This window comes from Tamandua tetradactyla, chromosome 13, assembly GCF_023851605.1.
Source record: "Tamandua tetradactyla isolate mTamTet1 chromosome 13, mTamTet1.pri, whole genome shotgun sequence".
NCBI lineage: Eukaryota > Metazoa > Chordata > Mammalia > Pilosa > Myrmecophagidae > Tamandua > Tamandua tetradactyla.
This window is the reverse complement of record NC_135339.1, coordinates 75,907,646-76,029,541: the sequence shown is the minus strand read 5'-3', so window position 1 is coordinate 76,029,541 and position 121,896 is coordinate 75,907,646. Positions and strand designations below refer to the sequence as shown.

General features: G+C 41.6%; 1 protein-coding gene, 1 long non-coding RNA gene and 1 other non-coding gene across 5 annotated transcripts; 1 reads left to right on the top strand and 2 right to left on the bottom strand.

Annotated features, from left to right (window-relative positions):
- Nucleotides 1-5,278: 5,278 nt before the first annotated feature.
- Nucleotides 5,279-23,062, bottom strand: ADRB1 (adrenoceptor beta 1). Its single transcript, XM_077126090.1, has one exon. It carries the CDS (start codon nucleotides 23,060-23,062, stop codon nucleotides 21,677-21,679), a length of 1,386 nt encoding a protein of 461 aa, XP_076982205.1. The 3' UTR covers nucleotides 5,279-21,676.
- An 8,823-nt stretch (nucleotides 23,063-31,885) lies between these two features.
- On the bottom strand, nucleotides 31,886-32,002 carry LOC143654706 (U5 spliceosomal RNA). Its single transcript, XR_013161899.1, has one exon. It is a non-coding gene; the product is annotated as a U5 spliceosomal RNA (small nuclear RNA).
- A 348-nt stretch (nucleotides 32,003-32,350) lies between these two features.
- On the top strand, nucleotides 32,351-58,308 carry LOC143653242 (uncharacterized). Of its 3 annotated transcripts, XR_013161189.1 has the most exons (5): nucleotides 32,351-32,539; nucleotides 49,685-49,719; nucleotides 51,349-51,631; nucleotides 52,173-52,324; nucleotides 58,154-58,308. It is a non-coding gene; the product is annotated as an uncharacterized LOC143653242 (long non-coding RNA). The 3 variants fall into 3 exon arrangements; XR_013161190.1 differs by lacking the exon at nucleotides 49,685-49,719; XR_013161191.1 differs by lacking the exon at nucleotides 49,685-49,719 and having other exon boundaries at nucleotides 51,345-51,631.
- Nucleotides 58,309-121,896: the final 63,588 nt, after the last annotated feature.

The following is a 121,896-nucleotide window of genomic DNA, read 5'->3' as shown; positions in this document are numbered from 1 at the left end:
CAAATATATGGAAATCAAATAAAGTGCTTTTAAACAACCAGTGGGTCAAAGAAAAAATTGCTAGAGAAATCGTTAACTATATAGAGATGAATGAAGAGGAGAATATGGTATATCAGAACTTATGGGATGTGGCAAAGGCTGTGCTGAGAGGGATATTTATTGCCCTAAAAGCCTATATTAAAAAAAGAAAGAGCAAAAATTGAGGCCTTAACTGCTCAGCTGGAGGAACTAGAGAAAGAACAGCAAACTAATCCCACAAACTAATCCCAAAGCAAATAAAAAAGAGAAATAATAAAGATTAAATCAGAGTTAAATGAATGGGAGAACAAAAGAACAATAGAAAGAATAAATATAACCAAAAGTTGGTTCTTCGAGAAAATCAATAAATCAATGGACCCTTAGCAAGGCTGACAAAGAAAAAAAAAGAGAGGATGGAAATAAACAGAATCAGAAATGAGAGGGGAGTCTTTACCACAGACCATGGAGAAATAAAAAAACATCATAAGAGCATTCTATGAACAAATATATGCCAACAAACCAGACATTAGATGAAATGGACAAATTCCTAGAAACACATAAACAAGCTACCCTGACTCAAGAAGATTGCAACAAACCAATCACAGATTCAATCAGTCATCGAAATTCTTCTGACAAAGAAAAACCCAGGGCCAGATGGCTTCACAGGGGAATTTTATCAAACATTCCAAAAATCCTGCTCAAACTTTTCCAAAAAATAGAGGAAAAAGGAACACTATGTGACCTATTTTATGAAGCTAACATCACTCTAGTACCAAAACTGGATAAAGATGGTATAAAAAGGGAAAGCTACAGGCTGATCTCCCTAATGAACACAGATGCAAAAATTCTCAACAAAATACTAACAAATCAAATCCAATGAACATTAAAAGAATTATAAAGCACGACCAAGTGGGGTTTATACCAGGAATGCAAGATAATCAATTTATGTAATATAGCACATTAGCAGATTGAAAGGGAAAAATCACATGATCATCTCAATTGAGGCTGAAGAAACATTTGACAAAATTCAACATCCTTTTCTGTTAAAAACACGTCAAAAGGTAGGAATCAAAGGTAACTACCTCCCTATGATAAAAGGTATATATGAAAAACCCATAGCCAGCATCGTACTCAATGGAGAGAGACTGAAAGTCTTCCTCCTAAGATCAGGAACGAGACAAGGATGTCCTCTATCACCACTATTAATTCAAATATGTACTAGAAGTTCTAGCTAGAGCAGTCAGGCAGGAAAAAGAAATAAAAAGCATCCAAATTGGAAAGGAAGAAGTAAAACTTTCGTTATTTGCAGATGACATGAATCCTGAGAAATATACAACAAAGTTACTTGTGTTTATAAACAAATTTAGCAAGGTGTCAGGTTATAGAATTAATGTGTAAAAATCAGTAATGCTGCTATACACAAGCAATGACCTAATGAGGAGTCAATTAAGGAAAAAATTCAACTAGAAGAATCAAGTACCCAGGAACGAACTTAACAAGGGACGTAAAGGACTTGTACACAGAAAACTACATAACATTGCTAAAAGAAATCAAAGGAGATCTAAATAGGTGGAAAGACATTCCCTGCTCATGGGTAGGAGGGTTACATGTAGATGAGATGTCAAATCTGCCCAAATTCATCTACAGGTTCAATGCAGTACTAATCAAAATCCCAACAACCTCCTTTGAAAGTTGAAAAAGCTAGTTACCAAATTCATCCAGATGGGAAAGAGACCCCAAAGAGCTAAAAATATTTAACAAAGAAGAACAAAGTGGGAGGATCAACACTTCCTGATTTCAAAGCTTATTATAATAAAACATACGCAGAAGTACGCTGGCAACTTTTTCCTTTTTACATCTTAAGTATCTTACAGTTACCCAGGGCATCACGGCCCAGCGCTGAGTGAAGAAGCATGGAGGCCATCTAATACGTCGCAACCATTGTTCCCCAACTGGCAGGTGCTCTGGAGATTTCTGCTCTTGACCAAGACGCAAGCTGCCATTGCCCACTTGACCAAGTACGGCATGAGTCAGAGGCCATGGCCGTGAGATGGGGAGGTGGTGCTCCTACTTCAGTTTCCATAGAAAGGGCATTTTAGTGCCCTGAGCCAAAGACAGTCTGGAGTATGACATGAGAATGGTTAAGATGGTTGGCTTTGGAGGCAGAGCACATGGGTCCCCAGAACACTGCACAACCATTTCCCAGCTTGGTAATCTTGGGCATGTTATTTTTAACCTCACTAAGCCTCAGTTTCCTTGGGTGTAAAAGGTGATAATATGGTACTTGCCTCATAGTGTTCTGTCACAGATCAACTGTAATAATCCATAAGAGCATTTAGCATAGTGATAAATAAAATAACTGAAAGCCTGGTAGCTAGCATTTCAAACATTCTCCTGAGTTATGCATCAATCCTGAGATAGTATCCTATTTTTCCAATTCTACTCTAGGACATGTCCAAAGGAAAAGAACATTGCATGGATACGAGCAGGGTGTCCAAGGGGGGGTATTTCCCTATGGGTCAGTAGAGTTTCTCTTGTTAGGTGGGGTGGGGGTGGGGCTGACTCTCATTTCCTTATGGTTTGCCACTGACTACGGCCCTTTCTTCCTAGGCTGTGGTTTAGAAGTGAATTCAGATGTAATTAACATCTCGCTCTGTTGCTTACTTTTCTTACCGCTTATGGTTTTCTGTTATAGGAGGACTGCACGTCTGGATCTCCTATTTTTAACAAACACTTAAAACCTGTACATTGACAGCTTATGGGTTTTAAGTGTTCATTAAAAACAGGATTCTCAACAGGTAACTGTTTAAAACAGAAGGGCGACTGACATGAGTGCAGGTCACCTGATAATAGCGATTATTTTGGCACAGCTGGAAAACGGTCTAACGGAGAGGAACAGAAGAGGCCAGGTCAACCCCAGTGCTTCAATCAAGGGAACTAAGAGCCATACGTTATGCAACAGGCAGACAGAGCCGTGGCAGTGCCAAGAATCCGCTTCAATCTGCCTGCACCCTGTTCTGAAATGGAGTGACCTTCTTGGAAGTGGGTGAAACTTACCCTGCTATTTCTGGCAGCAGTTCCGGTTCTCAGGCTCTTTATTCTACCAGTGGCACTTCTAAAGTAAGAAGTATGTTGTCTGCCTGATACTGAGTTGTTCTTGGTGCTAAAAACATTTCTGCAATGACAAGGGGGGAAGCCCTGCATAAATTGGGCATATGAGCACAACAAACTAAATATATAAAGTATGAAAACATAACCTTTCCCTAAATCTTCTTTAAAAAACCCACCTGGCCTGACGCTGATTCATCATTTTTTCCTGGAATGAGGAAGAACATATGCACACACATATTACACATCGCATATGTAAAGATATATTTAATAATACTGGGGTCTATACTTTTCTTTCCTACTATTATATATGTCTGAATTAGCTAGATTGCCTTTCTGAAAAACAGCCCAAGGAAAAATGCAGAAATGACTGTTCTAAATTCTTTCTCCCTTCCCTATAATTATTTTCTTACCTCTTCTGTTGTGCTTTTATTGGTGGTTTTGGAAAGTTTTTATCTTTAATCTTTCCTTCGAGGTGAGCCAATAGTGCCCTCGTCTCTATCTAGCCCTACCTTGAACCACAATTCTATTTTCCTAGCTGCTTGATGGACAGTTCCCCCTGCATATCCACAGAAAAATCAAGAACCTTAAACCACACATTTGACTCTGTTTACTGTGAACTTCGCCTAACAAAATCTGCTCCTATGCCTATTTCCCCTTTCACAGGTTATGGCCTTCTCTCTTCATGTTTACCCACTTAACTCCCTTTACCCAGTTCTTTTTCCTTCTGTCCATCCTCCCCTGTGAAGTCCATGTGCTGAAATTCAAATCTAACTTGGTATTGTTTTTTTTTTTTTTTTACTTAAAACTTTTGATGGTTCTCCCTTCCCCACAGGATAAAGTCCAAAATTCTTGGTAAGATGCATAAACTCCTTTCCAATCTGGCCTTCACCTGTTTACCAGGCATCCTCTCCCACTGCTCCAACCTGGCAACCCTATATTCCAGCCAGGCAAACTTCCTTGCTGACTTCTGAACACATCCTGCTCTTTCTTACTTCCTAACTTTGGAAAGTTCTTCCCTCTACTTGAATGCCTGTTTGGTCTTGACAAAAAAACTACTGATCACCCAAGTCCCAACTCACTTGATACCTCATGGGTTATGCTGTCCAAACAGTTTAGGAATCTGTTCCCTCTTTGGAGGTCGTGCAGTGAACCCTGCATAATTCTATTAGAAATTTAAATTAGCTGCTTTCTCCACCAGACTTCAAGCTCCTGGAGTGGGGAGGTAGGATTGTCTACAGTGTGTTTCCACTACCTAACATAGACCTTAGCATTTAGTTGGAATTAAATAAATGTTGAAAGTAAAAATATAAATTAATTAAGTTTGATCTTTTTTTTTGCATGGGCAGGCACAGGGAATTGAACCTGGGTCTCTGGTATGAGCCACCGTTGCCTGCCCCAACTTTGATCTTTTAAAAAATTACTTATTGGGTTTTTCTTTAAGGATGGCCTGAACTTCCAGAAATATATTAATGGTTAAAACTAGAATAGATCCAGTTAATCAGAGACAGGAAAAGATCTCATCAGTTACCCAGCTTAACTAGCAGCCTTCACAGCTTCAACACTGCGGTTAAAAACTATAACATTACTTCTGCAAACTTTTCTGGGGCAGAGAGCATTAGAAACGCTCAGGTCCAAATCTCTAGATCAGGGGCCTTTTCTGATGCCTCCGTCTGAACCATCCAGAGCAGAGTCATTCCCATACTCTCATGTCATGGGCATATCTGCCATTTGGGCATGGATGGGGAGAATTCTACAAGTCAGACAAATTGCTAGTTTATACAAATAAATACCGAAACAAAGACTGTTATACGTGCCTCTGAGGCAGTTTATCAGGGTGAAAAGGAACAACTAGAAACGTCACCAGCTCTGCCCATGCAGGGTGTGGGAAGTCACAGGACAGAAGAAAGAAGATGAGCAGTAAGAGAATTTAGGTTGATCAACTTCATATCACCAAACCAAAGTCTGGGTTGCCTATCTAAGCAACGCAAAGTGTTTTGATCTGAAAATCTGTCCTGGATCCCTCAAGGCCAGCCTCTTCCATCAGATTCCCTGTTCTTGTTCAGGTCCAGCTCAGGAATCCGCAGGAAAGGCTGCTCTCCCACAATCCTGAGAGCTACACCCAAGGTATATACACAAGATCAGGGATACGTGGGGGAAAAAAAAAAGGAAACAAAACAAAAAATGTCATCTTTGTCCATGGTTAGAAAAAAATTTTTTTAGAATATGAAAGTACGCACTTATTTACATAATTAAAAAAATTAGCTAAGTATGTATGGAGTACTAAGAAGTATCTTTCTCATTTTATCGATGAGGAAGTGAGGGTTGAAGAGGTGAAGAAGTGGCCTGCAGCCGCAGATCAAGAGACAAGGAAACTAGGACTTAGGTCTGTCAGCACAGGAGCCGCTCCACGAGGCTGCTGCTTTGTTCCAAGCGGGGAAAAACTTCGAGCTTTTTGTTGCAGTTGAATTAATTTTCCTGTGCCAGAAAAGGGGGAACTGAACCCAAAGGTAGGTTGGTAGGAAAGGTTCTGGGATGCAAGGCAGAAGACTTGGCTCTGTTTCCAGCTGTGATTCATGATCTAGGAGCAAGTTTTTAGTGGGAATGTTGTGGAAATTTTGGTAGAAAAAGAAGGATTTACTGGGTGCGTGAGATGTGCCGGCGTTGTGCGATGTGTTTGACATATGACACTTCTGAGAACTGTGACCAGCTGTATCCTACATGATGGAACTCTTAAGACCTGGAACTGAGACCACCCGTGTCAACATGATTTAGCTGTTTGTTCCAGGAACTCTTTCTCCAGGAACCATAAGACTACAAACCAGTAAAGAACTGTGCAGTTGGCTTCAGGGGATTCCTGTAAATCTATTTGTTTAAGGCAACAGGCAAACAGTTCGCTTTTCAGACAACAGTTTACTTGTCAAGATTTACTTCGAGATCCTTTGCCTTGCTATGCCCACAAATCCTACACTATCATTACAACCCTGCTGTGAATTACTTGTGCCCAGACCCAAAAACCCTATACATACCCATTTTGACTTTCCCTTCTGGGACATTCCTAAAACTTTGTCAAAGTGGTGTTCTCCCTTGCTGCAGTGAGTTCTAATAAATTCGGCTTTGTTGTTTGAACATGTGATCTCGTGATATTTGGGAGAGTTTTCAACACCTCCCCCCTATACACTAGGTACTTTCATCCTAATATTTTGATATAGAAACTGATGTTCAGAGATACTAAGAAACCTCACTCAAGCCATATAATCAGTAAATTTGACAGAACCAGATTCAAATCTAGCTGTTTGATCTCCAAGACCAAGCTACTTTTATTTATCAAGGAAGCCTCAACTTTATCTGCAAAATGAGGGGATCACATTAACTCGTGAAGACTAAGACCCTTCCTTGCTTGCTTTAAACTTTTGAGAAAATACATTAAACTATTTTTTGAAGTCAGAGTAAATTTTTTCCCTTCTCTTTCTCTTCTGTTGAAATACTGTGGCTAATTTTTGTTTTATGGGTTTGTGTCTATCTAAAGAAATTGCAAGCCTGGTAGAAAAGGACACTAGCAGATTTAAAAAACATTTTTTTTTTTGGTAAAATACACATATTATAAAATTCACCATTTAAATCATTTTAAAGGATACAATCTGGTCACATTAAGTACATTCACAATGTTATATAACCACGAATCCTAGCCAGTTCCAGAGCATTTTCATCACCCCAAAAGGAAACCCAAACCCATTAAGCAATCACTCCCCAGCCACTACTGACCACTTAATCTGTTTTCTGTTTCTATGTGTTTGCTTATTCTGAAGATTTCATATAAATGGAATCATACAATATATAGCTCTTTGTGTTCAATTCCTTTCACCTACCACGATGTTTTTAAGGTCCTGTCACATTTCATATTCTGTATTAGTCATAGTATATTTTCGACACTGAATAGTAGCAAAGGAATAAGCCAAATACAGTATTTATTAAGATTAAGAGTTTTTCCCCTACAAGGAGGGGAGAAATGGTCCTCATAGGTGACAATGAGAAGGGAAACCCTACACACCCTTGGTCACTTGATTCAGGCACAAGTGACCCATCATTCAGCCTGCTCTAGCCTGAGGCCCAGCCAAGGCTGGTTGCAGAGCCCCACAAGGGATGTGGACGTGATGGGTGTGGAGCCAGGCAGCTGGGCTTTGAGTTACCTTCGTTGGCCTACGTGGTCTTTTCCTGACATATTTCCTGTGTGTACCTGAGGACAGGGCGGAGAACTGTTGCTTGAAGCCAAGGATCAAGAGGATGTTTCAGCTGGGTCCAGCTTAGCCTTCAGACAGTCTACATACAATTTCACCAGACTAAATGGAAAAGGCTTGTGGTAGTTAGATTCAGTTTTCAACTTGGCCAGGTGAAGGTACCTAGTTCTTTTGCTGTGGACATGAGCCAATGGCATGTGAACCTCATCTGTTGCTCATTACATCTGCAGTCAGCTAAGAGGTGTGACTGCTGTAATGAATGATGTTTGATTTAATTGGCTGGTGCTTAAATGAGAGAGCGCAACGTAGCACAGCCCAAGCAGCTCAGCATACCTCGTCTCAGCACTCGCAGCTCAGACCAGGCCTTTGGAGATGCAGAAAGAAATCATTCCAGGGAAAGTTGTTGGAATCCAGACACCTGGAGAGAAGGCCAGCAGAGATCACCCTGTACCTTCCCATGTAAGAAAGAATCTCAGTTGAAAGTTAGCTGCCTTTCCTCTGAAGAACTAACGAAATAAATCTCCTTTATTAAAAGCCAATCCATCTCTGGTGTGTTGCATTCCGGCAGCTAGCAAACTAGAACAAGGCTGCATGGAAATTTTTCTCTCCTTGCCAAAAGGGACGATCACTCATTTAATTTTTCATGCAAACAGAAGTCCAGTCTTTTAAGTCTGATCAGTGAGCACATGACTCCTGCTGAGGCAATGGTGATGGTGAGTGGGTCTCTTCTGGATACTTAGATTGAAAAGGGTGCTCTTTATGAGTAGTTCAGGTAAGTGGGCAGAAGCAACTGCCAACTGCAACACCTCCAGAATCTCTCCTATCAGACTTCTCAAAACGTCAAAGAGAAATCGTGTGCCTAATACTGTCAAATCTAAATCATGATTTGATGCCAGGGACTAATATAACTCTTTTCTCCAGTGACAGCTCAACACTTTAAAAATTTACTTCATCATTCCCTTTCCCAGTTGTCATATTAAAAACTGATGTTTGATACACTTGCTAGGAGGAAATTTTATGTCTTTTCCTTGGAGAATTTCTTTTTCTTTCTTCCCCCTTCTGAGTTATGCATGATATGGGATGTAAAAATATAAAAAGAAAAGCTTAAAAATGTCATTACTTTTCCTCCCTTTAAAAAGATAAAGACAAAGCATCACAATAAGTTCAAAAATATTTATCTTCTAAATATTGCATAGGAAACTGTTAAGTTGAGATGAATGTCACAGAAGCCATTGAGATATGTGACCACAGTCAATTTATGAGGCAGCTTAAAATAAAGAAGCTCTTGGGGATACTAAGATTGCTGTGAAATAATAACACCATTTGCTTTCTTTTCAAACATAGCAAGGCCCAGAAGGCAAGAGTTCCTAACCAGGGGTCAGTGGGTGCCTTGAAGATGATTGTGACTCATTTTTCACATGCAGGAGTGTGTGCTTCTTTCTGGGGTGAAGATTATAACCCTTTTTTCTTTTCTTTTCTTTTTTTGGTGATTTTAAAGGGATTGATGTCTCAAGGATGTGAAGACTCTTTGCTCGAAGCGGTGGTTGGACTACAGTGATTTTAAGTCTACTCTAACCTTCAGATTCAGAAACCAGCCATATATTGATTAAGGGTATTTTCTTAACTGATGTACCGTCTCTGACAAGCAGAAAGATCAACTATCATATATTAACTCAAATTGATTGTTTCCAAAAATTTTCTCTACCAATCACCCTCAGGCCTTCAGCCATTGTTAATATCTGCTCACAGCACCCAGTTGCAGTTCTTTCAAAATTTCCCCATAGTTACCATTGTGGAAATAACTTTATTTCTTATTTTATACTTATTTACTGAATAATATAACTTATAAATTAATTGATTTAACACATTTGGTAAGTTTAAATATATTTCATTGCCTTTCCTCACTAGTAGATAGCACTCTATAAAAGAACATTCCGTGACACAGGTCCCCAATTTCTTATTCTCAGTTCCAATATCCAGAAAGCTCTGAAGGCAGAGTTTTTCCAAAACTCACTGGGCAGTAAACTTGACCCGACTTGAACTCATTTGGCAGCAAAACCTGATCTGAACTGGTGTGAGGCTATTTATAGCCTTTATTTATCCACTTGGGATGAATGGTCATACATTGCACTGTGAAGACATTCATGTATGATTATGGGATGGTGCCCCAGACCCGCCTTAGGATGTTATGTAATTGTAGTGTATGTACCATATTACCTTCCAAAAACCTGAAACATTCTGAATTCCAAAACACATATGGCCCCAAAGGACCTCAGATTAGAGCTTGTGGATGTATGCCGCGTAGTTTGCCCTTCAGTATACGTATGCATAAAAATTTATATGATGTGTGTATTTATTGTTAATGCTGATATTTTCAGTTTATGAGTTTCGTGAATTTCTGTGTATGTGTCGGCATGCTCATGCTACAAAAGAACAAAATGCATTTCTCGTCTCTTCAAACCGGACTGGCATGCAGTCAGTTATTTCTGATAACTGCCTCTACTCATGATTACGCATATTATTTGAAAGTGCAAAGGAGAGGAAACACAAGCAGCAGCATGACATCGGAGGCTGTGTCTCCCTTATACTACACTCCAGTTATGGGGCCCAACGCATAGTAAGTACGATAAATAAATAAATGATTACAAATTTATTTGGAATGCAGCAATAAGACAATATATTATTGCATTGTTTGGAAACAAAAAGTCAAAGATGTAATCATGTTTTATGCTCCAAATTTCAAACTTTACCCTACAATTGTAAGCTAAAATGTTGTGTCTCTCGGTTGTGACCGAGATTCCTCAATTTCATCACAAACATTTACATTTTCCTCCCCCTGGATAAATATTTTTCAATTTTTACACGTCCTCACTGAGTTCCAGCTTGGGATGACCTAAGAATGTGGAATTTTTCAGAGGCATACTTAGCTAAGATGTTTCTACAACACGGATCCGGAAAATGCATGTGGAGCTCAAATTTATCTGATAATCAAATCAGAGAAAGATTTGAATGGCTAACTAGACATATTTTCCTTAATGTGTTTGAGAAAAACGATCTATATCATTAAATGAGGTGCAAATAATGCTATTTCTGTTAGCAAGATTAACCGAATCAAATACCTGGGCTCCCATAAAGTGGAAACCAAACCAGGAGCTTTAGTATGAGGAATGTGAGTGTGTTTCAGTCTCAGCAGCAAAATATCCTCCCCGCTCTCAGCCTTCTGTTGGCTTAGCCAAAATGGGTGAGAGCCTTTGTCAAAAGGCCAGGTCAAGAGTTGACTGTCACCTGCATAAATACTTAACTTATATTAAGGAAGAATGTGTCTGTGGTGAGGGGGTAGCATAGTCCATGGTAACTGGGGAAGGGAAAAAGACTGTCGCAGCATCAATTGTTGCCAGTGACCAGCAGACTTCCAGGATTCCCATTTCACAGAAGGAATGGATGCCGCAGTAAATCCTAGCCCAACCTCCTGTGTTCTGATCCCATCTTGCTAAGCAAGCTTTCGATTAAAATTATTCTCCCTGCGTATAAAGAGAGAATATCTGCTCATACCTCAGGGTATGTCCCAACAAAGGCCTTCGGACAGCTTTGCTGTAAATTACTAAACTGATTTTCTGATTTTATGTACCAATCTCAGGAACTGACCCAGAGAAGGGCCTTCTTACCCAAGCAGGCTTCTGAGTTGTAAGGCAGAGGGCCTGGAAAATGCTGGAAGGTAACGCCCCCATGGAGGTCTCCACATGTCAGCCTCGGCAATGCTCTCCACCTTCTCAATTGGAAGCCTCGACATGGAGTTTCCCAGAAACAATAACCCCGGATAAAAATATGATGCTATTTAAAATGAATTCCACAGTATGGACAATGTGCATTCACACATTAAAAAAAAAAATCACCAGGCAAAGTAATAATTCTTTGTCAAAAGGCAAGAGTCCATATCGCTTCCCTTGAAACAACTAAAGGTTTAACTGTTTTAAGATTGGAAGAGAACAATTATGAATCCATTTCAAGTGAAAAAGACCAGAGTGGCAAATGCAAAATTCGAGAGGGCTGTGATGTTTGCTGGCTGTGATGCTTGCTGGCTCCAATCGACTTTTTATAAATAAACCATCATTTCTTACCATATAAAAATTCAGGAATAAAACTTAAAATAGAAATCTGTGCTTCAGTGAACAAAATTTGATTCTTTTAGTTGTGTTGACTGATAGGATCTGGTGAGAACAGGTTAGGGATAGGGGCTTTTTTCTCTTGTAAATTCCAATAAAAAAAATTGCTCTATTTCTCCTAATTAGAAAGGAAAGGTTTAATATAAGAATTAGGATGTAATATAAGCAGTGACAAATAAATCAAGTGTTTTACATATTGACAACTATAAACAGAACACGTAGTTCTTATTTAACAAATTTAGTGAAATATCTGTTTTTAAAAAATGACAATGTACATTTTTATATAGTATATACTATCTTCGTACTCATTGAACTTCCGTTGCTAAGGTACAAAATTCCAGCAGTCTTTGGGCCCTTTCTGGAAATAAATTCACTTCTTAGAAGTATTAAGAAAACAATCCCACTGTTTTCTGCGGCACTTGCAGAGGCTGCCCCATACAAGTTGCAATTTGAGGATTACAGCTTTCTTTGAGAAACTGTTCTTTATGTCTGCTAGTAAAAATCTGTATTTACAAAGGAAACGGAGGGTTACATCACATCTACTTGCAGCGCAAAGCTCTAGCTAAACCCGTTAATCATTTTGTGCCTGGATGTTGCAGAAGCCAGAGAACTTGTTTCTCTGAGTCCAGGCTCACTGAGTCATTAGGTGTTCAGGGTACATCTCATGGCTGGCAATGTGCTAGGCCTAGGAGCTGCAAAGATTGAAAGACAAGGTCTTTATCCTAGAGGCCCCCTGAGTTGAGTGGGGGAGCAGACACATAGTTCGGCGATGTGATAAAGAGCACGAACTTAGGAGCCATGTACCTGGCCAGGATCCCTGCCACTCACCATCTTGAACAACAAATTACTTTACCTGCAGAAAGGGGCCAGTGCCTTCAAGCATTGGCAAGGCCTTTATGTATTCAGAAACCTGCTTTTCTCAAGGAGGCATTTCTCTGGGTGGTATTTAAAATCAGAAAGACAGTTTAATAATGAGTCATATATAAGTAAGAGGCTAAAATCCTTTTCTGATTTTACAAATGGGATTAGGGGATTTCAGGCAACTCGGAAAGATTTTGAAGATTAAGTGAGATGTTCTATCCACCTATCTCAGAGGGTATTTATCCTAAAGGGCCTCCGGGTTCGGTGGGGGAACAGACACAGTTTGGTGATGTGATAAAGAGCTACTGATGATACCATGATGCCGTGTACGCCATGAAACCCTTCCTCATAAATCTTTCATGTTTTCAGGAAGGTTAAGGTTAAATGCTTTTGCAATAACTTTCTGATCTGTTCCTAAACTGCTTTTCCAACTCCATCTCCATCAATGGGAACTGTCTGTAGTTTCTTACTCATAGTCTGAAAACTTATCTTGACTATTACTACTGTTCATGTACTTTTCTTCCCCTTGAAATTTCCTATGGAATGGCCTTTCAACATTTTCATCCTCATCAAGCCTCTTGATTACTCTACCTGATGGCCCACTCCCTCCTTTGAACTTTAGGCCTGAGCTGACAAGATGGTAGCTACTAGCCATATGTGGCTACTGAGCACTTGAATTGTAGCTAGTCCCGAATGAGATATGCTGTAAGTGTAAAGACTTAGTACCAAAAGGGGGAAAAAAACCCAGAAAGTAAAATAGTTCATTAATAATATTTTGCATCGATTACATGTTGAAATAACATGCATTTCAAATGGTTTATTTTTGTTTTTTTAAAAAAAATATGGCTACCACACCATTTAAAATTACATATATAGCTTGCATTGTATTTCTCTTGGGCAGCACTGTTCTGGGGCCCTTACTGTTTGGCCCACTGTCTGGCACTCAACAGCACCTGCTTCCTCTCTTGTTATTTTTCATATATGGATGTCAAATCTCCCTGGCAAGATTATGAATTCCTTGGGGACAGGCGCAGAGTCTTATCTGGTTATGTCTCATGCAGCCCACTCACTCAGTATATCATACTCTTTCTAGGTAACAATTGAATATGCAAACTGGACAACTAATCACAGAAATCCTCTAAATTCTTAAGTTCCCCAAATGTCTTCCAAGCACATGTGATGTGAAAAAATGAGATTATCGGTCCCTTTAGATATATTAACATTTGAAATGTTAAAAGAGACTTGTAAAAATTTGCCCTTTGGGAAGGGGGTTCCATTCTCTGTGGGGTTGAAGAAATACATAGATTGCTACTTTGCACTGGGCTTATAAGATGATTCTTTCAGTACTCAGTACTGTAAGGACTGACTAATTTTCACGTTAGACTATCTACTTTTTGCAATTATTTTTTCTTGTTTTAAGGGTTTTGTGGCTCTGATGATGTTGAAAATGGTGATGATGATTAGCAGCACAATACCAGAAATGATGGCACATTGATGCCACAAGGCCAGATGCCTCACTTAATACTATACCGTACTGGGTTTCAGTCCAGTCTCCAGCTAGGGGGAATTCCTGTAACCAGGAAGTGGCTCAAGTTTGAACAACACAAAGAGTCAAAGGATTTGAAGTTGTTTATAAGAGTAAATGGAATTACTTAGTGTATGGAAAACTGAGAAGGGGGTGTCACTGTTTTTTTTTTTTTAATATATATATATACATCAGCATTAGGATTTTTATACAGGGAATGATGGCTCAGTCATCAGTTTTCAGATTCCACTGAGATCAATCATGAGTCGAAACAGCATGAGGGGGCAGTGCAACAGTGGCTCAGTGGCAGTATTCTCACCTGCCATGCTGGAGACCTGGGTTCGATTCCTGAAACCTGCCCATGCCAAAAAACAAAGCAGCATGAGGGGGGATTGGGTGAACCATACAAGAAGCATTTGCTGTTGGAAAGGGCTGTTAAGTGGTAGGCCAGGTCTTTAAATCTCAAACTGACTCTGAGTCTAGGGACATGGATCCAGCTAGATAGGTATAAGCAAAAGGTTAAGGGTATTGTTTACTAAACATGTCAACATTCTTCCCACGCTGAGGATTCTGGATTTTTTCCCCAGAAACTCAGTTTGCTTAAATATGCCCATTTCAAGAAAAAAACAAACAAACATTATCTCAGGACTGATCACAACATCATTTAAACACCATGAGTTCTTCAAAAGGAGCGACTGGCTAAAATGTTATCTATAATAGCTTTTTAAAAATCCCTGAGGTGCTGAAAATGCTATTAGAACGTCAACTAATGTTTACCCTTTAAAAGCATTTTTAACCAGGACCTCAAAATTGCAGGTGATTTCCTATAGTTAACTTAACAGTAAAGTTCCCATAGATTTGTCACTGTTTATTAAGTTGGGAACAAAGAAACCCAATACCCTGCAAGCCACAAAACTGGGGTCAGCAGAAATATAAACTACCACTGCTCTCAACACTTCTCATCTCTGAACTGCCATTCCCAGAAAAAGAGAACAATCTAGATAACGGCTTTTAGTGTTTACAACTCAGTACAAAATTGTAGAGTTGAGTAACTTTCTAAATTGACTTACTTTTCTCAAAGTGGCTGTAGGTGAAGAATCATTAAGCAACCACTTTTGCCCAGCACACAGCAAACAGGTTTTTTAATCCGATGTTTGGGAAGATTATTTTATTCAATTGTGGTTTCTGCGGAATTTTAAGTGCAATAAGAAATGAAGGACCGTTTGTTTGGATGCATGGGGTATTGTGTGTGTTTTAGCTATTCTTAGTTGTTCTTTTCACTTTAAAAAAAACTGAGGGATTTTTGTGGGTGGAGTTGCAAGGAAAGGGAAAAGAAGTTTAGGAGGAAGTAGCTGAAATGATAGACTTTGCACAGCAAAGAACTCCATCCATCAGAATATCTCAAAGGGATTTAAGAACAAAAGCTACCGAAGGAGGCTTTGTGTGAGGGGAACCTGAGTTGCAGGGAAACCAACTGACTTCCCCAAGGTCATCTTAGCGGTGGGAACCACAGCTGGGAATGAGCCAACACGGACAAAGTAGGCCGCCTGTCGAACAAGTTTTCTGCTCCCCTAGTTTTACCCACAATCCCCACAAATCAGCTAGCCTAATAATGACTAGGAAAATTAACAAATAGTTTAAAGTAGAACAACTAATGTTATCCTTTGGAACCAAGACACTGAAAAACCAGGGTCAGACAGGTAAGAATTGACAGTGCCAGAAAAATAAAGCTGATTAAGCTACCCCATAACCCCAAAATTAAGCTCCACACTAGTACTTTTTATGGGAAGACTATAAGCAATAGTCAATATGTTTTCTTTTCTGCTTTGAGTTGCTACATAATTAGTAGCAATTTTGAATTCTCAGGAAGAAATACAAACTTAAGAAATTTAAAATGCATCATAGGTAAGCTTCCTGTCATAAATAGGAAGAAAAAAGGGTGATCTTACTAATACTAATTATCAGCTGTGAGCAAGAGAATGAGAAGGGAAAAAAGAATTGCAAGCATTGAGGGGTATTGAAAATCAGAGTTTTAGAAAACTATTCACGGGAAATCAGTGTTGCTATGAAGGAATGTATCTAGAACTAGACGTTCTAGATGTTTCCAGTTTGTTCAAGAATAACTGAAGAAATGCTGAAGAGAAGGGCTAGTGACTATGATGATTCCAAGACACTGACTGCAGGTAGAGAATTTCTGCCCAGCGTCCAGGTGAGGACGAAAGTACAGAGGGTGTGGGCAGTACTTGCTGACTTTCTTGGGTTCTCTAATGTTGCCAGCACAGTGTGAGTTTCTTAGAAACTATTGCCCTCCTCCCACAAAAGGGTGAAAAGATGAGGTAAACGAATCCACGAATCATCCTTTTACAGTATTAACCCCCTTTGGTTGCATTATAAGGACTACTTAGTAGAAACTTTTAAAATGAGAACAGGGTAAGAAAGGGAACTTCAGAAGGGGTGTAGGTCCCAGGAGGTGATCTGCTTAAAAATCTCTGCGGAGAAATATACTGCAACTTGGTACACACTGAATAAAAAATGATGAGATTCAGGAGCAATAGTCTAGATGGAAATTTAAATAATGTGGAGGGAGCGTGTGAAGAGAAGAAAGAGAAATTAATTTAACTCCATTTGCTGATGTGACTTAGCATAACTATTTTTAGTTATAATCCAAACAGTGCATATCTTCTCCATTTTGATTAGTAGAAAATTGGCAGTGAGTCAAAAAAAATTAGTATTTCTCAGCACATTATGCCAGAAATGTACAAATAAGACTACATTATCTGTGCCAATGTGATTAATTGGAATTACTGCTAAGGTTTTAATTTTTTTTCCTCCCAAGAACTCATGGGCCCAGCTTTGTAAAAAACAAAACAAAACAGCAAAAGCTCTCATTAACTGGCAGCCAAATTTATAGAATAATTTTCCGTTAGACTCTCACTTGAAGTTCTTATTAAAAACTTAAATGTTAATATCACCCTGATACTTTGGGTGCAGAACTTCCGCCTGGCAATTTTACATACTGCCAGAGGAAGTCAGCACAGTCAACAAAATATAAAATTAAAATAAGCTAGGAAAATGTGCCTTAACCAAGGAAAGGATTCACAATAGCCACTTAGAAGTTATTAATAATTCCAGTTCCTAGGAAAGAGTGGACCGTAAAAAAAAAAAAAAAAAAAACCCCTGTATTTATAAAGTTTTATGCAGGCAAGTTCACCCAGGGACAACGTTATATCTAAACTGACTATAGGTTTCTACCTTGAAGAGAGAATTTATATATATTGGAAAATCTTGATTGTTTCACATTAGAGAACTTCTCGGTGCCCCACCTAAGCATACTTTCCAATAGAACAAATCAATGGATCATGATCACAATGAACGTCACGGTTCTGATGTTTATGTTTATGACCTTGGTACTTTTGTTACATGCAAACACAAGGGGAGTGAAGTTGACTTTCTGCATTTTCCTGGTTCTCATCCTGTCACTGGATTCTGCTGTACAGTAGGCTACCCGATTAAGCAGGATTGACAGTTTTCTTTTCCTACTGCCATAGCTATTGGGATTGGCAGCCTGGCTTCCCATACTCCTATTATATATCATTGTCTTCTTCAAAAACACCAACAAGTAGCTTTCATGGGTATTTGTAATCACTGACATGGTCTCTTTCTGAATCCTTATAATCATCAATGGGAGAGCTCAGGGGAACACAAGGAAATCTTTTTCTACTTCCTACAAATACATACAAACTGGTCCCAAGATTAAGGTGGTCTCCTCTCAAAATATCTATCAGAGAATCTAAACCTTGGAGACAATGGAAAAAGTTCTGGTAATGGATGGTGGTAATGGTGGCCCATGGTGAATGTAATTAACAGTGCTGAATTACACAGTTGAATGTGGTTAAAGGGGGAAATTGCAGCTTGTATATAAGCTACTAGAATAAAAATTTTTAAAAACTCCATGGAGCTGCACAGCGCAAACAATAAGCCATAAGTTAAACCGTGGACTATAGTTAATGGTGCAATTATAAAAATCTGCTTTCATCAATGGTAACAAATGCACCACACCAATTCAAAGTGTTAATAATATGGTGGTTTATGGCAATCTGTATTTTATCCATCATTTTTTTGTAAGCCCGCTTCTCTAATTAAATAAAAAAATCCATACTAAATCATCCAACCCTCTGGCTGCCACAGTCTGAAGGAGGGCTGCTCACCTGACCACAGATCAGAGAGAAAAAACAAGCGTGGTTTAAGCCATTGTGTTTTGGGATCGACATTATGCAGCATTATTGTGGCAACAGCTAACCAGTACAGCACCTCATTTCCTCATCTGCTGTCAAGTGAGCTGCAGAATGCAAGGTTTCAGGCTGCAATCACCCTGATAGGATGGGGGAAGTTCTTTAAAGAGTCTAGCAGGTGCCTTTGAAGTTTGAGAACTTAATGAAAATATAGAAAAGGGAGCTTGCTTCTCTCCTGGAGATTTCTGAAGGCAGGAGACTTGCTGGAGTATGTTGTGCAAGCAAAGTAGGGGCCAGGTTGTGGTATGAGTTGGGACAAGAAGTTAAATATGGATGGAGACTATTTTAATAGCTGAAAATGACCAGAAAGCTACGGATGTACCAATAAGATATGAGAAAGTGATTTTAGAGCTTAGCCAAAGGCAGTGACTGGAAAATAATGAAACTGTATCTGATTTGTATGCCTACTTCCAATTGTTCAATAAACCTGTTCCACTTAAGATTTCTCTCTGCCTAAAAATATTTGATGTCACCTTCAAATTGTAGATTTCATTGTACAACCTTTCACCTGGACCATCAATAAAATCGTGGCCACAGGTCTCAAAAAACAAAAAAATCTAAACTCGTCTACTGGGTAGTTAAATTATACACATTGTTCTTAAAGTTTAGAAAACTTTCAAGATTTTTCAGATCTGAGGTTAGAGGGGACTTTATGTATGTTTTGGTTTTTGCACGGGCAGGCTCCGGGAATCTAACCCAGGTCTCTGGTACGGCAGGTGAGAATTCTGCCACTGAGACACTGTTGCACCGCCCTAGATGTATGTTTCATACTGGGAAATCTTCTTTTTGTTTAGCTGGGAAGGCTTACCTAGAGAAAATAAGTAAATGATCAGGAAATCATGAAAGTAAATCATTAATCTTGTACTTTGATGTTTTTCAGACCAAACTCTGAATGTGTTAATTTTCTAGTATAACTTAAAGATGGGGCAAAATGAGTCTCACTTACCCGCAGAGGGAAGAGGAAGGTCGAAATAGGCTGTGTTTAACTCCTAAGGAAAGCATGCTGAGATTGGTTTTACATTCTCCAAATTAAATTTCTTTAATTATTTGTACTTATCAGTATTTCCAAACAAGCTTTGACATCTTGATCTTTCATCTCCTTTTTTTTTTTTCTTCTTGAGAAAGGGGTTAATTTTTTTAGCAGCTTTTGTGGAAACTGCTACTGTTCAGGTAACCTCCTGCTGGTCTACATCATTAACCTTTATCTGAAGCCTGCCTCCCTTGGGTCTTAAGAATATCCCATTGCAAAAAAAAGGTCATCAGTTCTGACTTTCCCTTGTGGAGAACAGTCTGTTCAGTGTGAAAGCTCAGCAGTCCTTTCACTTTGGCTCCTACACTATACAATCATGAAATGAAAAGTTTGTTTACAAATACAAGGATAAACACTTAACAAAACTTATTTTGGAGAATGTAGAATTAATCCCAGGCTGGAATTTCCCTATACTTTTCTTCAGAATCTAATTTTATGAAAAAGGGCCCTATCTGTTCATTGTAATTTTGTTACAAAGTTAAATGATTTCACATTTGCCTTTACCAGAGATCTGCCCAGAGTTTCTGCTGATATTATCCATTTAATGACACAAGAAGAAAAATACTTAAGAAGCCATTTTATCAGTTTTTGCTAAATCATGAAAGCATTTTTCATTCTCAACAGCCATTGGAGAAGTATGTACACGCGAATCATCTGTAGGCTGTGATTTTCTATTGGAAAACAATGACAAAAAAAGTCATGGAAGTCACTTACCACATTCCAAATAGGCAAGTAATTATTCAATGAGATCTTTTTCCTCTGAATTTCTGGGCAAAGCTGAAACTGAGTAATTTGGCCCGATCAGTTTTATTTTGAAGATACACAATCCCCAAAATGTTACTTAAGTCAAGTGCAGCAGATGGAATCTTGAAAACGCCTACAAGTAGTCTAGAATACTTTAAATCCGGCTGTGAAAAATTAGGGCGAATCTGCAGCGCTCAGTAGGGGCAAGTATATTTGGTCTAAAAGCACTTTGCTATGTTATCGAGTCATGAAAAGCTATTCAAAGAGCTATATCGGAAATCCGATCTGTATTTTGAGCAAAACACGCTGTCTTTTCCACTATCACTGACCCCTTACAGGCACATGGTACATAATCTTGATTGTGCTTCATTGGTATTTATTGCACATGGACCAATTCCTCACACAGTAGTTAGTTGCACCAGAGTATAAATACTTGGCAAAATATGCAAGAGGAAATAGAATTTACACACAAGTGCTAAATTTTACCAACATATTCACGTGGGCAATTAGACATAAAAAAATTAAAAAAAAAACCCTTAAGATAAGTATAGTTATAATATGGATACAATTACAGTACCATGATAAAAGAGTATAAAAAGATATTTTACCAATAAATCATTAGCTCAATAATATAATAGACAACAGAAGTAGAGTTTTAACTTTTAGCTTTTAAGATGCACCCCCCTTTAAAAATATTTAATTTCCCTTTGTGCAAATAACATCTTCTGTGGACTTTGTAATTTCTAACACTGTGCAAAAATGGCATTTTGAACTACTCCTTGTTTTATTTTTTATTTTTATCCAAATGTACGGTAATCTGTTTTGATATTAGAACTGTTTCCCCCATTTTTTTTTCTTTTCTGTCCTGTCTTCAATTGACAATCACATGTTATGGAGGCTCAGTGCCTGGTCCTTCCGACTAATATTGATACATAAATAGGCTGTTTAATATAAACAAGTCTTTTAGCTTGCTGTGCAATATGCACAGCGTGAGGTAGAAATCCCAGAGCCTGACCCCCGAGGCACGGGGGACAGCAAGTTTGCCCTACAAAAGGAAAGCAAGGTGAGATTTGTTCCAAGAATAGCTTATTCTTGAAACTTGATTTTTGCATCCATCCTTTCTCTTTGCTTTAAGAACAGGGGATATCATTACTTGAGAGTTTGAGAGAAAGTTCTCTAGAAAGCAAAAAGGAACATGTTCTGACAAACTGTCTCACGCCCCTCCCCTCCCCCTCCCGGGCCATAGCCGGGTTGACTGTGCTCTTGTTCCTGAGAACAGATGGAAGCTAAGTTGATAGACTTTCATCCCTATCCCTACAGCTTCTCCTTTCCCCTCCCACCCAATTTGCACTCAGGTCTTTGCAGCAGGTGTGACCACCTGCGAGGGGGAAAAAAATCTAAGATGCATTACAAGCACAAGCAAAAGAAGGCCGAACCACGAACAGAAAAGAATCCAAGAGAAATCAGCAAGCCACTTTCCCACCCCTCCCAAACTTTCCTTTTTGTGCAACGGTCCGTGGCTTTTCTGTCTGTCTCGGATGATTCAGACGAGGTTTGTGGGCTTTGAGTTCACCTGCCTTCGGTCTTGAGTAAACACAGACCTTTTCTTTTCCCTGGGAAGCCATTCGGGAACGCTGGGTCTTTCCTCCCCCGGGGTGCAGACTCCACGTCCCGGCTAGAGTGGCGGGGAGCGGGCCCTACACCTTCGAGTCCGAGGCAGAGCCCGGGCGGCTCGGCTCGTCCAGGCTCGAGTCGCTGTCCATCGCCGCCCCGCCGTTACAGCCGGCCCAGGGCTCCAGCAGGCGCGCGGGCGGCGCGGCCCCGACGTCGTCGTCGTCGGAGGCGGCCCCTGGCGACGGCAGCTGCCGGGTCACTGCCAGGCAGCCGGGGGTGCGCGGCCGGTCGCCGGCGGCCGCGTGGCGTCTCCGGGCCGCCCGGCGCGCGCTGCAGAGCAGGCCCTGGAAGGCCTTGCGGAAGTCCGGGCTGCGGCAGTAGATGATGGGGTTGAAGGCCGAGTTGGCGTAGCCCAGCCAGTTGAAGAAGACGAAGAGGCGGTCGGGCACCAGGTCGCGGTGGAAGGCCTTCACCACGTTGGCCAGGAAGAAGGGCAGCCAGCAGAGCGTGAACACGCCCATGATGATGCCCAGCGTCTTGAGCGCCTTCTGCTCGCGTAGGGCCACGAGGCGCGAGGGCCGCCGCTTGCTGGTGCGTCCGTTGGCCAGAGGGGCGGCGGCGCGCGGGGACCCCGGCGAGCGGGCGGGCGAGGCTGGCGGCGCGGGGCCACCGAGGAAGCGGCGCTCGCAGCTGTCGATCTTCTTCACCTGCTTCTGGGCCTCGCGGAAAACCCGCAGGTACACGAAGGCCATGATGCACAGGGGCACGTAGAAAGAGACCACGGACGAGGCGATAGCGTAGGCCCTGTTGGTGACGAAGTCGCAGCACTTGGGGTCGTTGTAGCAGCGGCGCGCCTCTTCGCCCTCGGCCCGCCACCAGTGCATGAGGATGGGCAGGAAGGACACCAGGGCCGAGATGGCCCACACGGTGCACACGAGGGTCCGCGCCCGCGCACGGGTCAGCAGGCTCTGGTAGCGGAAGGGCGACGTGATGGCGAGGTAGCGGTCCAGGGCGATGACACACAGGGTCTCGATGCTGGCCGTCACGCACAGCACGTCCACCGAGGTCCAGAGCTCGCAGAAGAAGGAACCGTATTCCCAGCGGCCCCACACCACGATGGTGGCCCCGAACGGCACCACCAGCAGCCCCATGACCAGGTCGGCGCTGGCCAGGGACATGATGAAGAGGTTGGTGAGCGTCTGCAGCCGCGGCGTCTTGGCGATGGCCACGATCACCAGCACGTTGCCCGCCACGATGAGCAACACGATGAGCGCCATCAGCAGGCCCATGCCGGCCGTCCACTGCTGTGACAGCGGCGCGGGGACCTCGCTCAACGTGGGCAGCGGCGACGAGGCGGGCGACGCGGGCACCAGTAGCCGCGCTGCAGTGGCCGCACCGTCGGGGAGCGGCGCGGCAGACGACAGGTTGCAGGGCTCGGAGGCGCCCAGGGCGAGCGCCCCCGCGCCCATGCCGAGCTGCGGAGGCCGGGGGCGGGGTGTGTGGCGGGGCTGGGCCGTGGCTGGGGGAGTACCCCAGAAGCCGGGGCGGCGGGGCTCGCGGACGAAGGTCGCGGCCAGGTCAGCGCAGCCGCGGCGCAGGGCCCGAGGCATCGGCGCGGGGCGCCTTCTCCGAGGGAGCCGAGCGTTGTCGCCGCCGCCGCCGCCGCCGCTGCTGCTGGAGCCGCTGCCGCTGCTGGAACGACCGCCGAGACCTCCGCATGTTTCTGAGCGCGCCGGCCCGCTCCTCCGGCACCCAGCACCCACCCCACCGGCTCCCACTCCTCCAAGCCACCCCCGGGGCATCGCGTCAAGCTCCCGCAGCCAATCGAGGCAAAGGCACGCCCCTATCTGGTCCTCCCCAGTCCCCGGCACCTCCCTCTCAGCGCTTTGGAGCGGCTCGGGGAGGGGGAGTAAGCTGCTGAGCGCTGTGCGAGCGCCTTGCTGGGGTTTGCCGGGTCCTGCGCACGCCTCGTCCCGCACCGCGGGCCCCAGCGCCCAGTTTCCTGCGCCCCCTACAGCGCCCAGCTCCTGCGCGTTTCTCAGCCGGCTTCTGCGGCTCCCTCTCCCTCCAGTATTCCGCTCCCGGCTGCGTGCGATTTCTGCCTCCCGCGTTCGGCTTCTGTCTGCACTCCCGCTGCCTCCCGCCCATCCCTTCAGTCCCCCCACCCTCCCGGCGCGTCCTTTACCTCCAGCGCCCGGGTCTCCCGCAGAGCATCGCGCGCACTCCCTTTAGCCGGGAGGGAACCTCCGTGTTCTTGAAGCGCCACAGCTCCTCCTCGGACAGTCTGTCCGCTGGGGTTGGAGGAGTTTGACTGCGAGATTGTTTCTCAGACAACCCAGATGGGTGTGTGTAAAGCCCTTTCCTTGCCAAAAGGGGACCTTGCCAGCCTGCGTCCTGCCAGCTCGGGGAATCAGAGGCAGGTGTAGGTGGTTAGAGGAAACTTTCCAGCCGAACGCGTTAAGCAAACCGCTCATCTGTCGGAACGCTCTCTGGCGCTGTTCTTGCAGGGATCTTCAGTCGTTTCAGTGCAGTAGATGCAGAAAGGAAGCTAAGGTTTCTGCTCCTAACAGCTAACGCTGAGGATCAATTGCAAAAACACACACTCCCCAGTCCCAGCTAATGAATGTGTGAATATGCCGCAACAGTGTGTGTCGGTAATATAGAGAGATTTAGAGAAACAAATGTTGACATAAAAAGTAAATGGCACCGCCGTGAAGAAAGAACACATTTAATTACATTTCAGACCTTTCACATTCAGTAATGACACCTGTATTTTGTTTTTTATTACGCATGTGATTTCATATTGGAGCTGAGTCAATACAAACAAAAAGGAACTGCCAGTTTTGGTTGAAATAATGACCTGAGACTTCAGATTTCTTGGTCTGAGCCATCTTTTCTCCTGTGCCCAAATTCCAGATTCTCAAAACTCTAGGATTAGTCCTGGAAGGATGAGAGAAGGAAATATGTAAATATTCAAGATGATTGAAAAACGAAAGGATTTAAAGCTGTAACAGTAGGTTTTGAATTAGCAATTGAATCAGCTTGACATGAATGAGCTGTTAGCTGAGCTGTGTGGGGATTATATGAAGGGACAGACAGGATTGTCACCAATACAAGCCGGAAGGAGACTGCAAACCCTTTCTCTAATTTGGATCTGGTAATGTCCTCAAATTAAAGATCTTTAATTAAATCTTTGAGAAATAATCAACTTCTAGTTTTCCATGTAGGGGTGCATGAAAATGGTATTCAATGCTCACACATCTTTCTAGCACTGAAATTTTAAAAACAGCTTCTGGAAGGAACATCAACATCTAGACCAAACATATTCTTACCTTGCAGAGAGATGCTGATTTCTACAACTATCCAACTCAAGAGCAGAAAATAAAGCTCATTAACTTTACAAAGTCAAGCAGTTTTTAACTACTTTCTCCGAAATCCAAGCATATAAATTTGCTTTTGATTCAAATTTGATATTCAGAATGTTATAACCAGGGAGTGATTTATTTGTTTATTCACCCCTGCCCTAGTACTGTCAATCTGGGGAGACTGAAGAAGGGAAACAAGGAAACAAGAGGGGCTGGAAAGAGGAGAGGAACAGGCTTGAATTCTTAGTTACCCAAGTCTTTTCAAACTGAGTCTCCCCTTCAGGCACCTTTCAGAACCTCAACGGACAGTCTCAAAATAGCCAAGGAATTGGAAAGGGTTGAAATTGATGCTGCCCAGGAAGAGGGTTGAGTGCCTGGCTGCTGGGTGAGGGTGTGGGGAAAAAGCTTTCCATTGGGTGCCATCTTTTTGTCAAGTGGTGCTACCAGAATAGAGAGTGTCAACCTTAAGTGCCCCTGAAGGGTGAAGGAGCTGCATTTCTGGAAGAGATAAGGCCAGACCTTGGTTGTGGACTTGCAGTGAAGAACTGTGCAAGGTAAGGACTCTCCTGCCTAAGTAAATGTATAAGCACACCATGTAGCAACTTGAATTAGTTTTCTTTTAAAATAAAATCTTCCCAGTGACCTTTAATTCTTATATTTCATGGCTTTTTTGATCTTTTTTTTTTTTTTTTGCTAGATTTTTTTGTGCTTAGATGAAGACACAAGATAAAGAGGAAAAGGTTCAGCGTTTCAACTTAGACAGGTATTACATGTTTGGGGGCTTGCCTCTTCAAAATGAATAACTCCTCTATCTCCCCATTCCCATCCATAGCTGTTAAAGAGAATCTGTTCCTAGGAACCCACATATTTGGCAATACTTCAGAATATAGCAAAGCACTCCAACAATAATTCCAATCAGCACACTTAAGAAATAGTGTACTCCTTCCTCCATATTCCCTGCCTCCACCTCACCAGACCTATCCCACCGCCATCACCTGTATTTGAACTTGTGGGTTCTATTTGGCCTCCCCCCTGCATTGAATCCAGCATATCATAGTCTAATTAATGTTCTGAAAGTACTGCTTTGACTAAGATGCTTCTCGGTTTAGAAACCTAACTTCTCAACTTGGCTTTCAGAGATCTTCACAGTCTAGCCACAAACTTCCTTTCCAGCGCTCTCTCTCATTAGAACGCTCTACATCAGCTTAACTTGCAGTTTCCTAAGCTGCTCAACCAAATACCATGCAGTGAGTAGGCTTCAACAGTGGGAATTTATTAGCTTATGGTTTGAGGCTAAAAGAAAGTCCAAATTAAGGCATCATCAAGACAGTGCTCTCTCCCCAAAGACTGTGGCATTCTGGGGCTGGTTGCTGGTGACCCTAGGTCCTTAGTTTGTCACATGGCAAGGCATAGGTGGTATTTTCTGGTCTCTCCCTTCTCTTCTGGGTTTCATTGATGTTCAGCTTCTGGCTGCTCCCTTTGTGACTCTCTCTCTGTCTGAATTTCACTCTGCTTATAAAGGACTCAGTAATAGGATTTCAGAGCTGTCCTCATTGAGGTGGGCCACAATTTAAATGAAAGAACCTCATCAAAAGGTCCTATTTACAATGGGTTCCACTCCCACAGGAATGCATTAAATTTAAGAGCATGTTTTAATGGGCTACAGACAGCTTCAAACCACCCCAGTACTCTTTCCTTTCCTGCATCTGTGCTTTTTCTCCCTGGGTTCCTTCCACCAAGAATTCCCTCTTCCATGTCTGCCTCAGTGAATTCAGCCTTCAAGATCTGACTAAGGTCTTCTCCTGCTATCTTCCCTGACTACTGCTTCTGGAAATGGTCTCTCCTTCCTCTGTCCTACAATGCTTAACTATGATTTTTGCCATTCAGGAGGCAATTAGCAATATATTGCTTTTTGAGATCTCTTATATTGCTATCTTGTGTAATTTTTACATGTTTTTCTCTTGCTTTCTCATATGGATTGTAAGTTCAGTGAGAGCCAGGACTAGCCCACCCATTTTTATAGCCCCTCAAATTACTAATATTTATTTTTATTAATTAATATTTAGTACTGGTTCACAAATATTTAATATTTAATTTAATAATGTATATTCATACTTATGAGAAATAATTGTTTTGATTGTTAAAATATTTACTCATGCTTACCATTCATAATAATAAACCTTTAGCATACTTGATATTTTCATATAAGCATTTCGAAAACACTTTACAAATATAAGAGAGGCTCATGAGAAAAATTTTTGTCATACCTATTTAGTAATGAATGAAGTAAGGTATAGGCAAGGGGCTTTCTAAAGGGGCCAATACGAGATCACAGTAATAAAAAGTATTACCTTATCTTCACAAACGATCAAGATGAAGGGAATTTTTCCCTCTGCTTTCATTTACGGTATTATATACCCAGCCATCTCTGCCCTGGGAGAATAGCTAATGACTTGAATCTGGTGTCAAGTTCTATATCAAATTAAAAGTCTGCAGAACAGTGATCAGTGGGCATCTGACCCATTCTACCCCTATGTGCCATGGAGCTGGCAAAGACATTCCATTCTTGTGTTACTGCTGCCAGCAAAAGGGCTAAAATTAAAAGTGAACAGACTAATGGGATAACTGCTGGCTGATGGGGCAGAGGAAGTCGGGGTGAGTAACTGGAGATTTCTAAGTAAACTTTGAAGTACATCAAATCTCCTGGTTAGCTAAAATTGCTGTGACACTGCTAATAGGTGGTGGGATTTGCTAATCAGAGCTCAAGTGGCTGCTTCAGTGGGAAGACATGAACTTTTCACATAAATTCAACTGCTATAACAGTCATTCGGTGCTAACTAACCAAAGAATAGCCTTCACCCATGGCTTGGACTTAAGGTCACAAACTGGTTTTGCAGTCACAATTTATATGGAGACAAGCAATTCTGTCCACTGTGATAACAAATGAGCACAAAAGACAGTGGTTTAATCATTGCAAAATGTACTATTTGGAAAATTCAAAAGCTTCCCTCTGTCTCCTACTTCCTCCCTTTGGTGGCCTCCTCTTCCTCCTCCTCTCCCCTCTCCTCCTCTTTCTCCTCCGTCCATCTTCTTCATCCTCCTCCCCTCTTCTTCCTCCTCCTCCTCCTGCTCCTCCTCTTCCTCTTCCTTGTGTACACTGAACAATGCTCAGACTGATAATATTTTTCAAAATTTTCATGTATTGGAAAGCATTCAGACCGGGGAGGCAAAAGTTCCAGATTTGTATCTTGACAAATGTTTGACCTTTGCCAATGACGTCACCTTTGGTAATGATGTCATCTTTGGCAATGGTGTCACCTTTTAAATGAACCCACCATTGGCTTATGTTACGTGAATTAAATGAGATAATGTACGCAAAAATTTCTTGAAATCTCTTATAGCATCATGTATTTATAAAGCATTACATGCTAACTTATCCGATTGTCATGCCATTTCAAACCATGAAGGTCAGGATTTGCTTAAATAAGTTCTCTTTATCAATTTGTTTCCTTACTTTCTCACACTAGATATAAATATGATTTGGATACTGGATAGCAGTACGCTATTTTTAAACAGTAAAACAATTTACCTTTAGCAAGTCATCCTTTAAAAAAAGTTTGCTTTTTGGGAGGTGTTTTTTGCTTGTTAATTTTTTTTCAAGTCCTGTCTTTATTATGCATTCTTTTCCCCCTCTTTCTTTTTAAAGTATTTATGTGTATGTGATTCTCTGAAATTAACTCCTTTTAAGTTATTTCAGTGATGAGCTATTAGCTTCAGATAAAGGAATAGTTTTTCAAGTTAACTCTTTATTATCATGACTAGTAACTTTATAAAAGTAAGGCAAAGAGTGCATGGGTGGTTCAGTGGTAGAATGCGCACCATCCACGCTGGAGACCCGGGTTCGATTCCTGGACCATGCACCCAAAAAAAGAAAAGAAAAGTAAGGCAATACAGAGCAAAATTTAAACCAACTTCAAAACTTCTGTACTTACTTGCTTATGTAATGAATAAAAATTGCTTAATCACCAGTTGAAATCTTACCTTACAGTGCTAGTGGTAATAGGACTGTCATCACTACACATAAAAATCATTAGGCTAAAAATCATCCTTCAGTTTGCCCAAGGTCAGGGCTTGTGGTGACAACAAGCTGCATTAGTAATTGAAAACCCTGGGTTTTATTTTAACGCAGTCTTACTGTATTCCAGATAAAACAATTATGTCGTCAAAAGCCAAGGAGTTTATGGCATTAAGAATCCTCCAAACCCTTGTTGTAAGTCTCTGTAGGGTAAGAATAATGCCTTTCAAACATTTTAGCCTGCATTTATTCTGACCATATAGTATAAGTTCTTATTCAAATAAAAAGACTCAGCTCATGTTCATGACATCTGGGGTGAAAGTCTCCCTGGCAGTGTGGGAGATGACTCCTAGGGATGAGTCTGGCCCTAGCACCATGGGATCAGCAATTCCATTCTGACCAAAAGGGAGAAAAGAAGTGTAACTAATAAAGTATCAGTGGCAAAGAGTTCAAATAGAGTAGAGAGGCTACTCTGGAGGTTGCTCTTATGCAAACTTCAGTTAGACCTTGCTACCTATGGTAACCTGCCAACTCCCACCAGGACCATTCCAGCCAATCATAAAGAATGCCTAGGGCAGTATATAAGATTCCACAAGGGTTCCATGCACTCTAGTAACTTTCCAGAAACCTACCACCTCCAGATGGGTCTCTGGACCAGATAAGTCCTGAAACTTAGAGGGCCCAGCCTCTCCAGAACATCAGATAGTTCCATCTCCATGCCCCATATTAGTGACAGACCCATCCAATATGAAAAAGTTAGAATGACTATAGTCCAAATACTCCTAAAGATGGGATAGAAAGATCAAAAGTGATGGTGGAGTTACACAGAGAAGGTGGGGTTTAATAAATGAATATAATTGCAGAATCATTATGTTGATATTTCTTTTAGTCTTCAGTATCTTAGAGCAGCTAGAAGTAAAAAACCTAAAATTGTGGAATTGTAAGCCATGCCAAACTCAGAAATATGTTCTACAACTGATTGTCGTGCTGTGCTTTGAAATTTTATTGCTTTTTTGTATATATGTTATTTTTCACAAAAAAGAAAAAAAAATGTCCATTGCAATGATAAAAAAAATATTTATTCCTTTTAGCCTCCAATGTTTTGGAGCAGGTAGGAGGAAAAATCTGAAATGATGGTATGTAGCCCATGACAAACTCTGGGATCTGTCCTGTAACTTCTTATTGAAGAATGCTTTGAAAACTATTGCTTTTTTCTTTCTTTGCTTTGTGTGTATGTTATGCTATACAATAAAGAAGTTAAAAAACAACAACAAAAAAACTTCTGTTCAGTGGATTCTCTACAATAAAAGAAGACATTGTGTTTTCGACCCAGCCTTGGAAGATGGTGTCCTGAGCTTCACCATTGAATGGAACTGCCAAAGGGAACCAGTGGGAGAAGCCCAGTGCCTCCTCTGCCTCTGGGCGAAGGAACAAATCATTTAAATTTCTTTCTTTTCATTTGACATTTTTGCGTAGACCAAACAGGTGTCTCCTTTCATATGTTTTCCCATTTCTTTGTATTGTATAAATATTTTTGCAGTTAATGTACTGAATATTTACATACAGCACAAACGCTCATCTAGACCTACTCAGTAAGTAGAAGTCTTCCAAGTTCTTTGCCTGATTAGAGCAGAGTCTGAAGACACAAGTGATTGAATATCGCTGCTACTTTGGTTTTGCTAACCACTGTGGTCAGGCCACTTGCTTTGAAAATAAATATCGAACCTTTGACATGACAATCATTTCCCATGATGCTCAGCTCTGCCACTCCTTTATCCAATGACAGTTTTCTATTCCCGGAGCATTGTCCCTTAATTAAATGCTAAGGGGGCACTGCCCTTCTTTGCAGACTTCTAAATATAAATTACTTTTCACATTTTGAGAAATCAATGTTTTGTTCTCCCCATTTTAATACGGAGAAGCTGAAGTGTAAGAAAAGAATTGTTTAGAATTTCAGAGAAAGGGGGTTCTTGACTTTCCTGCCTTCTGATTTACTCTTTAATCACCAAAGCTGCATCCTTTATTATTACTTGTCCACCCACTTATAACTACTTGTCAGCATAATTTAATTGCATAATATACTTGAGGGATTGGGGTAAGCCATGAGATAATTAAAAAAAAATGTCTCTCATGCAATGTTTATTTGTATTTTTCAATTGGTTTACTAGCACAGATCTGGCATAGTAATCATATTTATCTACACAAATGAAATTCTCATTGTTCATACATTTGAATGTAAATTTCCGAAAGTGCCACATGAATACTAACTCCCTAAGAGAAAAGAGTCCTAAAGAAAAGCCACACAATTAAGCAATTTAATGTTTTGTTTTGTTTCATTTTTTAATCTGTAACTGGAAAAAGGTTTCACAGAAGATTTTACAAGAATCATAGGCCCAAAAGTTGTGACTGTGGGGGGTTTTATTTAAGAGCAAAAACAGAGCTGTTTGGGAGTCTGGGGCAGAAAATTAAAAAGCTAGCTCTGTTCGCTTTGTCATTTCCTCATCTTATTATATATTGTTCCAAACCAAGTAAAGTAATATACATGTTGAGCTTCGGGATTCTCTGAAAAGCCTACAGAACGTTGAAAACACACTAAAATGGTGTTGGCATGGTCCTGGAAATATTTTTTTCCTTATTCTGAAAATGTCTAAAGTGATGATTGTACCCTCACTTGTCACTATTTCCATCCCCTTCCTACCTTTCCCTTTTCCTGCTGCTAACCCCTCTGCAGTTGGTATTTTTTTAGGTTTCCCTCATTATTAATTAATAGAGATTAGATACCTTTTAATTGATCTTTTTTTCCCCCTTGGTTTACTAATAAGCCAAGTTTCTGTTTTTGACAACTTATATTTGGCCTTCCCAAAGCAATACCTCAAAAAATTAGTCTTATAACTCATTATTGTTTCTATCCACGGAGATCTTTAGTAAAAGGCAAAAGATTTATATGATCTGCAGAGAAACCTGAGTATCCATTGCTCTTTCATGAGGATAATGATCTTGATTTAAAAAATTCCTACACATATACTCCTACCTATAGTGTTTTCCTAAGTACTCATCTGGGAGACAACTTAGAATAAAGTTATTAAGCAAGTAAAAAAAAACCCATAATTAACCTCGTAAAAATATGAGTTAGTATTGTATAGCATAACCAATCTTTCTGAGAGATTTTGAAAACATCCCTGGTGCATGCAGTTGTTTTAGATATTCTTTCTTTATTACATAATTTCAAATGCTGGCATTTTGGCAAGATCACACAAATTTTAGTAATTAATTTTGAAATTAACCTCCCTCTATACTGTACGACTAAGAAACAAGCTCTGGAGTCAGATTTCCTGGTTGCTTGGCCAGTTAGTAGCTGACTGACTCAGAACAAGTTATTTGAATACCTTAGGCCTCTGTTTCTTCACAGGTTAAACTCGGACAACAGTAAAACCCACCTCTGAGGTTTGGAGGAAGATTCAATAAAATGATGCATGGAAAGCATTTGGGATAGTTCCTGGCTCTTGGTAAGTGCCTAAAAAGCATTGGCTTTTCTTTTTTCTTTTTTCTCCTTCCTCAACAACATCAACAACAAAAAGATAGTGGCATAAAGCAAAAACAAACGAGCAAACAAAGCCCCTACTTCATTCTATGCAAAATTGGCAAAGGAGGCAGCTTCCAATCAGCGGTAATTGAATAGTTGAATAAATGTGTTCTTTTTAAGAGTGGGAGGATGTAGCAAAGATTCTAATTTGGTAAGCACTCTTTTGATTTCAAAGGCAAGTTTATTCCTCTGTGGTCATTTAATCTGATTATTGTTCCGTTTGGGGAATTAGAATTTCCCAAACTAATTTCACATCAAGGAAATGTCATTCCAGAGAGTTCCACCCTTATGATATAACCATATTGCAAATGAATGAAGAAAAAAAAAGCAAATCAACAACCAACACAGCAATACTGGGCTCATAATAGAGGTTATTTTCCATGCTATAATTGATTCAAGCTGTTTCTCTTTATGGTATAAATTTCTAAGATTTCAAGGGGGTCAGAAGGCCCTTGGCATCTGCTTTCTGTCAGTGTCATGCTCCACATTGGTCATCCTGAGCACAAGGGGTCTGCCAGCCTCGCTCCTTGAGAACAGAGAGTAGGAAGGAAGCACCACGAGAGGTTTTTCTGAGCCCCTGTGGTTTAACCCCAGGAGAGTCCTTCAGACCCTAACTTGGAAAAGTTCATTTTATTTCAGAAACAGTTCTGATGGCCTGTTTGTCCAGTTTCTGTTCTCTCATAACAGATTAAGAGAAGCCAATTGTGGTGAGGGAATAAACATGAGGCTTGGAGCAGAAGGGACATCCAGGAACTTCATATTAGAGGAAAGCACAGGGAAACCAGTGATGCCATTTATTGTAGAGACAAATAGTGCCTCTGCAGTAGTCACCGATGCAAGCTACTCATAAAGAGAGGTTAGATTATGCTCGGTTATTCTTGGTTTGAGGAGGTACATTTTAAAAGCATTTTTTATAAAAAAAAAAATTAGTAGTATGACAGTTTTGGAACTTACTATTTTCCAGAACACTTTAGTCATCTAAAAGTGAATTTGTATGGGTTGTCCCATTCTCCAGTGGTGCTTGATCAATGGGATGTTAATATATGTAGGAAGTTTACCACCGTGTGCATACTCTTCAGTCATCTGTATGTCATACGTGCCCTCTTTGTCATGAGTCTTCTGGGTCAGAGGACAAGCATGGTGACTACTCACGGGGCACACTAAGGACGGACTCCCAAAGAAATGGTAACCAGACCCTGGTGATAATAATCAAATTCTCTATCGGGTTGCGATTTATCACAGACTTGTGCATACTACTGGCTGATAGTGGTCACAAACTCTGCATACTACTGGCTCCTCTGTGTGCTGGGAAAAGGGGGAAGACACGCAAGGCATATCCCTGGGAGGCAGGTGCTAACAGAGGGTGGGGGTAAAACTGCTGCTCTTTTATAGCTTCCATTACAAACCAGATCAAGAAACTCAACTGCTTTCTTGCAAATGGAATAGAGAAATTCAGATTCACTTAGGATAATTCAACAAACTCTAGGAGGAGAGTGAGTCATTTAGTTGGTTAACTGTATAGACCACTCTCTCAGCAGGTCTTTTTGACACTGTGTGAACACACGCAGAGTTGTTTCTCACAGCTGCAGCATGCCTGTTGTTTTTCCAGAGCTAGAATGAGTGTAACAGACAGCAAACAACTGGGAAGGAGAGACACAACAGACCTTTATAACCAAAGAACAAAGATGGCCTTTGAGGCAGGGGAAAACCAGGTACTCATATGAAATCTGTTGAAAATAGGATTTTGATGACCTTGAAGTGATGATTTTGACAGAGAGAATGATCCTAAAATTTTGACTAGCAGAGGTTTGACTAAGACATAGCTTCCTTCAGTATCTTGATTTAGATTTATTGTGGTATCTGAAGCTCAGGGACACCTTGATTTTAGGTATCCCAAAATTGTATTTCTAATTGTCCTTTGTGATACAGAATGTAGAACTAACACATTGGGCCTGTGCAAGATATGGCCCAAAGGAACCAGACTTTTATGCCAAAATAAGCAGAAAAACCCATCTGACTAAGATCCAAGAATTCAATCTGAGATCTGATGTTACGATGTGATGTTGTCTACAGTTCATGGCTATCATGGATACAACTGCTAGAGAGCTGAGTGTAGAACAGATGCCCACGCTTACCAAGTAGGGAAATCCAAGCACCTCTCTCACAGTGTGGAGTCTGAGTGCAGGGATGCCACCTCCTGCTTACAGACATATCTGTAACCTGTATGTTTTGTAAATAGCATGAATATAGATGCATATGAAACTAGATTGTTTTCAAAATGGCATATCCAAAAATTTTTAAGGACTAGGTTATTTCAGATGAACGATCTTAAGAAAAAGAGGTACTTGAGAAAAGCTCAAATGCATTGGTCTAGATATTATTTAGTCATCTATTTGTGCAACTGTATTTTTAACTTCATTTATAATGAGCAAATCATTTTTCTGAATACTCAAGCGGTGTTTCCATACTGCGGTATGGTTTATTTCCCCCTCAATTTCCTACAGAAGACATTACAGAGAACTTTCTCTGGAAGCTTCATAATGTTTCCATGAAGGTAAACAGCATCCATCCAAAAGCACCAAACCAATCGGCCCAGATTAAAGACTTAGAATGGAGCAATAGGACAATATGGGCTCCTTCCAAGCAGTTTAAGGAGAAACATAAGGCTATCACGTGGTCTTGCTGGTAATCATTGATCAAAGACTAGACACCATTAAACGTGTCATTTACATTATCTTTTCAGTTCTTGTAAGTGTCTTGCTGGGAATTACTTTTACTTTATTAAGGGAGAAATTGAGGCTTAGAAAAGTTGAGTCATTTGCCCAAAGTTCAACAGCTAGTACATTGTGGAGCTGGGCTTCCAACCCAGGTCTGTGTGACTCCAAAAGACAGATACTTCACCGCTCTAAAATGAGGCCTCATTTTATTTATTCCTTCTATGAATCAGCTTAGTGCTTAAAGACAAAGATCCAAATTCAATTAATATTAAAAATCTTATTGAGGGAATGCTATGCGGTAACATTATATGAACTTTTTTCCATACTTACCTTTTGTGAAAATTCAATTGTAAGGATGTTTCCCACGAACGCTGGGTCTGGTTCTCTAAGATGGACCATATTCTGTTTGCTTGGCATTTCCTCTTTTATTGTCACTATGTCATGTCTGCCTCCCAACTTTCTGCACAATCAATAGTCATGCCCTTGAAATACCTTTGAGATTTTGTCCCAGTTTTCTATGACTAAGAGTGAGAACACGACCGGTAGCTGGGGCCACACCACAGCAGCAGAGTCCCGTTGATGGGAGTTGAGCTCACGCTCCCAATCAGAACCCTTTCTACTCACTCTCCTGCCCAGGTAGCAAGCCAGTTTCTCACCTTTAGAATTTTTCAGGTGTGAAGCAGGTACTAACCCCAATGTCCCCTCAATTCCAGAAGACACAGACCAAACTCTTCAAAAGATTCCTTTAAAGCCATACGCTTGGCTGGGGTAGGGGATGGGGTGGGGAACAGCACTCCAAAAATTCCATAAATGATCTCAGGATCAATAATCAAACCTCCCACATGAGCCCTCACAGTGGGTAAACAGGCCCTGTGCAGGTTTTGGGGTCACCCATTGTAGAATCTGCATAGGTGGTTTGACACCTCTCCTTAGAATAAATGAGCACCTGACACTCTTCATTCTCAGCTTCAGGGTCTCAGCCCAGATTGAGATATCAGAAAAGTCCTATTTTAACATCTACAACTTATAGTATTGGGTTTTTTTGCACACAGTTGTAATTAGAGTCACAGTAGAGTCTGAGATGGGGGGTGAGAAAATGCCTCAGAAATCAGAAGGGGTTGTGCTAGTTTGAAAGGATTTATGTACCCTAGAAATGCCATGTTTTAATCCTAATCAATCTTGTGGGAGCAATGGTTTTTCAAATCCCTATTCAGTACTATAGGTTGGAAACTTGATTAGGTTATCTCCATGGAGATGTAACTCAATCAATTGTGGGTATTAAATTTGATTAGATGGAGACATATCTCCACCCATTCTAAGTGGGTCTTGATTATTTTACTGGAATCCTATAAAAGAAGTATTTTGGAGAAATCTTCAGAATACCGCTGAACCAGGAAGCAGAGTGTACCAGTCAGCGACTTTTGGAGATGAAGAAGGAAAATGCCTCCTGTGGAGATTTATGAAGCAAGAGGCCTGGAGAGAAAGCCAGCAAATGCCACCATGTTCGCCATGTGCCCTTCCAGCTGAGAGAGAAATGCTGAATGTCATCAGCCTTCTTGAACCAAGGTATCTTTCTCTGGATGCCTTAGATTGGACATTTCTATAGACTTGTTTTAATTTGGACAATTTCACAGCCTTAGAACTGTAAACTTGCAACTTAATAAATTCTCCTTTTTAAAAGCCATTCTGTTTCTGGTATATTGCATTCTGGCAGCTAGCAAACTAGAACGGGGGTATAGAGAAGGGAGATGGACAAAGATGGCCCCAAAGGTGCAAAAGGGAAAGAATAATCTATGTGTAGAAAAGAAAAAAATCTCCAGCCACTGAGATGAGCATCCTAGGAGGTGAGAGAAGGGAGATTACAATTATGGAAACATCTCTCATCTTGACAACTGCAACATAGGTCAGTGACTTTCATACCTGCCCCCAGAATTCATTCTCTACCCAGTAAACAAGGTCACTTTGTACATGACCACCTAACTCTCCTGCTTCAACCCCATTATGGTTTCACAGTGCAATTAGAATTAAATCCAAATGCCGTGATCTGGTTCTGTTTGCCTCCTTTGCTTTCCATGTTTTACCACTGTGATGGTTAGGTTCATGAGTCAACTTGGCCAGGTGATGGTGTCCAGTTGTCTGGTCAAGCAAGCATTGGCCTATCCATTGCTGGGAGGATATTTCATGGACTTCATTGATCAGCACATTGATTACCTATGGCTGATTACATCTGCAGTTGGATAAGGGGAGTGTCTTCTGCAGTGAATAACATTTAATAATTTGAAGGCTTTAAAGGAGAAGTCAGAAGAGAGAATCTCTCTCTACACTTCAGCCAGCCAGTCTTTCCTGGGAATTTATCAAAGACCTTTTTCAAAGTTGCCAGCTCACTACCTGCCATATGGATTTGGGCTTGTGTATCTCCGCAGTTGTGTGAGACACTCTTATAAAGTCTCACATTACAGATCTCTCCTGTTGGCACTGTTTCCCTAGAAAATCCTGACTAATACAGTCATACGTTTTTGCGTGGACAGGCCACACTCGTTCCTGATACAAGACCTCTGAAATTGTTGTCCCTTCTGTTAGATCTTGCATGGTAGTTCTTTCTTATTATTGATGCTTCCCCTTAAATGTCACCTTCCCAAACCACTTCTCCCCAGACTTGGCCAAACTCTGTCTTGTTCCACTCATCTATTTTTTCCTTGACCTATCACTGGCATTTTCCCATCATGATCTGAAATTATCTTATTTATTGATAAGTATTTATTTTTAAGCTCATTTTCTAGCCTTCTTCCACTCCCACCTCCCTCTATAGAGATTGCAATTGCAACAGAATGGAAGTTTTGTTGGTTGTATTTATGGTTGTATCTGTGGAGCCTAAGACAGTGCCAGACATCCAGGGCACGGGAAAATACTGGCTGCATATTGTTGAAGAAAGTTAGCATCTTGCCTAACCTTAAATATATCTTCTTTATCCGTTCATCTCTTCTTATCTCTCTCCTCCCTCTTTCCCTTACCAAGATACTTCTAAAAGAAGTAGGTAATACCTAATGTATTCATTTAGTCATCATTCCTTCCATCTATAACTTGGAGCAATCTGGCCTCTGCCATCTCTACTATTCAAAAATGCTTCCTTGAAGATTTCTCACTACCTCCATAAAAGTCAAAAGCACTATGCACTTTGCCTTTTCTGTGCATCTGCCATTGCTGACTCTCTTCACACTCATGAATTTTCTTTTGAAATGTCTCCTTCCTTAGAGGTCTAAGTCTACTGGGGCAAGGCAGTCTTGGGAATAGAGCCCAGAGTCTCCCAGGCAAGCACTGAAGCATTCAGAAATGTGCTGGGGGTTCCCAGCCCCTCGCCCCTAGTGAGCAGGCTGGCTTTTAGGGAGGTTGTCCAGAATGGTTTGGACCAGCCAGCAACAGAAACTCCCCACAAGAAATGCAAAGGGAGCTGCTCAAAGGACCTGACCTTACTCAGGTGGTGTCTTGGCAGTGGCATGCCATGTTGGGTGCTGAAGGCCAGAGAAGGTGCCCTCCACCAAGGACTGAGGAGTGCTGCTGGGGTGGGGGGCAGTACCTGCTCCAAGTTTCTGTCTCTGGGTTGTAAATTGTTCTTTTATCTACAAAGTAGGTGGGATCCTTTTCCTGTACCTAGGGAAACTTTTGACCCTAGATGTTATCATCCCATTATGTCAAAGGCATACCTTCTGAACTAGACTATTGCTGTTCTAAATTGTAATCCTTGGCTTGCCTCACTCAACCCTCCTTTTGTATGGGGTCATCTGAGATAGTAAAAAAAAAGGAATAAGGTTTTGAATTGCCCAGCTCAACCATCTCCTTGCTGCATGACCGTAGGCAAGTTTCTTCCCTCCTAAATCCTCCAGCCCTATAGCTGTACACTGAGGAGAACCACAGCAACTTCAACCCCTGAGTTGTGAAGATGAAATGAGGTCATGCCCAAAGAATTCTGAATAAACATCAATGGCTCCCCATTGCACACACTTAATTAGGTCTGGCATTCAAGTCCCTACCCAACATCTCCCTAGGGTCCCCCACAGGTTTGGCCATCCCCAGCTCATTAGGTCCCGTGCCTTTGCCCAAGCCTTCCACTGCTTATAGGAGACCATTTTCTTCTTGAACTTTTCTTTGTTTTCCATATTAAAAGAAAAGAAAAAAAAAAAGAAAGAAAGAAATAAGCATTCATTTTCTAGTCAGAAAAAAAACCCTCACCATTAATGATATTTTGACACCCACCCTCTCTTCAAAAGCCATGTTCCCATTAACTCTCTCTAGATCATCTTATCTGTGGATTCAAAGGGTCAGGTCTTTGAACTGCCACAAGACTGATTAAAACTCTCCTGGAGTTCCTGCAGTACCTGGCTTTGAAGTAGACAAAGATGAGTAAAGCCAACTAGTTTGGGGGATATAATACAGATACATATACAACCAATTTTTCTAGAAATCAAAATCATAAGCTTTCTGAGGGCAGAGCCTTATTATTTTTTTTATATACATCTAGGCGTTTCCACCACGGTGACGAGTGAACTGTTTTGCCCCTGGTTTCGATAAATATTTGTTCAGCGGAATTGTTATACGATGCATGTAAGAACAGGACCCACATGCCTGGTCTCTTGTGAATAGGATAAAAATAACCCATGTAATTCATCAGTAGATTAACTGATAAAAGGTTTTGTTCTTTTGCCTAGAGAGAGGGCTATAAAGAGATCCTTTAGAAGCTTTGCTTTTCCAAATCCAGCAGTTTGATGCCATTTGAATGGATGAATAGCAGAAGTAATTATGTTGATATGTCAGTGCAGCTCTAGCTTTTGCCTTTTTCACCCAGGAAAGATGCTTGATGTATTTTGCAGGGTCTGGACACTGCCAGGTGATGGGGGCCTTCCCCACCCCCGCCCTTCCTGCAGCCCAGTAATAGCAAAGGAGCGCTTCTTCAGGGCAGGGGTTGCCACTGGATTGTCACCATATCTGTGGGTGGTTTCCGTTTATTTGCCTCTTAATCTTATTTTATAGGAAAAGCTTAATTACAAGAAGATAAAATATTTCTTACTAGTTTTCAGTTACTCTGAATCGGGTTGATCAAAGAGAGCTAAGTATTATTGTTTTAATCTTACTGATAAGAAAGGAAGGCTGAATAAGACAGAATAGTCTCTATTTACTTGATCATCTGTTTAAATTTCCCACTGACTTTAGATGGGAGCCCACAATTCTTCTTACATTTTTAGTGATTGTGATCATCATTAAACAGTCTCGCAAGTCCCTTCCTGTTGTTCTGAAGTCTGGGCAAATTGGGTTAGTTCCTGTCCAAGAGAAACTTGTCATTTCAAGCAGCATAAGGGTCAGTGGCTCTCAACTAGGGGCAGTTTTGCGCCACCCCCCATGGGATATGTGGCAATATCTGGAGACACTTTGAGTTGTCAATTGTGAGTGGCCGGGTGGGGGTTGCTACTGGCCTAGGATGGGTAGAGGTCAGAGGTGCTGCTTTAACATCCTTCAATGCACAGGACATTTCTCCACCACTAAGAATTATCTGATAAGAAACCCTGATATAGACACATGAACTTCAACGTCAAGTGCCCAGTAGTTCAAAACTAGTGGTGAATTAAGAAATCCATATGTGCTACATAGAAAGTCTAGACAAAAAATTGCAGCATACAAATGAATGGCCTATCTAAATAGCTCCAGATAGCAGAGTTAACTATCTTTCTTTCAAAATTGAAACAGGCTTCATGCAAGGGCTAAGGAGGGTCCAGAAGATCTTTCTGATTTTCAACACTGAGTCATACATCTGATAAAAATGTCAGTCATTATGGAAGCATCACCAGTAGCACACCCTTTACACTAGAAGACGCGAACTTTATTCTGTGTTTATGAAATAATTCATGTAGACCAGAAACAACTTTAAAGTTCAGAATCATTTTAATTCAAAGACCAAAAAGAGGAACCATTCAGCTGGCTCAAATAAATTATTGCATCATTTCCTTGTGTGCGGTTCAGGTTAAAAATAACCTCCAAGGAGTTAAGGCTTAAAATACACAGAGTTTCTATTTAGGAAGATGGGAAAGTTTTGGTAATGGACAGTGGTAATGGCAGCACAACATTGTGAATGCAGTTAACAACACACTGAATGTACTTAAAAGGGGGAAGTTTCAGGTTGTACACATGTTCCTAGAATAAAATGAAAAACATCCATGGAACAGAACAACAAAGACAGTGAACCCAAACCTAAACCATTGGTTGCCGTTAATTGTATAATTATTAAAATGTGCTTTCATCAATTGCAACAACTGTACCACACCAATGCAAGGTCTTAATAAGAGGGTGGCAAGTGGGAATACTGTATTTTATGCATGATTGTTCTGTAAACCCCCAACTTCTCTAATTAAAAAATAACCTCACACATACAAAACCTCTAATCCTCATCAAGAGTAAGCTTCAAGTCAAAGAGAATTAGGAAATTACCTCAGTAAGATGAGGGAGAGAAGAAGCAAGTCATCAAGGAAGAAATTACTTGTTGTATTTTAAAATTAAAATTTCTTAATGACTGAAGGAAATGAGGGGCTACGGGAACACAGGCTGAGAAGGGAGAGAAGGGGAAAATGGATGGGGGCAGATGTGTGGAGGTTGTGAGAGGGGCTGAGGAGTACAGGAATGCTCCCTAGGGTAGAGCTGGCTGCCCAGGGTGGTGGGAACTATGGGCGCCTGGATGTTCCTTGGTCTTGGGCAGTCTGCTTCAGCCTTGAGTGCTCGAGAGATAGAGCTGAAACCACAAGCTCTCTGCTTCTTGGGCCGTGAGAAATGAAACATGGGAAATGCTGGCCTGTGTCTGAGCCCCAAAGTCCTATTAGCACCTCCACCGTCACCGCAGCAGATCAGGAACGAGAAGAAACATGTTATTTGCAGGGTCATTCACTACCCAGATTGTCACGAGACTGTCAAGGCGTGGAGAGGAACAGCAGATATCAAACAAAGAAGGCTTCCTGACTGTTCAGATTCATGGAAGGTCCCAGCCCACTGACAGTCTCTTCTTAGATGTTACTGCTAAAAACCACATAAAACAAAATCCAAACAGAGATGCTGTAACTGTGCCCTGAACCCTCATTCCAGGCACTCAAATTCTGGCAAACAAGACTGCCAAGCATTGAGACGTCCTGTCCCACTCTCCCTGCAGCCTTGTACCGTATCATCCTATGGTTTTCTCATAATTTGGGGAAAGCCTTGTTACCCTCGAGATGATCAACTCTGCCCAATATAGCAGAGTGGGTGTGAATGTGCCTTATCTCTATCATGGAGATGGAAACTGAAAAGATCGAGGATTTTTTTTTTTTTTGAAATCACACGAATTACTGAAGACAAAGAAAACCTAGACTCTGATCTTGGTGTGTGTGTGTGTTTACTCAAAACAATAATCACTCTGGGCATGTCGTTTAGTGTGTGAGCAATACCACAATGTCCTGTGATATAAGCAAAAGAAATAGGCAAGAAAACTGGGTTTGTCTTTGAACAGCCCAACCCATGTGATGGAGTAAAAAGAACACAGGTGGGACCTGGGTTTAAGTCCTGACACTCCACTTCCTAGCTGTCCTTGAAAGTACATTTCACTTTTCGAGCTTCAATTTTTTATGAGCCAGAACAGAAATAACATTTCCTGCTTCCTAGGACTAGAATGAGGAATAAAGGAGCGAATGTGTGTAAGAGCCTACACAGTGCCTGGCATTTTGCTGCATTATGAAGGCTAATAAATAGTAGTTGCTATTTATTATCATAAATTTTGTGATTAGGAGACGTCTTTCATCAATATCACATATCATAATATATAACACATTGCCAAACTTTACAGCCAACCATTTGTCAGTTCAACCAAAGGCAAGCCCTTTATTGTTATGAGCAGAAGATCCGTGAGAAGCATTCAGCATGTAGAACTAAAACTTACCTGCTTGTGAGTTCTTCAGGCAGTGGGACATCAAAGATAAGGATGCGTAATACCTAAATGTACGTCGCCTGTTCAGAAGGATGCACCAGAAAGAATATGACATCATAAGGTTTGAAGTCTAGGGAGTTTTGGTTAACAGAAGCATTACTAGCTCCAGAGAGAAGCCGGGACCCCAGCCAAGAACTTCTGACCTACAGACAGAGATCAAACTCTTGGAACTGAAAGGTCTCTTATCATTTTTTAATTCAAAAATAAAATCTTACACTCTAGAGCCAGAGTCTATAAATGGAACAAGCTATCAGGAAGAAGAATTTTCACGTGATAAACAGTGCATTTGGCAAAGAGCTTTGCACATGTGGCACCAGCGAAGCAAGAACTCTCTCGTGGTGTGTTCCCACCATGTTTATCACCCCAGCAGATGGATGTCAGGAACTTAATGATAACACTGTGCATTTATAGAACAACCTAATGCCAGGGCACCTTGACACTGAGCTTGAGAGTGGGGAAAACTTACTGACAGATTAGTCCCTCCCTCCCTCCTAGCTTCCTTCGGATCATCCACCATCCATCCATTCAACCAGAGTTACTTGAATGCACACTAGTGGCCAGGCCCTGGGCTGGAGGCCAAGGCCACAAAGAAGGAAAGACTCGATTCTGCTCCTTAAAAACTTGGCAAAGTGCTGGGAAGGTAGACGATGTCCTGAAGGAGGTATGTTCAGAATTCAGTGAGTTACTCATGGTTTGGGCATACAGCAGACTTTTAGTAAATATTGTATGAAAACAATAATGACAAACAAAGTCGGTGTAACAAAGTGTGCCATCTCCACCTCTGTCTTCATTATTTAGGTTGAGGGTAAGGAACTCTAGGCCTGACTTTTGGCAATTTGGGGCTGGGGAGGATTGACCTGCCAAGTAGGTCGCTCTTGGCTCTCCTTCTAGCACACGTTCATCATTTCCAGACAGTGTGGCCGTGGCCTGAAGCCTTCAGTGGGGCCAGTTCTTCCTCCACAGGCTTCACTTCGAGGGAGGGAAGGTTATTTACTGCTTGCTTCATCACCAAACATCTTCGTGGAGAGAATCCAGGAATCACATTTGCTTTCAGCTGCTGAGTAGGCTGGGCTGGTGCCATCTGGGTCACTCACCTTTAATCTAATAAGTGTGTATGGGGTGGCCAGGGGTGAATTTTAAAAGGGGATACTCAGAAAAATTAAAAAACAAAAATAAAACAGTACAATCATAATTCCCAGGTTAATATCAAATAGTGATTTGTTGTTCGTTTTCATTTGTATTTTGGGTGTTTTGCCAAAAGGACTTAGGCCATGTATACCATGGCTTTTTTTAATTTGGAGTCCCTTATAAACTGCAGGGCCATTTCTTTTTTTTAACAAACAAAAAAACTGAATGCAGCCCTTGTCTGTTTTAAACACTAGCAAAACTGAAATTGATTTTCATAGAATTATGAGTTGCAACAGCACTTTTGCCTACTTGGGTTTGGTTTGTAGTTTTGGCATGAATTGGTGAGAGTTAAAACATCTTTAAGTTGCTTTTTTTTTTTTCTTTCCTGGCTTGGATTTGAGGGTTGCTGGAGGTTTCAGATTTGAAAGTAATGATTATAAAGCGTGTCATCATTAATCAGATTACCGAGACCACAATGTACATTGTGGGATCATCCCATCAGTTCTAACCTAGCCACTGTCACTACATAGACAAAAAAATCAGTCAAATCAACAAGTACTTACTCAGGCCTATTATGCACTTAGCATTCTTTGGAAGGGGAACAGAAGATGTGGAAGATGTGAAAGACACATTCCTTCATTGTGTGAACATGAAAAGGAAAATAGCAATTGTTGCCTGAAAATGCTGTTATGTCTTGACAGTTAGCTTTGAAGAGCTGCATGATTTTGGGTTGCAAGTTTGAAAATTTAGAAGTGCTTTTGTACATTCAAAGTGAAATGATTTATTTGGAGGGTAAAAGCCCACAAACTTACTAAACTGGGCTGGTGTTTTCTCTTTATTTTTGCAATTGATTTTGGCAGCATAAAAAGGGCCCTGCATCCTGTCTGCTAGAGAATACAACAGTATAGAAAGGGCCCCGAAGGAATTATTTCCTTCCTGGCATCCTTATTGCTGGGTGAGTAGGCAAGTGACCAGCAAGACTTTGTTTGCCAGTTGGCCCACAAAGCTGACCAATAGGCAGACAGTTAGACACTGATGTTCTCTGATATTCTTGGAAAAGAGGGAAGTGGCCAGGTTATATAATAGTCTAAGAGAAATCCAGGCCCTTTTCTAATAAATAAAGCCACAACTGAAAATTCTAAGGGAAATTTTCTCCTGTTCTGACAAGGTAGGGAGGAGCTTTGAATTACCTATAATTCTTAGCATCTTTATAGATGTATAACTTACATAGCATAAATTGTACCCATGGCACCATTCAATGAATTTTAGTAAATTTATACAATTGGGCAACCAACACCACAATCTAGCAGTAAAGCACTTCCAATGCCCCGAAAACTTCCCTCGTGCCCATTTGCACTCAATGCCCTCTCTTACTCCAGGCCCCAGGTAACCACGGATCTGTTTTTTTTGTCTCTATAGTTTGGTTTTTTCTAGAAATTTCATGTAAATGGAATCAAATAATATGTGGTCCTTTGCCTCTGGCTTCTGTCACTTATAATAATGTTTTTGAGGTTTTTTCATTCTGTATTGCGTATTACGGTTGTAGTTCATTATAGTAGTTCATTCCATTTTATTGCTGAGAGGTATTCCACTGTGTGGTTATACCATTTTGTTTATCCATTCATCAGTTAATGGGCATTTAGATCTTTTCCCATATTTTGCTATACAATAATCATCACTGACAATTTTAAGTAGGTCATGACATTAACCTTGAAATGGCAATTTGACCCACTACTGATTTTGAGTTATTCACATCACTCTACCAGTTTGGGAAGATTCTTGTATTAGATCTATTCAATATCAAGTACACTGGAAGGTAAGAAGTTATTGAGGGGGTATTTCGTCCAATTAAGGTTAAAATGTGATGGACTATACAAGTTAAATTCACTAAGTGACTGTTCCATCTTCAGTCATGTCACAACTTCTAACTTCAAGTTCTTAGAACCTTGAAATGAGCCAGCCTTTCCAAAAAGCAAGAGAAATTTGCCCAAAGACACTTTTGCTTTTTCCTTTACCATATCTGTTGTACCGTTCTTCCAGCACTTCCTCACCATTAGGTGCCCAGCACTTCATTCATTCATACATGCATCAATTCATTCACTCCCATCCATGACACATATTTATTGGACCATTCCTCTGTGTTTAGGTGTGGGGCCAGGTGTCATAATAGATACAAAGAAGAATCAAACCTGAGGATTATAGTTGGTCCTGAGCAGATACCTGCCAGATTTTTTAACTTTCCTGACTGAGCTCTATAGTAAGAAGTACATGTTACCGTTATACATGTAACTGAAACAAAAGCTATATAAAATAATCTGAAACATTGCCATGTATGATATACTATGCTATTTTCTTGTTCATTAAAACAAATAAAAAAAGCTGATCATGATGCCCCACTGAACAGATTTCATCTCCCACTAATGGATTGTATCTTACAACTTAAAAAAGTTTCTCTTGAATATTAATATTTTAGAATAAGAAGGAAGAGGACAATACTTCCCATAATGGAGAAATAGGAAATGGAAGAATTTTGAGCATTGAAACCAATAGGGCTGGGGGTGGGGTGAATAGAATGCAAAGAAAGGGCTGAGGGCCTTCGTAGCGCCACAGACCATCACTCAGCACTGTTGATTGAGTCTCTCCCAGGCTGGGTCTGCCATCATGCCAGTGGCAGATCCTGTGCATTGGAGAAGCTGGGCCTCTGTGGCTCAGCAGAGGTGAGTGCCTAGTGAGAGGACAGCCAGCCAAGTGACCATGGAGAGGACTTTCCCTTCCCTGCTCTACCAAATGGAACCAGACCAATGGCAGAGAGTGAGCATGCATTCATTTATTCTAAATGTGCTGCCCTTAGATTCGACCATACTTCTCCTGGGGTGGTAGCTGAAACTCAACAGAACAGGTTTGTAGATTGGAAATTTTGTCTGCATTTCCTTCTCTTTTAAAATCAATAATTATCTTTGTCTTGCCTTTCTTTCCTCTCAGTCTAATCCTTTACAAATTCCTTCTCCAGCTAGTTTTCTCTCAGCTGTCTTTCTTATGAAATAACTAAAACTGGGCACTGTAACAAAACAGCTCCTCTCAATAAATGCCATTGGAATCCTTTATTTTGAGGCACCTCTCTCCCTTCTTAAAGCTTGAAGGTGACAAACACTGTGGCAGTGTCTCAGCATAAATAGCTTTTACATACATAAAGGAGGGATGTTAAAAAGCTACTGATAGTTTATTATTGACTAAACTTCAGGATTTTTCATACTTGAATTCACAAAATGACCCATTGTAGTAGACACCCTTGTACCCATTTTCCGCTATAGAAAATGGGGCTCAGAGAGGTTAAGTAACATATCCAGGTACACAAAGTGATTAAGCAGCGGAATTGAAATTCCAATGCAGATCTTCTGGCTCTAATGCATGTGAACTTGGAGGCTCTGATACAGCAAACATTAATTGAGAATCTATCATGCACCAGGAGCTGAGGACATGATGGAGGGATAATACCTGTCCTGGGGAGCGCATGTCTTCCTATGGTTTAATTTGGAAACAATGAGAGTGATCTGGCAGCGATGGAGCTTTGTTTTGGGAGACCAATGAGGAATAAACTGAGGAGGTGGAGGTTTATCCTGCAGGAAGTGGGGGAGCCCTGGAGGTTTCTGGACAAGGAGAGTCACTTGATGACAGATGTATGCTGGGTCTGGCAGCAGGTGAAAGATGATGAGCATCTGGCTTAGGGAGGCAGTGGGAAAAGGGGAGAAGAATGTTGAGAATGTGGAAGCGAGCATGACCAGACGTGATGGCTGATTCTGTCCAGGCATCAGAGCATCGCATTTACTCTTTCAGCCTTTGTGCCTGAGCCAAGTGACCGCTCCCCGGCATCCGAGATAACTCTTTCCTAGAAATAAGTCTCTGAGCCATTGTTGCTCCTGAATTCTGCTTTTGGGAAGTCCTGTTGCTTGCCGCCCCAGGCTGCAATCAGATTTGGCTGGTGGTCTATTTCCGTGGATATCTTGAACTCATTAGTGTGTGTAACAAGTTTAAGTGCTCTCTACCACAACAAATTATTTCACATTTTTTTCCAGTTGCACTTAAGCTATTTTGGAGCCTGTGATTTTCCTCTTGTTGGTCCAAGTTACATGGTGCTGGCAGTTGTGCGGTCCAATCCCTGCAATACGTTCCCCCCATCTGCCACTGTTTCCCACAGTGTTTAACTTTAAAAATCCTGTGTAAAGCCTTCCACATCAGTGGATTCCCATTTTCAACATTTTCCTCTAGCTTTATAATTTCCTCTACTCAAGATGGAATCTTGCATTTCAAAAACATGGGGCTGAGACTGGGATCGCTCCCCCGCTGGCTTGGCCGTGCTCAGAGCTTCCAGCCATGGCTGTTTACTGACCTCTGGTCTGCTGGAAAGAGGTGAAACAGTCAAAACACCCTACAATTAAGAAGGGCCAGGATATTCAAGTTACTAAAAATCAGGAAACACCTCTAGCAACCTGAGCTCAGAATTCTGCCTCCAAGAAATATGGAGAACCCTAAAAAAATATAGGAGAACCCTATATTTCCCAACAGTTTTCAAACTATGACAGGGACCCAGGAAAAGCTGGATTGGTGAGTAAGATAGGATCTGACTGGTGAGTCATATAGGGATCTGGGAAAGATGACCACCACCTCTGAACCTCTGTTTCCTCATCTGTAGAAACTGGGCAGAAGTCACAGCTGCCTCCTAGCCTGGTGGCCAGAACTGAATGAGCTAACACTCGCAGCTGGCACAGGCGGGGAATGTCCACGTGCCCTCATCCATTAAATGCACTCGTGTCTGTGGTTTATTGACCATTTGTCCTTTTGGTAGTAAACAGTGCAGTGATTTAGAGTGTGCTTTCTAAGGTCAAACCACCAGGGTTTGATTCTTGGCCCCACTCACTGGAAGGATGTGACTTGAGCCAAGTTTCATGCCTTGGTTTCCCTGTGTGCAAAATGGGGTTGTTGGGAGCATTAAGTAAGTTGACCTCACAACTCCTTGAGTCTCAGGAATCTTTGAAGCCACCAGTTGCTCGGAAAGGCAGGCTTTTTCTCATCAATTATTTCTTTTGGCAGTTTATTTCTCCTTTCTGGTGAACCAGCTAATGCATCTTGGAATTCAGGGACAGTGGGATCTGTGATCAGTCCCAGAGTCTTCGCGTGACTTCTGAGAAAGCCACAGACCAATAATTTTAAACTTTTGCTTCTCTTCCCCCAGACCCATAACCTATGGTTGTTCGGCTTTCTGAACAGGTTAGTTCTCTTAGAGACGAATGAGTTAAGCAACTTTATTTTAAAATTATTTTTCTCCAGTGTACATGTTGTGTTCTAAATGAACTTTTAGATTTCAAGACCAATGAAATAAATCTATGATAATAATAGTAAGTCGTAATATTTCGGGTCGAGTGGTGCTCATTTTAGAATCGTCAGAAATTGGGGCGGTGGAGCAGTGCAGGGATGACGCTGTCTCTGTAGTCTGCCTGGGCTCCAAGCCCAGGTCTACCCCTCTTGGCTGTGCAGCTGGAAGTGGGTTACCCAGTTCTCTCAGCCTCAACTTCCTCATCTTTCAAGTGGGACACTAATAGGTCCTATCTTATCCTGAGAATGAGGTGAGCTTATGTTTGTGAAGTGCTTTGGAAGTGCAGATCACAGAGTAAGGAAGAGCTCGACAAACTCTTGCAACCCCATGCTGACCTGTGTTCCTACCATTCCAGAAATTTCCATTTAGGAAATTTAGACATTTTCACTTAGAAAAGCCACTAAAATTTCATTAGTGGCAAAACTATAGAGATGGTAAAGAGATCAGTGTTTGCTAAGGGTTCGGAGGCAGGAGAGGAAGGATGAATGGGGGAGCACAGGGGATTTTTAGGGGGCTGAAACCAGACTGTATGATATGTAATGGTGGCTACATGGCATCAAACATCTGTCAAAACTCATAGATGTGTACACACAGAGGGGGACCCTCATGCAAACTCCAGGCCTCAGTTACTAATAATTTATCAACATTAGTTTGATAAATGAACCACACTAATACAAGGTATTAATAATAGGGGAAACTGTGTGTGGTGTTGGTGGCAGGGACATATGGGAACTTTCTATAATATCTGTTCAATTTTCTGTAAAATTAAACTACTCTCAAAAATCATCTATTAATTTTGTTTAAAGACATTGTAATAAACTGAATACAGAATAATATCCCACCTTACTTCCCCCATCTGTAGGGAAACAAGTCCTCTAATTATCCCTTTGAATTAGGTGCTAACTTTAACTTTTCTTCCCATCTGATCGTCCACCTCTGCCATTTTGTCCTTCACAAGATGCTCCTTCTAAAGCATCATCGAAGGGGACAGTCTGTGGTCAGACCTATCATCACCTAACAAAAAAGCCAGACCCCCTTCTCCTTCAGGGATGGATTTGTGGAGAACGGGCTCTTTTCCACTTCTCTTTACACAAGGAATAATGTAAACAGCATTTAAACACATCTCATGCAGAGATCTAGGGAATGAAGAATTCATTCCAAACGAAGTAATTGAACTGCAACAGGATTTTGTCCTAATTATTTATAAGACATCACCGACCTCTTATCTTTACTACAGGTCACCAGTAACCTGTACATAGTGATTAGTTATTTTGTTATTTTTTATTTTTGGGGGGCGCAGGGTCCAGCAATCGAACCAGGGCCTCCTGCATGAAAGCAGGCATTCCAACCATGAAACTACCCGTACACTCTGTACATAATGATGAAAACCTACCATCTCACCAGTGTTTCTGCACACCACAGAGCTGACTCTGAGACTTACTCTTAAGCACGGCACTGTTTGGTTTCATCAGGTTGTGAGTCTTCTGGTCGTAATGCAATTGCTCTTTTCCCTTCTGAGCCAGATGAAAGGTAGGCAGAGAACACGGCTTGCACATAACACCAGGGACACCAACTGGCAACCTCTTCAAGCAGAAATATTCTGAATCAAGCAAGTTTGCCTTGGATCAGTATTCAGCCTTTGGAAGTGAGGTGCAGTCATTTGCTTAGTAATTATTCCCAGCGTTGGACCTGGCCACCGTCACATCCATATCAGCCAATGCCTTCCGAACATGATGGCCACGCCGCTCGGAAAGACCAAATGCTGTCGAGTGCCCAACGCCCTTGGGTGTTTGCGGAACAGACATAGTAAGTATTATGATACTGGATTGTTGAAAAGCTCTGAAATTTTCCTCTTTGTGTTCAGTATAGCCATCATTGCCCCCCATCCCAGACGCCCTTCCGGGAAGTTGCTTTCCACCCATGGCCCTGGCAGAAGGCAGGGGGCCGATCCAGCAGGGTTTGCCTTATGTAATATGCCCTCTGGGGTTCAGAGGAAAGATCCTCAGCCTGAGTGAGGAGACAAAGCTGGACAAAGCTGGCCTGGGGACCCCTGGGGCCTTAAGGTCATGTGAAGAGGAGGCTTAAGCTTGAATCATGGGAAGCCAGAGGCTTAGGTTGGGGGTAGGGTGCAGAAGTGAAGCACTGTGCAGAGGGAGGAGCAGACGTGCAGGAAGAGGCAGAGACCAGATCACGCTGCCCCCAAGAGAGGGACAGGGAGAGAGAGTAGCAGCCTGATGCCTTCCCAATTCCCCAGAGCCCTGTTGAATTTCCTGCACCCGGATCCCAGGAGGGACCCCATTTGCCTCGTAATAACCCCCTTCTTAATTGTGCTTTTTTTGGGAATCAGTGTCTGTTCCTGGCAACCAAATGATTTATGTGGAAAGATCTCTGGGTGTCCATCTGCCATCCCTCCTTCATCATCTTGGTCTTCATTGTCCACACTGAGTGTCAAATAACTGCTGCCCAATGCTACAGGCAAGGCTGTGCTGCTGCGTGGAGGTGAGGGTTGGAAGCTGAGTAAGAGGAAGCTATCGGTGACCCACCTGTGTTGCAAGCAAAGTGTTTGCAAGACAAAAATCTGGAGTGATATGGGCTCTTTTGTGTCCAGCCCCAAGCACAGAGGCCTAAGCCCTTGATGGATGCACCTTTGAAATTGCTTTCTAAGTATCTGGCACCATAATATTTTCTTACCATGCTGGCAGTTCTATCCACAGTGAATGCAAACATTGGTTGGTGGTGCACTCCTAGGGCAATCAATGCTTTTAGGCATCAAGAGGCCCTTGACCTTGATCTGGGTCAAGGACATCAGCTGAACAGCAGTTTCCAGCCCGCTCTCTGGGAGACCTCAGCCTGGTGCAATATTTGTTTTATTTGTTACTGATGAGAGGTGGAAACACAGCCCCCTGCTTCTTTTGCTGGAATCTGTCTTGGTTTAATCGGTCACTGTCATACTTAATTTTTTTCCCCATTTGAAGGTTTTATTACCTTCCCTGTGTACCTGTGCCTGGTCAGAGCCTGGCCCTGCTAACTGCTGTGTACCCAAAGTTGCTGCAGGCCCATCTTCCAGTCTAGAACCCCCCAGCCATCCCCAATCTCCAACAATTTAGTGTTCCTGATAGCCTACTCCAAGAAGATGTGTGATTTATGCCTTGGAATTCCAGGACTTGTTTATAATCTACAGAACAGTTATTTTGGGCGCCTTTGAATTTATCTTGGTTTGAGTTTTGCAGGAAGGGAATACATTACTATTCTTCCCAGTAAAATGTTTGCAGTTTACTATTGTATGGAATACCTAAACCATAAATAAAGCAAAAGCTAGTGACATCCTTCCTGGTGTTATCATGGGAGGTATTACTACAAAAGGAAAATGGTCATCAATTCAGAGCAAGTGGTATCTCATACTATTTGTTGTTGCCATTTTCTTGGTGAGCACAGCACTTAAGATTCTGGGGAAATTTTTACCTTTATGTTTCATAAATATAGGCCCAGCACTGGTCCAAGCTGCTTCCCTTTTGAAATATTTAGAATATTTTGTGTGCTCTGTGTCCCAAGCATGGATCAAGGTGGGATTGCACAACAATAATTTAAATCGAAGTTATTAGAATCTAAAATCATGAAATGAAATACATGCTTGCAATGACCCTGGGAAATATTGTTTTGTTTTTAAAACAATGGTGGCAGCATTCTTCCCAAAAAGCCACCATGTCTGTACAGAATGCATCAAATTCCTTGAAGAATTTGGAAACAAGTCCTTTTCTTTAGCCAAAATGGAAGACAGCAGGCCATTAAAATGATCACCCACTTTGTATGAATACAGAAACTCTACAAGGTTTAAAAGTAAAACACTCCTACAGAGCCACCTAGAATAGCAAAACCTCAAAATAAAAACCAATCCATTATGCTTGCTAGAAAGAGCAGCCAATGTCATCAAATTCAGTATCACCAGCACAAGGCACCCTTGAGAGTTTTGCTTGACATTGCTGAATATCCAGACTGCTTGGACACAATTATGGCTTTTGTTGGTTACAGCTCTGGCATGAGATTAAAATAATAATATGCTCAGGATGTCATAGTCTCAAGGTCAAGATCAGATCATATCACAAAGCTCAGCCACAGCTGAGTGAGTGACAAGAAGCAAATACAAGTCAAGACCACTGCCATGGCAATCTGACCCTCCATTGTAAAAACACAACTTTTAATCAAAGTAACATTTTATCTATAAGAGGGGAATAAATCTAAATATTAAAAACCTAAAACAAAAAAGTAAAAGGGCAATCTAGACTACCCAATGGAGAGAGGCCATGAGATTCCTCGAACAAATAGAGTTCTGTCTTTTGTAGGCACAAGCAGGCAAACGCTTCCAAAGGCATGGAAAAAGTTTAGACTTGAAATGGCAAACTCCTTGCCCAATGTTAAAAGTCCATCATAAAGGCTGGCCAAGGAAGGTAATTACGAATGGACACGTGCATAAAAGTCTCAGGAATATAATCTACCGGTTTATAAATATCAAACATTTAATCAATTATTGTTGATTGAATCTAATGTCTTTAAAAATTCTACATATTTATGATGGTGTTTAACAAGACAGTATTTATTAATTTGATGTGACAAATCCTCTAAAAAAGGGGAAAAAGGAATTATTTATGAAAGTAGTCTGAAATTATTATATTAAAATATTCTTAAATATTTGACAGCATATATTTATATATAACTCAAGCCGGTGATCCTTGGAATCTTTGTTATAATGACAGTTCACTCTGTTAAGGTGGCACTGGTTGAGCATGCAAATGTCTCATTGCTCAGCGCCATTGGTCTACAATATTGAGTTGAATTTATATATGTGACACTTCTCTTCAAAATCACAGAATAAACCGTCTTAGAAATTATCTCACTTGTTGCAGACACGCTGAAGAAAGGGGAATTTGGAAGGTGCATAGAGACACTGAGATATTGAGCTGCTTGTAAAGAGTCCCAGCAAGTGTATGGAGGCCTAAAATAAGATTTCAGATTACCTGACCCTAATCTTGGGCCTAACTGATGCAGTCCATGATTTTGTTTCTACCTGAGCATTCTCTTTATGGGCACAGGTCCCTTAACAAGTTTTTCAGCTTTTTTGTTTTTGTGAACCAGTTAACATGAAAATAGGTGTCAATTCTCTCCTTAGTTTGGTCAATATGGATTTTTTCAAGCTAAGGAATTCTGCAGCTTTCAGAAGTGGCTGTTGGTGCCACCCAAGTCTCTCTGGGCAAATTTGAAAAAAAAGAAAAAAGTGCTTTTCAGATGTCCCAGAATTAAACTCTTATTTTAATATGCATTTTACCTTGCAAAATCTTCATTTTAATCTATAAGAGATGTGAGGGGGAGAGAGAGAATTAAGCATTACTCCCAGGTTTCTGGTATAGGCCAATGGATGGTCCTCTTAACTAAAATGAAGAAGAGTAGGGAATAACAAGTGTGAAGAGAAAATCATGACTTCACTTTTGGGTATGTGATGTCTGAGATGCCTACAAGTCACCCAAATGGAGAGGATAAGTAAACATGGGTGCATGTCAGAGAGAGCTCAGAGGCATGGATCAGACTGGAGAAACAAATCTGGGCATTTATAGCCTGTGGAAGATACTTGCAGCTGTTAGATCATGATCCCCTGGGGAGCAAGTTAGAGGGAGGAGAGGAGGGCTCAAGACCAGGACCTGGTAGATTCTAGAATTCCTAGGATTCAGGGGCTGGGCAGAGGAAGAGGGCTCTGCAAAGGAGGCTAAGGAGAGGCAGACATAGAGAAGAAGGGAATCTTGGCATCACAGAGGCCGAGAAAGAACAGTATCTTGAGAAGGAAGGAATAGGAGGCTAGAGGTCTTTATCAGGGCAGTTTCGGTTGAATAACAGGTGATGCAAGTAAAAGATGGATGATGGTGGGTAAGGGGTGGAAGGGAGAGGAGCAGATGGATACAGTGGGGTGTGTGGGACTATTTGTTTGAGAAGTTTGGTTATGAAGGGCAGCAGAGAAACACAGGAGCTGAAGGGGGATGTAGGGTCAAGGGAAGTTTTGGGGGCCTACTTGCACACTACTGAGAATGAAATGTGTACATGTGTGTATTTGTGTGTGTGCCCGCATGTGTGCGTATATATAGGAGAAAGAGAAAAGTAGGGAGAGGGACACAGAGAAGGAAAAGGAAAAGGAGAGGGGAGAATGGCTAAAGTAGCAAAGCCCTGAGGAGGCAGGAGGAACTGGGGCCAGAGACCCTGTGAGAGGCTGGCCTTTGATAGGCAGATGGACACCTGCTCAGTGGTTTCAGAGGAAAGGAAGAAGGGGTGCATCCATGCAAAAAGATACATAGATTTAGGGGTGAAACATGAGACATCTCTGGCTGACCTTTTATTTGTTAATGTATATGAAAGAAGATCAGCAGTAGAGTTGGGGTGTGAGGGGAGAGAGAAGAAAAGGTATGGCATTATTGTTATTATTTTGATAATGTCCCATTTTAATCAAGAGGGAACAGGTCTCAGACCTGGAGCTTTCCATCTAAAATTGTATCAAGCAGGGACTTAATAATCATTTTTATTTCATTGCATTTATTTCTTAATGATTATGTCAGGCTTCTGTTGTGAAAATGATTTTCCAGCTATGTTGATGATATACAATTTCCTTTTAAAATAGTTCCTTGAGCTTAAAAAGAAAGACAATATAAAGAAAAATCTGTAGTAAATAATATATGGTGTATAGGGACATGAACAAAATGGTGACAGTGGCATAGGAAAGAGAATTGGGAAATGCTGTTATCTCATGTAGCCTGTCTAGGTTTTCATTAGGGTAGTGATTAGCTTCTTCCACTTATGGAAGTTAGTCTCAAAGAGATGGGTAAGTCCCTAAGATAGGGTGAGTAGCACTATGGGATCAGGGTTTTAGAGAGAGAATTCATAGCCCAATACCCCAAGAAGCCCTGGATGGGCCAGTCTGATGACAAGTGTCATGAGATAGGGTGACAGGGAGGAACGCAGATGGTAGTTCTCCACCCCCTCCACTCTACCCTATCTGTTGCTTCCTACTGCAGAGTCCCTCCCTCCTGCCATCTATACACACCTTCCCTCTGCTGCATCATCACAGGTCAGTCATCACAGCATTTTCTATGACCTTTCTACCCTGCTGTACAAGAAAGTTGGGAAACATTTCCAAGCAGTCCAACTCTAGCAGTAGCTTTTGATCTTTGTGAGAGTCTATTGATGCATCAAAGACTATGGCAAAGGGATGGGCTATTTCCTAAAGTGAACATATGCCCTTCCTGGTAGAAGGAGGGTAAAGTCCCTTTCTTCCTCCACTGGGTTTCCAATCACACATGTAGACTTGCTTCTAATAGAGTCTTAGCTCATAGGGTAACCAACTCTTCCCAGTTTGCCTGGGATTGTTTTTCTCTTAAAACTGAAAGTCCCACCGTCGGGGAGCTCCCTCAGTCCCAGGAAAACTGGGATGGCTGGTCATTCTAATGTTAGGTCCAGAGATAAAATAATCAAACATACACTCCCGGGTTGATGTTCCCTCTTGAACACCACAAAGGACGTTTGGATGGCTGTGTCCAGAGAGCTGTGTTTTGACAGTCAATGGTATTAAGTGATTTTTCTCATTCAGTTCTAGATGGTGAAAATATTAAAACTGTGCTGTTTTTGCTAATACTAATTAGGTAATGTGTTAAGAAAAGTGTTTGTTGCACCAGCATTGGCCTTAATTGGACTGAGCCAGGAAGACAGGCAAAGAACCATTCTTCCAGACATGTTTATAAAACCTGCAGCATTCATTTTATAGTGAAACCTGAGCACCACTCAGCTTCATTCAGTTGGCATCAATCTCGTGGTGTGCCTGTCTGTAAAACAGGCTGTACCTAGCCAAAATATTGGGGGTTTGCATGATGTATTAGCCTAAAGTAATGCTAGCTGCCACAAAAAGCCAACCCCCAAGTGTATGATAGGTCTACACAGAAGTTAACTTCTTATTTGCATAAAGTCCAAAGCAAGTATTCCTGACTGTCCAGTAATTTTCTTCTAAGCTATGATTCAGGGACCCAGAATCCTTCCATTTTGTGGTATCTCCAGCATGTGGCTACTAATGCTGCCACGGTCAGCTGCCTCAAGAGGATGGGAGGGCGAAGAACACGGAGTAATATGCCTAGGTCAGGGTTGGGCATGGCATGCATCCTTCACTCACATGCCACTGGCTAGCTGCAAAGTGGTCTGGGAAATGCTTTTCAGTGGTACCCAGGAGAAGAGGAAATGGGTTTGGCAAAAGCTAACAGTCTCTATCACTGATGGGTGCCTTATATTGTTCTTTCTATAAACCAGGACCAACTTTAACCAGGAATGTAAGAACCCTTGGACTGCAGACTCAATGGGATTGAATTCTGGCTGTTCCTCTTTCTTCTTTCTAAACCTCCTCCATCCACATGTAAGTTGTCACACTTCTTTTTGCCCAAAATTGTAACTCATTTGGGTCAAATAAAAATAGAGAGTCTCTTTCTTAATTTGCCATCTCAAACTCTTTAGGAAAGAAAGTGAGGTGATAATTATCAACAAGCAGAGGTCTAATACATGAAGGGCCTTTCTGGTTGATCAGGGTTAGAGAGTCTCCCTCCCTCTAGAGGTAACTACAGAAGACCCAAGGAGGTCTCTATTAATTTCCTTTCACTGTTTTAACAAATTGCCACAAATCTAGTGGCTCAAAACCACAAATCAAATGTATTCTCTTACAATTTGGGAGATCAGAAACCCAAAATATATCTCAGTGAACTAAAATGAAGGTGCAGGCAGGGTTGCTTCCCTCCTGGAGGCTCTAGGGGAAAGTCCATTCCCTTGCCTTTTTTAGCTCCTTACAAACTACCCCACATTCCTTGGCTTATACTCCAGCATTACTCTGACCTCTGCCTGTGTGGTCACATCTCTGTCTCTCTTTGACCATTTTACCTCCTTTTTTTTTAAAGAAAATCCTTTATTATTGTGAAATATATATATATATACAGAAAGCAAAAACTTTCAGAGTACACTATAACAAGTAGTTATGAATAGATTTCAGAGTTTGGTATGGGCTACAATTCCATGATTTCAAGTTTTCCCTTCTAGCTACTCTAAGACACTAGAGACTAAAAGTAATATCAATATAATACTTCAGCAGTCATACACGTTTGTTAGAGCCTATCTTCTCTGTTATAAGTCCTCCTCCTCTTTTGATCCTTCTCACAATCCTTAGGTGTATTTGGGCTATTCTAACTTTTCCATTTTGGAAAGCGGTGTTGATAATATGGAGTGGGGGATGGAACTGGTTGATGTTCTGGAGAGAGTGGCACCTCTGGGTTTCAGGACTTAATTGGCCTAGGAGCCATCTGGAGGTTGTAGGTTTCTGGAAAGTAATTTTAGCATGTGAAACTTTGTAGAATCTCACATAGAGCCCTGGGTGTTTTTTAGGGTTAACAAAATGGCTGTGGTTGGGGTTTGGCAGACCGTGATAATTAGCATAAAAGCCTTTGTGGTTACAATGGACCCACCCTGATAATTCAGGATACTCTTCCCATCTCAAGCTCCCGAACTTAATCACATCTGCAGTGTCCCTTTTGCCATGTAAGGTAACATATTCATAGGTTCCCGGGATTAAGACGTGGACACATTTGGGGGTCCATTATTCAGCCAGCCTTCCATAAGGTCCTGTAACTCTCTCATGTGTAATAATCAGCAAAAAGGGGTAGCATGACTGCGTCATTGACTGAACTGGAGTTGCTGTGATAAAAGCGGCAATCTCTGGAGAAGCGGAAGGACCGAATCTTTGGCTATTATGAGGACCATGAAAAAGAGGCATTGGTGTGCAGCAGGAGCAGAATCACATGAAAATGAACAGACAAGAGAATAAAGAATAACCTGTAAACATCTTCATGGAAACTCCTGATATCAGGCTATAAGCATGTTGGAATCTTTGTGTGAAGGTGAAAGGAGAGAATGAAATGACTTTTGAGGTATATAATGATCACATCATAGATCAGAAAAAATGATTCCCAAAGCCAATCACAGAATTGGCCCAAGGAAATTAGAATTAGCAATGAGGGGACTCCAGCTCTCCACGTTATGCTAGGGAGTTTCATAAAAAAACAGAGTACCTGACAACTCTTACTTTGCTGTCAGTTTAATCTTCTGCAAATTTGAGAATGCATTTGTGGGAGCCATCTGACACCCTCAGGAACTAGTTTTGGCCAATAAAGACAAATTAGTTAAGCAGAAATGGAAGTAGTTTTGGGGAAAAGAGACTATGAGATGCCACGTATGTGTATAGATGCCTTTTTTTTTTTTTTTTGTAGAGAAAGAGAATCAATATTTATTTGTGCTAGGTGCATGCTACATACCTTACTATGTTCTTTTCTTTAAACTCAATACAGTATAGGCAATTGTATTAGTTATCTGTTGCTGCAAAACAAATAATCCCCAAAGTTAACAGATAATCATCCATTATCATCCCTCATGGTTCTGAGGGACAACTGGGCTCATCTAGGGGGTTCTCGTTTGGGCTCTGTCCATGGTAGCAGTCAAGCTGGGCTGGGAGTTGGAGTGACCCTGAAGGCATTTTCATGCACGTGTCTGGTTCCTGGGCTGGGAACACTCAGACATTAAGTGACTAGAATAACTGATCACTTCTGAGTAGCTGAACTTCTTATATGTAAGCTCTGGAATCCAAGGTAAGGTTGCTAGATAAATTATAGGACACCCAATTAAATTTCAATTTCAGAGAAAGAACAAATAATTTTTTGGCATGTCAAACGCAATATTTGGGACTTATGCTAAAAGAATTATTTGTTCTTTCTCTGAAATTCAAATTTAATGGGGTGGCCTGTATTTTTATTTACTAATTCTGACCACCCTATCCAGCATGCATGTCCTAAGAGAGAGAGCCAGGCAGAACTGTGCTGCCTTTTATGGTTTAGCCTCAGAAATTCACAACCATTCTTCTACCTGTCCAGATAGCAGAGTGTCAACATCACATTGTGAGAAAAGCATGGGGATGGGACATATATATTTATTTATTGGTTCATCCATCTTTGGAAAATATAATTTGTAAAAGCGTTCTTGACCCTTTTTTTTTTGGGGGGGGGGGTGTGTGGTCTGGGAATTGAACCTGGGTCTCCCGCGTGGAAGGCAAGCATTTACCACGGAACCACTTGTACCACTTTTAAAAAAAAATTTTTTTTATTAATTAAAAAGAAATTACAAGAAAGAAACACAAACATTCCCAACTCATACACTCAGCAATTCACAATATTATCACATAGTTGCATATTTATCATCATGGTCATTTCCCAGAACATTTGCATCAATTCAGAAAAAGAAATAAAAAGACAACAGAAAAATAAACAAAAACAGAAAAAAAATTTTACATACCGTACCCCATACCCCTCCCTTTCATTGATCACTAGCATTTCAAATTGAACCACTTTTTTAAAAGATGCTACAGATTACAGGAAATTCAATGACTTAGTGAAGTGACATAGCCAAGAAGTCATCAGGATCTAAATCCATGCCTTCCTAAGTCCAACATCCATCTTTGAGTTTAATTTAGTGATAGTGAAGGATAAGGAAAAGTTTTGTAGATAAAACATGTCTTCTAGACTTTAGGGAAGCATATTTCCCAAAGATATGAGAAGAGATGGGCCAAATGTCATGGCCAGAGACTTTAAAATGAATGATATCTCAAGAGGGTTGAGACATTCTCAGAATGTCACTCTCAGTCTGCAATTTCAAGTGATCATACTCAGAAGAAAAGGCAAGGGAGCTAGCAAAACCCCTGTACAGGGTCTGTACAGGAAATTTTCTAATACTTTCAGACTTTATAAGGGCAGGAACAAAACTGGGAAGGAAGAGCACTTAACCAAGGACAAACAGAATTTAGTGGCTTAGAATTGTAGGAATCGCAGCAGAAGACTTAATGCTCCTGATGGGCTGAAAGAGAGTGCTCAGAAATCCAAGAATGGCTAGGCTGCAGTTTTAGGTCAATGTTGCAGCATTTTTGGGTCAGAGAGGAAGAAGCTTGTCCAAGAGAATGACCTTGAAACTGAAACAGCCTCTGGAACACAGGAGATTATCAATACATATTGGTTCAAAGCATATAAATATGTTTAGAGGGAGTTGAAGTTGATGATAGGAGAAGAGATAGTAAGAAGGAGCTGAGTCCTCTGAAATTAAATCTTCTCATGCAGATATCTACAGTCAGGCAGAGTGCTGAGAGAAAATAATACAAAGGAAAAACACTAGTGATGAGCAGATGTCAGTCTTCTGTACGGAAGGAATAATTAATTACAAGTAGAATGAATTACTTGGTAAAAATAAGGACTATGATTCCACAGCAGAACTGGCAAAAGAAGTTTTGACTTGGAAGAATCTTTGGTTTGAAATGGTTAAAATGTAAAGCATAGACATTTTTTAAGCACTACTTTGCTTTAGTATAATTGTAAAAATCTTCTAATTCTGCTCCAAAGTACATGAGACAAACATTGGCAAAACCAAAGGGAGCATTAGATGTTTTAATAATAACAGTGGGAGATTTCAATGCACCACTCTATGGATAGAGCAACCAGACAGAGATCAATAAGGATATAGAGAATTTAAATAATGTGATGAATGAATTTGATCTAACTGATACATATAGAGTGTTATACCCCAAAATATCAGTACATTTATTCTTCTCTAGTGCTCATGGAACATTCTCTAGGACAGATCATATCCTGGAACACAAATCAGGTCTTTATAAATTTAACAAGATTGAAATTATTCAAACCTCTTTCGCTGATCGCGACAGAATCAAGCTGAAAATTAATAATTACCAAAGAACCACAACTTTAACATAAAGAGATTAAATGATACAATCTCAAATAATCAGTGGGTCAAAAAAATTTTTCAAGAAATTGGTGAATAACTGGAGACTAATGAAAATTAAAATACAACATATCAGAACATATGGGATGCGGCAAAAGTAGTGCTGAGAAGAAGAACAAGCAAAAATTGATGACCTAACAACTTACCTGGAGAAAGAACAGCAAACGAACCCCAAAGCAAATAGATCAAGAGAAATAACTATGATTAAAGCAGAAATAAATGAACTGGAGAATAAAATGCACTTAGCTCTCTTCTACTAACATGTAAGGTCTAAGAGAATCCCAATTCTACCCCTTATCCCAAACCCAATGGGAAGATTTTTTCTGGTTATTTTCCCACACCCCACTTACAATCTTTTTCTCATTTCTATCAGCTATTACTTTTAATTTTGCTGGTTTTCTGTTGTGTGAACATAGCATTTAAAATTTAGATTAACATTGAAAAGTTTAGTCAGCCATCCCCACATTTCTACTTAATTTACTTGTTTGCCTAATAACCTAAAAATCTAGATAACATATCAAAAATTATTTTTTAATCACAAAGTTTGGCATCAAGAAGCAAGATACTACAGAGGTGGGGCCAAGATGGCCGCTTAGCAATGTGCGCGTTTTAGTTCGTCCTCCAGAACAACTACTAAATAACCAGAAACAGTACAGAACAGCTCCCAGAGCCACGATAGTGACCAGACACACAACATACCCCAGTCTGGACCAGCTGGACCGGCTGCGAGTCTCCGGAACCATGAGTTCCCCAAGCTGCGGTGGCTGGTGCCCGGCACTCCTTCCCCACAGATGGCTTCCCGGAGGAAAAGGAAAGAGACTCTAACAGTAGCAGGGACTGAGTCCAACCAAACACCAATTGTGGCATTAATAAACAAATTCTGACTCCTAAAAATAGGCCCCCAGCTCAGGCGAAACTGGTCAAGGAGGAGGTCGCTTATTGGGCTAACTGAAAAAGAGGAAAGGGGACGAAACAGGTTTTTGTGGCTGTTTCTATGGAGGCTTGGCTGCCTCTGGATTCAGTGGTGGGACTACTCAGGCTGCAACTGCCCCAGGAATAGGCAGAAATAGACTGCTTTCAGGGCTATCTCCCACGTGTGCCTTCCCCAGAGGAGGGGTGAAGCCCAACTTAGGTGGAATCCCTCTCTCAAGTAATTCAGACCCCAGGGCTTGGCAATTTGAAGCCATTAAAACCAGCCTACAACCTCTCCTCTGTCTCCACCACGCCCCCAGGAAGGAGAGTCTGCCAAAGTTAAAGGAGCCACAACATCTTTTGCTGGTGGGACCCACAGATAGACAAGCGCCACATACTGGGCAGGATAAGAAAAACAGAGCCCAGAGACTTCACAGGAAAGTCTTTCAACCTGCTGGGTCTCACACTCAGGGAAAACTGACGAAGGTGACTCCTTCCCCCTGATAGGAGGCCAGTTTAGTCCGGGAAAACCCAGCTGGAGTCTGTTATACCTATGTAAACCATCTTAAGGGTGGAGAGGAGAAAGGCACCTTACAAGCAGGACAAGAAACAAGAAAACAAGAACTGAAAAATTACCCTCTGTTAAACAAAACTTAAGCTAGAGGCCCAGAAAAAGCTGAACTGAAGGTCAAAGAACAGATAGACAACAAACTCATCTAGCAAGAAAACCCTAGGTAAGATAAGTGAAAGCAATCTCCAGAATAAACTAATTAAGGTAATCAAATGTCTAGACACCAGCAAAAAATAACAAATCACACCAGGAAAATTGAAGATATGGCCCAGTCAAAGGAACAAACCAATAGTTCAAATGAGATACAGGAGCTGAAACAACTAATTCAGAATATACGAACAGAAATGGAAAACCTCTTCAAAAACCAAATCAATCAATTGAGGGAGGACATGAAGAAGGCAAGGAATGAACAAAAAGAAGAAATGGAAAGTCTGAAAAAACAAATCACAGAACTTATGGGAATGAAAGATACAGTAGAAGAAATGAAAAAAGCAATGGAAGCCTACAATGGTAGATTTCAAAAGACAGAGGTTAGGATTAGTGAACTGGAGGATGGAACCTCTGAAATCGGACAATATACAGAAACTATAGGGGAAAAAATGGAAAAATATGAGCAGGGACTCAGGATATTGAATGATAATATGAAGCACACAAATATATGTGTTGTGGGTGTCCCAGAAGGAGAAGAGAAGGGAAAAGGAGGAGAAAAACTAATGGAAGAAATTATCACTGAAAATTTCCCAACTCTTATGAAAGACCTAAAATTACAGATCCAAGAAGTGCAGCGCACCCCAAAGAGAATAGATCCAAATAGATGTTCTCCAAGACACTTACTAGTCAGGATGTCAGAGGTCAAAGAGAAAGAGAGGATCTTGAAAGCAGCAAGAGAAAAGCAATCCATCACATACAAGGGAAACCCAATAAGACTATGTGTAGATTTCTCAGCAGAAACCATGGAGGCAAGAAGATAGTGGGATGATATATTTAAATTACTAAAAGAGAAAAACTGCCAACCAAGAATTCTATATCCAGCAAAATTGTCCTTCAAAAATGAAGAAGAAATTAAAACATTTTCAGACAAAAAGTCACTGAGAGAATTTGTGATGAAGAGTTTGTTTTCCATTAAGCCTTTGTGAGATCTGCATTTATAACACCTATAGCTGAGAAATTTTAACTTAATTTTTGTTTTAAAAATCTATTGACAGATGCCCCAAATAAGAGACATCAAATGCATTTATCCAATCAGTATATTTTTAATTACTACCATTACAGGCAGTGGCTCAGGCACTGGGGATAGAGCAAACAATAGGATTAGCCCTGGGAATCAAATAAGCAAATAAATTAAAAAACAAATGTACCAACTTGAGAGAGTGATATGTGCCATAAAGAAAACAAAACAGGTAAGAGAAAGTAGAATAACTACAGAGGCCTCTATTTTGGATATTTAGATAAGATTTTTATCTAAAAGTATGGTGACATACGATTAAATGATAAGAAACTAGCCATTATATACATATAATAAATATAATTTGAAATGTATTTATCCCTTATAAGTAATCTTAATTAAATATCTGTATTTATTTAATTCTTTGGTTGGTCAGTTAGTTAGTATAGGGACTTGGCCCCTAGAACTATGGGAGCTGGTTAACTAGTCTACTGTAGTTTCTGCACTTGTGCTTCATCCTGAAGTCAGCAGGGCAGGCAGTAGGGAAGGAAAGAAGGATGGGATGTGAGGGAAGTAAAAAGAAGCCCAAAGCTGCAAGGGTAAGCTGGGGTGGGCATTGTTTCTCAATGCCTCCCAGCCTCCAATTCAGTGATGCAGTTGATCTGTTGGATTTGGTGCCCTTTGTTGTGGAGCTAAGCGTGCACCTGGCCAGGAGCTGGAGGAAACGAAGGAAGGGCTCCTGCAAGAACTGGAAGAGCTGTGACCCCGCTGCTGGTGTCCGACAAAATGAGCCTGCAGACAGGCATCGACGTGCATGCCTGCACATCTGCAGAGCAAAAAGGCGAATTCTGCTGCCTCATTTCTGCCTGCCACACTATCCTGGAACTATGCAGAGAAGGGCAGCTTAGAAACGGAGTTCCAGCTTAGCTGAGTTGACACAATGCAAGCACACCCCAGGTTGTTCTGGGAGCAGCCAGATGACCGGCCATCCTCACGGTTGCCCCCATCTCACCTCCTTAGTGAGGCCCTTTGGAGCCTACACCTGCCCTCCCTCACAGCTTCCAATACCTTCTCCTTGCTCTTGATTTCTCACAGCACTTGTCATCTTCTGATATATTATAAAATTAATTAGCATCATGCTTATCACTTGCTGTTTGTTTCCTACCACTTGAATGGAGGCCCCACAAGGGCAGAAATATGCTTGTGTTTTGTTCCATGATGTATCCCCAGCACCTAGAACAGCCCTTGTTACATGGCGGATGCACAGTATCTGCTTGTTGAATGGAAGAATGAATGTGGCTGACGTGTAGAGAACAATGGACATAGTGTCAGAGCTGAGTCTGGAGAAGTTAGAGGGGGCAGTCAAGTAGCATGGATTTTATTCTAAGTGTGGTGAGAAGCCTTTGGGGGATTTCAGTTGAGGAGACGTGTTTTGTTTGATATTTTAAAAGGCTACTCTGATGGTGTGCGTGTGTGTGTGTGTGTATGTATGTGTTTGTGTGTCTCAGAAAGAGAGAGAGGGAGGGAGAGAGAAAGACACTGAATATGGCAAGCTTGGAAGCAAGAAGACCCCTTGGGAGGCTATTGCAGGTATTCAGATAGGATGGTGGTAGCTTGGACTATGGCAATTGTATAAAGGCAAATAGATTCAGGATATATTTTGATAGGGCTGTCAGCATTTGTCAATGAGTTGGACGTAGAGGATGAGGATAGCTCAGATTTTTATCCTGAGCTACTGGTGAAATGGTGGGTCAGTTAGCAGACTGGAAAGGGAGCAGGTTTGAGAACAGAAAGCAAGATTTTCATTTATTAATTCAAATATTTGTGCTGGGCAATGTGCCAGGTCCTTGGGATACGTAAGTGAACCAGCCAGACTAATGATCTTTGCCTTTGGGGAGCAGACATGATGACCCAGGACATCTGTAGTTATTCCTGGTTCTGCTGCTTTCACATTGAGGAACCACGGTGACTGAGTCTCTCTCTTCGTAAGTGTGGAAAACTCTTGCACTTGATTTTTCGAAATTGTGATAATGGTTGATCTAATAAATATGCATTGCTGTAAGTGTCCATAAAGAAATCTACAAATCCAAATGTATATTTTATATGCATGATTATTGTAGACCTTTGTAAGAAGGCTTTGTAAGAGGGGGCATGACTATGGGTGGTGTTAGGTGGTAGATGTAGCTGACAAAAACCAGAAGTAACCAAAGATTCTCAGCACTCTAGTTACAGGTAAAGTCCAAATTTTACTCCTGGGACCATAGGCTGCTGTTGGCAGAGGTTGCTGCTTTGTGCAATCAGGGCACTTCAGGTCACAGTCAGCTTGAAAACTTTGCTCGAAAATTATAATTGCCTGTCCGCAGATGGTCAAATGCTAGTAGCAGTGTGCTTGGAAACCAGCTTTCTAGGGGAGCCTGGAACTGTAGAGCTTGCTGATTTCCATGGTGTAAATACTCCCACTGTGGCTGATTTCATTTCACCAATGGTTTAACCATTGGCTCTCACATTTCCTGAACATTTCCATAATCCGTGACTAGCCTACACTTTGTTAGCTCTGATTTCTATCTTCACTCCCTGCATACATGCCTCGGATTCACACTGAAGATAACTGAGTGCCTAGTACAGTGACATTTACTCTGGAATTAGGAACTCCTCTGTTACAGTCACTTTTTGCCATGACATCCAGAAAGCACCATCAAGTTTTGCTGAATTGAACTGCTATCTTTGTCATTTCCTACTCCAAGACACTTATCCTCACTTTGCGTACATCGTATATCCACAAATATATGAGACTCTTTCTGCATCTTAAATTGTTTTGAGACCATCTGTAAGGAGGGCCTGAACTGGGTGCTGGGGATACAAAGGTACAAAACTACCCTCCAGGGTCTTATAGAAGAGTTAAGAAAACAAATAGATAGCTAAAAAGGTTATTTGTATATTTTTATTGTTATTATTATTTAGAGTCAGCAAATGTTCCATGGAACATGAGGGACCCAGATGGTAGATGTGGTTTGGGGTCACAGGAAGCAGAGACAGGCAGACTTTTATGGAAAATGTGGGGCTGGAATCTGCGTTAATACACAATTAAGCACAATGCAAAGTTTGGGATTGGGATTCCATTTGTTTTTCTTGTTATTGCGTGCCACCTTGCTAAAGAAAACACCCTTTCATGAAGTACTTAAGCAAAATGTCATGGACCTCAGGATTATAAATCAGAACACAGATAGACAGTATTTATTTATTTATTTAAATTTATACATTGCTCCACCTACCCAAATGTCATACCATTTCTGGAAGTCATATATGGACAAACCAACATTCTTTAGGATTTATTGCTACTTAGGGTGGGAGCAGGACTCTTTATTAAGCCAATTCACAACATCTGGAGCCCAGTGGCTTTTCTCCCGTATCTTATATTGTGTTTGGTGAAATGGGTCACTCTTGGGTAGCTGCCCCTGGGCTCCCTACCAGTCACTGAAGCCTCTTCTTTCATGCTCATCAACAGTCCTGGCAGGATGGATCACAGGTTGGTCACATGACTGGGAGAAAAGCCACCATCTCTAAGCACCCAGGGCCCAGGAAGAATTTTCTGGACAGGGAAAGACACGAATACCTACTATCACCCATTTTGTGTACGTGATGATCATTTGGAGAAAATGCCCAAACCAGAAGACGTGCAGACAATGGGGCTGTGCTCACTGGTGACGTTTGTGCCACATTCTTCCCCACCCCTGGTGTGCACTGCCACACTCAAGATGGAAACTCCGCAAGCCAAGTGGCTGATTGGGAGCCCCAGGAGGCTGCAAACACAAATTAATCTCCAGGCCCATCAGTTCCCCTGAAACACACCACTTGCTAAACTGTGGCTTTTGAGCCAAAAGAAACAATTTTCTTCAGCTCAAGTCTAGATTTCACCTACTGGAAAAGGCTATGAAACCACACATGTCGGAAAACCAAAGGCGGGTGTTTTTGGGGGGGAGGTAGGGTTTGCTATTTTGCATGGAACGTCAACTGGTTACCTCCAACGTTCCAGATGTGCCGCAGCTGAATGAAGTGTGTGTCTACCAATCTGCCTCGCTGCGTTAGCAAGGGAACTGCCAGAGGCTTCTAGAAATAGACCAGTGACTTCCTTTTCTTTACTTTAAAAAAAAAAATGCTTATCTGACCCTTTGGAGTTACCTGTTTGGAAAGAAATAAGGAAGGAAGAAAAAAACCACAAAACCTTGGCACCCATTGTTTTGTTTTCTCAATTTTCTTGTCAACTGACTCATGATAAAAAATGTTGATTTCAAGCCTGCAGAACAGAAAAATAGAGAATTTATAGGCGACTTTTGGAAACAAATGAACCATCTGGTTTTTTAAATATAATTTTTCTCTGCAATAGTTCTTCCTAAGTAATAAGATCATTTACTTTTCCTCTCTGCACCACTGTGGATATTCTTATTTTTCCAAAGAGCCACAGAGGCCAGGCCAGAAGCGTTCCTTTGAAAAGGTCCCTTCTCAGAGCGAGTGAGTGAGCTTTGGGATCAGAAAGTCTGTGGGGTAAATGGCATATCTGTCCCTTTAAGGGAGAGGGCTTGTTTTCATGGGGAGCATCCCGGGCAACCAGTGGAGGTCATCCAATCCTGGTTATTCCGCTTCATTTGTCACCTTTTAGTGACAGTTTTCACTTTTGTCCGGGAATCTCCTGGGGGTTTTACAACATTGTGTCTGAAACTCAGTCATGCACTGGCAGCTTCCATGGACTAAAGATTTATACCCACAAAAGCAAGAGGTGGCTCAGCCAATTGAGCAGAATCTTATGTAACCCATGTCCCAGTTAAATCTTCTTGCCTTCCCCCAAAAGCCGGCATTCCTTTTCACTACAATGTTTCCTGGCTCAAGCCCCACTCACATTCAGGAGCCATCTTGCCTCAATTCTAAGATCTCTGTAGATTCCTAACAGAGTTTGGAGCTCAACTCTTAAGTTCTTGCCTCAGAGACCTTCCTGACTTCCCTGATTTGGATTTTTCTTGTTTAACAACTTGACTTCTTGGGCCCTTGTATTCTGTTTGGCTTCTCCCTCTCCCATTCACCCAAATGTGGGATACAACTCTTTTTCTACAAGCACCCCCTATTGCAAGGCTTGAAGGTGACTCATTGGAGTTCCAGTAGAATATTCCACAGCCCTGATGTCTGCCTGCCTTTACACCTCAGGCTCTGGGCCTCTGGTTTCCTACTGTGTTGCTCAAACTTTTTTTGCTCTCTGGAACTGGATTTCTCAGTCCCAGCTTCTCTTTCATTTCTACCCCCCTCTCCAGCTAAACTACCCCAAAATCTTCATATTCCTCCCACTTTATTTTGCTTCCATGCTTTCTAATCTCATCCTGCCCACGGAAAGGCTCTTCCCACCACCAAATGATCCACGTACTCCTGAGTACATCTTCATATAAAAGAATCTTCTGCAGCAGAGCAGAATCCTACCATGCTCCTATAAGGCACCAGTGACCCCCATATCTAATTTGGATATAGGCTTTTTTCTCATTAAGCTCATTTTATGCTCTTCCAGTCTTGGATCGTGTAGGCTGTCTTTGCTACACTGTGATTTAGGTTCAAGTACATATCAAGTGCCTCTTAATGTGCTCAACATTGTAGTGGGTACTGAAGATACCAGAGGGGTCAAATAGACATGTCTCCTGACTTCTTGTAGCTTACTGATAAAGACAGCCACGTGGGAACCAGGGAGAATCTCAGGGTGTTTACACCACTTACTCCAGTGCCATCTTATTTCAACTCTGAGAATGTGAGTAAGCCAAGTGAAGAGCCTACACCTCACAAGCTTGGGACCACAGAGTTCAGGGCAACCTTGATGACTCTGGAGTCGCAGAAGCCAGGGCAAAGCTAGCAGCACCCATCTTTGGGTTGCTACCCAGCTCTGCTTCTGGCCAGGATCCTGGGGCCACTACTGGGAACTCCAGCGAGTGGCTGGAGAAGGGCATGAGGGAGTGTCATGGTTAGGGGCAGGTGTCAACTTGGCCAAGTTGTGGTACCTGTTTATCTGATTGGGCAAGTGCTGGCCTGTCTGTTGCAATGAGGACATTTCATAGGATTAGGTCATGATCACGTCAGCTGCACCCACAGCTGATTCCATTTGTAATCAGCCAAAGGGGAGTATCTTCTGCAATTAGTGATGCTAAATCTAATCATGGGAAGCCTTTTAAGGAGGACTCAGAGGAGACAGGTTCCATTCCTGCTTTGGCTGGTGAGCCTCTACTGTGGAGTTCATCCAGGCCATCCATCGGAGTCATCGACTTCGCAGCCTGCCCTGTGGATTTTGGACTCTGTGTTCCTACGGTCACGTGAGACACTTTTATAAATTTTATATTTGCAAGTGTTCCCTGTTGATTCTGTTTCTCTAGAGAACCCTAACTAATACAGGGAGAATGTGGGCTCTAGAGCAGGGCAGGCTTGGGCCACAGAGCACCAACAGGAGCAGGGGTGTGAGTGCTCATTCTGTTTCAGGCTGACCTCTGTTGCTGAGGCCCTCTCCTTGTCCCTCACACATGTGCTGCTGTGATCCCTTGAATCAGGTGCCTAGAAGCCCTACAAGCCAAGTACAGTCTGATTGTGGCTCTTGGCTGTTCTCATTATTGGAGGCCAGCAGAGAGGATGAGAACCTGCTCAGAGAAGAATGATCCTGTAGTGCAGCTAAGTGCTAAGGCATAGTGTTAGATGAGGCAGCCTTAAGGAGGGAAACTAGGCTCTTTCCCACCCTCCTGAAATTGCTTTTGTGGCAAACCACTGGATTACTAATTCTATGTTTTAAAATGTTACATGCCTTACTTTAGTATCTTTTGGAACCCTCTGTTGTCCTTCTGTTTCTATTTCAAAAAGGCAGGAAAATAAAGTCATTGATTGGTGACAAAGAAACAACCTAAAACTTCTGTTCTGACCAACCTGATACTTGATGGTAAGTTCTAGACTAGAGCTTCTCGAACTTTGAAGTGCATATGAATCCCCTCAGGATCTTGTTAAAATTCAGATTCCAATCCAGTAATTCTGGAGTGGGACCTGAGATTCTGAATTTCTGACAAGCTCCTTGGAGATGCTGAAGCTGCTGGCCTGTGCACCACACTTCAGATGGCGAAGCTCAGTGATCTAAAGGGATCTACCAGCAGTTCTGAGCCATGATGGAAGAGGTGAGGACAACAGGAACACTCAACACCAGGCCCAGAAGTACGTGACTGTGACCAAGAAAAAAACAGCATGTTTATGCTTTGCTCTTCCAACACTTCTTTCCCTCCCCTCTTCCAGGGCTGGGGTTCATGCTCCCATAGCTAGATTTGAGGTACTGATGCTCATTTGATCTCTTGGACAATCTTGCAAGTACAGAGGCCATTTTCCAAGACCCTTTCCAGTTAGGAAGAAGAGCCCAAGTTGCAAGATAGACCAAAGTTCAAACCTTGGCCAGGGAAGAATTACTCCCCACATATTACAGAAAAGTAGATGTGATTTATCAAGGATCTACCTGTCACCATGTTTATTTTTCACAACAATAATTATTCCTATCCCCATTCACAGATGAGTTAACCCAGATTTAGACAGAAATTAGTAATGTATCTGTGTTATGTAGCTTATCATTTGCGGAGCTGACTCCATAGGCTAATTTCCTTCTACTGCATCACTGTCTTTCAAATAGGTAGTTATTGAAAAAGCTCAAGGCTGGCCTGTATTTTGGACACCCTGGAATCCATTATTATCTGGCTATGCTACCAAACAGAGTGATAGTAAATTTCTATAGACAACAAATGAGAAAAAGCCATCAAGTATCAGGCAATATTTATTAAATTGACACCTGGATAGAAACTTCTCCTTTAAGCCCTTCATTTTAGCTCCTCAAAAGTCATAATTATTACCATCACACTCATCACCATCACTACCACCACCACCACCATCACCATTATCAACATCACAGTCATCACCATCATCACTATCATCACTATCATCACTATCATCATTACCATCACCACCATCACCACCATCACCATCATCATCACCATCACCATCACCATCATCACCATCATCACCCTCATCACCATCACTACCACCACCACCACCGTCACCATTATCAACGTCACCATCATCACCATCATCACCATCATCACCATCATCACTATCATCATTACCATCACCACCATCACCATCATCACCATCATCGTCACCATCACCATCACCATCATCACCATCATCACCCTCATCACCATCACTACCACCACCACCACCGTCACCATTATCAACATCACCATCATCACCATCATCCCCATCATCACTATCATCATTACCATCACCACCATCACCATCATCACCATCACCATCATCATCACCATCACCATCACCACCATCACCATCATCACCATCATCATCATCATAACCATCATCACCATCATCATTACCATCACCACCATCACCACCATCACCATCACCATCATCGTCACTATCACCATCACCATCATCACCATCATCACCGTCATCATCATCATAACCATCATCATAGTCATCATCATCATCACATATCTTTTTCTGAGCACCTACCGTATACTCAGCTAAGTACCTGATATCTACACACAAAATTTCATATTAATTTTCACTACAACTCTATGAGAAAAGAGTCCTTGGCCTCTTATCTGGACAACTGAGGGAACAGGTTCAGAGAGGTTAAATTCCTTACCTGATGATTGACAACCAGATATAGCTTATAGTAGTCAAAAAAGTTATAAACATTTCATGTTACTAATGACTCTAGCACTACATGTTTTTGTAAATTAGAGAAAAGAAAAATAATGTCTAATTTTACTGTTGTCACACAGTCATGTTTACTGTCATAAAATGGCAGTTAATTATATCACTGGGATTTATTCATTCAACAAATACATGGTACCTTCATGGTGGGGGCAGAGGGGTGGGCTATTAGGGCTGTACAGACCAAAAATGCAAGTTCCCTGGACAAATTTAGTAGAGAAGATAAGACAAGAACAACCATAACCCAAGTTAAAAATGTGACAAAGTCCTACAAAGACAAATGCAAAATGTCAGAGAGTTCAAAGAAGGAACCGCCATTTAGGGGAGACTGGATAAGAGAGCTGTTTATGGAAGATACTTTGTCTATTCATTCATCTGAGTAGTGACTCAGTATATTCCAGATGGAGGGAACAACAGGGGTTAGGGAGATGGTAAGACACAGAGGTGAATTGCTGGGAGACCAAGGGGCTAGAGCAAGATTCGACTGTGGGTGAGTAGGGAAGGGCGGATGATGGAAGAGTGCCCTAAGTGGTTCATCAGAGGCTTTAAACCTTATTCAAAAGGTGTTGGGGACAGGTTGTGAAGAAGGGAGGATATGACAACAGCTGTGTTTTAGGGAGAATAATCTTCCAACTTAGGGTGGTAGGGGCCTGAATGAAATAGACAGTGTAGAATGGAATCAAGAGACATCCAGAGGGTCAACTCTGGAAACTTAATGAAGAGGTATGGGAGGAGAGAAACCAGTCCTCCTTTCCAAGCCTGACCAAAGCCCTCACAATGGCCTTAGATGGTCTACCAGTCTAGGCTCCCCATCACTTTCTCATCTCTCTTTCTTTCTGTCTCTCTCGCTCAGCTCCAGCCACAGTGATTTCTTCACACCTCAAACACTGAACACTCTTCGTTGCAAGGTCTCACTCTTCCCCAGATATCTGCATGACTCCCTCTCTTGCCATCTTCAAGTCTTCGCTTCAATATCACGTTCTTGGTGAGGTCCACCTATCCACTCCTCCCTTATATTCCCAGTTCTCAACTTGCTATACTTTTCCCCATAGCTAATATTACTTTCTAACATACTATGTTTTACTTTATTTATTATGTTTTATTTTCTGACTGTCCTCATTTGAATGCCAGCTCCATGAAGAGAGGGATTTTTATTTGATTTGTCCACTGCTGTATCTTCATACCTGACATGTAGTAAGGGCTCATGAAATATTTGTTCAATGATAGTGGTGCCATGGACAAAAACTGGACGACAGGGAAGAGAGGTGCTATGGAAGGGAGAAGATAGGGTTGGTCCTGAACATTTGGCCTAGGATGTTGGTGGGCTGCCAGGTGGAGATGTTCTTCAGGCAACTGGGAATGCAAGGCTAGATCTAGGAGTTATTGGCCTGAAAGCCTGGGCTTGGGAGCTGTGTGAGTAGAGAGAGAGTAAAAGGAGCACAGCTTATGCTTAGAAGGCAGCAAGAGAGTATACCATTGGAGGGACAAGAGCTGAAGCAGGAAAGTTGGGACTTGTAAACCAAGGGAGGAGAAGGTATCAAGGGATGGGCAGTCAAATGTTGCTCACATTTCAGAGACATCAAGGAGAAAGAGGCAGAGGCTTAGGTGTGGAAAGAGATTGTTTGACTTAGAGGAATAGGGGGTCTCTGCTGTCCTTTCAGAGTGGTTTCTGTTGAATGACATAAGGAGAACTCAGGCCCTCTGCCCAATAAAGTCGCTACATGTGGCTGTTGAGCCCTCTAAATGTGGCTAGATCAGGTTGACATGTGCTCCATATGCAAAACACACCAGACTGCAAGGACTGTTACAAGACAAAAAAGAATGTGAAATATCTTACTAATAATTTTTGTATTAATTACATATTGAAATGTTACTATTTTAGATAGATTACATAAAATGTTATTAAAATTTGACCTATTTTTTATCTTTTATTTTTTTTTAAATGTAAATGCTAATTTTTTTTTTTATTTCACATGTGACATATTTATATTGGACAAGGCTCAAACATGGCCACCAGGGGTTAAAAGTGAGAAGCATGTATAAGCTCACTTTGTAATTCCTTTTTTTGTTTTTTTTGCCATCCTTCCTTCCTTCCTTCCTCTCTCCCTTCCTTCCATCTTTCTTTTCTTAAAGAAGCAAGTGCCTTTTAGCAGCTACATTGTTTTCTCAGTAGACATCATTTTGCATTCTCAATAAAAACAGATGCTTTTTATAATATCAAATCACCAAATTGCTTTAGTATTAAGTTGCCTGGAGCTATATCAAAGTCAGTGATACATAGTCCATTAGCTGCACCGAACCCTTAGCCTCCCTGGGAGAAAAAGAAACTGCCTAAATGTGGTTTCTTCTATATCAAGCAGCAAATGAAGACCTTTGAAGAAACCACCTACAGGAAGTCTTGGAATTATAATTACCCAACCCTCCAATTTGGCAAACAGAGGTTTTCTTACAATAGCACCATTTCCCAAATAATGGTTCCCCCTGGTGGGAGGCAGTGAGCCTTGGGCTGCATGGGTTCAAGACAAAGACATTACTGATTTGAACACTTGGACCTCTGCTCAGAAGGAAATTCCCAGTGTTCATCTTGGCTGGAGTCAGGAATTGTTCTTGGATGCTGTGAGGTCAGCTTTTAACATTTCTGCATCTACTCATAGTACAAGAAGTTTGCTTACTTTTCAGAAAAATAGAAGGACACAATGAAATAAGTTGCCCCTACTCCTCTCTGGTTTCCATGAATAAATTAAACTCAATATTAAAATACAAGGGTGGATGGGTGGTTCAGTGGTAGAATGCTCGCCTTTCGTGCAGGAGACCTGGGTTCAATTCCCAGACCATGCAACTCCCCCAAAGAAAAGGGAATATTAAAATACAGTGCCATTCAGTTATACAGACATCGTTCCTGGAGGAGACAGAGAACTCTAGAGCTGGAAAGGACTCAAGAGGTAATCATTTTGACAGATGAAGAAACAGATTCAGAGAGTTCAGATGGTGCCACAGACATTCACCCCATCATCAGAGGAGGACTCCTCTTTATGCTGGGCCAGCTTCTCTCCTCTATGTCTTTTCTTTTCTCAGAAACCTCTGGGGGGACCAGAGTTGCCAACAGGCTCCTGTGCATTGCCTCGCCACAAGAGTGATCTTTTATAAAATTAAAGAAAGGGAAGTGGCTTCTTCCCCAAATTTTTATTCAGGGAAATAGGATTTAAGTAGACCCCTCTGATAACCAGTTAGTAAGCATTTTTCACTTAAGCACTGAAAATAAAAACAAGATGAATTTATGTCCTCTTAGATGGAAAGGCTTTAGTCTTGGTTGGAGGGCAGAGAAGGAGTGATGGAAACTCCCCATGTAATGATCGCCTTTCTAAAAAGGGGCACTGGATGAGACTCATTTTATCTATTAACAACGCCACCTTCAAAGTGAGCCAGAGTAGAGGACTTTCTTGGGGGCTATGGACTGCCAACAACTCTGGCCATTCCCATATGTCCTGGGTTGGTGTGATGGTTAATTTTATGTGCCAATTTGGCTAAACTCCGGTACCCAGTTGTTTGGTCAAATACTACTCTAGATGCTGTTGTGAAGTTGTTGGCTTTAAGTAAGGGAAACTACTCTTGATAATGTGGGTTGGGTCTTATCCAATCAGTTCAAGGTCTTAAGGGCAAAAACTAAGGTTTCCTGGAGGAGAAGAAATTCTGCTGCTATAGACTCCGGTGTCAACTCCTGTTGGGTTTCCAGCCTGCCAGTCTGTCCTACAGATCGTGGCCTTGACAGCCCCCCAGTCACATGATCCAATTTCTTAAAATAAATCTATTCTCATCTATCCTATTGATTGTTTCTCTGGAGACCCTGACTAATACCCTAGATTCCTCAGAAATAGGATTTGCATAAAAATGATTAAGAAAGTGCTCCCAGGGATCCAGGGAACAGGACACAGTAGGGAAGAAGCCAAGGACAGGTGTAACCTCTGGCCATGTCCCAATCTCAGCCCCATCCCATAGGAGAGCTCTGAAATATAAATTATACCTCAGAGTTGGGTTTTTATAACTTTGCACTTTGATATTCTTGACCCAGTCATTGGTTAAGGGCCAACCTGGGGCAAAGCACCCAGGCACCTCCAGCTCCCTGCCAGTGCAGACAAAGTGGCTCCAGTAACCAAAGACAATCTTTTGAAGTGAGGCACAGCTTTAATCCATTGGAAGCAGAGCCACGCAGAAGCATATGAAATAGGAAAAGGGGTCCTTGGGGGTCTGGGGTCAGTGGCTACCCAACCATAATTTTGGCCTGGGAAGAACCTTGCCATTGTCTGCTACTCCATTTATCTGACTTCCAGGTTTCCTTAACCTGAGGTCTGGGCTGGGAGATAGAGTGGACATTTGTTATTTTTTGGTTGTCCATCACCCCCTTTTCTTTAATCAGAACATCTCTAATGTTCTTATTAGAAAATATGCTTCTCTTCTGTAGTCCATATCTTTTGGTAGAGATGACTAACCCAGATTCTATGGTTAGTGTGTGTCCAAGGCCTAGGAAAATCAGCACATTCCTTTTTCTCATTGTTTGGTTCTGGAATTGTGCATCAGTCTGGGGTCAGATTCAGGAACAGGGACTCCTTTAGCACCAAAACACTGGGTGAAGTTGCAGACTCTGGCTGGATCTCTAGGAAAGGTGTCCCTGGGTCTTGAGGGCTCAAGCAAGAAGGTGAAGAGTGACGAAGTATCCACTGAGACTGTTGTGCTCAAGGAAACACCCCATTTGTTGCAATCCAGTGCTCAGAAGCTTCTCCACATCCATTAAGCTAAAGACTGGATGCTGGACTCTGCTGCAGAAAAGCCCAACTTTTCTACACCTGTCTTTGGCCAGGAGCAATAGTAGAAGCAGAAGAAAAATGGGTCCTCCTCTACTGCTGTGTTCCAAATCTCATGCTACGTACAGCACCTGAAGAGTGGGAAGTAATTCTCATTGAGAAACTAGATTTGGGGACTAATTGAGGGTGTAGATTTTAGTTTTCCAGGCATTGCAGTACAGGCAGGTATTCTACAACAGGCTCCAAATGGGTTCCATTTGCCATTTCACTATTCCACACTTGCCCGCGCCCCCCACCAACCCCAAATGGACCCAACTCAAGCAACAAAATCAGGGCAGGACTTTAGGTTGGCCAACAAAGGGGAAAAAATGCTTTCTCTGGTCCTGCTGGATGTGAGCACCAGAGGAGGTGGGTTTGGAGCTGCTGGAAGCCTTCTTATACTATTTAAAGTTTGAGAATGAGGTCAACACACAGAGGAGAACCAATCTGAGAGACCTATTCGAGCTATTTGGGTTTGATGCTGCCACCTGAGGGTCTGGACAGGGCAAGTGCTTTTTCAAGGTCACATAATAGTGGAGGGTGGAGCTGGATCTAGAATGTCAGTCGCCTGACTCCAGGCCTGAGCTTTTTCTCATCATGTGGCCCTCCTGTCCTCATCACACTTAGAATGTGTGATGCCTTCCCTCCACCCCACAGCACTCCTACCAGCTGCTGGAAGGGTTTCACACTCCCTGCATATTCAAGTGGCTAGTTAATCTGCCCCCTTGAGCAAATGGAGCTGGCTATAGTTGAGGCTTTAGCAGAAAAGCACTTGGACCACATTTTCACGGCAGACCTGGTGGAGCCCGGGGGTATATGAATAACTCATAACTGGAGCCCAGCTAGTGAGGAGCTCCAAGCTGGCTTGGAAAACACCCTAGGGGTTCTCTCTGAGTGGCACACTGAAATGCAGCCACACCGGTTCAGGCTATTTTAAGCTTCAGAAACCAAGGGAGGTGAGGTGGGGTGAACCAGTGGGCTCTGAGGGCAGATGAGTCCAGGCCAGTTTTCTCTGTGCCTCCAGTGTCACCTTGGGCCCTTCCCCTGTCACCTGTGACTCTGCCTTCCTATCCCCTCTGGGAGGATGGAAGGGTGGGCAGGGAGGACCTTTCTGACCTCAGGGAAGGGAGTGGGACAGCATGAACACTTGTTCTTGGGAACCTCCATTCACACAGTAGGATGGATGAAAGCATCATTTGCTGGATCCCAAGCATTTTCCCTTACATTTATTTGTTTGCTTTTATTTTATTTAATCCTCACAATAATCTTTTGAGCTAGATATAACCATCTCCATTCGTCACAGGAGGGAACAAAGGGTCAGAGTAAGTGAGTAGCTCGTCCAATGTCACACAGCGTAACCAGAATTTGAAAGCGGGTAAGTCTGTGCTCCTAATGACCATGCTACATGTCTTCAAAAAAACAACGCTAGTCAGAGCTGTCTTTACAAGGCATACATGTTTCTATTTCTCCCAACATCTCCGGAAGTTTCATTTTCTGAGTTCCATTTTTTAGATGATGAAACTGAAGTTCAAAGATCTTAAGAAATCAGTCCAGAGGCACACAAGTTATAAATAGCAGGGCCTGGGCTTGAATCTAGTTCCATCTGTCTGCATGGCCAATATTTCCACCTTTATTCTGTGCACAGACTAATAGCTGGATGGCTGGAACTCGGACACTGGTCTCTTTGCCTGAGTGTAAATGCTCTTACTTTCCATGGACCTACATTATAGACTTTCAGGGCTGGTTTTTCATTTCTAGTTCATCTTCATACAGCAGTGACTTCTACCACTTTCTCTGATCATTTTATCCCTTGTCAAGAAGTTAATGATCTGGAATTGCACAAAGAGGAGATTGAAGTGGAACTTCTGAAATTGCAGTGGATACTTCCGTAAAGAAAAGATGCTTTTTCAAAACATGAACTCTCTTGAAAATGTTGACACTATTTTCTTCAAGCTAAACTCACCAACAGTTCTTTGCCACTGAAGTCCTGAACACAGCTACACTAAAACTCAAACAATAAAACTCCTCTAGATATCAATTTGCACTCTCCTTAAAATATTTGTTGGAGAGTGTGGGAAGGGTAAGCAGTGGGAGAGGGCAAAAGCCTAGAAGCAGGAAAGTAATAGATGATTGGTATGATCTAGCTTTCTTTGAATATTTCAGAGGATATAGTTTAAACTATTATTACAAGTATGGCAGGAAACCACATTTTAATTTCTTGATTTACTCATCCTTTTATTAAATCAGTATCTACCAAGATTCTCCTATGTGCGATGCCTTATAGAGGCCATATGCTGAGAAGACAGAAATGAATCAGTCTGGTTCCCTGCCCTCAAGGAACCCACAGTCTAGTGAGAGAGACAAATATGGGCATGCCCAGTTCCAAAGCAGTGTATATAATGCTGTAACAAGAACAGGCTCTGTGGCAAAACAAAGTATATCTCCATCAGCTTGTCCTTGAATGGGTAGTGTGGGATGCTTGAGCTTTATTGAAGACTGGGAGGCTGCATAGAAGCTCTCCAGGGCATGGTGAGAAGATGGGAAGTTTCAGGCAAAGGGAATGGCACATATAAAGGCCTATAGCTGGAACAATCTACCTGGGGGGTATTGTAAGTAGCTGAGTAATGATAGAAAGAAGGAAACCCAAGGGAAAGTGGTAGTGGCAGTGGGAGGAGTTGTTGGGGAAGTACATATGGATTTGAGGAGGTTGGCAGCCCAGTTTTGAAAAGCCCTGCATGTTATGGAAAGGAATTTATATTGTCTCCTGGAGGCAACAAAGAGCTATTGAAGAGGTAAAACAGGAATGTGATGTGACCAGGTTTCTATTTTAGAAAGTCCATTCTGGCTGGGGGTGGAGGATGCACTGAGCTATTAGAGTGAGGCCAGAAACTGGAAAGCCATTTAAGGAGAGGATGCCAATGATCAGGAAAATAACTGAAATGACACCAAGTGCCTGAGCTAAAACTTAGAGGTGGAAGACTGAAAAGAAAGAAATGATGAATAAGATATTTAAGGGGAAGAAAATAAAGGAGTCAAGAACACATGCTATCCTACAACTCAACAGCAAAAAGACAAACAACCACTTAAAAACTAGGCAAAGAACTTGAAAAGACATTTCTCCAAAAAAGATATACAAACGGCCAATAAGCTTTTGAAAAGATACTCAATGTCATTAGCCATTAGGGAGATGCAAATTAAAACCACAATGAAATACTACTTCGTTCCAACTAGAATGATTATCATTTAAAAAAACAAAACAAAACAGAAACAATAAGTGTTGGCAAGGATGCAGGAAAAATAGGAAACCTTTTACATTGCTGATGGGAATGTAAAATGGTGCAACTTCATTCAGGGAACTGAACATAAAATTACCCTAAGACCAGTCTTGGAAATAGAATCAGGTCCCCCACACAAGACATATTCAAGTCCTAAGCCCTTGGCCCTGTGGGTGTGAACCCATTTATAAATAGGATCTTTGAAGATTCTATTATTGATTAAAGTGTAGCCAAACTGAATGCAGGATGCTCTTAATCCATTATATGAAGTCCTTATAAGCAAAAGAAATTGGACATGGAAGTAGAAGCCGGAAGTAGGAGAAGCAGAGAAAGAGATTAGCATGTGATGGAGGGTTGCCATTACCCAAATGCTGAAGATTTTGGGGAAAACACGGCCTTGCTGACACCTTGACTTTGGAGTTCTAGCCTCAAAAACTGTGAGCCAATAAATTCCTGCTGTTTAAGCCAACCAGCACATGGTCTTTTGTCATAGAAGCCCTAGCTAACTAAGACACCCAGCAAGTGCACTTCTGGGAATGTGCTTGTGCTGGTCTGAAATGATATATGTACCCTAGAAAAGCCATGTTTTAATCCTAATCTCATTTTGTAAAGGCAGCCACTTCTTCTAATCCCTATTCAGCATTGTATGTTTGAAACTGTAGTTAGATCATCTCCCTGGAGATGTGATTTAATCAAGAGTGGTTGTTAAAATGGATTAGGTAGAGGCATGTCTCCACTCATTCAGGTGGGTCTTGATTAGTTTCTGAAGTCCTGTAAAAAAGGAAACATTTTGGAGAGTGAGAGATTCGGAGAGAGCAGAGAATGCTGTAGCACCACGAAGCAGAGTCCACCAGCCAGCAACCTTTGGAGATGAAGAAGCAAAATGCCTCCCGGGGAGCTTCATGGAACAGGAAGCCAGGAAGGAAAGCTAGCAAATCATGCCATGTTCACCATGTGCCTTTCCAGCTGAGAAAGAAACCCTGACTGTTCGCCATGTGCCTTCTCACTAGAGAGAGAGAAACCCTAAACTTTATCAGCCTTCTTGAATCAAGGTATCTTCCCCTGGATGCCTTTGATGGGACATTTCTACAGACTTGTTTTATTGAAACATTTTCTCAGCCTTAGAACTGTAAACTAGCAAATTATTAAATCCCCCTTTTTAAAAGCCATTCCTTTTCTGGTATATTGTATTCCAGCAGCTAGCAAACCAGAACAGTACTCCAGAGAATTGAAAGCAAGAACTTAGACAGATAACAATGTTAACAGCAACAATATTCATAATAGTCAAAAGGTAGAATCAGCCCAAGTGTCCATCAGCAGATGAATGGGTAACCAAACTATGGTATACACATGTAGTGGAATATTATTCAGTCATAAAAAGGAATGAAGCTCTGATACATGTGACAACATAGATGAACCTTGACAACATCGAGTGAAATAAACCAGGTACGAAAAAGACAAATATTGTATGAATCTGCATATATTAAATATCTAGAATAAGGAAATTAAAAGAAACAGAAAGTAAATTACAGGTTACCATGGGTGGGGAATGGGAAGTTATCCAGTAATAGGTACAGAGTTTCTATTTGCAGGATTGACTAAGTTTTTTGTAATGGATGGTGGTGATATTAGCACAACATTGTGAATGTAATTAATACTATTGAATTGTGTACTTGAAAGTAATTAAAATGAGAACTATTATGTGGTACATATGTTACCATGATAAAGTTTTTTAAAATAAGAAAAGAAAAAAGGAATGAATACAAACTTTTTGAACTGGGTGTTTAAGTAGATGATATGTTAAAAGCAAAAGGACTTAAAAAAAACTAAAAAACCTATATTACAATAAATTATTATGGTATACAGGAAGTTAGGAAAATAGAAAAAAGAAAACAATGCCCAGTAATGCTATTACCACAACATATCTGGTACACCTATTTTTATTTATTTCCTTCCAATATTTTCCCCTAGCTGGTAACCCAAAGGCAATACTTAGACCATACTGTTTCTTAAGTGTTGGGTAGTTAATGAGAATCATTGTGCTTCATCAAACCTTTGAAAGGTTCCTTTTTAGACAGATTGCTCAAGATTCAGTCCTCATTTCTTATTTTGAGGAAGGCCAAATTTCTTGCATCTCTAAAAGCCAATTACTTTGAACCCATAACTTGATAATCAACATTTTATGGTTTCATTTGTTCCATGGCTTTTGCCTCCAGTTAGGTGTTCTCTTCTACCTCCCTTCTTGTGATAAAAATGATCAATCTGATGGAAGACTTTATGGCTTTGTGTCCTGGAAAATTCAGCCTGAGGAGCCAACAAATGACAGTGTTCATATTAATTCTTCTTGTGGGCAGGAGAGCAAAGATTTTCATTAAGGATTCTGGTGTTTGCACTACAAGGATATTCTCTGAGCTCAGTTCCGCTTCCAACGTTCCTCCACAGGGACTGCCCAGGCTGGAAAACACAAAAGTAATTGGGCATGCCACAGTGGCTCAGCAGGCAGCGTTCTCGCCTGCTATGCCAGAGACCCGGGTTCGATTCCCGGTGCCTGCCCATGCAAATAAAAAAAATAATAATAATAAAATAATTGATGAGGGGCCTAAAGAAAAGTTATCCTGGCTTTAGCTGGTTTGAATAGGTCAGAACAATTCACTGTTGGCAAGCTCTATGTTTTCCATAGGCATAGAGAGAAGGTTGAAGTCTTCTTTGGGGAAGGCATTATGAAAAATGTCAGCAGCCTAGGATTTGAATGAAAGGTCTCATGGAGTACAACCAGACAGTGCCCTTATTCTGTGTTATCAGGACGAAGGTGATCTTACGCAAAGCAGACTTTGACAGAGAGAGGCAAGTCTGGAAATGGAGCCAAACTGGTTTGCCAAACAGAAGTGTCAATGGGATTTCAATGGAGTGTTGATGGATAGAAGGCTGTCTGATTAATTCCTTGGATTCTCCCTGCCTTCTGTAGCCATGAGGAGACTTTCCTCTCCTGAACAGTCTCTGAGCAGGAATGGAGCAATCAATGATTCCAGGGCAAGAGGGAGGCTATGAGTGGGATTTCAATAGTGGGGAACTGGAAAAATGCTGATGACCAAAAGTGGGAGTTGGAACAGCCTTTATCTCTCACATGCCCTTGTGCAGGGAGGGCACATTGGCATCCAACAGAGTGTTCTCTGGGGCTTTGCCCAGGCTAATTTTACATGACAATGGTTGCTCTATGTTCTTTCATGGAGTGTTGGAATGTCTTTGCGGGCCCTGCGTGGTCTGGCGGCCAGAGTTGGAAAAAATCTCCCTCTTGGACTTCCGGCTCAGCTCAGCAGCAAGCAAGGGACACATGCTGTGAGTTGCCCAGGAGGCCAGAAGAGTATTTCCCCACTGCCACTTCCACTGTTGTGTAAGAAGAGGCATTTACTGGTCACATGTGGGGTTGTCCAGGGCACCATGGGTCATCGACCCTGATCACTGGGCTCGTTCAAGTAGGCTGGAATGAAGGTTGGGCTTTTTGCCCCACATAGGTTGCTGCAAAATGTTGCCAGACAATGAAAATGTCCAGTGTGGCCACGGAGAGAAAGACGGCCTAGGTGCCAACGGGAGGTTGACTCAGGTTAGCAAGAGCAGAAGCTTAATGGTTTGCAGAGTTGCACGGTAGTTTTGAAATTTTCTGGTCTTTTTTTAAAATAGAAGAAAACCAAATGACTCTTTCTTGAAAAGAAACCACTGATAAAGAAATTGTGACTTAAATAAAGAAAAATATGAGCTTTGTTCTCTTGAGAGCATTTATGGCAGCAAACAGGGAAATGCCGTAAGCTGTGACCCATAATGAGCACTCTTTTCTGATATCTAATTTCCATTTACACACAAAGGGAGATTCTTTTTTTTTTTTTTCCAGGTAGACTTCATATAAAAGACATTAGTGAATGAAATGAGCTATAATTTTTTTTTCAGTTTGTCTTTCAACTGAAATAGCTCTAAGAGCATCCCAGTGCAATTTAATCTCTTCTGTCAACAGATGGCCAGGAAAGCCTACACAGACCCCACATTCACATTTAGAGCATAAGCATCTGGGTAGGAATCCCGCCATAAGAAAGTCAGTCTACATTAACCCCATCAGGTCCCTCCATTTTCAATGTTCACAGACTTCCTTTGTTAAACATTATGTTCCTGAATGCAGAGACAGGGCCACGTGGAACCTTCCTGCCTTTTGTTAGCAAGTTTCAGAAATCAAATTTAAACCACTATATAAACACACATACAAAAGGGAATGAGGGGATTTTGAAATTTACTATGTCCTGGAGCTGAGAAGAGGCAATTCCCAAAAGAAAAAGGGTTCTTCCCAGGGAAAAAGAGCTAGGGGATATCAATAGCAACCTCTGCCTTGGAAATCAGGGGGGACAGTAGTATAAACACTTCCCACCAGGCCCCTACATGTGTCTATCTGCCATTGCTGGGCCAACTCCCCCTGGGGAGCGCTTCTTTGATTTCAACTCATCTTTTTCCCCTTTAGGTACATGGCATTCGTCCCAGTGAAAATCATGGTGTTTCTAATGCATATTCGGGGAAGATTGAGGCCTACCCGATAGTACTGAATGGAAAGGATCCTGTAGTTAGAATGAAACATCAGGATTGAAATTGGCACAGCAAGCAGATGTGATTAAAAGCTGTTCTCTTTCCATCTTAATAAATCACCTGTCCCCAAGTTTCCGAGGCGATGGGCTTTAGACTATTCATTTGCATTGCACCAAATCATTCAAAATGCAACATTTATTTACTATTTGCTGAACTGATTAAGATAAGAGAGAGAAAAGGAGACTGTTTTGTTTTGACTCAGTTGCACGGAATACAGACCTACTCAAGTAGGTTCAGGTAAGGATTCTGATGGCACAATTTCACAAAGATTTAGAAAAAGGGTATTATACACAGAGGGTAGAAATAGAATATTATTCTAGATTCATGCTACACATGTCAGTCATACTTTTCTTTTTCTTCATAGCACTCACTGGAAATGTGTTTTTTTTTTTTTTATCTAGTTTTATATTTCTGTTAGGCTACAGAAAAGCTGTTCATCTTCTTCATTTCCAAAACCCAGCCCAGAGTGTTCCACAAAAGAAGTACTTGTTGTATTCTTGTTCAGTGAATTTATGGGCCTTCCCCTCTGCTCGGCTATTTAAAAAACCACCTAACTCCGGGTATCTGCTTCTATAGGGTCTGCTTTCGACTGGTTTCTCTGGTTCCTCCGCTAACCCAGCTTTTCCTCCCGTTCATCATGGTCTTTCCAAACTTTCCTACATCATGATTTTTTAATTTTAGCTTCCACCACTAACATACCAATTCTATTCTAATTTATTAGTTCAAATTCTTGAGAGAGAAAAAAGACCAAGGGAGAGAACCAACTGGCCAAGTCATATATTTGTATCAGGTCTTAGGTCATGAGCCAACCAAAAGATTGACTGTCCTTGGGCCAGGTGCCCACTTTGGGTCATCAGTTGAGGTGGTGGACAGAAGTCATTGTCAGCTAGTTCAAAACACAGGCTCATAATCAGCTGGTTCACTGGGCAAGGCAGTTTTTCAAAGAATGAAGTATATGTATGGCAGACAATGTTTGATTTCTCTTATAAATAGACATATTCTCTAAAGAGATTACTACAGTTAGGGAGATAAGACCTAAAGGCAAGTCAGTATTAATTAATATAAAATGAGGTGCTTCATTGGTTAGTTATCTGCTCTTGTTTCCTGTCCAGCCACCTTTCCTCCCCCTCTTTTTGCAAGACACTGAGTTCCCTGGCCAGAGTGAAGTGCATGTCACCCAGGATGGGCTAATCACTGGACCTCAACTCCCTAGTCATAGTGATCGGGTCACGGGGTGAGCATGTGAACTCCTGAGCCAGAAAAGAAGATTCCTTCTACTGCTGCAAAGGCTATGACACGTTCTCCTTAGGTAGCTTCTTTGTCCCCAATCCAACGCAAAGCCCAGTCGCCTTCTTCTTTACACAAGGCATCATTTCATTTGTATGAAGAAAAATTCCCTTTCTTTGGAATCATTAATGTAAAGGTCTGTAGGGAGAATATGCATTTCAGAATGTATGTTTACCATGGCAATTTGGAAGCCATAGAAACAGTGGTCTTCTGTAATTTGAACATCTTGGCTAAATCGCTCCACCAAGTTTTCATTTACTATGCCATCACTTGCTGCAAAGAAAGCCAGAACATGTGACAGAAAATCTCTCTCCTCTGGTTTCAAGGCTTCCGAGTGCTGAATGTCCTTGGAAAGACCCACCTCCTAAGCTATCCAAAAGGAAGCCTCATCTCTCTCTCTATAAGCCTAACTTTTGCCCTACCCCTACATGGGACATGACATCAGGGGTGAAAGTCTCCCTGGCGGCATGGGAGATGACTCCCAGGGATGAGCCTGGCCCAGGCACCATGGGATCAACAATGCCGTCCTGACCAAAAGGGGGAAAAGAAGTGTAACAAATAAGGTATCAGTGGCTGAGAGAGTTCAAATAGAGTTAAGATGCCACTCTGGGGTCACTCTTTTGCAAGTTTTAGTTAGGCATTGTTACCTATCATAACTTGCCAACCCCCAACCAAAATCATTCCTACCAATCCTGAAGAATAGCTAGGTCATTATATAAGATTTACAAAGTTTCCATGCACTAGGGTAACTTCGAGAAACCTACAAACTCCAGATGGGTCCCTGGATCAGGTAAGTCCCAAAATGCAGAGAGGTCAGCCTGTCCAGAATATCAACTAATTCCATTCCCCCATCCCATATTATCAACTGCTTTTCCAACATGAAAAAGTTAGAATGGGCATAGCCCTAACACCCCTAAAGAGTGGGAGAAAGATCAGAGGTGATGGTGGAGTAATAAAGAACACGTAAGGTTTAACAAATGAGTAACAAATGACTGTTGAATCATTATATTGCTATTTCTTTTTATCTCTAGTACCTTAGAGCAGCTAGAAGGAAAAACCTAAAATTGTGGAATTGTAACCCATACCAAACTCTGAAATCTGTTCTACAATTAACTGTCATGATGTCCTTTGAAATTTATTGCTTTTTTGTATACATGCTATTTTTCATAAAAAAGAAAAAAAAAGAGAAGATAGGATTTAACAAATGAGTATGACTGCTGAATCATTATATTGATGTCTCCCAGCGGCGGGGGGTTGGCGGCACTAGCGGCCACACCTGTGGTTTTGCTTCCTTCTGTGTTTAATCATTTTTTACTATAACCCACTCATTCTCCTTGTAGGAATATTTCGAGGCCCAATATGGAGATGCATTTCTTCAAAGAGAATATGTGTTTTCTTTTTTTTCAAGGTACTTCGGAGCTCTACCAGTCCAGGACCACTTTAAACGAAATTAATGGTTTAAGATTTTTTTTTAACCATCCAGGTGATGTGAATTTGGGCTCTGTGGTGGGCTGAATGGTGGCACCCCCACTCCAAAATAAATAAATAAAAACAAGCGTACATATATCCACATCCTAATTCCCAGAACCTATGACTGATGCCTTATTTGGAAAAAGAATTTTTGCCATGTAATCAGGATTAAGGGTCTTGAGATAAGGGGGGGGGGGGTTTCCACGTGGGCCCTAAGACCAATGAAAAATGTCCTTACGAGATACACATAGGGGAGAGAGACACATGGGGAAAAGGAGGAGATGTGACCATGGAGGCAGAGATGGGAGTGATGCAGCCGTAAGTCAAGGAATACACTAAGTCATCTGAAGCAGAAAGAGGCAAGAAACTGATTCTCCCCCAGAGCCTCTGAGGGGAGAGCAGCCCTGCTGGCACCTTGATTTCAGACCTCTGGCCGCCAGAACTGTAAAAGAATAAATTTCTGTTCTTTAAGCCACCCACTTTGCGGTAATTTGTTATCATAGCCACAGGAAACTAATGCAGATTCCAGATCCCCACAAACTCTGGCCTGTTTTACAACTTCTCTAGGACTTTCCCCATTCCTGTTCTCCTTAGCACCATGACAAACCTTCCTTGCTGTCTTCTGGGGATAAAGAATGCCAAAAAAATGTGAAAAAATATGATATTGTACCTTACATGCACGCTAACAAATGAGCCTGCCACAGTTTCATGGAATCTAGCAGAATATGTGAGACTCTTGGGTGAGAGACAAGGAAGGGTTTATGACTCGGAGCAATAGCATCCAGAATATCATTTGTATCAGTTCCCTGGGTCCCAAATCCCACAGGTGACACGAAGAGGACGAAATAATACCTGCACGTGCAACGCGTTTCGCTAGAGGACAGAAATCTTGAGTGTAGTGAAGTTGAACCTTTTATACTGGTCAGCAAACATGCTGGCCTTTACACCAGAAGGAAGCATGGTCTTCATTATACTGGACAATGACCCTCCATGCCCTTGCTGTGGAGGGAGACCCTGCAGCCATCTTTTGCAGCTGTTTGTTGCACACTCCCCCCCAAAAAGATGGTCCAGACTAAAAGTAGTCAGTACTTCTGCTCTGAAGAGGTGCAGAAATGAAAGAGATCTGTGGGAGAATTGGCTCCCAACAGAGATGTGAGTGGGTGGGGAGTGGGTTGGGCTTACTTCGAATTCACCCTTGCTCTGAGGGTATATTAGTTATCAATTACTGCATAGCAAATGACCCTGAAATTCCATGGCTTAAAGCAGCAGACAATTATTATCTCCCACTGTCCGTGGGTCAGGCCAAGCTGGCTACCATGGCAGAGGGCCTCTCGCAAGGCTGCAGTCCGAGTGGACCCAGGACTGCGGGCCTCTCAAGGTTCCACTGGGGAGGAAGGGCTCCCGCTCACTCACTTGGCTGCTGGCTGCAGCAGACCCTTGTCATGCGGTCTCTTCACAGCTAGCTTCCTGCAGAGCAAGCCTGTGACAATATGAGAGAGAGCCAGCAAAATGGAAGTTAAGGTCTTTTTGTAGTCTAATCTTAGAAGGCTGTCTCATCATCTCGGCCGTTATTCTATTTATTTGGAGTGAGTTGCTATGTCCGGCCCACAATCAAAGTGAGGAGATCACACAGGGGCACAAAAATCAGAGAGGAGGGGTCAGCAAAGGAATCACTGGGGGCCTCTTAGAGGCTGCCTGCCAGACAGTGCAGTCCTTGTGGGTTCCACTTTTATGAATGGAGGGTCTCCTATTAGACTGTCTACTCTTGGGACCTGGGTTCTGCCTTCTGTCCCCTTTACCCCTTGAGATGGTCAAAACCAAAACTCCAGGTTCCCTGGTTTAGCAAATACCCTCAGGCAAAAGTGGCTTCAGTGCTTTGCATCAACATTTGGTTTCCACTTTACACAGATTTTGGCCTGATAATGCCTTACTAGCTTGTCTTCTTTTTGTGGCATTTTTCCTTTTGTTTTTTTGCAGTTTTACTGCATTGCATTTAATTGCAGAAAAAAAGTGAATTGTTTTTATATTTGTTTTCTGGCTTTGCTTTGGTATTCACTTTTAGGCTCTCTACTACTCATCTATTAGATATTTTATGCTTACTTTCAGTTTTTGACATTTTGTTTCAATCATTTTAAACCTCTTGCTTAATTTACTCCTAAATATTTTCCTCTTTTTCAATTTCTGTTTCTCACAAGGTAATGGCCTTAACTGTTTCTTCTAGTTGACATTTCATTTCTGGAATGATTTGTTCTTATCCATTCCTGAGCTCTGACCCTTCATTTCTGAGTTTTTCTTGTTCTGATCTATGATGTCCTTTGGTATTCTGTGTTACTGGTATCGTTTTCATTATGCCTTTTACTGCAGGTTTTTTTTTTTTTTTTTTTTTTTAACATGGGCAGGCACTGGGAATCGAACCCAGGTCCTCTGGCGTGGCAGGCAAGTGTTCTTGCCGCTGAGCCACTGTGGCCCGCCCTTTACCGCAATTTTGAAGTACATTACAGTATACATACATCAAGATGAAGTGCCTTCGTGTTCTGTAATGGTATCACTCTGCACTGGTTCCTTTTTTGCCTTTAGTTCCTTTGGATGCAGATTTATATCAGTCCTTTTCTGTTGGTAATTTTATATGAAACTTGTTTTACTTGATTTCTAGAAAGCAGTATGATTCAGAGAAAAAAAAACTTTTCTGAGCTCAAAAAGCTTTGTCTCCTTTTGTTTCTGCAAAATGTTTCAACCTAAGACAGTCTGCTTTCTTAGATCTCCTGGCTCTGTACTTCTCCCACTCTTTAATCTGGGTCTTCTCATTCATGACCTCTACTGCTTCTTGGGGTAGTTTGAAGCTATTATATACCCCGGAAAAGGCCGTGTTCTTTTAATTCATTCCCGTGGGTGCAGACCTATTGTGGGTGGGGCCTATTTAGGTTATTTCAATCGAGATGTGACCCCTGCCATTCAAGGTAGTTCTTAATCACCTTACTGGAGTCCTTTATAAGAGGATAAAGGACACACAGAAAAAGCCTGGGGAGCTCAGAGAACCCCAGAGATGCTGAGAGACATGGACACACCCACAGAAACTGACAGAGGAAGCCACTGAAGCCAGAAACTGAAAGCAACAAAACCCTGGTGAGAAGGACCAGTAGGCACTGGCCATGTGCCTTCCCACGTGACAGAGGTGTCCCGGATGCCAGCAGCCTATCTTCAGAGTCCAAATATCGTCCTGTTATTGCTTTGATTTGGAATTTTTCACAGCCTCAGGACTGTAAACTTGTAAGTCAATAAATTGTAAAAGTCAACCCATTTCTGGTATATTGCATTCCGGCAGTGTTAGCAAACTGAAACATTTCTCATTCATGACTTCACTTTTGGTTCTGAACTAGATTATTACATTTCAATGCAAAGCCTGTTTTAGAAGGAAATAACTGCCACCATCTTATGAACATCTTTGGTTATTGCAGCTGGCAGGAAGACGGTCTGGACTGCATGATGGAAGGCAGGACCACAGACAAGCACATGAACCTGTTGGCTCTTCTGAGGCAGATGAGAAAATATTAAAGACAAGATGCGTGCAGTGGAGTTGGAGCCAAGGAATTAGGGGCTATATTTAGCAGGGGAGGAGAGGGGTAAGGTTCCTGCCTGCTTAGAATGAGCCCTGTATGGTATCAGGAGAAGGGATATGGCCCAGAATCCTTTCAAATGTGTAGTCCAGTGAGTATGGGATCAAGGTCTTTCCCTGGTTGCTGGGAAAGGCAGCTAATGGGACAACTGGGCAGTGCTAGTTCATGGGCCTGTGTTTTGTAAGCGTGATCTTAGGGGCCATCAGAGCAGTGCATGGGATAAATCTGGTGTATCCCAGGAGATACACCTGATGGCAGTGGGTGTACCTGGGCTCTTAGGCCTGTAAGCACAGTAGGCAGAGGGCAGCGTGCAGGGGAGGAGTTGGTCTGACCACTTGGTGCCCATGTGCGTGAGGGGGCAGTTCTGGGGCAGCAGGTCCCCAGGTGGCGATGGCAGTAGCAGCAGCAGCAGCAGCAGCAGCAGCAACAGCAGCAACAGTTGCAGATTCAGGAGAGAGTGGCAGACTCAGGAGAGAGAGGAGGGAATTCAATATAGTGGAGCACAAAGACCCATGTTGAGTAGAAGGAAGGTCTGTCCATCCTTGGAGCTTGTTCATGCACCATCATATTCCCTGTCAGTTCCATGCCAAGAAATCTATCCAAGAGAAATGAAAATATATGTTTGCACAATGAGTTGTATGGGAATGTTCACTGCAGTGTTACTCATAATAGCCCAAAATACAAACATCTCCAGGATAAACAGAATTTATCAGGGCTTAGTGTCTGGTTGCTGCAGGCATCGCCCAAGTATTGCCGGCTAAGCCTGTGATGCTTCCAACCACCAATACCACCAGCCTGGGATGTCTTTGCTACTTTTAAGAATACTTAATCCAGCATTTTAGTTGTTTGTAGCAGGAGGCTTGATCTAATAACCCAATCTGCCCTAATTATCAGAAATGAACTAGTGTAGCTTACCTATACCTGCCTGATAGTAAAATAAGCATTGGATGATTCTTTACATGAAATAGCAATGAGAAATGTGTTGGCTTAAAGGGGTTGTTGATTTGTGTTTCACAAACTAATAAGATTTAAAACAAGTTATGCAAACCTGCATGGCTCTTTGAAATGTCTTTCAAGGTTGTTCCAAAAGGGGATTCCGCAAACTAATTTTACAACCACACTATTGCTTAAAACGAAAAGGGAGGGGGGCTACCAACGGTGATTACTTTGAAGAAGTTCTCAGGTTTTGGATATATAGGGTTCGATGTGATTGTTAAACAGCAAGCTCGTTGGTTTAGAATTCTGTCTCTTATTTGCTGAGAACCCACCAGGGCTAAATTTTGAGGCGAGCGTGGGCAGAAATACAGAGAAGAGGAATAACGTAGGTGAATGCAAGCTGTCTCCAGGATGTCTCCCTGTGCAGCAGCACATTCCACCCACAGGGTCTCAGGTGTTAGTGTCTTGCTCTGTTGAAACAGCAGGAGTGAGAATTTGGAAAACCCACCTGGGCCCCGTTACGTGTCTTCACTGGTTTCCACACTTGCGGTGCTCGCTGGACCAGGCAGCTCTCCTAAGCTTGCACTCTCCTCTTACCACCTATCAACTACCTGATGGCCTGCTTGGGACTGCAAGTACTCAAAACAAGGCCAAAGTGCCTGCTTTCTATCAGCTCCATTAGCACGAGAGCAAATCCATTCACCATGGAAAGCCCTTAAAGGAGAAGCAGATAAAATGCAGGTATAATCAACTGATTGAGGTATGAAGTAAGTCAGAGAGGGAGGGAAAGAGAGAGAAGGAGACAGAGACAGAGAGACAGGGAGAGAGAGAATGCAAGGTAAAGCAGTCCAAATAACCTTTGTTGATTAAAGTAAAGCACTCCTTTATTACTTAATTCAGAACAAATCCAATTCCTGGAAATACGAACCTTTTTCTTTTCTTTTTTTTTTACAATTTTTATTTTTGAGAGCAAAGCACGTTTCTCCCTGCGTCAGCAAGTGGGGCAAATGCTGAGTTTAAGGCAACCAAAGGACATGAACTTGAACTAAAGTTTGAAAATATAGACAGTCCTAGATAGAATCTCAAGATTAGGAGACATTTTGATATAGAGCTGAACATAAGTCTTTTCTCTTCCAAAGAACTAGTTACCCTTTGTTCTGAAGCAGAAAGGGATAGTCTACATTTCCCAGAGAAAAAAAATATTTAAGACTCCAATTGAGCAAAAGTCAGTTTTCCCAAGACTTATTTTGGGTCTTTATCTGGGTCAAGGAGGACTTCAGACCTTGAGTTGGAAGGTACCTTTCTAAAGGTAAGGGTGCTTTCAGGGACGGTACTTTTAGGCTTCACTTAGGGTTTTCTAGAAACGCCCAACAATCCTTGATGGCCATGGGTAAGCTTCGGTTCAGTGGTACAGCGAGTGGTCATGTGGAAAAGTGTGAAGGAGACAATATAGAAATAGCCAGGCTGCCATCTCTGCAGTGACCCTATAACAAGACCAAAAGTCCTTAAGCACTTAACTCTATTCCAGGTCAGCCTCTGGAATATTCAGATTGAGGCCTAGGAGAGTCAGATAGTCCAGATGGCCGGGTCCAGTCTCAGAAAGTCATTCTGGGCCAACTTCTAGCCCAGCTAAACTAGGAGCAGTGTGGAGCTTTAAAGAGCAGCCATCCTTATTTCACAACTGGGAAAAGGGAGGCTTGGAGAGGGGGAGTGTTTCATCCAAGGCTTAGTTGTAAGTGTGTTAGTCCAGCCCTTCAGGAAGCAGACTCCAAGTCCAAGAGAACTTACTTTATAATGGACCATTCTAGATGTACAGTTGCTTGAATCCCTTGGTTAAGCATTGTGTCTTTCTAGGGCCCAATAACATGCCAGAGGCTGTTTTTCAAAGGGTATATAACTATGTGTTGTGGATGGCATGGCCACGCTCCGGAATCCTGTGTCCTGTATTGTGATGCTCTCCCTGGACCTTGCCGTAAGCTCCGGACTGCATCTTTTCTCTCCACTGACACCTCCATCAATAGAATCTACTGGAGAGAAAAATGGCCCAAGTGGCAGGGCTGACTGCTTCACAGCTTGTACCTACTGCACACCCTTTCCTTCTCTGGACCCCACGGGGAGCAGCCTTCCATGTTGTATCTATAGGTTGAAGCCATATTCCTACGTGTGGAATGTGTTGCCTCCGGGACACAGAGGGAATTAATAGGTGCTGTGCTTCTCTCCTTGAAGTAGGGGATGCCTTTTACTTTGGAGGGGATATCTCAGCATAATCCCTGGTCCCCTAAAAACTTCCCTGAAATGGTCACTTATTTAATCTTCATAGAGTTTATCTCCACCTTTTGGTGCACATGAGTCTTACCAGGCCTCCAGTTCCTAGCCTCCTCCCACCTGCCCTCTCCAGTCAGCACAATGCCTTTGATGTAGTAGCTCAGTGTGATGTTCTGTGGGCCCATCTCTCTTTGAAGTATTATAAGCCAGGACCACAATCCTAGCACCCTTCAGGCCCATATGGTAGCACCACCCTCCACCTCCTACCTCCCAGGATGCCATATTATTTTTTATTTGCTTAGAATTGTTTTATTTACTACCTTGGCCAAAGGTGGGAGACATAGTTTCAGAAGTCTTAATTTGGCCTTTCCCACTCTGACAGCTCTTATTCCACAGACCAGGGCTCCTGTGTGGGAGTTACTGCAATCGCCAACTTTTCCAACTTGGTTACACACATGGGAACTAGGGAAATGACCCAGTGTACCCACTATGAGCCAGCTGTGAGCCAGGACTCTGCTTATTACCTGGCCCATGTAGGGCTCCTCTTTGACAAGGGGGGGGGGGGGGCTGTAATGATGCTGTGAGCCTCCATGTATCAACTGAGATGCTGTGTCCAATAGTCCTTAAAGGACATATTATTCCTATTTCCCAGTGTACACTTGAGTAAATGCCATCTTATGTGGAAAGACTTGGGGAATTGTCATCATACTTCCTTCTATTATTTGGTGGACAGGGATGTTACTGAACCCAATTTTCTCATCAAGGCCCTTGTTCTGGGTGCAGGTGGGTTGACTGCGTTGTACAGGGATTTTAAGTGCAGGGATTGTATGGAGGTACATTGTTAATGGCCAAGCACTCACTGAATAGTTCCTGTATACTCAGGACTCTGTTGTAGGGGGCAGAGGAGGAAGAGAAGGCATGGCCTCTGCCCTGGAGTGTTTACAGGGTGATTGGGGAGCTACAACTAACAAGGGGAACAGCAATGAATTAGCTCACTGGAGTGGTCAGAGCTCTAAGAATTCAGGAGCACAGAGAAACGTAATTCAGGTGGTGTTCAATAGGTGCCTTCCAGACTCAAACAGACCTGGTTCAAATCCTAGCTCTCTTTGGGCAAGTCATTTAGCCTTTCTGAGTCTCATTTTGCCTGTCTGTTAAATGAGAATAGCAACAGTACCTCTGTCATAGGGGAATAAAAATTAAGTAAGATCTTGCCTGTTAAAATGCTCAACATATAAGCTCTACAACATAAATGCTGGAAAGCATTTATGCTCTGTTTGCTAATTCATAATTAATTCGTTAATTTATTTAGTGATCAAAGAGGAGAGAGGTACCATAAGCATACACCTTACTTCTTGCACAAGCATCAGTGTACATATGGTATTCCAAAAAAAGTTTATGGAATAACCCCAGAGAATGTTAATTACATGATTGAAATGACCTGCCAAGCAAATAAGATCTAGAAATAGGATTAGCCAAGGGTCACCCAATTATGGTGGGGTTACACAGCTGCTGATTTGTCAGGGTGACCGGGCCTCACACAGTATTTGGGGGGGGGGGACAGTCATCACCTGCTTTCCCTCACGCTTCTCCAGCCTCAGCTTTTCAATCTGCCACAAATGCAAGCACAATATTAGAAATAACCAAGAAATTCATTTTCAGATTTGTTTTGGCAGAGCGAATTACCAGGCTGTTATGTAGAAATGGATTATTGTTCTTAAGGTTCCTGTTTGCTTATCTCCTTGCCAGCTCTACAAACACCCCCAGGTCATGTTTAGCACTGGTTGGGTCTCTTGTAATGCAGCTCCAGGGTGATGACAGCATGACGTCAGAACAAGCACTGTTTGGGGAGTTCTTCATGAGTTCATTAACAAGGTGATCACCAGGAGACTGCACACAAACTAAACCTGTCTGGCACGGGGACAAAAGTTTCCATTTAAGGGAAATGGAGTCTAAAGTTTTGTTCTACCTTCTAGAACCCTGAAAAAATAACTTTGGCTCAAAGTAGAAAAAGTCAACATACTTTTAATCTGAAAGGCACTTTCAACCAGAGACCTGAAACCTTAGTCAGGTAATTGTATGCAAGGAGTCTTATGGTTCATAATGCGAGGAGTTTTATGGTTCAGAATCAATGGGAAAATTCAGGATACTAAATGACTGAATTCTGGTTCAGTTAGGTCCATAATCTGCCTAACTGGTAAATGCATCGAAAGCATTTGCAGCTCTCTTGGTAACTGCAAGGGTAACAAATCTGTAGCTTTTATTTTTTTTTAATTTATTTATTTATTAATTTAAAAAATTAAGAACAAACAAAAACATTAACATATCATTCTGTTCTACATATATAATCAGTAATTCTCAATATCATCACATAGTTGCATATCATCATTTCTTAGAACATTTGCATCTGTTCAGAAAAAGAAATAAAAAGACAACAGAAAAAGAAATAAAATGATAACAGAGAGAAAAAAAAGATTATACATACCATACCCCTTACCCCTCGCTTTCATTTATCACTAGCATTTAAAACTAAATTTATTTTAACACTTGTTCCCCATATTATTTATTTTTATTCCATATGTTCTACTTGTCTGTTGATAAGGTAGATAAAAGGATCATCAGACAGAAGGTTTTAATCTATAGCTTTTTAAGTTGATCTATGAATTGGTCCTGACAACAAAGGAAATAAGAATGAAATTTACTGTGAAGAGAAATTCCATATCTGAATTTGCCCTGACAACTCCCCGCCTGACCATCCTCTTCTAAGAAAACCTCTTTATTTTGAATAGTTTAGCTTTGTTTAGTCATTAGACATTGTAATTTTCCTTAGGAATTCTATTTTCCAGTTACTTAAAACAAGGTTAATAAGACTTTTTTTTTCAAATCAGTGTAATTAATGCATCACAAAACTAAGCTGAGGGTGGTATGATGGTGGCTCAGTGGCAGAGTTCTCGCCTGCCATGCCATAGACCCGGGTTTGATTCCCAGTGCCTGACCATGCAAAACAAAAAACAAAAAACCTAAGCTGAGTTGATGAATGAACTAGAAAGGCAAATAGGTAATAAAGCAAGTATAATAAAGCATGAACTGTAGAATCTAGAGATGGCTGTATGAGTATTCTCTGTAAGATTCTTTCAACTTTTTTGTATTTTTGAAAATTTTTAAATGTTAGAAAATAATTAAATATTGGAAAAGAATGAAAAAAATCAATGTCATAATTAAGAGTTCTATACCTGCATCCTACATATTGTGCCTACTCTATACAGATGTAGCTAATATTTATAATTATAGCACATTTTTCTTAAAAAGAATTAAACCTATGCAAAAGTTGTACTATAAAAAATAATATTGTGTTGTAAAATAAATATTGAAAAATTAAAGCAGAGCTCGTCATTACATTAAAGTACCTAGCATTTTTCATCAGATAACGCATACGCATCAGTTTTAAATGTGGGGCTGGTTAAATGTGTTATGTTTCCTTTACAGCTGAACAGCAACCTGCTCTGCTCAACCTCTCCAACTTTGTCCTGCTCTCCCCAACCCCGAGATAACTACATTTAACCACTTCTGTTTCATTTGTTTCCATATCTTTAGCTAAAATACTTATGCCACTGTTTCTCATCTTATCAACTTTAAACTTTGTCTGTTGTCTTCCTGCCCCGAGAGATGCCCATGCACTACCCCCGCTCACATCCCTTTCTTCTCTCTGCTTCCTGCCAAATACACTGCACTCAGTTCCTCTACTAGTCACCTCTGCAACTTGGAATGCATGCCTAGACATTTCTCTGTGCCATCAAGCACCCATGTTATCTCTTGATTCTTTGATTGTAATGTAGGAATTTTTGTATTCCCATCCTCTTCCGTCTTTCTCTTCCCTCTCGCCTTCCACCCTTTAGACTCTGCTAAATGTACCTTTACTTTTAAACCATTACATCAATTTGAATGTGCCAAAAACAAAAATAAAAACCTCATGGTAACTCCTTTTTGACAAATCCTATTCCAACATGGTGAGCAAGCACACTGCTATATAGGAGGTACTTTAGAAATACCTGGGTAATCGGATGTTAGTCATATTTGCCAGCACTAAGCTCATGAAACATCTCTCCTTATCCCTGGGAGGCAGATGGCAAGTTCACAATGATTCCAAATGGGAACAAAGACAAGAAGCATTTCACATACTTACTTCTGTGTTATTAATATTTTTAAAAGGCAGCATATCTGCTCCATGCTTCTGCACTCTTTGAGGGCTTTGAGAGATCTACACACCTGCATGAGATTGTTTAAAACAGGATTAAATAAATTAATGCAAGTTTCTTGGTTTTCCAGATGCTATAACAAACACCATGCAATGGCTTGGCTTAAACAATAGGAATTTACATGGTTTAGAGGCTAGAAAGCTTGTTTCCTCCTGGTAGGTAGTGTATCCTTGGGTTCTTTGGCTTTCCTGTCACAAGGCAGAGTCCTCTCTTCCCTCTTTCGGGTTCTGGGCTTTGGTGATTTCCAGCTTTCAGCTCCCCCCTGAGGCTTTCTCTCCATAGAGCCTCCAGCAGTAAGAATAAGATTCATTCTGATTCAGTTGGCCATACCACAACTAAAAATAACATCTTCACAAGGTCCTGTTTCTAATGGGTTCACTCCCACAGAAAGGGGATTAGGATTGTGGGGTTTTTTTGGGATACATAATTCAACCACAACAAGATAGAACTATAATGGACTATTAGAGAGAAATTAGGTGAATTCAGGGATGTCCTTGACCTTCTCAGTTTGGCCACACTGTCCCCAAAACCATGCCTTTGTGTCTCTATCAGAGACAGTGATGGCCCAGATGGCTCATGGGCATGAGCCCTATTGCACATTCTTCAAAGCCTTTGCCATCTCTATCTCATCCTGCCGAGCATCTGAGTGCTGTCTATGCTTGATGCTGTCACTAACTTGTACCTAGCTGGAATCCAGGACCTTATTTTAATCATCTTTGTTCTCTCCTCATCCCCCTCACTGTCACTATGCTAAACAACCCAGGTCTCCTGAAATCCAGGCCAGTTCACTTTACAATCTTGCTCGATGATACTAATTCCAACGTATTGTTCCAGAAGTTATTTTATCAGCAGCTGCCTATTTATTACATGCTCTCACATGCACTGAGATCTCTGTGCCCTGTTTCCTCATGACACTGCAAGCAGCCTTGTCCCAGTATTTCATATGATGCTTTAAGAGGGTGAGAGCCTCAAGTTGCTGCCTGATATGGTAAATGAGGTAGAAAAAGCCCCAATTTTTCTTATTTGACCAAAGCAGAAAGTACAAGTTCAAAGCAATTCATGCGTTATTCTGGCTGTGCAACATTTTGCTGCCACTGCTTAAGCTTAGATTTCCTTCCATAGATTCCAGGTCTTGAATCTCAGCTTCTGCCTGCCTATTATAGGCAGAATAACGGTCCTTTAAAGATGTCCATGTCCTAGTCCTCAAAGTCTGTGAATATGGGGCCTTACATAGAAAAAGGAACTTTTTAAAAGTGTTTTTTCAAATGCAATTTTATTGAGATATATCGCATACCATATTATCATCCAAAGTATACAATCAGTCGTTCACAGTGGTATCATATAGTTGTGCATTCATTATCACAGTTGATTTTTTTAACATTTTCATTACTCCATGAACAATTAAAAATAGGAATAAAAATAAAAGTAAAAAAAAATCCCAAATATCCCAAACCTTCTATCCCCCCTTTATTTATTTTTTGTCTTTCTTTCCTCACTCATCTGTCCATATACTGGATAAAGGAGTGTCAGTTACACGGTTTTCGCAATCACACAGTCACACTGTAAAAGCTAAATGGTTATACAGTCATCTTCAAGAATTGAGGTTACTGGATTACAATTTAACAGTTGCAGGCATTTTCCTCTAGCTACTCCAATACACCAAAAACTGAAAAGGAATATCTATATAATAGAATAACCTCCAGAATGAGCTCTCAATCTGAAATCTCTCTGCCACTGAAACTTTATTTTGTTTCATTTCTCTTCCTCCTTTTGGTAAAGAAGTCTTTGTCAATTCCACGACGCTAAGGCCAAGCTCATTCCCAGGAGTCAGGTCCCACATTGCTAAGGAGATTTATACTCCTGGGAATCATGTCCCATGTAGGGGAGAGGGCAGTGAGTTTACCTGTTGAGTTGGCTTAGAGAGAGAGGCCACATCTGAGCAACAAAGGAGATTCTCTGGGGATGACTCTTAGACATAATTAGACATAGTCTCAGTTTCTCCTTTGCAGGAATAAGGTTCATAAGGCAAGCCCCCAAGATCAAGGCTTGGCCTATTAAATAAGTAGTCCCCAATGCTTGTAAGACTATCAGATCTTCCCCAGGTGGGGAAGTTTAATATTTCCACATTTTTCCCCAGTCCCTCAGGAAACTTTGCAAATACTTTTTTATATTCTGCCAAGATTACTCTGGGATATATCAGGACATCAAACTAACCTGTACAAACCAACAAGATCTCACTCTCTATTCAAGGTCCCATGTAATTATGGTGTATGAATAAACTGACCATACAAGTTAAATTACCTAGTGTACTACAGAAAATATAAAATTTGCACCAAATAAACACAGAAGTTGAAGTTTTAAAATATAGTCAATAGCATCCTTTCCCTTTAGTCTGATTTACCTTATTCTTAACTAAATCAACTTCATTCATATTTCTAATTGAAGTCTAATCTCTTCTTAATTAAACCTTTTTAAAGTTGCTGTGTGGGATAATGCTGATTTCCATAGCTGCAGAACTCTAGCTCTGAGTTGCAGGTGTCACACAGATACCCAAAGTTATACACCAAGAGCTCAGTATCTTAGAATTTAGAAATAACTGTTACAACTCAGGAATAAATTGGCTGCTGTAAAAGCTTGCAATCTAGGAATCTTTACAATAAGCCTTCCCTGGATAACATATGCTCTCTAATTCAGATCTCAGAGTTTGCACATTGTAGTTTGTCCATTTTAATAAGATATTATAATATCTGTATTTTCTTTCCTGGCTTACTTCACTCAACATACTATCCTCAAAGTTCATTCTTTGATGTAGTTGCATGCGTCACAACTTCATTACTTCTTGCAATGCTCAATAGTCCATTGTATGTATATACTACAGTTTTATCAGTCAATTTACCCTTAGGCCACCTCCATCCATTGCAAATCTTGAATACTGCTGCCATAAACACCAGTATGCAGATGTCCATTCCCATCCCTGCTTTCTATTCTTCTAAGTATATACTAATAAAGGGATTGTAGGATCATATGGCAACCTTACACTTAGCCTCCTGTGGAGCAACGCACTGCCCTCCAGAAGGGCTGCAACATTCTACCACCCTACCAACAATGAATAGGTACATCACTCGCTCCACATTTTCTCCAGCATTTGTATCTTTCTGTTCATATAAGATTAACACATCATACAACCCAATTTATAGAAAAATCGGTGGTTCCCAGTATAATCACGTAATTATGCATTCATCACCACACTCTATATGAGGACATTTCTACTTCTTCCACAAAGAAAGACGATTAAAAAAAAGAATAATAAAAAATAAAATAAAAAGGAGAAACAATAAAAACCCAATACTCCTCCCTTATATCCCCTTTGGTATATTGCCTTTGTTACAATTAATGGAGGCATAATACAATGCTATTGTTAACTATAGACCCTAGTCTACAGAGATTGCATTTTTTCTACATACCATCTGTGCTGGTTTGAAAGTATTATGTATCCCAGAAAAGAGCCATGTTTTAATCCTGATCCAATCTTCTGGGGCACCCATTTCTTTTAATCCTAATTTAATACTGTAAGGCAGAAACATTTGATTAGATAATCTCCACAGAGAAGTGACATGCCCAACTGTGGGTGTGGCCTTTTGATTAGATGGGGGTATGACTTCACCTATTCAAGGTGGGTCTTGATTAGTTTACTGGAGTCCTTTAAAAGGGGAGACTTTTTTTTTTCATTTAATTGTATGTTTTTAATTGGAGCAATTATAAGTTTACAGAAAAGTCATGCAGAAGGTATAGAGATTCCATATATCCCTTCCTCACATGCAGGTTTCCCTATTACAAGCACTTTGTGTAGTATCTTTCTTACAATTGATGAAGCAATATTATTATAATTATACTGTTACTTATCATCCATAGTTTACATTAGGATTCACTCTTTGTGTTGTATATTTCTATGATTAAAATTTTTTGTGCTGATAACATATATGCCACCTAAAATCACCTAAATCAATGAGATCATATAATATTTGTCCTTTTGTATCTGGCTTTTTCCTCTCAACATGGTGTCTTCAGGGTTCATCTATATTATAGCAGGGATCAGAACTCCATTCCTTTTTTTTTTTTTTAATTTTTAACTAAAGAGCAATTATTTATGTATTACTAAGACTTTATCTTGAGGACATAACTAAATGTTGCCACTACCCCCCACCCTATCTTGCATAAAGGTTAGTACAGTGAATAGCATAAGGCAGATTAAAAAAAAGCTTGAAGGATTGGAGCCAACACTAACTGAAAAAGAGCAACTATCATCTAAATCATTACAAAAATGTTTAATTTAAAAAAAGGGTGGGGAGGGGCAGGGGTTTCAGATTGAAGATCTTGTATTTCATCTAATACATTCAATGCTGGCTGGAGTGTAATAAAATGGAAACAGGATTGCTATAGTACAAAACTTACACTTCAGCGTGCTATGCACACCCGTGTTTCAAGTCCACCCCGCCCCCCAGTGCTTGCAACTCAACTATTCTCCAGCCTGCTGGGCCCCCGATGAAGAAGGATACAGCTCTCCTTAACCTGGTTTCTGTTGTAAGGCTGGTATGTCTGGGTATCAGCTGGGTAAACAAGGTATTTGAGGTCTGCCAGATCATCAGTAAAGCCAAACAATGGACTGATGACAATACATGTGACAGAGGGACTGTTGGGAGATTCAGTGTCTTCAGGTGTTCTTCAAAAACTTCAGAGCCAACAGAGACAGCAGAGCTGACACAGATGCCAACACTTGGAGAACAGAGACATGGATGTTTGGAGATGCTTGGAGACCAGCAGACGTCATCATGAGATGTTAAGCAAGCTGGAACCTAGAGAGAGCCAGGGGAAGCTAAGAGATGGAAGCCAGCCCCAGAGACGCAAAGTGAGGAACCCCCACAAGAACAGAGGCTGAAAGCAATGGAGCCCAGGATCAGAGGACCAGCAGATGCCAGCCACATGACCACCCAGCTGACAGAGGTGTTCCAGACCCATTGGCCTTCCTTTACCTAAGATATATTTCCCTGGATGCCTTAGTTTGGACATTTTTATAGGCTTAGACTGTAATCCTGCAACTTAATAAATTCCCCTTTTAAAAAGCCATTCCTTTCTGGTATATTGCATTCTGGCAGTTTGCAAACTGATACATCATCCCATTTAGGAACTTTTCAAATGTGTTTAAGGTTAAGGATCTTGTGATGGGGAGATTACCTTGGGTTATCTGGGTAGGGTTATCTACTCACCTGAGCCATTAGAAACAGAGAATCTTTCCCAAATAGAGAGAGAAGGAGGTATGATGTGAAAGGAAAGTCAGAGTGATACAGTGTGAGAATGAGTTGACCAGCTCTTGCTTACTTTGAAGTTGGAGGATGGGATCACAGGCCAAGGAATGAGGGCAGACTCTAGAAACTGGAAAAGGCAACGAAATGAATTCTTCCCTAGAGCCCCCAGAAAGGAACAAAGCCCTGCCATCACAGCCACTGAGATCTGTGTTGGACTTCTGACATACACGACTGTAAAACAATAATTTGCATTGCTTTAAGCCACTAAAGTTCATGTAACTTGTTACAGTAAAATTAGGCAGTGAACACACTGCCCTACTCCAGATTATTTGCTCTTAAAAGACATAAAAACAACCAATTCTGCATCACTATTAGGTACTTGGTAAGCGTCTACAAATCATTTCTGGGCAAATTTCAGCCTCCTGGGACTATGGTAAAATATGTTATGATGGTAATATGTGTGTTTTTCCATATAACTGAGGGTTTACCCACTTAACATCTGAAGCATCTTTTGTTTTAATCACTTTGTAAAGCATTAGAACATTTCAAATCTTTAGGAAGATAAATCCTTTCTAAGTTATATATATATATATATATATTTCTACTTAGACTATATTAAACTTTATTTCACATTTTCTTGATGTGTTGAGGGATTTCTTAATTTGAGCATTAATTACCTAATTGTATTGTGTTGCCGTTGGGGGTGCCTAAGCATCAGAAAACAACCATATGTTGCAGATTTTCTGGGATAATCCCAATTTTAAATATATTGTCTTACTTTTCCTTGTTCTTTTCAAGCCACCTGCCCTGGTTTTTGCTTCAGGAATCATGGTCATTGTAACTATAAAGCTACTTCACATTAAATGGCCTCAGACTGCCATCCACCAGAAAGTCCTAAACAATGCGTTGGCTTCAATAGATTAAAAATAGATGTACTTTTTTTCAGTTTGCTATTTGTCATCCTTCAATCCGGTTAAGGAATTTTCTTTAGTTAGTAGTATTTCCTATATTAGGGCACTGGCCTGGTGAGATGAGGAAACTGAGGCCAGGAGAAGTTAACTGACTCTGATGTCAGGCAATTGATCTGTAGCGGAATCATGGCAAAAACTCAGAATCACTTTGGACTTTGTTCCTTTAAAACCTGCATTTCTCCTCTGAGGAACCTTTTAAACAAGATTGTCGCCACCAACAAAATCAAGCATGATCACGATCTCCCTCCTCAAAATGATGCTTACTTTCTAAACTCTGTTTCAGAAATCGAAACTAACACAGGTCTCCAAATTCCAACCACAACCATCTTCAAAAGGCATAGGAGAAGTTTCACTTATTAGCAGTCTCATTGTGGCTGCCAAAATCGCCACCTGCTCAAATGACTGATATAGGCACCTCCTTTCTCGGTCCTGATGTGGCTGCAACCCATTTTACAGAGAGACCACCCGCTTATTGGCACTGAGCTTGACCTACTGGGTTAACCCAGAGGCTCCTATGGTTGCCAATAGCTCTTACTAAAAATAGGGATCAACCAGCCTGGGGACACTTTGCTGGCCTCCTTCAGAGTTTACTTTAGCTTGGCCTAGAAAGGGGAATGTGGTTGTGCATGTGAACACATGTGTATGTGACTGAATTTGTGGGGGATTATGTGTATGCGTGACTATGTATGATTGTGCCTGATCATGTGTGATCACGTGAGGGGGTATGCATTGTGTGTGCATGCATGCACATGTGTTCCTGCATACCACAGAAGGAGAAACAGAGAGGGAGAGAGACATACAGAAGGAAAAGAGAGCCCGCAGAAAATGGCGGAGAAATATATGTATGTAGGGACAGATACAGAGAGAACAAGTACGTGAGAAAAGCCAGGAGAGAGGAAGCAAGTTGTCAGAGGGAAAAGGCAGAGAATAAAAGAGAAGGAAAAAGAAGATAAAGCACAAGACACAGAGAAAAGGAGCGACTCAGAGTTGCTGGGCCTGCTTCACTCCAGGAGCTAAGAAATGTCCCTCAGGGGCCGGAAGGCTTGGAAGCTCCTGGAGGAGTCATGTCTCACTGTCTTTCTGTCTCATCTGGAGAAGTAATGTCTCACTGTCTTTATAGCTCATAGCCATTCCACTGCTGTCGTTGTATCCTGGAGGAGGCTCTCATCACTCAATCTCCATCTGGCTCAACCCCCAGAGGCCTGGGAAGATGGTACCATCCAGTTGTGGAGGCTGTGAGGTTTTTTTTCTAATATCTTAGCAACATTAAACAAAGAAAGTCACGCTTGTCCTCTGCCTCAACAAGACAAACAAGTCGTTGCGGCAGCCTGGGTGCTTCCCTCCCAAGATACACACAGGAAGGGCTCGGGCCCAGAGGGACTTGCAGGAGCCTTAGATGTGTGAGGCTGAAGCGGCAGGGGACCTGCTCCTTGCCCTTAAGTCATTGCTTCTGAGTCTTAGAATGATAACAACCAAGACTGGCACTTGGTGCTGAGCAGTGACCAGGGAGAATAGTCGACCTGGAAAAGGACATGGCTCCAGTGGCTGGAGTCTAGCCCTTCTAAAGCCCAGGGGACAAGCCATCTGCTTGTGGGGGAGGAGGGGACACAGGAAGGATTTCAGGCTCAAGTCGAACTTCTCCCTGAAGCTGCTATGTGACTGGAGAATACAGCTTTCCCTTTTAAGTCTGGGTTTCTTCATCTGTAGACGGGGTTGCACTGGATCAGGGCCCATGGAGGGGCAATAGGTGGGTGGGAGAGTAAGCAGGAGTCAGGTCTCTTTCCCCGCTGCACCAACCTGAGCCATCCTGCACTTACATTTTAATTTTGTTGGGAGACTCTTAAAAAAACAAGTGTGGGGCCCCTGAACCCAATGAGCTCTGTGTTCCTGCCAGACCTAACACTTTATAACCCACCTTTCTATTCCAGAGAGTGGAGATGGATGGAGGAAGTAGCATTATTAAGACCCTGGAATAGAGTTGGCAGTGAATTTTGGCAGAAGAGGGGACTACCTTTATCATGTGATTAGGGGGATTCAGACTCTCCTTGGCTGGCCCCCAGCAGTAGAAAATCACCCATAGAAGACAATTCCTTGGAACTAAGATAGCTCTGCATACAGGCTGGAAAGATTGCAGAGTACACCCCACCCTGAAGGACACAGACCTGTCAAACCTTGGAATTTCTAGGCTGGGCAAACCATTGGTTGACACAGTATTTGGCCATAAAAAAACAGAGAAGCTACTTCCTTGAAATCAGTGCCCCTTGATGATTATGAATCCTGCAAGAACGATGGGAAAACCCAGATGAAATGTCTCACTGTGGTCAGGTTAGGTCAGCTTCAAACTCCACAGAATGGCAGTGGCCGTGTTGTCGATCCAGCTGGCTCCATTTCGTGAACTTAGGCCTCTTGGCTGGTCTAGCCCAGTTCTGTGTGTCCACACCTCACTGTGAGCCACCCACTTTGTCAACAAGCAGATGTCATCTCTCAGTTTCTCAGGGATATGTCATTTCTGGACTTCTGAGCTGTCCCCAGTGTCACATAGATTGGCTATTGCATGTTCTGGATGGATCAGAAGGCGGCAACCAAAGGAAAAGCCAACTGTCCTCAGAGTATTGACTTCTTTTTGAGCTTTTCTCTTGAATTTAGGCACAATGAGAGGAAACCTACATTGTGTGGTGAAGGACGTGGGGGAAGACATTCTCTACCAGACTGAAAAATGACCAACTACTCAAAAAATAGGTGGATAAATTTGTTAATCAGTGAAATTGCATTCTGTTCCATTTGGAGGTTACCGCAAACACAGATGTACAAAGCCGAGTGGTAATTACAGCTCAGAAGAAGATGCTAAATATTAAATGCCTGCCTAGTGCTGATTCTTATCAGAGAGGATTTTATGGTTTACAAGCAGTAAATTTGTGTACTGAACTTTTTTTCTCTCTCTCTCTCTTCAAAAGTACCTTGTCCATACTTTACCATGTAGCAGGTAATATCTAGTTCCCTTTATGTAAATCATTACTTACCTTAAACCTCTGCTTCAGTTCTCACACTGGAAAGTTTTTCGCCAGAGTTGTCTATCAGCCAAGGACTTTTCTTCATAATTGGACCATAGTTTATTCTGTTTCTAGGAGCAACCACTTCAGATTTCTAGCATGTGGGTGGTTTGCTTACATGAGGTAGGCAGATGTGACATTCCTCAAAAAAGAATATCAGTGGAATCCAGGCCAGATTCCTTTTACCAGGCCAGGGTCCCCATCCCCATTTTGCATGGCCCAAGAGGTTAGCCTCTCCCATCACAGTCCTGCTATCATATAGAAATGCTCCAGTGACCCTTGTGCCTCTTTCTCAGTGTCTTCTATTGCCCTACCCTCCTTTCCTTACTCCCTTGGAGTGCTTCCTGAAGGATACTACCTCAATAAATCACACATCTCTGAATCCCTGTTTCAGGCTCTGCTTCTGGAACCAGTTCTAAGAAAATAGGTCCCTACATCAGTGGTCTTGAACAGCCTGGCCTTCCAGTGTCTTTTACCTGGTGTCATAGATGGCTCTCCCAGGTCAGTCCAATTTCTCTAGTTTTTTCTCAGAACTTTGCCTGGGTGATGGAGGGTGATTGTGGGTGGCTTCACTCTGACCCAGAGCAGGGAGGCAGATCACATCACTGGACAGGACTCTTCCAATTTATCTCAGCATCAGGAGATGAATTCTTCCTAAGATGCATCTACTGAATAAGCTTAGCCCCTTTATATTGCTTTGAATGGGGTCCACCCTACCGGAATCTGACTGTCATCTGAAATTCTAGAGATTCAGTCCTTTATATTGAAATACAATGTGACTTATTATGCTGTCAGCTGTTAGCAGCTTTCAGAGAATTGGTTTGTTCCGGAGAGTCCAATGTGACAGTCCAGGTGGCTTAGGATGGGGGAGGGAGGACAGACTGACCCAGAGAGTAAGCTTGGATGATGGTACCCACCCCATGGACATAGGCGAAGTGATGGGGGCATAGGGTAGGTCTGGCTTCTTCCCAGGTTTGAGGAAGACCAGAGTTGGTGGTGATAACAACCCGTTTTAAACTCCTCCTCCTCCCACATTCCATATTCCAGAGTCATACACAGTGATAGATGCATAGTAGGGCTGAAAATTTACTCATGAAACTTAAAAGTGCATGCTCTTCAAAGACAATGTGTTCTTTTCACAATAGATCCTCAGGAAATATCTGTTGATTTGATATGTGTACAGTACATTCCTTTGGCAATCTCCCAAGAGAAAAGCTAACCCCCCCCCCCCCCCCAAAACCCTACAGCATAAGGGACCTGAAGATTCTCAACAATCTGCTTCCAAATTCTCATATATTGAAGCCAGCCCCAAACCTTCCTCCTTCCCAACTCCAAACTCTACTGCAACATGGTCCTGGCTCTACTTGCAGTTTCTCCTACTCCTTCCCTCCTCTCAGATTCTTCTTTCACCTTCCAAGAGGGTAATTCTTGTCCTTTCCAAGCTCAACCTGTCATCTTTTTCATCACTCTTATTCTTCATGGCTCTCTCTCATTCCTTCATCAACATAAGGCTCAGAGGTTGAATTTCGTGTATGTACTGAATTCTGTTTGGCCAGGCTGGGGTGGGGTGGAGGTGGGAAATGTGTGGAAGTAGAGGCCAGTGAATGGAGAAATATACAAATGAGGACGTTCATACTTTATTTTGCAGTTTTTATTGTTTGGGTCCTTGTTCATATTCTCACGAAGTGATAGAAGATTATTCAGCATACCAAATTCAACAGAATTTATTGAGAATCCACTGTACATCATTCACAGGCTGGAAATGGAATATGCTCTCAAGGTGCTTATGGTCTGGGCAAAAGGAAACAAATGTTAAATGGAGGAATTCTTCCCAAGTCACACTTAGGCTGATGACACAGTCTTAGAAGCGTTAAAGGGGACTCCAGAATGTAATGGAGTGTTAGAATGGGCTCTTTTGCCCTAGGTTTGATGACCAGCATTTCTCAGGAAGGAGAGTTTCCACTGATATTTTGGGCAGGACAATTCCTCATTGTATTGTTTAGGCATATATTATGCATTTCAGGATATTTGTCAACTCTGTGCCCAGGCACTAAATGCTGGGGGAATTCTCTAACCAGTTGTTTGACTGATCCTCCCTAAAGTCTCCACACATTTCTAAACACTTCCTAGGGACAGTGTAGCCCCTTGTTGAGAACAACTGGAAAAAAGATTGATAGAGATTCCTCCCCACTATCTAGTTTTCCAAAGGAAATGATTCTAGCAAGTGCCCCATTTTTAACTTTTAGACCCCAAAGCAAAGATGAAAAAGAGGCTACGGTGAAATGAGAGCTCTGGGGGCAGCAGTGAGTTGTGCTTTGAGTTCTACCCAGCCCTCATCCAAGGGATGGGATTTCCAGGGGATCCCTTGTGAGCTTTAATTATGTGTTGGCTGCTGTTGGGAAACCCAGAAAGCTGGCTGTCCTCTGACCTCAACCTAAGGAAACTGAAGGGGACTGTAGACTGAAGTCTAACTGCTGTGGGAATCTGCAGGCTGCAGAAGATAGGGGTCACCCAGATAATGTGTTGAGGCATAGGACTGCTGCTGGATTGGAAGCTACCTACTCCCCAGGCGACCCCAGCAGTTTGCTAGAAGTGGAACCAGGCTCCTTTCTGGGTGAGGAAGGGGTCTGCTGGTAATAGAAATATATCTGTCTGGTCAAGGGAACTGCAGGAGAGAGGGACCAGCAGGAATCTCTAAAAGAGCTTCAAGACGGGGTCGCTTGGCCAAAGATCAGGACCCAGCTAAGGATCCCCAAATTTAATAGGGATTGTCTTCTGCCTCTCTTTTAGCCCCTTGGCTCTTCACCCGTCAGGTAAGTAGGGAAAGGGTAGAGGTCAGAAGGACCATTCCTCCCCTCCTCATCAGACTTCCCACCCCAAAATAGCTCCCAGCTGGGCAAGGAGGGAAGATGTTCTATTTGCCACATAAAGACTGTTGTTTGGGCCTTCAAGCAACTGCGGGTGGCAGAAAGACCTGGGTGACCCCTGGAGTTTCCACCTAGCTGCAGGTGAAAATTACCCTCACTGGATAAAATTTAAAAGAGGAAAAATTAAAATTGTATTTTGATCACAACCTAGATGTCCTGCTAGTTTATGTAGGTTTTCATGGAGATTGATTTCAGAATAGTGATCTAAACTCCATTCCACTGTGCCCTGCACAGGCTGCTTCCGGGAAGGATGATCAGCTTGCTGAGTAGGCAGCAAAGCTTTTGGCAATGGCACAGGTTTTAAAATTGCTTCCCTCCATCCCAACCCCCAATTCAAGCAATTAGGCCTTATCAATCTTTATTTAGATGAACAGTGCAGTGCTCTATAATTAACGTATTGTTCATTTGGAATGTCTTCCCGGGCTAAAAAAAAAAAAGCAATGTGTAATGTATTGTGCAACTGGTTTTCATTGAATGGAATAGAAAAAAAGTAAATTAGCCATAAATATCATTTCATTTATTACATGGCAAGACTTTATGAAAACTGCAGCCTTGGCAATAGGAGAGAAGGTCAGCTCCCTGTGAAAACACACAGAAGGAGGATTCTACTTTCTGTCAAGCTCTTCCAATTCCTATGAGTGGAAGAGAATCTGGTATGAGATTTAGATATGCAATGACTGGTGTTTACAGTTTTACTAAGGAAGAGAAAAATGACTTGATGAAGGCTCTGGGAGCCTCAGGGTTAAATAATATGGCACCTGTCACTGGCCCTTGGCAAAGTGTTAATGGAAACCACCAGTGGCACCAGTGGTCCCCTCACAAGGTGACTGTGTGGCTTGCCAGGTGGCTCAAAGAGAAGACCCGCCTGGCATTTCACTGCTTTACCTGCAAGGCAGTGCAGGGCAATCGTGGCGACTACCGTGGGGTATGCACAGTAGACCCTCTACCAGGTGCTCTCTCTTCTTCTTCATCTATATAAGACTGTAGATGGTTAAGACTGGGGTTTCCTTTCTCACACTCCAGCCTTTCAGGAGACAACATGGAGGGAAGAAAAAAGGCATTAGCAGTGGTACCATCAACAAGGCCCTTAAAATCTGATTTGTTGGGGTGAGTGTGTCTGTGCGTGTGTCCTGTCCCAAAAAGGATTTAAGGTGGCCTGCAAAGGTAAAAACGTTAGAAGTTGGAAAGAGAGATGATGCAACGGGACAAAGGTAAGGACAAAATAGAGAGCCAAGCTTTAAAATAGAAGGCAAATTAGGTCTAGTTTGTTTAAGTAGGGAAAACTGCCATGTTTCCTGGGCATCCAGTGGCATTCTGTTCCATTGCGTTTTTAAATGAAGAGTTAGGTAGTTTTCCTCTCAATTTAGGGGACTGCATTTTAATGAGTTTTGTTTTGTCTTGTTTTTTTTGTTTGGTTCCCTGACCTTAAATCCCCATTTCAATAAGAAAAATGGCCTCCAGCACAGCCACTTGACAGTTTTCTTATAAATGCCTTCCTCTCAGGATCTCTTGGTGAAGAAGTCAGCAATTCTAGGGCTAGCAGAGGAAGTCAAAGGTTAAGAAAGAATCAGACAGCCCAAATAATACAGGAACTCCACATTTATAAAAAGAAAATTCTGGAAGGAACATCCATTTTACTTCCAGCATTTGGATGGCTCAGGATTTCTTTTTTTTTTTTTTAGAAATGAGTAAAACTAGGTAGGAATCCTCCACTGGAGCCAAAATCTCCATAAATAAAACAGAACTATCTGGATAATTGACTTGACTTTTTGCTTTGGCTGTGTAGGCACAGCGAAACCGAGCACAATTTATTCAATTCATTGATATTTTTATTTGATGGAATCAAGGCTATCTTTTCTTTCAATCCAAGACTTGTTTGCCAAAGATTTTCTTTATGTAAATGCTCCATGTTAATAAGCAACACCTCTGAAGAGTTGCAGTATTGCAACAGTCTCATGTAGAAGAGTCAATTGTAAGTTCCAGATTTGAACAAAATAAGATAAAGCCAGGTTAGTTCGGAGTGGAGTTACACAAGTTTTATAGTAATGCTTTTTCTTTTTCTTTTTTTTGCATGGGCAGACACCAAGAATTGAACCTGGATCTCTGGCATGGCAGGCAAGAACTCCGTCTCCTGAGCCACCACGGCCCATCCTACAGTAACACTTTTACATGATCCCCTCATTACCTATAGGATGAAATTCAATTTCTTAGGCAAGGATGAAAGGATTGTTGCATCCTGACACTAACTTGGCACCTCGTTTTTCTTCCTATAGGGACTCTTGGCTCTAGCTAAAGATGTTTTTGGGGTGTCCCTGTGGCCCACAGTCTGGGGGGCTTTGGCTACAAATGCCAGAGAATTATTTGGCCTTTCATGTGATTTTTTGTCTCGAATTCTTCACTTAAGCATTAATCAAACTTTTACTGAGAATTATTTACGGGCCCTGTTCTAAAGCAATTAGATTGCAAGCTTCTCCAGTTCATCTTTGAATCCATCATAGAATCTAATAGATCCTTGAACATCATAGCAATAGAAAAGTGCTACAAGTTTCTTTTCAAAACTCATTATTTTTCTGATTATAAAAGCGGGATAGGGTGGTGGGACAGTGGCTCAGTGACAGAATTCTTGCCTGCCATGCTGGACACCCAGGTGCAATTCCCAGTGCCTGCCCATGCGAAAAAAAAAAAAAAAGAGAGATAAAAGCAGAATATACTTATTTTAGAGAATTTTGAAAATACATAGAAAAGTATGACTATGAAAATAAAAATCACTCATGAAAACTGCTACCTAGAGTTGCTGCTAAAATTTGGAAGAATTTTCTTCCAATTGGATTTAAAAAAATACTTGTTGCCTTAATAATATTCTATTGTATGGACTTACTTTATCTATCGATTTATTTATTTTACCTTTCACCTATCACAGCACAACTATTTTTTTTCCTGTTTTATTATATTGGAAAATTGACTACAAAAACATCAATTTTTAGTTATTGCATCTTGATTATGGCACAAATCATTAATCCTAATCATTAGGCTTGTCATAATCAAGGTACAGTATTGCAAAGCATGCATTTCTTTCTAAGCCTGGAATTTTAAATCTAGTACAAAAGGTATAAGGAATCTTAGAATCCACCTACCAACTCTACAGGTGACAAAACGACAGCCCAGGGAGGTAGATCCTCCAAAGTCACACAGCTGCTAGTCAGAGAGCTGGTATTGGCATTCCCATGTCCTGAGTACTACTTAGGGAAATTTCTCTTGTGAGATTCAGGTTAGAGTTGCACATAACAATACGGATATGACTTATTCCTAAACGATTCCTACACAGGACATCCCTTTAGCTGCTGCTAATAAGTGGTAATTAGTTAATGAGGTGCAATTAGTTAATGAGGAGCATAGTGGTTTCAATGAGGATCCTGAAACAGTTAGTATTTCCAAGTAAGGGGTACAGCTGGATATAAGGTCATCTACTGAAACGACCAGAGCTTGCCTAAGGACAAAAATGAGAATTTAATTCCTCTTGGAGCTCTCAAGTGGCTGTTGAAAATCCTGTGTTCACCTTCCTTTCCAGGGCTTTGGGAATGAAAAGCAATTAAGAAGTAGAGCATTGCTTTCTCTTATATTGTAATCTGGGAAAAATGGGTTGAATAGTCCAGGAAGGTGGACAAGGCAAATATTGGTTTTCTTTGTTTGAATTTAGAGACTTAAAAAAAAAACTAAATTCTGTGTCAGCACTAACCAATAGAATATAACACAAGCCACATATATAATTTTAACTTTTCTGGTAACAACATTAAAAAGAGTAAAATTATTTTTGTAATATATTTTATTTAATACAATAAATCTCAATATTATCATATCAACATGTAATCGATGCAAAAATTATCATTGAGTTATTTTTCTTTTTTTTGCCATGTTAAGTTTTCAAATCTTTTAAGTTTTCAAATCATACGTATATTTTACACTTACTAGTCAATTCATTTCAAGTGTTCAATAGCTTAGGTTGCAAATGGCTTCCAGGCTAGACATGACAGCTCTATCTCACAGAATTCAGTGTCAAGTAGATCCATGTCTGAGTAATGTTACAGAAGTAGAAGAGGTACCTTGGAACAAAAAAGATGATGTTACATCTCTTTTAAATATGAACCAGGCAATGTGTCTAAATTGTTATTAAGAGGTGAGTATCAGAGGGGGAAGGAAAGAGGAAAGAAAATGGAGGGAAGAACAGGAAGAAAGAAGAGAAAGAAGTAAATGGTCCTCAGCTGGGGAAGTTTGCACATTTGATTGACTGCTTGAATTCAAGAAGCTGAGGCCCCAAATTCTGGCTGCCGCTGATCTTGTAGCAACCACATGAAGACCATCCAGCCCCCACCGCCATTAACCACACCCCTGGAGATACCCCATGGGCCCCCAGGGAAACAAGGCACAGTGCATTTCTGGAACAGGATGCCACAACTGGCAGAGGGCTTTTCTTATCAGGGATACACAGAGAAAGTTTCCTTGTTCAGGGAGGGTGGGTTTGTTTGCCTTTTCTTTTCTCTTAGTTGAAGGGAGTTCCTGGGAAAGATGAATGTCATTGGAAGTGAAACTTCTTGCCAACAAGAGAAAGAACTGTGCCTGCAGACACATGCCCCACCCAATCAGCCATCCCAGCTTCAAAGGGTTCAGCAATGCTCCCAGCCCGTCCCATTTTGGACTCACTCCTGGGAGGTGGCCGGGTGGCCCAGGGGCTTCCAGAAAAGCCTGTCCGCTTATTTCCTCTCCCTTGGGACAGGGTTGCAGTTGGAGCAGCTGTTCCCAGGCCTGCTCTTGCTGGGTTAGAACAGGGTGGTGTCAAAAGACTGCTACTGCAAGTAGAAAGAAGAGAGCTTTATTAACATTATACCAATTTACGGATTGGGCATCAGCAAGTAAAAGTAGGTGTTTCAAAGCATTCAAGTGGTACTGATAATCTACAGTCCCCCCAAAATGGCAGTTTTCAGGTGAAGTCTGCTCTAGCAGCTTACTGGAACACTGAGCCAGAAGGCAACTTGTCCTACTTCCTATAGGTCTTGTTCTCCAAGCCGTGCATTCCTGATGCCTGGTTGTCTGTCTACAGAGTCCACCTTATGTGCCTCCTTTGCTGGGAGCCATTTTGTAACCCAGAGCCTAAAGGTGAACTCGAGTTCCTTTCACAGTGATAAGGAAGACCAGGGAATATTCTTGGATTCTGTGAATGAGGAAACCTTGAAGCAGGGACTGAGAAAGCTGGGGGTAGGGGACATGGGGTGAGGAGGTTACTTGGCAGTCACCAAGGGCACAGCCACAGCACCCAACAGGAGGCCCTAAAGAGGCAGGGGGTCTTGCCTGAAGATACCGAACCAGAGAAAGGTTGAGCTGAGAATCCAATTGTGTCTCTGACTTGCAGCCCAGACTCTCTTCCTTTCTAATCCACCAAGTGCCTGGCTATAAAGATAGTGCCTTGGTGATATGTGGGTGTTGAGTGGGGGTAGAGAGGGGAGCAGTGTGTGAGTCACTCCAAAGCCTGTTCGTGATGTTGCTTTTGGGGTGAGTGCATTCCTTCCCTGACTTGTTTACAAGTCCCCAAAGCAATATTAAATTCCAGATTTGCCACTTCATCATTCAATAAATATTCACTGAGCCCTACTGTGTGCTAGGAACTATTCCAGGGACTGGGAATTCTGTAGTGAGCAAGCAAGGAGAAATCCCTGTCCTTGTAAAGGGAATTTTCTAGTGGAGAGAATTCAATAAATAAACAATAAACAAAACAAGTAAATTATGTAGTGTGTTATATGGTAATAAGCAGGGAAGTACTGGGTGCAGAGAAGAAAAAGGTTGCAATTTTAAATAGGATGCTCAGGGAAGGCCTCATTGAGAAGGCATTTGAGTAAAATCTTCCTAGATAGGGGATATATAGTTTAGTGAACTCTAAACCATTCTGGATTTCTGTGAAACAACAATAACAACAATAATAATAATTAAATCTAGAGTGCTTACTTTGCACCCTTCTAAGTTCTTTATCTGTGTTAAACTCATTTACTTATAGCCCTATTGAGACAGGTACTATATTAACCCCACATTACAGAGTGAAAAACTCAGGAGGAGAAAAGTGAAGTAAGCTTGCTTGAGGTTACACTCTTAATAATCCAGGAAGGCAGATGACTCAAGAGCCCACCCCTTTCTCTGCCACCCCTAAAAAGGATGGTCTTGAATAGAAGATCTTTTAGGTGCTTCTCAGTTTCAGTGAGGGGCTACCCATGCAAAAAAATTGGAGGAGACATTTCCAAGCTGAACACTGCCTGTGGCTGGTGGTTGATCTGGGCAGGCTGCCCTTGGTGCTTCCATTTTTCTATCTCCAAACCCAAGTGACTAAATATTACTCCAACATCTACTGTTAACGAAGCATCATGCTGGGAATTGCAGAGGATACAAAGACTATGGGATAAAACACAATCCCAGTTTGAAGAAACAGATCTTCTCTTTAGATAAACAAACTTCTCTTTTGATAAGCAAAGAAGCAAACACACTAGAAAGGCATGCAGGACAGGGTTCTACCAAAAGGCCACTCAGTCAGTTTCCAAATGTGAGATGTGTGAGGCCAGGGGGTCAAAAGGCAAGCTAGCCCAGGCTGGTGGGAGCAAATGGCAAGCCTTGCTCAGAGGCATAAGGGAGGATCTTGACCACTAGGAAAACTTGGCTGGGAAGCAAGTAGAAGGGAGGACCTTGCACAGAGAAGATGGGGAACAGCATGGGTACAGGTGTGGGAAAATGCATGGTGTATTGGGAGAAGAGTGAGCTTGTTTATGAAAAACAACTCTATTCTGACACCCAAAATCAATAGGCCAAGCCCTTAATCTTGAGGCTTCCGCTTGTGAAGCATATGAATTTAGCAGAGTAACTTAGCCTACCTATAGGTATACCTAAGAGTCACATCTGAAGGACCTCTTTTGTTGCTCAGATGTGGCCTCTCTTTCTCTAAGTCTAACACTGCAAGTGAAACCAGTGCCCTCTCCCCTACATGGGACATGACATCCAGGGGTGAAATTCTCCCTGGTGGCATGGGAGATGACTCCCAGAGATGAGTCTGGCCCTGGCACCATGGGATCAACAATGCCATCCTGACCAAAAAGGGGAAAAGAAGTGCAACAAATAAGTTATCAGTGGCTGAGAGAGTACAAATAAAGTCGAGAGGCCACTTTGGAGGTCACTCTTAAGCAAGCTTCAGTTAGACATTGCTACCTACCATAACTTGCCAAACCCCAACCAAAACCATTCCTGCCAGTCTTAAAGAACACCTGGGGCATTATATAAGAGTCTACATAGGTTCCATGCTCTAGGATAACATTCAGAAATCTTCAATCTCCATATGGGTCCCTGGACCAGATAAGTCCTGAAATGCAGAGGGGCCAGCCTCTGCAGGACATCAACTAGTTCCATCCTCATATCTCATATTATTGACAGCCCCTTTCAACATGAAAAGGTTAGAATGGGCATAGCCCAAATACCCCTAAAGAGTGGGAGAAAGATCAAAAGTGTTACTGGAGTTATATAGAGGAGGTAGGGTTTAACAAATGAGTATGATTGCTGAATCATTATATTGATATTTCTTTTAGTCTCCAGTATCTTAGAGCAGCTGGAAGAAAAACCTAAAATTGTAGAATTGTAACACATACCAAACTCTGACATCTGTCCTACAACTAATTGTTGCAATGTGCTTTTTTGCATATAAGTTATTTTTCACAAAAAAAGGAAAAAAAGCCTATTGTGACGATTAATGCACACCTATATGATGATATTGTGAACCATTGATTGTACACTTTGGATTATTGCATGGTATGTGAAAATATAATATATACCAATAAAATTTTTTTTAAAAAAACATATTTTGAAGTTGTGAGACATGCAACTAGGTGAATAAGCCTTGAGGACATTATATTGAGTGAAATAAGCCAGAAATGAAGAGACAAATATTGTAAGCCCTCACTAATATTCACTAATTATAATGTGCAAACTCTGAGAATTGAATCTGAGAGCATAGCTTATCAGACAATAGAACGTGGGCAGAAACTGCACAATCGATGGATAAGTAGTTCAGAATGTTCAATAAAGTCTATTGCAAAGGTTCCTAGATTGTAAGCTCTTAAAGCAGTCACATGTATTCCTGAATTGTAATGGTTATTTCTACATTATAAAATGCTGAGCTCTTGATGTATAATCTGGTCATTCCTTGGAACTGTGGGTATCTGTGTGATGTCTGAGACTCAGAGTTAGAGTTCTACAGTCAGCATTACTCCATACAGCAACTGTTAAAGAAGCTTAAAAAGAGATCAGACCTCAATTAGAGATATGAATGAAGCTGATCTGGTTAGGACTAACATAAATCAGAATACAGAGTAAAGGATGATATTGACTGTGTTTTACAACTTTAACTTCTGGTAAGACCAAAGGAAGATGTTTATTTGGTGCAAAATTTACATTTTCTGTGGCACACTATCTATTATAACTTGTATGGTCAGTTTATTCAAACAACAAGGTTCCTATTATGGAACCTTGAATAGGGAATGAAATCTCCTTATTTTGTACAAGTTAATGTAATACTCTGATAAATCCCAGAGTAATTGGGGCAGAAAATTAAAAAGTACTTGCAAAGCTCCCTTGAGAGATGAGAAAAATCTGGAAATATTCAACTTCCTCACCTGGGGAATTCCTGATATTCTCTCAAGCATTAGGGACTACTAATTTAATAAGCCAAGCCCTTGATCTTGGGGTTTGCCCTTATGAAACTTATTCCTGCAAAGGAGAAACTAAGCTTACTTCTAGTTATGCTTATCAGTCACCCCCAGAGAACCACTTTTGTTGCTCAAATGTGGTCTCTCTCTCTAAGACCACTCTACAAATAAATTCCCTACTCTTCCATCTATGTGGGACATAACTCACAGGGATGA

What these genes read in the sequence shown, in the direction of transcription:
- ADRB1 (XM_077126090.1), bottom strand. Translation starts at nt 23,062, where the DNA reads ATGGGCGCGGGGGCGCTCGCCCTGGGCGCCTCCGAGCCCTGCAACCTG.